Source organism: Eptatretus burgeri, chromosome 10, assembly GCF_056783735.1.
Source record: "Eptatretus burgeri isolate ZD-2024b chromosome 10, Ebu_testis_v1, whole genome shotgun sequence".
Taxonomy (NCBI): domain Eukaryota; kingdom Metazoa; phylum Chordata; class Myxini; order Myxiniformes; family Myxinidae; genus Eptatretus; species Eptatretus burgeri.
In genome coordinates this window covers 72,900,449-73,030,448 of record NC_140970.1, presented here as the reverse complement: position 1 = coordinate 73,030,448, position 130,000 = coordinate 72,900,449, and the positions used below count along the sequence as shown (strand labels likewise).

The following is a 130,000-nucleotide window of genomic DNA, read 5'->3' as shown; positions in this document are numbered from 1 at the left end:
TGTGGCGTAGAATGTGTCCTTCACGGTGAGATCACTCGCCTCAGTCGGAGCATAAACAGAGACCAGGGAAATGACACCTAAGGAGTGACGAATCCTTAATGTCATACGCTCGTTGACCGGTGTTACCTCAATTATCATTGGGGTCAGCTTATTGGACACAGCCACAGCAACTCCTTGGGTACGGTAACCATCAGAGCGACCAGACCAATAGTAGGTGTAACCACCCAACATTATCTCGCCGCAATCCGGTCTCCGAACCTCAGAGAGAGCTGCAATCCCGATGTCCAAACGCTTGAGCTCAGATGATAACAGAGACAGGTGATCATCCTCTCTTAGGGATAGGACATTCCAGGCACCCACCCGGAGGGACCGCCTCAGGTTAACCCAAGGAGACCGCCGTCTGGTGGACGACACCTCAGCACCACTCCGACACACTCTCCCACAATCTGACCCAGGGATGTTACCCCGTGGTTTCCCTCCTATCAAAGATTGGGGGTCCCGAAGGCTTTGCCCCAATCCCGTCATCCGCTGAGCTGCCCTGCGAAGGGAAGCTGCACAGGAGGTACTCCCACGGAGTGGGTTTTCAGATTTTTTTGCGTTTTTGCGTTTTGCGGAATGAAGGGTTTTACGGTGGCCGGAGTGCAAATCCTGCCACCAACCTCCTAATAAGAAGTAACCCAACTGCAGGAGGACGTCTGCAGACACAGTTGGGCACTAGATATGGATGGCCGTTGGCTCACAAGGAGCTCCTCCGCCCTTTGACAGGTTTTGTTTTTAATCCTGCTGGGTGTCCATATCCAAACACCCTCCTCACCAGAAAACCTGGTGGGGGAGACGGTTTAGTCGCCGACAACCCGACCATGGAACAGGTTAGTACAGGTTTACATGGTACGTGTAGCAGGTCACAGATCGAACCTGACCTGACATCATACATATATATATACATATATATACACATATATATATATATATATATATATATATATGCACACATATATATATATATATATATATATATATATATACATATACATATACAGTACATATATATATATATATATATATATATATATGCACATATATACATATATACATATATACATATATATATATATATCATGGCGATAATTTGCCAGGAGGTTCAAAACATGATGCCGGATGGGATCGAAATACCTTTTGCTTTGATTTGTGTTGACGGCTGAAGTGCAAATCTGATTGTGATGCCTCTCAGGTGATCCACTGTAAGGCTGCTGTGGCTTGGGAAGCGAAGAAGCCTCTGAGCCTTGAGGAGATTGAAGTTGCGCCACCGAAAGCACATGAAGTTCGCATGAAGGTACGGTTGCTGCCAAGTTTCATAACAGGGTGGTTCTTTACTTTTTGCTGCTACACTTTGTACCAAAAACATTTTGAAGGTCAGCGTGCCTGTGATGGCTTTTGTTTTTTTTTAATCTTTGCTTCCTCGTGTTTCAATGTTTTGAGGCTTACTTGACCACTTCACTTGACCAGCATATTCAATCGACTGCAGGATGAAGCCTTCCTTTAACATGGTTCATTCAGGGCAATGCCCGGTTTTTATAAATAAATGAAAAAGTTGTTTCTCATTTTCAACATACTTGTTTTAGCATTACCCTAAATTTTTTGTGATCGCAAATATCCATCAAACGGGCCGTTAAGTGTGTACGCACGTGCCATGCTGGAGGGACCGCCTCTCTCGGATGAGACTCGCAAGAAATCCATCCCCACTTTTATCTTGAAGCTGTTTATTTATTTATCAATTTGTATTTTTAAAAATCTTGGTTCCTGCTGGCAAGGTTTGTTGATTTTAAATTTCATGTGAATTGGTTTGTGTTTTTTTTTTTTCCTCACCAGTTTCATTGTGATGATGTGCTGCAGGTTTTGGCAACGGCTGTGTGTCACACCGATGCATATACATTGAGTGGTGTCGACCCCGAAGGAAGTTTTCCAGTTGTTCTGGGCCATGAAGGTGCAGGCATTGTGGAAAGTGTCGGTGAAGGTGTTACCAAGTTCAAGCCAGGTAACAGGAAAGTAGATTTGTGTATTGATTTGGTTTCCTGAGGATGTTTGACTTGTGTCAAATGTTTCAAATGTTATAACAGCATCCTCACAACATTTGCTTGCTTTTCTGAGCATATTGCATTGTGACAGTGCTGTTTATGCTTTGAAATATATCATTGGTATTGTGGTTTTAATTATACGGTCACCTGTATGAACATCACGTCAACTGCTCAACCAGAGCTGATGTGGAGACTGAACATGGTATAACTCCCTCCGAAGATGACCGGTATTGTGCCCGAGTGGTGATTTAGCGTGTTCCCGTATTACAAATGGGCCTGTACCCTGTCCGTTATTAATATTCAAATTACTGAAGGCTTCTGGAGAATTTAGTTATTGTAATCTGAATTGTAGGCACGTGGGAAAGATGGCATGAACTGAATGCAATCAGACCTCCTCATTTGAACTGCCATTATTAGCCCACCTTTTCTTATGGGGTCGGCCGGGGGAAGATTGGCCCGAGTCTTCACGAACCGGCTAGCCAGACCTAACGTTCGATAAGTTAGAGCAGGAACTTTGAATTTGGCCATCGTGCTCGAGATGGCTCACCTACTCTTTGCTAAGGACACCAACGAATGCTGGCAGACCATTTAATGTCCATCCAATAGATGGCATGCACACTGATGAATCACCCTGGCTGTGAAAAACCGGGCTAACAGTTTATAGCTGTGTCGAGAATCGAACCCAGCAAGACAGCTTTGAGGTGAGTGTGCATACCTCCAGGCCATCCTGTCCGTCCTTGAATGCAGTCATATTTAAGAAATCTAGAACTTTTGATGAGCATTAGACAAAACGAATACAGAATTCCGAATGAAGACAGATGCGATAAATAATCACAAAACTTGATAAATGGGCAGAGAAATTAATTCCAAATACACAACAAACAATCACGCAGAACTGGGTGAGATTTTTGAGGACCGACGGTGAAAAGTTCCCAATTGGATGGCAGACAGGCAGCTCGTGCGGTAAAACGGTCCAGCAGCAGAGACTCCTGCACAACTCGCCAACACTGCCTGTAACTAAGAGCTCCAACGCACAAGAGGTCCAAGCACTCTTCTTCCTCCAATGACTGACTCTCGCTCTTATTGGCCCTTGCCCCCAAGGAGTCGATCTTGGTGCCAACCAATGACACCACATTCATGCATACCGGCATCTCGCCCAATCGGATGCCGCTGTTTCTCCACCGTTGGGCACTGTAGCCCCCAGTAAGCGTGTGCCGATGGAGAGCCACCTTGGTGACTGATGTCTTGAGGTGACCATGCTGAAGGGCCGGCTTCCCTCCAATGAGATGTTCGAACCTGGCACTTCCTCCTCTTTCTCCCCCAAGGGGTTATGGTTTGGGTTAGATTGGAAAACTTTCTGTCATGTCAGAGTCCATTCATCTTGAGTTGAAAGAACAACTTTTCTACCCTCATTTAACTCTACCAAACCTAACCTCCTTGCAGGTTACTGCGATTCCTCCCCTCTCATTTCTCTTGTCCTGTTTGTTCATTCCCTTACTTGTGTGCACTCGTTTCCCGACTGTCGGCGCATGTCGTCTGACACCTCACTCTTCCACGAGCCAATATCTTGTATAAAGAATGGGAGGAATGGGGGGGGGCAAGGGAGGGGTCGGGGGGGATTTGGTTTTATTAGACTTCCCAGGCGTCATGGTGTTGTCAAAACAAAATAATACCAACTATTGAGGCATGCATTGCTCAAGGGAAAAAGATAAACTAGAATGGCAGTCGATAGAACGTATATCTCCACAAGGCTAAACAGTTTACATTTTGTATCCCACCAAAATGTAATCATTTTGTCCTTGTCACACACCCAACATCTCCACCAAATTTTGTCTGATTCCGTGCACAACTTTTTGAGATCCTCTTCACAGACAGACAGGGGTGAAAATGAAACCTCTGCCCACCTTTCATAGTGGAGGTAATGAAGGTCGTGATGTTTATCCCGATGTTTAGCCTCCGCCATCGAAAATGGACGGAGGTTACTGTTTTCACCCCTGTCTGTTTGTTACTTTACGAAATCTACGATTTTGTCAAGTATGTTGGTCGGTTCAGTTTGTGAGTTTGTGTGTACGTCTCGCTCTACAGGTTGCATTTCGAGTCGGAATGTCATGGAACTTCACCAATGGACTTATTGACCACCACAATAGAACCCTATAACTTTTGGCATGTCAAGGTCACAGTGAGGTCAAACATCAAAAAAATTATAACTCGAGAACGGAAGAATCTACCAATGTCAAATTACACCACGTGATTCAGAAGGGTGTTGGCTAGCGCTGATTAGATTTTGGTCAAAATCGGTCAAAGGTCAAGGTCACAGTGAGGTCAAACATTCAATTTTTGATGGTTTGGTACAGAATCATCGTAGAAACTTCTGGCTTGCGTCGCTACCTTCTCCAGAGACAGCTTTTATTAGACAAGGTCAGAGGTCATGTTGACGATTTCGTAAGTACCAGTCTATGATTACGTGACGAAATCGTAGATTTTGTCAAGTATGTTGGTTTGTTTTGTTTGTTTGTTTGTGTGTACGTCTCGCTCTACAGGTCGCATTTCGAGTCAGAATGTCATGGAACTTCACCAATGGACTTATTGGCCACCAGAATAGAACCCTATAACTTTTGGCATGTCAAGGTCAGGAAAAATTCCTGAAAATCGCGAAAATCCGTATCTTTTAGCATGGGCCGATTTTCATAAATTCATGTCTCTGCCAAATCTTAACGGATTCCTTTCAAATTTGAAACACAGACGTAGGAGGGGAGTATCTTTGACTGGATTAAAAATTGGTCACATCCATTATGGATTACGGAGGTGATAGGTATTTTAATTTAACATGGTAAGTGCTATCTACGGTTTTTCATGGTAGTCATAATCACATGAATTTCGTCAAGTCCTGGCCCTATGGGCCATTTTATTTGTTTGTTTGTTTGTTTGTGAACAGTATTACGGAAAAACTCCTGGACGGATTTCGACGAAACTTGGTGGGGGGATTAGGTATGGTCCAAGGATCATGCCATTAGATTTTGGACTTGGTCCAAAGTCCAATATGGCTGCTATGGCATCCATTTTGAAAAAAATATTTGAATTTTTGTTTTTGCATTTCCATATGTTTCAAGTAATTTCCAACCAAAAAAAAAATTGTTGGAGGAAAAAAAAAATTCGAAATTTTGCAATTTTTTTTTCAAAAAAATTTCAATTTTTTTTTTTGGGCATTTCTACATGCGCGTCGATCTAGTTTAGTTTATTCAATCATGGTTCAGTACAGTCTGATCCGTTTTGACCTACAATGAATAGGATATCAGGTTCACTTAAGTGACCCAGCAGTATTGACGGCGGAGGTTTTGCACTCTACCGAGTGCTCCCCCTCGAGTTTTATTATGAGAAACATTGATTTCAGTTTGTGAAGGTGTCTATATGAAAGGAAGCCTGACACGGAACTGCCTCATTCACTTGAGCACTCACATAATTGCAAGTTATTTTGATGTGCAAGTGAGAATTTCACCTTTTCTGGATGTAAAAAGTGATTGTGATATAAGATGTCGAGGTGTAATTATTTATGAAACTCTAACATGTTCGTTCATTCGGTTTGACTTGGCTGTCGTACATGTTTAAATCGTGTCCTGCATCGTCTCATCGATATTTCTTATGTGACAGATGATACTGAAGAGGTTTCCTTTTGATGGTAGTTGTGGGTTGTAAAGTAAGGCTGCTATAAATTATTTTTTGATAAAATGTCATGCTGTAAATATTTTACTGTTTTCATACTTTTTTATTATTTATTTATTTCTCACCTGGACTTTAGTCCGGTTTTGTTCTCTCCAAAAGCACACACACTATTTTGATGAAACTTGAACACAACCTTCATGAACCATGATGTACCAAAGTTTGTTCATGGCATTAAAACAAAATAATAATAAAAATCAGTGTCTAAGGGGGTCTGGGAGAGGTTTGAGCGACTGTTGCTCCTGATCCAGGTGAGCTTCAGGACGTACGGTCCTATTTTTGTTTGTTTGTTTGTTTGTTTTATTGGGGGCTTTTAGGCAGAAGTGCGTTAACACATCCTGTATCTAATAATGCTTCATGTGTATTTGTGACCTCGTTTTTTTGTCCTCTTATCATAAACCCAAAATCAATGCAACAACTAACCTGGAAATTAAGAGTTGAAATAAGCATAATATAAGTAATATGTTTGTCATGCAGTCACACAGATTCCAGAATAGTTGGTTTCAGATGTTCCAGTACTATCAATGGTCACACTTTATTCAAATTGGTGAGGATTTCATCTCACAGCATGTGTGGTTTTTGCCTTCTATGTCTAGTTTTGTGCATTATGTGCATGTAAACATGTTGATGCAGGGCATTTAGGATTCCTTTCGAGAGAGATACCTTTTTTGTGAGACAGGTTGGTGGGGGGCAGAGAGGGGGGCGTTCTAATTCTGCAATTTCCTTTTGTTAGTGCAATTGTATTAATGTAACCATATTCAGCATTTTGTTTCCTGTAAATTTTAGAAGTATGGCATTTCTAACTATACTGGTAGCCAAGGATTTGTTGGGTGATTCTCGTTTTATTTAGCTTGCTCGTTTGTTTATTTGTTTTTGCATGCCCATGCATTACACGCACGTGCATGTCCCAAGATTCTTGCAATTGCAATACAATGGAGGCTCTGCTGGTTGTACATCGGTGTGATAATGGTTAATTGCAGTTATGCCCAAGGGGCATCGATAAGTAATCTCAGGATTTCATCAATGACTGTGTCTTTGTTCTGGTTTTAACAGTGATCCAGGTTTTCATTTATTGTTGTGTAACGCATATATGGTCATGGTTACAAATGACGTTGAGCTTGATTGCTGTTCACGTCTTGCAGAAAAGAAAGGCAGCTTTCTTTATCGGAAAATGCAGTTATAAGCCGATTCGTTTTAGCCTCGCCCATTCCAAAATCATTTGGCATGGTGCGTGCGTGCGTGCGTGCATGTGCATGTATACCTGCATTTTATTTTTATTTTTTATTGATTGATTGATTTTCTTCTTGCACTTTTCCATCATTGCCATGTTCAACAACATTTTTATTTTGTTTGCAGGAGATGCCGTAATCCCATTGTACATCCCCCAATGTGGTGAATGCAAGTTCTGCCTCAACCCCAAGACAAATCTTTGCCAACAGATCAGGTTGGAAATGTTACGCTTGGCTGTGGTCTTGATGCACTTCGTTGCGCTGTCTTTCTGGTGTCATTGTTTGGTAACGACTTTCATAGAGTTGAGGCTTGTGGAAGAGCTAGAACACAAAACAAAACTGCAGGAAAAGGAGGAAACGTACCAGCAGTTGGGTGGAGGGACACAACAGACAGACACTTGCAGGAAGATTCGGTAAGGGAAAACTTCTATCAGATTATTATTATTATTATTATTATTATACAATAGTGTCGTTTTATTTCTCGTCCTCAACCTTTACTTTGCGCTGGTATATGAGGCTCATGGAAGAGCTTGCACACACCTCATGTAGGACAAGGAATTTTTTTTTCTTCTTGAAATTTGCCCTAACCAAGGCTGAGAGCCACTAAATGTGAAGGGCTACAGAGGAAAAGAGGAGAGAAAAACTGGTTCACAGGCCCACTGTACAGGAGGGGGGTAACTCGGCCAGGCAGAGAAATAAATTTTCTTACCGCCATTGTGTGTGTTTTTAAGGAGACACCATCTCTGTACTTTGTGCCGTTGGCTCCCGAAGGGAGCTCATCCGCCCTTTATCAGGTGTTATTTTTAGTCCTGGCAGAGTGTCACACTCACCCTCCCCACTAGCAAAGCCAATATGGGGTGTCTGTTTAGTCGCTGACAACCCGACCATGCAGTAGGTAGCAATGGGTTGCATGTTACCAGTGACAGTCCCAAAAGACTGACTTGACTGACAATTAAACATAGTCTATCGGATTATAACCTGAGATCCCAGCATGATGAGTGATGTGCTCATATTGACTGATGGAATTGATATTTTATCTCCACACAATATACCGTTCCATGAGGAAAGTGGAAGGGGAGGGTCGAGGGGATAGAGGGAGAGAGAAAAGAGAGGGGTAGCGATTGTGAACAATCCTTTAAGTATGGTGAAAACTAAATGTTCACACATTGTACTAAAGTATGTACCATATGTTGAAACGTTGAATAACGTATGCACGGAATGTCATTTAATTACGAAAGAACATTGGACTGCAGAAGTAAAAATCGGAGTACATCGTACGAGACGAGTCGACAGCATTATACATCTCGGTGACCAAAAGGAATGCGAGATCATTTTAGTTCAGTTAACACTTCAAAAATCACGAGCACCTTCTCAAAATAACTTTCTTGAATCTCAACCGAAATGTGGTATTTGTTCACGAGATTTGTGTGTTAAGTGGTTTCAAGTTCCAGGTGTCTGGGCCGGTTGTTGACTTGTGTGCCATGGCAGTTGTAGGATTAAACAAGTGTATGTTTGAAGAATCATTTTGTCGGGCAATTACAAATGGTAGAATTCAAATGAAACATTTTAATAAATGAGACTGGTAATGATACTCCAATGGCAGTTATTACATGTGTCACCAAAAGTAGAAGGTTATGTCTTCACATTTGCTTGTTTGTTTGTCTGTTTGAATGCAGGATAATCTCAAAAAGTTGTGGGCAGATTGGGTGTGTGACAAGGATGAACGAATTAAATTTTGGTAAAGATCTGGATGCAAGAATGTTTTGTGTGATTCTTCACCATAGAGAGAGATGGCCAAAAACGATATACAGCGTGATATCTCAAAACATTATGAAAAGATTCAGACGCAACTTGGTAGACAGGTTGGGTGTGTGACAAGGATGAATAGATTCGATTTTGGTGACTATCCGAATCCGGATCCAGGTGAAGGGATGCACTTTACCGAGTGTTCTTCTGGTATGATTAAATAAATGTATGTTAAGGTAGTTAATCCTATACGGGACTCTTTTTTTCATCTCGTAATCCATCCAATCAAGTGAATAATCTAATACCCCACCTCCGCCCCCCCCCCTTACCTGTCCTACTCACCTACTGACACCAGGCCGATAGTAAACAGGTTTAATTTGATCACATGGTGTTGCAACTACAAGATGAACATGTCCATACGTTTCTTTCCACTTTTTCACCATTCCCTTCTGGCAAGTATAATTGTCCAATATAAAAGCCCAGCCATGCGTGTGCTCTCGCGTCGCAACAGTTTGCATGTTTCTGGCGTATACTGTCCATAAGGCAGTGAGGCGAGTATTGCTGTGTAATTCCCATCAGATGTGCTGACTTATTAACTGACATTTTATCCTCGTTGATGTTTGACTCGTTTTTCGTAAACAAACTCATTTCATTGGAGTGACGTGATGTACACATTTTATTTTTTCTTTCATATAGTGACGGACTCTTGGAAGAACTTCCACAAGGCATTTTCCGAAGATCAAGCATTGTGGTTGTTTTTATTATCCGTGACATTGTACTGGACTGCGTTCAATTATATTGTGACAGTTCTAAGAACTGTGACCCGGGAGGTTATGGCACACAACATATAGCGGTTCCCGAGATGGTTATTTCATTATTATTTGTTCCAGATAGCCCTTCCCTCGTGCCTAATGGCTTTATGAGTCAAGATGCGTTCTGTGGAATTAGCTCGATTTTCTCCCCCCCCCAAATCCCCACTCAGCCTGTTTGCAAGTACACAACTACCTTCTCATCATCGAGCTTGCTAACATCCAGCCTCGGCTGAGATGGAACCATTCTCCCGGACTCAAGCTGCAACTTCAGAGTTCCTTCCACAAGCCTGTGGTCGGTTTGAGGAACTGAGCACTCCGGTAGACCCTGCAGTTCTGGGTCATCCTCCATCAACCATCAACGAACACATGGTCAATCTCCTTTGCCACACCACCAGCATTGGAATACCAAGTCCAGTTATGAGCCTGTGGACGCTGAATCCATGAACCAGCCGCCCGAGGTCCATGGATTCTTGCAAAGTCAAGGAACTTACTGCTATTCTGGTCCACAGTTCTAGACACATGGGAACCAACACATGTCTCATAACCATCTCTTTCAGTTCCAGTCGATGCATTGAAATCCCCCAAGACTAAAAGAGTCTCTCGCCTGGGGCACTGATCAACCACAGACTCGAGCCTGACATAGAATGCGTCCTTCACTGTGAGATCACTCGCCTCAGTCGGAGTACATACGGAGACCAGGGAAATAATACCCAAGGAGTGATGAATCCTTCGTCTCGTAATACGCTTGTTGAACGGTGTTACCTCAATTATCATTGGAGTCAGCTTAATAGACACAGCTACAGCAACTCCTTGGGCAAAGTAACCATCAGAGCAACCAGAGCAATAGTAGGTTTAACCACCCTCGCCACTAATCCGGTTTCCGAACCTCAGAGAGTGCTGCAGTACCGATGTTCAAATGCTTGAGGTCAGGTGACAAGAGGCATGTGATCATCTTCTCTTTAGGAAAGGACATTCCAGGCACCCACTCAGGAAGGTTACCCCGTGGTTTTCCTCCCATCATCAGAGTGAGGGTCCCGAAGGCTTTGCCCCAAACCCATTTTCCACTGAGCTGCCCTGCGAAGGGCTGTTGCACAGGAGGTACTCTCACGGAGTGGGTTTTCAGATTTCTTTGCGTTTTTCTTGTTTTGCGGAGTGAAGGGTTTTACGGTGGCCGGAGTGCAAATCCTGTCACCAACCTCCTCAAAAAAAAGTAACCCAACTGCAGGAGGATGCCCACAGACACAGTTGGGCACTAGATATGGATGGCCGTTGGCTCACAAGGAGCTCCTCCGCCCTTTGACAGGTTTTGTTTTTAATCCTGCTGGGTGTCCATATCCAAACACCCTCCTCACCAGGAAACCTGCTGGGGGAGACTCCTTAGTTGCCCTGGTTTAGTGGTTTAGATGTTGATGTGTGTCCCAGAAATTGCCCATCTTGCAAATGTAAAGTGGCATATTTAACTTGAGCAATTGCAGCTTTCTTCATGGGATCTTGATGGCCATTTTGGAGTAGTTTGCTGTTGCCGACAGCAATAAAAAGCAGTGGGGGTTTTTTTGTTGTTGTCATTTTTACATGCAAGTCATCCAGAGAGCTTTTTAAAAGAACCAATGAGTGTTCTGGCTTAAAAACATCATGGTGTGCACTCTATCTCTAGCCAAGATCTCACCTGTACAGTGTACACCTGTGCAAAACATCAAAATGCTGAGCATATAGTTGGTGTAATGATATCAACCTTGAGGTTTTACTTTTCTGTAAAAATACAAAGCTTGATTTTTGCCTCAAATTGGTTCTTCCACAGCAAAGTATTGTGCAGTCAGAGGCACAGGGCCATCTTGTTGAACTAATCCAATCACAATTCAAAGAGGAAGTGTAAAAAGTAATTAATTAAATAGGATTTTGGCCAAGCATGCCATCCGGTTTACTCGCGCGGCAAATTTATGATCTGCAGGGTGACACAGGGGAAGGGTGTGATGCCTGATGGCACATCACGACTCACATGCCGAGGAAAATCTTTGTACCATTTCATGGGAACCAGCACCTTCTCAGAATATGCAGTCGTCTCTGACATATCGCTGTGCCGTGTAGCTCCGGAGGCACCGCCTGATCGTGTCTGCCTGCTGGGCTGTGGTGTGTCCACTGGCTTTGGTGCTCCGCTCAACACTGCAAAGGTGCTTGGGGATGTTGTATTTTGTAGTACATGTGAAACATATGGATTTATCAAGCAGTTCAGCAATGTGGGAGGGAATTATAGAATTGTAACAAACAAATTGGAAAGTATTTTGGACAAAAATACTTGTGATGTAATCACAAACGATGAATATCACGAATTAACGTTCATGATGTTTGGTGTTGCCTAGGTGGAACCGGGCTCATCTTGTGCTGTATTCGGCCTTGGAGCTGTTGGCCTGGCTGCCATCATGGGCTGCCGTGTTGCCGGCGCGTCGAGAATAATTGCCATTGACCGAAACCCAGCCAAGTTTGAAAAAGCACGCGTGTTTGGTGCCACGGATTGTGTCGTCCCCGATGCCGATGATAAGCCCATTGCGCAAGTACTCGTCGAGATGACCGATGGAGGCTTGGACTACACGTTTGAGTGTGTCGGCAATGTGGCAGTCATGGTGGGCATTCTCGTGAAGCTGATTGTGTGTGCATGTAGCGGACATGGCTTCTTCTGCAATACCGTCATTCTTTTTTATTTATTATTTATGGTAACTGGAGGGGGTTTTTTTTTTGGCTTTTTACATCTTCAAGTGGCATGTAGAAGAACGGGGAATGCATCGCATAATATCATAATTCATCCGTGGTTATGCAAGGATTGCATGTTTCTCGCCTCATTTATAAATTGGAGATTCTATAAAAATCCAAATTTGCAAATCATTATAACTCTAGCTTTATGTAGCCTTTCATCGGATATGGCAAGTAGAGATACTATTTAAAGAGTTGCACGAGCTCCTCTTTAAGGTGCAGCTGCAGATCACCTTCGGTAGAGACTAGATTTGTGAAGGAGATGAGAATGGAGTGTGGTAGCAGGGAGAAAAAGGACAGAAGGTGAATGAGTTGGTGATTTGGACGCGTGTGAGTACATTACCTTTGTCAAACTTTTCTTTTTCAACGCCCCTTGTAATATTCATCTGGTCGCTCGATTAATTTGCATCCCACTCAGCTCCCAACTCCCAAGCCTTGCTTTCTTCACCTATTTTTGTCCATACAGCGGGCAGCCCTGGAGAGCTGTCATAAAGGCTGGGGTGTGAGCGTAATCCTCGGAGTTGCTGGAGGAGGTCAGGAGATATCTACACGACCCTTCCAACTGGTCACTGGTCGCACTTGGAAAGGATCAGCTTTTGGAGGTAAGTTTGCCGTGATGCTCCAAGATATTTATTTTTCACGTATGAATTGCAAGGACTTTGTAAGGCAATGAACAAGTTCACATAGGCTTCGATAAACATGCGCCTTCCATGTAAGAGGCATGCATTAGGCGACGTTGGCCATCTTTTTACAATTATTTGAGCGGTGATGACCTGTTGCATATAATCGAATGACCAAATAATTGATGCTGAATGGGACACCCACCCCCACCCCCTCCCGTCTCTCTCCACTCACAACACCCGTACGGTGAATGGCTGTACCCAATTATTTTTCTCTTCCCCCCCCCCTTCCCCTTCGTCCTCTGTATTTGAATGCAAAGCATTTCAAATTTAGATTATAAATTTTCCACTCCTTTAATCCTTTAATTCAAACGAACGATATTACCGTGAAGACATGATAGTTTTTTTAATGGAATCATGAATGAATGGTTAGAATCGCCCTGATAACCAAGAACACTTGATTACTTCCACCACTGAAGGTGGGTTGAGGTTGTTTTCACCCCTGTTTGTCTGTCTTTCTGTGTTTGAGCGTGATATCTTAAAAAGTTATTGACCGATTCGGACGGAATTTGGTGGACAGGTTGGGTGTGTGACAAGGACGAAATGATGAGAATTTGGTGAAGATCCAGATCCGGATGCTGGAATTTTAAAGCGATAATTATTCACCATTGAGAGAGATGGGGGCCAAAAACGATTATATAGCACGATATCTCAAAACGTTATGGATGGATTCAGACAAACTTTGGTGGAGAGGTTGGGTGTTTGATCAGGACAAATTAATTCGATTTCGGTGAAGATCTGGAGGGAAGAATTTTGGGAGATCCATATTATAGGAAGTTCTGTGATCGTTGCCATTATTCCAGACTTGATGCAGTTGTAAATGGCTGGATTGAATCCGCTTTTGCTGCGCAACGTGACAGAAGAAGAAAAGAAGCATAGCATATTCTGCAGAGATTCGGAGACATTTGTGAACGAGATGAAGTAAGGAGGTTGGGGGGGGGGGTGTGGGGTGTTGTGAAAATCTGGTTTTGACCCCTGGTGGCCGTTTTACCAGCCGCTATTCAAACCTCCATATACCCGAGCGGCCGAAAGTCCAAGGAGCTCAGGGTTCAAAGGGTTAATAAATGCTGTCAGGGGTCGAGAGTAAACCAAACAAAGAAGTGTGAGGAGGGACCCGAACTCAACAAAGTCTTGATGTCCGAAGGGAAGGAGTTTCACGTCGTGCAAATGAAGTTGGAAAAATACAAGAATTCAAGCCGAATGAATAAGCTCAGCACATAAACCGTGTTCTCCAATGGTTTTGTTATACCCTTGGGTGTTCACCGCTTCTTTGGTAATGCTCCAACCTCCCACCCTTGGTGAACCAGAGATCACTACTTCAGGTCATCCCCCAACCATATTCATGATCTCTTCTCCCCCAAATGATCGCCAATTACTCCTTTGTTGTTTTTTTCAGGTTGTTGTCGTAATCCCCCCCCTCCCACTACTCACCTCTTTTTGTTTGTTAGTTGTCGGATGGTTTGTTCCTTCTCTTTTTCATCGCTACTTTCCATTTCCTCTTCTTGCTGTGCTTGATTCAGCTTATGTGCAACTTGTTCACCCCCCCCCATGTGTGATTGTCCTCCTCCCCTTGATCTTACTCTCACTTCTACCCTGCTTTTGGTGTTCCCCTTTCTATTCTGGCCTGGCTAATGTATACCAAAAAAAACCTGCTCATTTCGCTCCTGGCCTCAGAGTTCTCATTACAGAAAGTGTGGTTTGTATTGCTGTGCAGGTTGGAAGAGCGTTGAGAGTGTTCCCAAACTTGTGGATGACTACATGGCTGGGAAGATGAAGGTGGACGAGTTTGTGTCCCACTCCTTGCCCTTCGACAGCATTAACGAAGCATTTGACCTCATGCACGCTGGGAAGAGGTAAAAACGTGTCTCGTACAATGAACACAAGTTTGTATTTTTTTTGATTAAAAACTGTGAACCATCTTTAAACTGCCATCCATTTTGACATTATGCTTTTATCAGTAAGCCCCACGTGATCGATTCAAATCTCGAAACGTTTTTTTTTTTTCTTCTCAGAACACGCCTTGGTACATTCATTTGGCTGCAAAATACAATTAATAGTCCCAAGTGGGACAGAAGCTTGTCTCCCGTTGGGAGGTGGCTTTCTTGGAGTGCATTAGGTGATAAAGTTGATTTTTCAGTTTCATTTTACGGAAAATTAGAGGCCCGTGAGGACTGAAAGGCCTGATAACATGATTGTATTCGTGCAGGTAAAACGATGTAAGATGAGTGAGCCCTGAATTGATTTAAAAAAAAAAAATGTTCCATTAGTTTTTATCCAGTGAAAGAACACTTGGAGCCTTTTAGACTCGAAAGGGGTGTAAATGGTCTTTGGTTTAAAGGGGTCTCAAGGGTATGTTCCAATAGTAGTTAAGATATAAAGAGTAATAGGGGTTGAAAGGGTCTTGAAGGGTCTAAAGAGTGTGATCCAAAAGTAGTTAGGGTTGAAAGGATGGAAATGTCAAAAGGAGTTTATTAAAGGGTCTTTGAACAGCAACAGTTCTTCATCTTTAACTTGCCTCATGTTACCTGATGGGCTGTTAATTGGTCTATTTGTCATGTGGAGCGGTTGGGTGATCGGTGAGCTGCTCCAATTGGTTGCTCCTCATTTCCTTATTTTTGGTAATCGATTCAATTCTGCTTTCTTATCAGTTAAAATATAAATATGACGCTGATGGAGGTGGGAGGGAAACGAGGTCGTTCGTTGATTTCAGGTAGGAAATGACCAGTTCCAAGAGTGCAATGCAAAGTTGGTAAAAATTATCACTTCAAGTAGAATGAATAATTTGTCTTACTCCTGAATGCGAGTGCCATTCTGCACATTGAGTAGTTTGGATCAGGGAAGAGAATAGTTTCTTCTATAAAATAAGGTACAACTTGAGCGAACTCCAGAACATCCGAGCCAAAAAGGGTATTTTGTTATTAGCTTCTCGGTGTAGCATACTTTTCGATGACTCGGTAATTTGTCACGGTAAAGTCGTATTTCTAGTAGGCTGCCAGGATGGCCTCGAGGTACGCACACTCGCCTCTCAGCTGTCTTGCCTGGGTTTGATTCCCGACCCAGCTATAAACTGTCAGCCCAGTGTTTCACAGGCAGGGTGAGTCATCAATGTGAGTGTGTGAGATCCCTCGGATGGACGTTAAATTTGGCGTCCCGTCTGCCACATTCGTTGATGGACGTTAAATATCTCGTGGTGTCCTTCAAGAAGAGTGGACAAGCTATCGCCGGCACCCTGGCCAAATTCCAAATTCCTGCCTGACCAACTCGTCAGGCCTGGCCAGCCGGTTCAAGAAGACTCGGGCCAATCTTTCCCTGGCTGACCCCACAACAAAGGGTGGGTTAATATAATGTCCCTTAGAAGAAGAAGACGAAGAAGAAGGTAATATTTGCAGTGAACAACATGCTCTATTAAACTCTCCCAGACAAGTTGATGCGGTTGAATATCTCGTGATCTTTCATTTTTGCTGATCGAGATCGCAATGATAGTGTCTGTCTGACCGCAAACCTCTCGACTGGTGCTGCGTCAAAAAGGAAGCAGTCATTTTGGATGTGGCAATCGAGTCTGATCGAATTTTTCAATTTGTGTGGTTAAATACTTGACATCATTTGAATTGCTTTGTTATAATTTTGTTGTACTTTTTCACTATCGTTGACGGACTTTGTTTTTCCCCTCCTCCACAGCATTCGGACTGTGCTGAAGTTCTGATGTCTGTCCAAGGGCTTAACAGTGCAGCATGATGACTTGGTTCTACAACATCTAACCTTTTTTTTTCTCCCCCAACATATTAGCTGGTTGTATATCAACAACAGATTTTTCCTTTTTGATCTGGACCAGGATCATGATTGATTGCCAATGGTGCACGAGCTGAACCTTGGTATTGGCGATTCGTTTTGGCGAATGTTGCCCGACTGCCTCACACGCTTGTGAACTAAATCTGTGCTCTGTGAATGATTATTTTTTTTTTTTTGGTTTAGCTTTATCTTCCTGATACATTTCTTGCAAATAAAAACTTGTGGATACAATTTATTTATTTATTCGTATGCAGCCTATCGCTGCTTTGCTGCATCATTTTCTTGCGGTACAGCTGTGCCACTGATATAATGCTCCCTGTTACCAGTCAGCTGGTACTCATTTTGTTGACCTCAGAAGGATGATGGCCTGAGTCAACCCACTTGGTGTTATTTTAATGGCTGACAGGGGCTTGAACTCAAGACCCTAAGATGTTAAGCCAACACCAGGCTTGATACAATGATGAAGACTTGGAAATGTTTACTTGTTTCTTTGCGTACCACTTAAAGGAATCTGAAGAAAACAATCGGTCCTTCAACGGGTTTGTGCTCACATGCGCTCGCACCTCGTCAAGAGAAGTATTGATCAATTACGCAAGTCCTACATATCATGTCATCATCAGCAGAGATGATATGTATGCAAGTCCAACATATCTTTTTACTGATGATTCTACCCAAAGCCATACCGTCTGTCATCCCTCAGGTTGGCAAGCAGCAGCCTCTTCACTCTGCAGATCTGGATAAAATCACAAGCTGGTCCAACATTTGGAACATGTCTTTCAATCCTAACAAATGTCACACACTCACGATGTCTCTCTGAAAGGACCATCTAGAACCCCCCACCCCCAATCTACTTTCTCAACAATCTTCTTGAAGTCCTTTCATTCAAGCTTTTGGGTCTCACTATCAGCCACAATCCTTAATGGGAAAGCCACATTTCCAAGCTGGCCTCCAAAGCCAGTCGCCAACTGGACATCCTCCGCAGTGCAAAGTACTTCTTTGGCGCACCTGAGCTCCTGACCATGCACAAAGCTTTCATCCGCAGCCTCTAATGGAGTACTGCTTTTCCCCTCTGGGCTGGTGCTCCCGCCTCTTACCTTTCTCGACTTCACGCTGTGGAAAACGAGGCATTGAGGATCATTGGTATCTCCCGTGATGAGGCTGAGTCTTTGGGCCTCTCACCGCAGGCAAGTCGGTGGTCTTTCTGGCTTCTACGGTCTCCTCTCCAGCCTCGCCTCCCCTGCTCTGTCTGCGATTTGTACCCCCCCCCCCATATTTCCGCAGGGCATTCAAGGTCTGCCAGCAACCCCTTCTGGTAAAACAACCAAAATCAAGAATCACTGTTTACCTTCATTCTTCCATTCCTGTTTTTTTTTTTTTCCTGCATTTCGAACAAACTCCCACACTCTTCCCTCAAGGTCTTCAAAACACCTGTTCACCACCATCCAAAACCACAATCTTTTCTACCCTCGTTAATCCACCTCAAACCCCCAAATTCTCTGCTTTCCTTCCTGAAAGTCCCTGTGGTGTCCATCATGTATACCCCATGTTCCCTGCCCCATCCTCTCTCCCTTCCACAAATCTGCTAATGTCTCTGTTCCCCATTGTTCTGTGCTTCCCTCTCCCACCCCTCTCGTCTCCTGCTCTCCTTGGTGTATGTTAGCTCTTATACGAGCATCGACATTGTATATAAAATATATATCCATGAACAAATCATTTAACCTGGTTCCACATATATCTTGAAGTGCCAGCATAGTGCAGGAAAAAGTACTTGTGTGGTGGAATTAGTCTTGAAGAAAGTTTTCCCATTTATATCATTTTTCCCCCCTATTTACGTCGTGCATTGTTTTATTGGACTTGTCCCTGGTAGAATAAGGTGTGTTCATCTTTCGGCTGCTCCCGTTAGGGGTCGCCACAGCAGATCATCCGTTATGATCCACATACTGATTTGGCACAGGTTTTACGCCAGATGCTCTTACTGACGCAACGCTGGTCGCCTCTTACGACACAGGGATAAGGATTGGGTTTCGCCATGATACCGGGCTGCTCTACACCCTCTCCTAGCACGGCCCAGTGCAGAGCTCCCGTCCTCAAGCGATCCTCCAACCCAAGCCTCTGAGTAGCCAAATTACAGGCGCACACCACTATGCCCAGTCCTGGTAGAATAAGGATAAAATGTAATTCACCTTTTCAACAGTGATTTATTTCCCACTTCCTGAAAATAACTGCTGGTGTGTTAGTTTCGGTAATTGAATTCCCTTTGGTTTTACTGATTCTATTCTCCATTTTCATATTGATATCCCACTAAAGTTTGGCAGATATGTTCCCACAAGTATAAAAGCCTGTCAAAAATGACGGGTTGGAATTATTTTATTCAAAATATTCAAGGAGACTGGAAGATGTGTTTAAATTTCTGTAGCAAAAAAAAGTTATTTTAAAACAATGCCTGTACACACATTTTCCCGTGCAGTGACGAAGTGGCTTGGCGAACCCCAAACTTCAGAAACTCATCTCTGGGCACACAGCTCAATGCCAGGAGAAAGGGAGGATTATTATTTTCTTTATTCTGTCACCTTGTCTATTCAAGTCTGTGCGGAGGTGCTTCAAATAGGAAGGAATTTAGGTTACCTCATGTTTCATTATATCCCGTTATGATTATAATGGAAATCAAACATTTGATTTCTGTTTATTAAACCCCTATTTATTAACTTTGCTTGTGTTGTCTATTTGTCATGGGTTTGAGTATAAACCCTCGTGTTTCCGTTCGCGACACGTCCTTGTCCCACCTGCCCTCCCGTCCCACGCGTCCCTCGGCTATTCACCTCCAAGGGAAATCGTTGGTTATCTGTCCAGGCCGGTCTTAACCAGCGTGGACACGGCCATATGTTGTTTTCTCCCATCAATCCCTCAGCTTTACTCCACCTGCTGAGCTCGTTCTGCTGTAACCTGTTTTGTTTTTTAACAATTTCCACAAACTTTCAGGATACCCATCTATTGTCGGGTCAACGAGCTACTCACCAACGCTGCCACGCCAGAGCAATGTGCTTCATGAATGGCGGAATTGATGGAAGCTGTGCTCAATCGCGAAACACTGCAGTTCATTCTCTGACTGTAATCTGTATCCCACTATCTCGATAAACGAGTTATGAACTTGATTTAGGTTTCCTCCAGAATTTACTGAAATGCTGAAATGGTTCACACATCTGGGAGGTGGGAATGAGGTTGACATGCTCTTATGAAACTCGAGGTCAGAGAACACCTTACCCCACGCAGTCTTGAGAGAAAGGACCTTTTAAACTCTTGCTTTGTATTTCCGAGCACAATCTGTATTTCCGATGACCCACAATTTTGTCTGAATCTTGATATTTCCCAACCCTGAGAGCACAAGCGGCAAATTTGATTGGTCAAGATTGCGTATTTTGTCCACCTCCTGCTAAAGTGGGTTTTTGGAAGTTCCAACAAGGTGATTTGTGTTTAGTGTTCAAATATATAATTATATTTGCATAAAAAGGTATTAAAGCCTCTCGAAAAAAAAAAAAGTTTCGGAAGTTGACTACCGTTGATGCAGCGTCTATTGCACCACCTTATTTAAAATGTTACATTAGTTATTCGTGCCTGTTATTTGTGTCCTTTTTGACATTCCTAAAAACGAAGTTTCCTGTTTGGAATGATTGTCAATTTTGTTTGACTGGCAGACGAATGAAAAACAACTCGGTGACGCTTGTTGAAACGGAACGACATTCGGTAGAGCACATACCTCCGCCAGGCTGAACAGTTTTACATTTTGTACCCCCACTGACAGGCTGGATCTGAAGCAAAATCGAATTGGCTTGTTCTTGTTACCACCTAACCAACTCATCCACCTGTTTTTTAAACAAGTGCCATCCACAACTTTTAGAGATATCATGCTATCTATCGTTTTTGCCCCATCTCTCAATGGTGAAGTCACTTGAAAAATTCTTGAATCCAGATCTGGAGTCAGATCTTCACCAAAATGGAATCGATTAGTCCTTTTCACACACCCAACTGGTCCACAAAGTTTCTGCGGAATCCATCCATAATCTGAGATATTGTGCTTTACTGTATGTATGTGGATTTTGGCCTCATCTCCAATGGTGAAGAATTGCTTGAAATTCTCGGGTCCGGATTCGGATCTTCACAAAATTGAATCGATTGGTCCTTTTCTCACACACATAACATGTCCTACTTTAATCTGAACCCGTCCACACAACTTTTTAAGATATCATGCAATATCTTAGCCCCATCTCTCAATGGTGAAGAATGACTTAAAAATTAAATAATTCTAGTATCTGGATTCGGATCTTCACCAAAATTTAATCGATTCATCCATCACACACACAACCTGTCCAAGTTTCGTGTGAACCCATCCATAACCTTTTGAGATAGAACCAAAAACGAGATATAGCACTATCTCAATGGTGAAGAATCACTTAAAATTTTCTCAGATGCAGATTCGGATCTTCACCAAAATTTAGCATTTCTGCCCTAATCCAGTGAACTACATACACAAAAAATTTCAGAACGATTGCTTGAAAAGTGTGGCCAAAAATCGTGGGACAGACAGACAGACAAATGCTACAGACCAACATACTTGGCAAAAATATATATATTTCGCCCAGTAACGATGACCTCACTCCTCGGCGCATTCACTCGGAATGAGATTCCGTACAATTTGTCAAATTCAAAGTATAACAAAACTGCAGGTCCGTGTTCAGACTCGTGCTCTATCTACAATGTTCAAAATATAAAATTAAATTGCAAGGACGTAGTTCCTCAATCATTGTCTAATGTCTGGAGATAGACAGACACAGTTAACCAGTTGCTTCACCCTGCTTGCACTTCGCAGATGGGGTAACAAGCCATTTATTACAACACGAGACGACAACATCCACAGAGAACCTCAGACGAAAGATGGACTTTAGCATAGAAATAAATAAACACACAACTACAGATGTATCGACTTTGGGTGCCATGAGCACTCAAACTCTGACACCAAACAAAGGGGAGTCAGGCAAAAAAGGATGCATGGTCCTGCAGCAGGCAACAGAGCAGAGACATCTCAAGGAGGCACGACGGCAAGAACAAGCATGGTTCAAACCACAGGTTCCATTGGATCCCTGCTGCTCCCGACTGTCCCGCAACCTCCCGCAGTTCCGCTCCACTCTGCATTACAACTCGGGACTCTGCCACCACTCCCCCCCCCCATACTCCGGTATTGTCACACTCACTACTGTCCTGTTCTGTTCTCTTCCCTCTGGTACAGCCATACTCCCTGGTACTGCTGTCTAGGACTGCCCCTCACAGTCTTCCGTCCTGCCCCTGCCCCATCAGCATCCATGCACAGCCTTTTATTACCTCCCCCACCCCACAGCCACGTTCCACACCATCGAGCATCTTTTCTTCATGGCCTGGCACCAGCCAATGGTGTGGTACAGCATGTGAATTCCCACATCATGTGGGTGGAGTGGTGCCACTGGGTGGAAAACCAATGGTGAGATACCTTGCAAACCACCCATGATATTATGCCCTCTAGGACCTCGTCATAACCAATGCCATGCCATGCAGAACCTCCTGTACTCAAATAACAGACCATGAGGGGGGGTTAATCAAACTGCACACATACAGCACGACTCCTCTCCTTGCTTTGCCTGGTTATACAAATAAGACGTGGAATCACACTTTCCTATCTCGGCTCAAGAACAAACTATACCACCTCTCATGGCATACAGAAAAACAGGACAATTTTGTTCTAACTTCACATGCCTCACTCTCCTTGCTATTCCATCAAGAAAAACTGATCCATTATTCTTCTTCTTTATCAAAATCTCTTTTTCAAAAGGCTTATTTCCTAAAATCCTTTTCATTCTTAAACACTGAGTTCATCCACAGTCCTCTCATACCTACAGTTCCATTTTCCTCCATGCCTTCAACAAAAAACATTTTAACCAACCCTCCCATGAAGTCTGTCACTGTATATCAAGTTTGGGAATCCTGAGAAGTCCATTTTGTAGAGGATGTATGTACACGACAATCGATTCCCCTGCACGTCTATTCATGGTGTGAAACCCCTCCATGTTGGTACCCACACCACCCCATCAGCTTCCCCCTTGCACTCTTTCGGATTCCCTCCCACCCTGGCTTCCTCCTTCCTCCACCCCAGTCCCACCCCCTCTAAGCTTCTTCCCCACACCATTCCCTCCCTTTACACCTTTCCACTTTCTCGAACTGTGCCAGCAGCTCCTCCTCCCATCCCCAATTGTTAACCTCGCACATCTGAGGCCTTCACTCCAACCTGACAAATTTCTCAATCCAGGCCGCTGCCGACAAACCAGACATCTGTTTAACAGATTCCTTCCTCCCAGAGCATGTAACCAACTCCTGTGTCACTCATTGGCCATTGTCTCCTCTGGAACGATTGACCTCAACCCCATCCTGGCAGCGGAGTCACACTGTACATCAACAACTCCATTTCTCACTCTCTGTGCACTACACTTACACCTCCCAAACCCCAGGTGAACCTCTGGCTGTGACCTTCCATGTGCTCATACCTCTTGTTTGTCTGTGTGTTGCACTGTTCTCCAAACAGTGATGACTCCATCTCTCCATCTCTATCTCTGTCTGACAACATGAACAATTTTTTTGGAATCTTGACCAAAGGGTAAGCAAATCTGACCAAAGGCAAGCTCAAATCATTCCACACAACCTGCAACAAATGTGTGTCCACTCTCAGGAAAGATAGAAAACATTTGTCCAACCTCAAGGTTGAAGTTGCAAACTTGTTTCCCTCCTCGAAAAACCTGGTGGCACCTTGCTAAGTCCATCTCTGGTGTATGCACCCCTTCCCTCTTCAAATGGCACCACAGCAGACTCCACTCATGAGGTCAAATGCTTCAATTCTGTTTACTTCAAAATCTTGTCCCCAATCCCTCACTCTCGGTACCCATCTTTCTCCCATCATACCCAAATGCTCCTGGACTCTTTTGCACCTGAGAAGGTAGAGAAGCTTTTGTTTGTTTTTCAACCAGATTTTTTTCTGACACCGACTCTGCAACTGGATCAGACGGCATCAGCTCACATGTCCAAATAATTACTTGCTCAGCTACTCTTGCACATCATAGCATTTGCTTGTCATCTTCCAACAGCTTGGAAATCGGCCAACATCACATTACATTAAACGAGAAGGGAACTCGATAGAGCAAACACCTTCGCCACACAATGCCTGATCCACAAGAACATATCGGGCACGATACATGTTTGAAATATCATGCTATACAGGACTATATCGTTTTTGGCCCCATCTCTCAATGGTGAAGAATCACTTGAAAAATTAAATAATTCTCGTATCCAGATCCAGATACAGATCTTTACCAAAATCGAATGAACATGTTGTGGACACACACCCAACATGTCCACCAAGTTTCATCCAAATTTTCTGCAACTTTTTGAGATATCGTGCTATATATCATTTTTGGCCCTGATCTTATATGGCCTATGCAGCACTGCAATGAATGTGAAATGAAATCAATGGTGAAGATTCACTTTAAAATTCTAGGAGCCGGATCCGGATCTTCACCAAAATTTAATCAGTTCGTCCTCGTCACACACCCAATCTGTCCACAAAATTTCATCTTGATCCGTCCACAATTTTTTTGAGATATCCTGCACACAAACAAACAGACAAACAAATGAAAAATCACTCACAGAGTGACAACTTGGCAAAACAGCACAAAGTAGAATGGCACTCGGTGGAGCACATACCTCTGCCAGGTGGAACAGTTCACATTTTGAATCGCACCGATGGGCTGGATCCGAACCAAAATCCAATCCGCTTGTTCTTGTCACCTATTCAAATCATCCACAACTTTTTGAAACGGTGATATCTTTAGTTTTTGGCCCTATCTATCAATTTTAGAAATTAGGCCTGTGTTGACCTTTTGACCTTAAAATTATTTGGTAGTTGAATTCAGTGACTTGACATGAAAATGCTCTTCAAATTTCAAGTCAATCGGATGAAAATTGAAGATTTAGAAAATTTGCCCCAAATTGGCCTATTTTGACCTTTTAGCCTATGTTTACCTCAAAATTAATAGGTGGTTGAATTCAGTGACCTGATATGCAAATGTTCTTCAAATTTCAAGTTAATTGGATTAAAATAGAGGATTTTACAAATTTGGCCTATGTTGTCCTTTTTGCCTATGATGACCACAAAAAGGTGCTTGAATTCAGTGACCTGTTTTGTAAATCCTGTTCAAATTTCAAGTCAATCGGATGAAAATTGAGGATTTTAGAAAATTTGGCCCGTTTCCCTCAAAATTAATCGGTGGTTGAATTCAGAGACCTGATATGCAAATCCTCTTCAAATTTCAAATTAATTGGATTAAAATTAAGGATTTTAGAAATTCAGCCTATGTTGACCTCAAAATTAATAGGTTATTGAGTTCAGGGACCTCAACTGCAAATGGTTTTCAAATTTCAAGTTAATCGGATGAAATTTGAGGATTTTAGAAAAGTTGACTCAAATTGGCCTATGTAGACCTTTTTGGTTGACTGAATTTTATGAAACTTCAATGCGAGACCATCGCAGGGTTGGTGACATTAATCTTTGAAAATTTCCAAACGATCGGTTGAGCGGTTTGGGCTGGAGATGAGTGGACAAACAGAGGCAATCAACATACTTGTCAAAAAAAAATTTTTGCCAAATAACAAACACACAGAAATGGGTGAAAACATAACCTCCTAGAAATTTGGTGGTGGAGGTGAAAAGGTACAAAAACTGATCCCTTCAACTACAGATCAATCAGCTTACTTCCAATCATCAGCAAGGTGAAGCCTGGTGTTGGCTTCAGATCTTAGGGTCATGAATTCAAGCCCGTCATGCCTTTGAATTAACACCAGGCAGGTTGATTCAGCCCGCTATCCTTCCGAGGTTGGTGAAATGAGTACCAGCGTGCTGGTAACAGGACGCATTGCATCAGTGACAGTCATGCCCCCAGAAAATGATGCAGCCAAGCAGCCACAAGCTGCATACAAATAAATTAAATTTTTAAAATGAGCAACATCATGGAATCCATCATTTCAGTTGATATGAAATACTTCCTTTTCTGCAACAACCTATCTCAGATTACCAATTCAGTTTCAGACCAGATCACTCCACCATGGACATGCTGCTTCTACTCTCCTAACAATGGAGGGAGGCCCTCAATGTCAGACTTGAGATCAGGGCTGTCTCTCTGCACATATCTCATGTGTTTTTAAACAGTCTGGCATCCTGCCTTGCTCTTCAAACTCTGCCTATGGCATCCAAGACAGAAGGCTGGAGTGCTCCAAATCAGTGTTCTGGGCTCAGTCGTTTTCCTGATCTTCATCAATAATATCTCTGACTCTGGAAAATCTCCTTTATGTATTTGCTGATGACTCCACCCTCTGCCATGACATCCCTCATCCTTCAGACACAGGCAGTAGCCTCTTCTCTCTCTTCAGCCCTTGAAAAAAAAATACAAGCCGATCAAACACTTGGAATGTCTTTCAAACCAATCAATCTCTACCTCTCTACCCAAAAGGACAATCTAGCAACCCCTCCCCCCCCAATCTACTTTCTTTATGCTCTTGAGGAAATTCAGTCATTCAAACTCCTGGGTCTCACTCTCAGCCATGATGTATCTTCTTCCCTGCCCCTCATTCCCAGTCTGTCTGTCTGGATTTTGTCGCTTGGCCTTGCTGTTAATATTTTACCTCTCTTTCTGCCGTTGTGTCCTGATCCGTTCTGCATTCTAGCTCTCCGACGAGCCTCAACTTTGGATACAAAATAAAAGTGATTTTCAATTTTTACCTCCTTAGCTATACTTAACTCTACCTCGGAGAATCCCACTATTTAACTCGACTCTACCTTGTAGAATTCCATGCAAATCTGAGGATTAAATTGAACCAAATTATTTTGAAATGATCTTTTTCTCAAGTCAGGCTAACTTGTTTTATACCCCAAGTACTTACTGTCAATAGTCACAACTATGTTTAATTTGTCAGCGAAGACAAGGGAGACTCCTTGACATTCGATCTTCAAAATTGCTGTTATCAACACTCGCTTTTAAAATCAGGTGTTTGGTTCAAACTTCCAATTATTGCTATTTTTTTTAAACGCTTAACTTGCAGTTTTCTTTTCTTCCCAAATTTTTTTTTCAAAATGTACCTGAGAAATTTTACAAATGATGAACCCAAAGCTAGAAATAATGCTTTATTTAAAATCATCCCACTTGAATAAACCACTAAAAAAAATTTTTAATGTTACAATTGCTGAATGAGATTATCAATATGTTGTCAACTATCAATATGTTGATATATCTATCAATAACTATCAATAACTATCAATTATCAATATGTTGTCAACTGCCGAGCATCTTAAACAGACAGGCTTGTTTTACCTATTTCATGGTTGAACCCAACAGTTGACCGGTTCTCCCATAATGCTGATAGAGCAAAAAATTAATGAACATGTTATGTGCTTTAAAATGTTGGAATGACCAACACAATCGAGACTCTGGATTAGAACATTTCCCCTGGTACTCATTACAAATAACAACAGATATCCCTCCACCAATTATGGTTACCTCCACCACCGAAGATTTTCAGCCCTGATTGTCTGAGCACGATATCGCAAAAAGTTGTGGACGGATTCAGACGAAATTTAGTGGACAGGTTGGCTATTTGATGAGGACAAAATGATTAGATTTTGGTGAAGACCCAAAACCAGATATGAGAATTTAATTTTTTAGGTGATTCTTCACCATTGAGAGAGAGCCAAAAACGATATATAGCATGATATCTCAAAAAGTTATGGACAGATTCGGACGAAAGTTGGTGAACAGGGTTGGGTGTGTGACAAGGAAGAATTGATTCGATTTTGGTGAAGATATGAGTCCGGATCTGCACACGAGAATATTTTTTTATTTTTAAAGTGATTTTTCACCATTGAGAGGTGGGGCCAAAATTGATACACGAGTATTGCATGATATTTCAAAAAGTTGTGGATGAGTTGGTTCGGTGACAATAAGGAGTCGATTCTATTTTGGTTCAGGTCCGGATCCAGATCCAGCCCATCAGTCGGATACAGAATGTAAACTGTTCAGCCTGGTGGGGGTACGCGCTCTTCCGAGTGCTATTCTAGTTATTTATATGTTTAACTGTAAAGCAAATGAAGGATCCTGGCGAGGCATCCAAAACTGTCAAAAGCAAGCATGTCTGATATTTCATGGCCTTTTTAATGTAAACAGCTGTCTTTCTGGATGATTGCAGTATAAAGCGAACTGGTTGGCAAGGATGCAGTTCAGGTTAAAAATAAAAATTTAAAATAGCAATCAAATCAAAGTCAGAAAATAATGGGAGCAGTGAAATGATACTTTTTCCTTATTCTCGGTATGAATGTGAACCTCTCATCCCATCATCAAATATTATCCCTTTGGAAGGCAACAATCTGCTGTCAATTTTAATCTCCTCGGAATAAGTTGCTTGTATAATTGAAACTTGCATATCAAATTACATGACATCTCATCTGCCAAATATAGCAGACAATGAACTCGGTAAAGTAACCGATTGCTGTTGGTTGCCACAGCTACAATACATAAGGGGACTTCAAATTAAACATGGGCTTTTGTTTATAAAGGCAGTATTGTAGATGATCTCCATTTTTTTTGACATCCCTATTAAAGAAGAGGTGAGGACAAGAAGTTGTTGACAAACGACATGCAAATTCCTTAAATTATTATACACGTAAGGCAGGCAAAAGCCTGGGACAACGACCAAAGCTGGAGAATGTGCCGTGGAAAAAAAAAAGTATATCTTTTTGTAATAGACATTCAAGAATAAACAAAAGTTAAGGCTAAATTTGAAGCCCCTTATGTAGAATCATGATTCAATTGGCCCTCAATTTACCCAAATGCACTGATGAAGGTTCTTGGAAATTGTCGGATACATTATCTCGGTCAAAGAAACTGAAAAGCAAGGCCAAAGCAAGTTGGAAAATGGTTACCGATTACAACCACTGAGCAAACGGCAGATGGATGAAACAAATGGATTAATCTCTGTTTTGGAATAAAAACTGAAGTTTTGGTTTTGAGAAGTATAAATAATGGTGGCAAAGCTCTGCAGTGATGCAGCTGTCCAGTGATGAGACCATACTCATTCACAAGTCTCACATTTTTTGGCCCAACCACAAGCAAAAATAAAAGCTGTTGGGCCTTTGTGAATAGAAAGGAAATGCATGGGAATTAAAGTTTTGGGCCACGTGGTAAACAATCATCCCAGTCCAGGAAAGCGAGCGAAACTTCAACTTTGAGTTAGGAAGTGGGGGAGGCCGTCGGCATCGGGTCTCCGTGTCAGAATGTCACAGCCTATGTCGGTAACTAGCAGCGTGTGCTCAAACTGTGCCGAACGGCGCCCATCCTTTGTGACTGCCGTCCACAGGTCTGGCCATGTCTCATCTTGCCAAGTGCCTGAGGAAGCAAGAGGGTAGCATAAGAGAATATAGCAGCGACACACAGTTTCTGCAGCACTGCAATGAGTAGTTGGCAATGTAAATGGTAACTCAAATGTTTTCACCTGGATACGTTGAGAACAACGTGCATGGGACAGTTATTTTTTGTTGTTGTTTTTGCCATATTTATAGGTTTCAAATATGGAATAAAATGTCTGATAGAAGATAAACATTAACTGTGACAACCATCATAGCAAAGCTCATTAGAAACCAATGAAATGGCAAATCACATCAAGAAAACTGGCACAACTGAAGATCTGGAAATACATTTACATACACGCAATCAAATTAACAAATCACAGGTAGATAACGCACGACATCAAAACGTACCTTCAGAAATCATGGGCTCAATAGTGAACACGTGCCCTGACTTCATGACTCCAATTGCTTTGTTTTCTGGAACAAAGAACATTGACGGGTTGTGAATGAAGTGCAAGTGGGGGGAGAAAAAAGGTCAAATGTCAGGGTTCAAGTAAAGCAGGTTCAGCATTAATAGATGGACAACACCCAGTGGGAGAAATACTGCTTCCTGCATCGTTTTTGAAATAGGGTAGAGGGAAAGCAATCAAAGATGGAATTTTTGGTTGCATCATCAGAGCAATAATCGATACAGTATACATGTAAAATCCCTGTGTATTTATTTTCGGTCACGGAGGAAGTGACCTCACGTTCACGGTAGTGACATCACGTTCGTTACTGAAAGGGAGCACACAGAATCTGTGTTCGTGCCATTTGCCATTTTGTTTCCATTCAGAAAAGGTGAATTTCGGTTATGCCGTCCAAAACTTTTATTACCACACGCATCTCAATTTGGGTTGATTGCATGACTGTTCTGGTTGTTTTCACAATGATAACGCTGGAGATGAGATGTTAGTAATTTTTATTTGCAATAAAAATATAGACGGGTGAGTAATTTTTCTCAGTCATTTGAAATTCCGTTGACTGATAATAAATATATTTCAAAAATAATCATACATTTCTTTATGAAACAAAAGTAAATCCACAAGCACGTGTTATATTCTATGGCACGTCATGTCACTGCTCGGACGGTCTCAGGACGGTACGTCATGTCACGGCACGATCTGGCACACGTCACGGCACGGCTCAGAACTGTCAATCATCTCACGGCACAGTCCAGCACACAGTGAAGCATGGATGGGCTCGACATGGCACAGCTCGGGTGGTCCGTTACGGCTTAGACAGTCCGTAATGTCACGTCATGGCTGACGGCAGGGAATAGTTTGTTACAGCTCAGCTCAAAATGGTCCAAAACGGCTCGGTTCACTTTTCGTCTATCAACATCATTTATCTCAAAGGAACATGTGATGGACAAATATTCTTTTCAATCAACATTATTTATAAAAGCAACTGATGGAATCCGATAATGCATGACTTGCCAATATAGAAACATTTATGCAATATTTAAAATTTCGTTTTCACTTCGAAAATAAAAATATTCTTTAAATAATACTTTTATTTATGAAACAAAATTAAATCCACAAGTTTGTGAGTTACATTCTTCCACAACTGTGTAGTGATTAGGATGGTGGGGGGGGGGATGCTATTGGCCCCATCATTTTTGACAGGCTTCCCCCCCACCCCCCCTGGTAAATAAATAAATAAAAGGAGAGCTGTAGTCAAATGAAACAACATTTTAATATTTATTTGTACAAATTTGAATCTCAATGACTTTAATTAAATAACACCATCCTGGGAAAATGCATTGTGACCGAGAGGGAGCAGTGTTGGTTCCAGTGCAAAGAAAGCGAGCTGAGCATTTGAAACAAATGAAGGTAAGATATTAAATTTCACAAGACGACACGTTGTCTGGAAGGGTGAGTAAAATTACCGACACGCTTAGTTTCTTCAAGGACACATTATCTATTAAGAGAAATTGTCATTCATTATCAAACTGGACCAACACAGAGGTGATTCTTCCTGATGAATGAATCCAAGATGTTTAGTTTTGAAAGTTTTTTTTTTTTTTAATTCATTAAAAATACACTAAGTTTGTTTTTTGAGAAGTAGACAACTCCACTACGGCATCTGGCAATGACATTTAAGGAAAGGGGTGGGGAAGGGGCATCCACTAAGTGTAAAGACCTTGTGGATAGTATGAAAAACATGGGAGAGACATCCAGTTTCTGGTAAATTGCAGGCGATACGCTCAGCGTCAATTATTAGAACACATTTAGTAGACAAATTGGGCAATTCATGGGCAAATTCCATGCGGCAAACACTCAACTGTGGGTTATACTCTGATGTTATCAGTTCAAATCCAGCTGAAGGTGGCAGTCCTAAGGATTTTGATTCAAATCTTCAGGAGGTCGAAGTCGTCATGATAGAATTGCCACATCACAATTCATTGGTAAAAACGCAGCCGATTGATTAATGACCTTCAGGAAAGCATAATCTGCCCAGCTCACCTGGTCTGGAAAACATGGGATGCTACTCCACTCATAATACAAGTTGTTCTGAACGATGGGTTTGCTGGATAGCCACGAGGTTTGCACACTCACCTCAAAACTGACTCGCCTGGGTTCAAATCAAATAAATAAACTGTCATCCTGGCATTTCTCAGGCGGAGCGATTCATCAATGTGAGTGCTGTCCCTTGGATGGACATTAAACTGGGCATGCTGTCTACTAGTAATAGTGGTGGACGTTAAAGATCCTGTGGTGTCCTTCGTGAAGAGCCGGTGAGCTATCACCGACACCATGGCTAAATTCCATATGCCTGTTTTAACCTACATGGGGCACTGCATCAGCTGCACAGCTGTGCCCCCAGCAAACGATGCTACCCAGAGCCATGTGCTGCACACAAAAGAATAAGTTCTGAATGACAATGAGTCTGAATCTTCCGACTTTACACTTTAAAATAAATAAATACACGAGACTATTCACCAAGACCCAGGCAAATTTCATCGGTGAATGGAAATGGCTTGAGCGCCACGATGAAATCCGCCTTGGGGTTTTGTCACGTTAGCACAATGTACAAAATAAAAATAGTTCCGCACCCTTATTCCACTAGATAATCTAATTCCTTTGGCAATAAAAAAAACAAATAAATAAATAAGGGAAACCAAAGTGCACATTGACGATGCAAATTCCAATTCACAGGATGAAGTCATGCGAGACAGATCAAATGAGTGCTGCACACAAAAGGCATACTCGCATAGTGAGGCACATTTGGTGCTGTGTGGAAGAGGCGATGGATGCCGTGACCGCAGTAACTTCGTACCACAGAGAAGCCATGCATCTGCGTGTGCTTCTGGATGACATTGCCCAAGTCCCTGTACCTGGTTCCAGGCTTCACTAAATGTGGTGGGGTGGTCAGGGCAAGGGGTTCAGCAGAATTATTCCGATTGTGTGCAGACGAGACAAAGCTCAACAAAAGTACAGGAGGTCTGCTGAAAGAGACAAAAGTAAGCAATGAGAAATTAATATGAAATTAAATTTTCCATCAAGTTAGACAAGGAAAGTATTGGGTTATGATTCACTTTCATAACCTTCAGATATGTGGTTTCCTTCATCAAATGTACTAATCTGCCATTAATAATATAATTGTGAAAGTTAAAAAAAATAAAATAAACACAGGACACACAAGAGATAACCAAAGATGAACTCACGCATTCAATCTCAACAATGAGAGCTGAAGGTAGAATAGTGTTTAATGGTGGATGGGACACATTAGGTCATTCAAAATGTGGATCAAAATACAAGCAATTAAATAATCAAGGTCGCCCTCAAATCACACGACTCTCTCCACTATTGCCATTATACATATCACCCTCCCATTATTCTCACAAAAAAGGATTTTGAACCGGGCATTTTTATCCCCACGCTTTTTGGAATTGTAAATCGACTCCATCTGTCCATCACGCTATCTCCTCCCAAACGGTTGTGCAGAAGTTCACCAAACTTGGTAGTTATGATCACATGGCAAGAAGGTGCAATAGCAGTATCAATTTTGGCCCCACACCCTCTGGGGTGGTGTCAAAAGGTGAGATACCACAAAATGCAATTACAGGCACATTTTCAAATGAAATAAATGAAACTTTGTATATGGGATCAAAATGGGGGGACGCATGAAATTCGTTAGGATTTTTTGGATTTGACTCTGGGTTTATGCCCCCAAGGGGGTGGGGACTTGGGGTCATGGATCACAGGGGTCAAAACGGAGAAAAAAAGTTTACTCAAATTTTGATATTGGGTCATTCCTGGTGGAACCTTTTGCAGTCTTTCAACCTGGATTTAGGTGGGAAGCATGGGGATTTACGATGGCGTCGCATCGACTTTGCTCGAGTTATCATGTTAGTTTGGTGACAATAGTGAAACCTTTTTAAGAGATGGGATGGGATGAGATTTTGTAATCGGAAATTAGCCAGCAACTCAAAAATCAAAATATCCCATTCACTTGGCATGAACTATATTTGTACTGGTACCCATCAGTAGGCCTGTATTTTACTCCACCACCAGGACTCACATCCACAAACCCCCTTCTCTTTCCTCCTACAGTCACAACTCTCATACACACCGTTGACCTATTTGCTTTTAACGCACATCAACGTCATCGGTTAATGGGTGCACGTTTGAAAAATCGACCAACAACAACCCCGACGTGGAGCTCTTGTAGACCTGCGACATGTTGCAGGTAAAAATTCACTCTTCTCTGCACATGTGCGATCGGGACAAATTCGGAGCCAAAGTACCGTAAAACGGCAAACTCGTCTTCCTATTCATGTTCCGATTCGTGTTCAAAATACAACATTCAATTTAAATGTTGACTATTCCTCAATCATTAACTGACAAGACAGAGGGACAGATGGACGAACAGACTTGAACCAATTGCTGAACCACTCTTTTTGCTTCATGTGCGCAGGGTAATATTACCAAAAGTTTATTGAAATCATCAAAAGGATAATCCCAATCACTTTACTCTTTTGAACCAATTTACTGTTGATTATTCATTCCATCACCTAATAGTGCATAGGCAGAGTGCAACTAATTTTATAGGGCATTCGAATGGTCAATCAGGGAAAACCCAAGTAAGCTCAAATATCTCTTGGCTTGGTTATGAAGTCAGAGTCAACCAAATTCTCAGAGCTGACAAGAAAGGAAACATCACAACCACAACGGCCGGCAGCAGTTTGTCTCACATTTCAGCAGTAATGATGGATGAGGAAATTTGAGTTTGCTTTCATTCGTAACATTTAAACTAAATAAAAAGTCGATTTCCACAACATCGACATTGGCAGAACGATTCATCATTTGTGTACCGCCCTGTCGATGCAATTTCTCCAAAATTTGCATTATGGGTTTGAGGGTGATAAAAGCAATAGTAAATGTTGTCAATTAAAACTTGATATTAAAATAAATGTATTAAATCCGAAATGGAAAATGTACTCAAATATGGTATGATTCCATGTGCTTGAACATGTATCTATTTTAATTTTAATTAACATAATCATATCTTTCCTTTGTATGGAAAGATCGACCTGGCTATTAAAGTTGTGATGAGCAGGCCAACTTTTCAAGTAAGCTGAATTCAGTAAAAAAAAGAATTGCCTATTATTTAAATATATATTTTACTTACTAAGGGATTTTATGACATGATAGATCAAAGGTACCAGCAAGCTGGATAGAGGAATGTTATTACAACTCAAGAGTGTCGGTCTAAGGAAATGTCCAGATGTATTCACTAAACCCTGCTTGCTAAAGAAGCAGACTGACCTTTTCCCCTTCCACATCATAAATTGTATGTGATCCATCAATGTACCCAAAGGATTTTAGTTTTGACCTCATTCGGTGCCGGGAGAGATGCTACACATCTTGTCTTGAAATATATGCTATAATCCCTCAAAATTAAGCTGATTGCTGCACAAAAGCTGGAAATACATCGACCTGACAAACTGTGGCACCAGCATTTAAAATGATAAAGAGCTGCGTCTCACTGAACACGATAAAAATAATTCAAATTCTCCATGTATTTCAGAGATCTGGAGCAAGTCTGTATCCTGATCACTCTGGATGCACATATGTAATTGTTTTTATGTTGAATAAATGTTCAAGTGTACATAAGGACTTAAGAATTTCTTCGACAACCCCAATGCATCAAAAATATTTCATATCATGAAAACAGGTGCACATGTTGAAAAATAAAAAAAAGAAGAAGTCACCTCACCTTCAGCGATGGCATGCATCAGAGACTCATACGCAACTCGAACTAGCTTCTTGGATGCTTCGTCCACCTTGCCCACAAAGAAAGTCTCATTGAGATCTCCGTGAAATCCACCATGGTACACAGTTATGTCCACTGCAAAATGGGGGGTTTTTTCCCCCCAAAAAAATTTCGATTACCATTTTGGTCACATGAATAATTGTGATACTGACAGTTACGATAAAAGTGGGGAGTTGGTAGTTATGCAAGCAGGGCATCCTCCAGTTGAAGCTTTACAAGGCACCGTGTCCGGATTTTAAGGATAATGACTACTTCTTCCATGTGAATCAGACTAGAAATAGTTTTGAAGTTGTACAAGATGCATTTGAGTAATATTAATGAAAACGCCTCTCCATGAATCTGCATTTGTCAATGACAATTTAACCTGTTACTGAGAGCAAAAACCGATAAAACAATATGCTGGCACTGTTATGCAATAATATTTTGAAAATTTAGCAAACTTTCAGGACAAAATAAAATAAACTTTCTTCCTCCACTTGTCAATAATTAAGACACTGCTGACATCATATATTGATATAAATGGCAAAAATTGGCCAATCACATGAGAAAACATATTTTGTCTGTTAGGGCTCTGTGTGGGAGAAGCGGGCTGGCAGGATAGCTTAGAGGTGTGCGCACTCAGCCCTTGAGCCGTCTAACCTGTGTTAGGATCTCAACCCAGCTATAAACGGTCACCCTGGGTGATTCACATTAGAGGACAAGGCATCAATGTGTGGCCGGTGCATTGGAAGGACATCAAGCTGGAGGACCAGTCTGTCGGCACTGATCATTAGTGGATGTGAAAGATCCCAAATTAATGATAAATATTTGTCGATCAGATTATTACCTCCACCACTGAAGTTATGTATTCACCAGTTTGTGAGTAGAATATCTCAAAAAGTTATGGACGGATTCAGACGAAAATTGGGGGGGCAGGTTGGGTGTGTAACAAGGACTAAAGGATTCCATTTTGGTGAAGATCCAGAATTTTAAAAAGTGATTCTACACCATTGAGAGATGGAGTCAAAAATGATATTTCAAAAGTTTATCGACAGATTATGACAAAACTAGGTGGATGAGTTGGTTAGGTGACAAAAACAAGTCGATTCGATTTTGGTTCCGGTCCGGATCCAGATCCAGATCCGGCCTATCAATGGGATACAAAACGTAAACTGTTCAGCCTGGCAGAAGTATGCGATCTAAAGAGTGCTGTTCTCGTTTCAATATTTTTCTAAGTCACAGTTTTTGTTTTGTTTTTTGTTGTTTTTTTTTCAGAAAAAAGAAAAACTTCACAACAATATTCACTGCAACAAATCACTTCAAGTTGAACGTGCTCACCATTAATTATGTCTCCATCCAAGAGAGGTCGTTGGTCTGGGATGCCGTGACATATAACCTCATTGACCGAAGTGCAGCACGACTTAGGAAAGTTGTAATAGTTGAGCGGCGAGGGATAACAGTTCCGCTCCACACAGGCCTGGATACACCCCCAAAAATAATTAACAGGGAACTTTTCATCATGGACACCCACCGTTAATTGGAAACGAGTATGCTGCAATCACTGATTAACCGAAAGATTGATTAAATCGATGAACAAAATAATTTTGAAAAGTCCCTCATTTGGGTCCTTGCATGTATGCATCAATATTCGTGCTGGAACATTCAACCTTCGAATGTTATACAACTGGCCATTAAAGATGATAAACGTGTCAAATGTATATCAAAAGGCACAACTTAAAAATCCTCTCCACCTCATAATAAAATAATTTCAAAGTCAACTCTTAAGCACGTGTTCACTGCTTTACATGCCACATGTTTTGTAAAATAAATAAATAAAGAGAGCAATAAACATTGCCATTTTTGGGATACGTCAGTGCTGGAATCACAAAAGGCTTTTTGTGTATGTGGCAATAATGGTGATTATAGATAAAGTATCCACAGTCAATAATTGGGAAATATCCCAAAATAATTGAATATGGGCTGGGGGAATGGCTGGTTTTGAATCAGATTTAGGCATTAACCCTTCGTTGGAGCAAACGATGAAGGCTAACACCCGATAGGTCAGCTCCACTTTCCTCCCATGGTGATGAGCATAGCTTTGTCAACTTTAAATTTACAAAACCAATCGTTTTAGTTGTAAGCTTGACATAGAATGACACGAGCCTTGACAAAGGCTCGTATCGTTGCGCGTTGTGTGTAATACTGGTTGGCGTTTCAAATTCCGTGACACTCTGCAAATCAATCACAGAGCTGCCACGGAAGTGGGACAGAAGTCTACAAGGCCTGTAATTCAGTGGACCCTATTATGAGAGCACACAAGAGCTTTGAGGACCCTGGCTTGCCTTTTGGCTGCATGTTTCGCAGTTGTGAGCCTCTCACGGAATATGCAGTACCAAATGGTGAACTTCAAACAACTCCAATAGTTTATATTATTTGTGCTTACAAAGAGCTCGAGGTGGTAAATCTCTGACTTCTTACCTCATGTACAACACTGTCGATTGCATCTGTAGTTACGCCAGGCCGGATCATCCTTGCAGCGATATCCAGCACTTCCCGGCCTAGCTGCAAAGACAAAAAAAATAGCTTCAGTATTATCCTGCATTCTTGAGCACATGCATCTCAGAAACTACTCTTTCAACACCCTTCTTTCAGCAGACAAATCAACTAAATATTGTTCTTTTTACATGGTAGAACTTCAAAATCACAATTAAAATAAGTACGTAAGTGTGCGTACACTGAACCATTCTTCTGGCACTCATTGATGTGCACAAGCAAATTGTCAGGTCACAAGACGACATTCTTTATGTGCCAGAACACCAATACAACATTCACACCTACAGAAGCTCAGTGCAGACACAAACCAACAGTTGTTTTCCCCACACTTTAAACACCAAGCTACACCTTGGTAGGGCTGAAACCCTGGAAATACCAGCGCGACAAAGTATGCGTCATGGACACACAACTGGATGCAGCTACCAGGGTCTCAATAATTATCCCACATGCACAAAGCCAAAAGTGGGGTCGAGCAATTGGTTAACTTTGTCTCTGTCTATTTGTCCACAAACTTCAGTTTATGATCGAGGAACAATTCATTTAAATTGAATGTTAGATTTTTGAACACGAAACGGAACATGAACAAGAAAACGAACCTGCAGTTTAACAATTCTTTGGCTCTGAATTTGTCCTGATCATGCATGCACACAGAGTAGTAATGTAATTTTTTTAACGTCTGCCCATGTGGCAGTCAAATCATATTGAAAATCATACCAAACAGGAAACTTACTGTTTTAAGTTCATCGTAAAAGGACAAACAACAGGCACGAATAACTAATGTAAAATGTTAAATAAGGTGGTGTAAAATATGCTGCAACAATGGTGGTAAACTTCCAAAAAAAAAGTATTTTCTTCAACATTTAAAATCTATTTTATTTTATTGAATTGTGTCCTTGAACCCTGCATAACACAGATCGCTTTATTGGCACTTTGGAAAACTTTGTTTCGCAGTATTTAGACAAAATATTACAGCATTCAAACACAACAGCGGTAAATAACCAATTGACATTAAAATTAATGTCTTCAGAAAGGGTTGTTGGAAGAATAATAATTAAAGTTGACTGTACCGATGTGTTGAAAACCAGCGTGGTTTCCACTGACACCCATACGAGCGGAAACTACGCTGCTCATCCATTATAAATATATAAATACCCAGCAGGCTGTCGGTTAATACCATTACATGTCCCTGTCGTACAATGTCTGCTGTCAGTGCAAGTAAGAGAAAATGTAAAAGTTTCATGGCCGAATTCAAACTGAAAGTTTACGAAAGAGTGGGCTGATTGCTGGAGAAAAGGACGAGAGTGATAACGACATGCATTGTGACAGACCTGGGGTGTGTTCAGTTACCAAGCAGCGAGCTAGAGCTTACAAAGCCAGCCATTCCTTATCAACGGTTTTGAATGGATTGCTTCCTTGTGTGCTCAAGTCACTTGGCGAGTGCTCTCGAAGAAACTTGACAACTCAACACACCCTCACACTTGCCGACTTAGAGCTGCTTCAGCTGTTTCACAGCATCACAGAAGATGAGGACTTGATGGGCTTTACGGAAGACAATTTACAGGTACCTTAAATACCTTTGGAATTTTTTATATATATATACTGTATATATATATGTTAGATATAAAAATACACACCACATGGCCAAAAGTATGCAGAAACCCCTTCTAATTGGTGGCTTCAACTACTTCAGCCACACCCATTGCTGACAGGTGGTAAAAATAAAATTAAAAATTAAAAATTAAAATCAAGCACACTGTCATGCAATCTCCATAGACAAACAATAGCAGTAGAATAGGCCGTACTGAAGAGCTCCAATGACTTTCAACGTGGCATAGTCCTAGGATTCCATCTTTCCAACAAGTCAATTCGTCAAATTTCTGTCCTGCTCGAGCTGCCCCGGTCAACTAAGTGCTGTTATTGTGAAGTGGAAACGTCTAGGAACAACAACAGCTCAGCAGCGAAGTGGTAGGCCATGCAAGCTTACAGAACGGGATCATCGAGTGCTGAAGCGTGAAGTGCGGAAAAATCGTCTGTCGTCGGTTGCAACACTCACTACCAAGTTCCAAACAGACTCTGGAAGCAACGTTGGCACAGGCACTGTTCATCGAGAGCGTCCTGAAATGGGTTTCCATGGCCGAGCAGCCGTACACAAGCCTAAGATCACCATACACAATGCCAAGCGTCAGCTGGAGTGGTGTAAAGCTCACTGCCATTGGACTCTGGAGCGGTGGAAATACGTTCTCTGGAGTGATGAATCACGTTTCACCATCTGGCAGTCTGACGGACTAATCTGTTTGGCAGATGCCAACAAAACGCTACCTGGGTGAATGCATCATGCCAACTCCAAAGTTTGGTGGAGGAGGAATAATGGTCTATTTTTTTGGACAAAGTCCAACACCAATGGGGATCGGGGGAGTGCTCATCATACTCCACATGTTTCAATTTACCCGCCGATCACATCATGTGCCTTCTGGTTGAATGGTTTGCATTCGCAGGAACAATCATCTGGGTGGCAGATGGACAGTTACTCTTTGCGAATTATGCGGTTTTACCGTGTGAGACATAATCCGTGGCGATGCTCACCATAACAGTCAGGAGGTACGTCTGATGTATAAACAACGAACGTGGTCATCATTGGTTAGATTTTTTTTTTGGTATGCTGAACTGATGATGGCAAATAAGTCCGAAATCCAGATATAGGTGGCTCTGTTTGATGTTCAACTGATGTTGACCATGTAATCTTTGTCTGTTTGACAGAGTTGCTGGGCCGAGGCCTCTGGGTTGGAGGTGATGCATTGGTGTAGGACTATGTCCAATGGGGATTTGGGGAGTGCTCGTCACGCTCCACACGTGTGTGTACATCGGTAAAATATACAAGAGAACTGTAATTAAAGATATTACAGTAAAACATGCAAAAATATCTTTATATTTTAAAAAAAAAATCTATTTTTTGTACCTCCTTGATAATTTAACTTGGCCCACTGTGGTTATGTTACGTGCCTGCCGTATAGCCTGCATACGACTATACTCCACAGTTGGAATTTTTGGAACTAATTTAACGTATAGCCCATGGGTTATTTGTGTGAAATTTGTCATGGGTCAGGGTCAAGTGTCCGATCAAATTAGTCAACCGTAACATGCCAGTACACAAACGCCACACAAAAGTCCTGGCGAGGGTCTACAATCGCTGATTGCTCTTTTTCTTGTTTAAAATGTTTTTTTACTTGTGAACTTTGCTTTCTCTGCCTTGTTAATAATAGTAGTCTCCATCATGTCTTTCAGATTACACGACTGACAAAAGCATGTTTTGTTTTATCTTGGTCCATTTTTATCGTCCTCGGTGTTACATGGGGCTGCGAGCACGATGACAGAGTTGGGACCGTGATGCCGTTACTACTCCAATGAACCATTGCAGTTGGGTGCTTAATAGAGGACAAAATAATGCACAAATACACTTCACTGCTCTGGTTATGAATATAGTTTCCTTGTGGAAGGTAGAACGTTGGAAAAGAAGTTGATGCTCAATTTGTTCACACCTTTTGCATATGTTACAAATTTGTTCATAAATGTTTATGATAAATTTGCTGCATCACCAAATATACCATTCACACTGAAAGGATCCCAACACTGCACCAAATGACACCAGAAGAGAAGGCTAGAGACCAAGGACTCTGCTCTCAGAAACGAAGGCTAGCCCATCCAGGTAGGTTATTCAACACAACTTTGTACCTCTGCTCAAAAAAACCAAGCCCTCACAGCAAAACCTTATCACAAAGTCAAATCTGGCTGAAAGAGAGAGGAAAAAAAACTTTTCCTGGCACCCACACTGACATTTACAGGTTTGCTTTGGTAACTGGAACATGGGAAGGCTTGGGCAGGTGCAAGCCTTCCGCAAACCTTTTTCCCCACATCCTCTGTTTGGCCCTTCTTTGACTTACAAAATTACCCATAATGTTTATATCGTATTGCAAACTATAGAGTTCATGAGCAAATACAACCCGTCGCTTCACTGACGGGGACAATGAAGGGGGGGGAGGGGGAAAAAGAGGAAGGGAGAGAGAGAGAGAGAGAGAAAGAGAGGAGGCAGGTGTAAGGTGAGAGGTGGGAGGGGAGGCAGAGAGGATGAAGACGGGGGAGCTCGAGGGGAGGTGGGGAGAGTGACACCTCACCAAATGATGCTATTCACTGCGGGGGGAGGTAGGAGGAAGGGGTGCGAGAGAGACACACACACACGGGCACGCATGCACGCACGCACAGCGAGAGAGCGATGGAGGTGTGGGAGGAGAGTGCTGCATTTTATGAGGGAGGAGTGAGGAGAGGACAGAGCGAGAAAAGAAGGAGGGTAGAGGAGAAGAGGGGGAAAAAAAGACAGGTGTGGGGTGGAGGTGAGGTTAGCAAAGAGAATGATATGTGATGCTTAATGACCAAACATTAAGCTTAATGCCGAATGATATGTGACGAAAAAAAGAAGAAAAAAAACTAGTCAGAACAGCTTTACACACAACGACATAACAGAGTTCGTAAAGTAATCCGCTGGCACATCTGTAAAAAAAACTTTGGTATTCCAGTTCCAGAAAATTTGTGGGAAAATGAACCAAAAGCAATTATTGAAAACATTGAAGTACCGCTCATGTACGACCTTATGATCCCATCGGGCGTGAAAATCGAAAACAAAGCATTGTGACCAGATATCATACTTAGGTGCAAAAATAAAATAAAAAAAGAGAAGAAGGCATTGCTAATTGAGGTGTTAATCGCGGAGATTTTGGACTAACGATGCAGAAATCAAGAAAAAGAAACCTAGAAAAATCAAGAAACCTCCCTCTTACGGTATGACAGACCTGAGCCTCGTCCTGGTGGAGGTGTTGCTCTCTTCATCAAAGACTCTATTCCTCACTCTCCCTGCACTGCTCTCACTCCCCCACACCCCCAGGAATACCTCTGGCTTCGGCTTCCCCTCCACTCCCACCTCATGTTTATATGTGTACTGTACCGTCCACCGAACAGTGATGACTCCATCTACACCTCACTCTCCGAAAACATGGACCATCTTCTATCTTCTCATCCAAACTCTCTCTTCCTCTTATGTGGCGACTCCAATTGTCATCACGCCAGTTGGCTAGGTGTGGGTACCTCTCTCACCTGCCATGGGACATCAGCAAAAGCTTTCTGTGACTCATTGGGACTGACTCAATCGGTCAACTTCCCGACCCGGATCTCAACCAATGGTACTCCATCTCTTCTGGATCTGATTTTGACAAATTTCCCTGACAATATCTGCTGCTCTTCCTTCGCTCCAATTGGTTCTTCTGACCACGTCCTTGTTAAAGTGGACATCTCTCTGGCTGTTATCAGAGAACCACCTCACCGCCGTCGAGTCTGGCATTTCACTCAAGCCGACTGGCAGGGTCTCCGAGCAGCCATCAAACTTACAGACTGGTCTCCTATCACTACTTTCTCAAACATCAACTCATCCTGGGAATTCTTTCAAAGAAACTTGCTCTCCCTCATGCACAGATTTATCCCCTCTCGTGTTCAGTTGTCTTACCCTTCCTCCCGCCCTTGGTTTACTGAAGCTTGTGGCGAGGCAGTTGTCCTGAAACAACTTGCCTTTGCCTCATGGAAAGCAAACCCAACTGAGGGCAATCTCAGTTCTTTCCACAAAGCTCGGAACAAGTGTGTATCTACCCTCAGGAGAGCCAGAAAACAACATCTTTCTCATCTCAAGTCTGAACTCTCAAACCTCTCTCCCTCCTCAAAATCCTGGTGGCGTTTAATCAAATCTGTTTCTGGTGTATGTTCCCCCTCCATCCCCTCCCTTACCTCAAATGGCCGCACTGCTGATTCCACACGTGATAAAGCTGAATGTCTCAACTCGGTGTTTGCAGCTAAATCTTGTGTCCCAAACCCATCACTATCTCCACCCACTTTACCCAGTCGCACCCAACTGTCCCTGGACTCTGTATCCTTTTCTCCTGACAAGGTGGAGAGCTTGCTTTCAAACCTCGAGTCAGATTCTGCAACCGGTCCAGACGGCATCAGCCCACGTGTCCTCAAAGCCTGCTCTTCTGCTCTTGCTCACCCTCTCTCTGTTCTATTCACCCTCTCATTTTCCCAAGGTCATCTGCCATCTGCTTGGAAATCTGCTAACATTACTGACCTGCATAAAAAAGGTGCAAAAACAGATCCCTGTAACTACAGACCAATCAGCCTTCTCCCAATCATCAGCAAGGTTATGGAATCCATCATTGCTTCAGACATGAAATCCTTCCTCTTCTCCAATGGCTTGATTTCCAATCATCAATTTGGTTTCAGACCAGGTCACTCTACCCTGGATATGCTGCTACTGCTCTCCCATCAATGGATGGAGGTCCTCAATGCCAGACAGGAAATCCGAGCCGTATCCCTGGACATATCACGTGCTTTTGACACAGTCTGGCACCCTGCCCTACTCACCAAACTCTCTTCCCATGGTATTCAAGGCCATCTCCACTCATGGCTCGCAGACTTCCTCTCCTGTCGCAGTCAACGTGTGGCCCTAAATGGAGTTCTTTCATCCCCTCTTCCTGTGCAGGCTGGAGTTCCTCAAGGTAGCGTTCTGGGCCCTGTTCTTTTTCTGGTTTTCATCAATGATCTCTCGGACTCTCTGGAAAATCCTCTATTTCTCTTTGCCGATGACTCCACCCTCTGCCGTACCATCTGTCATCCCTCAGACCGGCAAGCAGCAGCTTCTTCGCTCACTGCAGATCTGGATAAAATTACAAACTGGTCCAACACGTGGAACATGTCTTTCAATCCACACAAATCTCACACTCTCACTATGTCTCTTCGAAAGGACCGTTTACAAAACCCCCCCCATCCACTTTCTCAACAATCCTCTGGAAGAAGTCTTTTCTTTCAAGCTTCTGGGTCTCACTATCTGCCATGACCTTTCCTGGGAAAGTCACATTTCCAACCTCGCCTCAAAAGCCAGTCGCCGATGGGGAATCCTCCGTCGTGCAAAGTCCTTCCTCGGCCCTCTTGAGCTGCTGACCACTTACAAAGCTTTTGTCCGTAGCCTGATGGAGTACTGCTCTCTCCTCTGGGCTGGTGCTCCTGCCTCCCACCTTTCTCGACTTCACGCTGTCGAAACCAGGGCATTTAAGATCATTGGCATCTCCCACAATGAAGCTGAGTCTTTGGGCCTCTCACTCAATCACCGCAGGTTGGTCGGTGGTCTTTCTGTCTTCTACCGACTCCTCTCCAGCCTTGCCCCCCCTGCTCTCTCTGCGATTTGTCCCAACCACATTTCCACAGGGCGCTCAAGGTCCGCCAACAACCCCCTTCTGGTAAAACTACCAAAATCACGAATCACTGCTCATCTTCACTTTTTCATTCCTCTTTTTTCCCGCCTTTGGAATAAACTTCCTCACTCTATTCTTTCCCATTCTTCCCTCCAGGCTTTCAAAACAGCTGTTCACCACCACCTCTTATCTTCCCCCATCCAAATCCTCGATCTTTTCTACCCCCGATAATCCACCCAAGCCCACTTCCTTCAATTCTCCTGCTTTCCTTCCTGAAAGTCCCTGTAATGTCCATCTTCTCCTCGTCATGTTCCCCGTCCCATCCCCATCCCTCTCCCTTCCACAGTTCACCTGTGTCTGTTTCCCAATGTTTTGTCCCTTCCACTCCCGCCCCTCTTGTCTCATGCCTCCTTGCTGTGAGTTGTGTGTTTGCTCTCATACGAGCCTCGACCAAGGTATACAAAAAAAATAAAATAAAATAAAATAAAATGACCATATACCAACCACCTCGATCATGAAGTGAAGAGATCCTGGAACCTGAAGAATGCCAAAGTTTTACCAATGATGATGAGGAACCTCATGAGAATGATGAAGAAGAGCCTTCAGTAAAAACTTTTAAAAAATATTGTTGCGGGCGGGCGGGGTCAAGTGAGACAACCACTGAGTGGGGGAAAGCTACGTCGATTCCCACCAGACTCCCCGGAATTGTAGGCCGTCGCTCACGGATAATTCCGTGATGCGGCGGGTCGCTTAAATGACTGTGGACGCCAATAACTCAACCGCGTGACCTCGGGTCCTCCTGTCTAGAATCAGGTTACCTAATTAACCACGCGGTTGGACCACCGAGGAACCACGCCCTCGTTACTCCTTGTCTGAACTGGATCACTCTACCAACTACGGATCACCTTTCCCAGATCGGATGCAGCCGAGCGGCACTGACAAGGACGTACCAGCTAGAAGGAACAGATTCTTGGGAATGAAGACCCGGCTAAACCTGGATTCGAACGATGCTGGACCAATGAGAGAAAAGACAAAGGTGAGCTGGGAACATTTCTACAACAATTATTTATTTACAGCAAGCGAGGAAAAGAATGTGGCACAACAAAAGGTTTATTGGGGATGTAATGCAGGGAAAGATGAAAGGTGTGGGGTGCGACGATTATACAAGCAACTTACAAAAGCAGACAATGCAGACTTGACGCGAGATTAATAAAAGCAATAACAATCACAACAATGAAGATCTTATACAGGCTTATCTAACAGACAGGCGCCAACATACTCAGACAAAATAAACCCAATGAAAGGCAAAGGACTTTTGCAGCCAGGGAGGGAGTTGAGGTCACATTTTTTGGTACCTGAGCATTTCGGGGAGAAGGGATGCTCCGTGGTGCGGCACCCAACAAAAGCTGTGCCATTCGGTCCACAAACGCACGTGTGGTAATCACACGTGTGGTAAGCAGGAGCTTGAGTGGAGGAGAGCAGAGTCCAAAATGGTGAGAGTTTAGCAGTAGGCAGGACCAGACAAGAGGTTTGGTCGAGGTCGTGTGGGCGAGAACCAGTACAGTTGGTGGGCCGTCGAGGCGAGACGTAGGCAGAGCCAGGCAGCAGGAACACTTTCACAACAATTCTCTTCAACATCTGAATTGCAATTGTCTTCAACAACCAAACAACTTGCAATTCTAACTCGACCCAACTCTGAGGATTGTTCCGTACTTTATAGATCACGGAGCTCGGGGAGGAGCCATGGCAAAACCGACGTCATCGTCCGATCCGAGCATTTCGATTGGACGGGGCCTTCATGTGGTCCGCCTTTCTGGGCGGGGTTCGGCCAGACGCTAGTTTGGCCCGCCCACCTGGGTGCAAAACGAATGTGATTCACCGCCCACATCTGGTTTGGAGTTGACGGTGGAATACTCAAAGTGCCGGTCGACTCCATGGGGCACGTTGCGATTTTGCCTCAGAAGCGATTGTTGGGGAGGGTACCATGGGTTGTCACGCTGTGGCAAGCGAGACGAGGGGCAAGCAGGCAGAAGGTACCATGGGTTGTCGTGGATTTTGCCTCAGAAATGAAATGGAGTGGGGATGAAATAAAAGGGAAAAATGATTTAATAACCTAACTAAAGCCCATCGCAACGCAGTCCCTGCTGTCCCACTAGACAAAAGGTAGGGATCTAACTACACGTATATTAATGGAATAACTGACTTGGGACAACTGTATGTTGTATGCATATGGTTCCGAGAACCATAACAATATCACTAAAAACGAACTCCAGTTGGAAGCCGTCCTGGGCTCAGTAACAATCCTGAATAGAGCCCTCGGCACAAAACTTTGAAAATAGAAAACTTCACAGCTTGGTCCGTGAATCGTGGCCCCTTACCGAAATGAAGGTGGATACTTTGAGCCTGCCCTGGGAGGACTCCATTCCACATTGTGAAACTCCATATGTACATACCAATAAACGACACACATCCACACACTTTGAGACATGGCAGGTCTCTGTTTTACCTCCTGAAACCCACCCTCATCTGGAGATATCAGGCAATAACAACTTGAAGGTACCACGCACGCATGCACGCACGCATGCAAGCACACACACACACACACACACACACACACACACACACACACACACACACACACACACCTGTTATGGTAATACAGTTTATATATGTATATACATATAAAATATATAAAAAAGACAAACACAAAGATTGACCTTAAAACAGAGTTCTTTGAAAGAGGAATTCAAGTGGACAATTAGTAAAATTCAAATCAAAAATATATGAAGGCACAGAACACAAAATGTCGATCTCTACTCTCTGCCTTCACAACCAGATCACGGCAAACACGTTGTTGGATGGACCTAACTGTGTACACACATGTATATATATAGATATATATATATATATATATATATATATATATATATATATATATATATATATATATATATATATATATATATATATGTATGTATATATATGTATATATATATATGTATATATATGTATATATATATATATATGTATATATATATATATATATATATTTATATTTATATATATATATATTTTTTTATATTTATATATATATATTTTTATATATATATATATATATATATATATTGTTGCGGTATTCGCGCCCGCCGGCGTGCTGACGGCCACGTAACTCGAATTGCGGCACGTCGCCCACCGGACGGACAATCCAGTCGTGACCCTCTCGGACTAACGCCGGGAACCAGTCACGGGTGGACCTTTCGGTCTCACCGCGATCGAGCCAATCAGCCCCCGCGTGGGATAGGGTTGCTCGCCAAATTCGACCTACCTAAGTACCCACGCGGAGGGTAGACCGGGCGATCGCACCTCGCCGCAGGTCGACTTCGGACACGGGCCACTTAAGCGACCCGTTCCGTACTATCAGAATAACCGAGCGGTGTTATCGTCGACCTCGACGGTTCGATTAATTATCGGGCGTATTCAGCCCACTACCAACCCTTTACGTGAAGCAAGATGGGGATTCAATAGAGGAAAAGACGAAGCGAAGCGGGAAACAGTTCAACACAAAGCACATTTATTCGCGGCACACGGGAGCACACATATACAATTCCACCAAATGCACACAGAAAAGACACAATGTAATTTACACAAAAAGCAAATGTAAAAGCGAAAACACAATGCAGAGCTAATACCGACTACCGAGCACACGGCAACACTTATACAATTCTACTTCACAGACGGCGCCGACAACACATACCCAAAACCAAGGAAAAGAATACCCTCAAGGATGAGGCGGGCCTGAGGCCGAGACCGGGTCGCGCCTACCCGTCTGGTGATGAGACGCGGAGCGGCGATGGCGCCTCAACTCCGCGGGCCTCGCGGACAGTGTCTGGTAGGGGTGGGAAAGGGGCCCCCTTGGTCGCACTATCTCAGCGCGGGGGGAAACAGGAGGGGGTTGCTGATGCTCGGGGTATAGAGGATTTTTATTATCCCGCGACGAGCGTCTCCACCTCGGCCAGGTCGCGCTGTCGGCCTCCCTGGGGTGCAGCTCCCGACGCGAGCACCCCCTCGTCTGGTGTCGCTGCCTTTCCACAGCTCCGTCCCCTCCGTTCCGACTCCAACGCACACGACGACCAGCTCCTTCTTGCCAACTCCACCGCCCGCGAAGTCTTGACTCTCTGTTTCCGACTCTCCTACTCTCCTACTCTCCGCCTCTGGACTCTCCTACTCTCCGCCTCTCGACTCTCTGGACTGACGAACACGGTCCTTTTATCAGCCCCGTAGCTTCGCCCTCTCATCTTTGACCCCCTCCCTTCGACCTTCACCTCGCTCCCCATTGGCCCGAGAAAAAGTGGGCGTGAAGGCTTTTTGATCCATAAATTTGCATATATCGATCGCCCTGGGGGCGGGGCCAATTCGCCCCTCGCTCACCGATTGGACGGCAAAAAGTGGGCGTGTGTCGTTTTTGATCCGTTTTTGAAGCACAAAATCCGTGATTTTGTACACGCTGTTCGGCGCGCGCCCTGCACGAGTCCAACACCGGTACCCACAGCGGGGCAAGAACGGTGGCGATGCGACGGTTGCGAGGTGTGACGGGAAGGTCGTGGCGGTTGTGGTGAAGCGGCGTTGTGGTTGGTGGTTGATGTTGTGGTTGTGGTGGTAATCATGGCGGTTGGTCCAAAATAAAGATAGCAAAAGAAAAACGGCTATCCTGAAGAGTCGCAGCATGCATAAATGACATGTATTCCCACTAGACAACGGGTTTGGGCCTAACTACACATGTACTTACCGAGATACCTCACCGAAGGGACCTGAATAGTGGTTTGCGAATTTGGTAACCACAACACTACCCCCTCCCCTTTTTACAGACTCGTCCCGAGTCGTCAAATTTTCGTGTGCCATCATGTGTAGTTTTCCCCTAGTACATTTTACCTACGGATCCCTGAGTGCGACATTCATGGTATTCGTGTCCCCCAAAATAAATAACCTGAGGGCTGCGTAACTACCTAAACAAACTCACTCACACGGACGACTTAAATAAAATTGCCGGCGCTAAGACAGACATGCCGGGGGCGCACTCATATTTACAGTACATCTTAACCTTAACTTACAAATTTTACACTAAACCATGGCCCAGGATCATTGAACTCTGCAAAAGAAAAGCAGTTAGCAGGGAGCCAGGCTGCCCGCATGCAGTCTCTGGCTCAAAACAATGCAGGTGACAGGGAACGTGGCTGGCTGCTCACACGCAGTCCAAGGCCTTCCCTTTTGAACTGAACGCAGTGAACCACAACAGTGCATGGGCTGCACAACGCAGTCTCCGTGCCAGCTCAAGTGGCACACGCAATGAGCACAACGAATGGATGCATGAACGGTTTGAACTGAATGCAGTGAACCACAACGGTGCATGGGCTGCACAAACGCAGTCTCCGTGCCAGCTCAAGTGGCACACGCAATGAACACAACGAATGGATGGATGAATGGATGGATGAATGGATGGATGAATGGATGGACGCAAACACGGTGCACGGGCCGCCACTGCAGGCCCGTGTTGTAGCTGCCAACAGGGCAGTTCTCGCAGCTTGCAAACTGTTGCCTTGCGGATCCTGGCGCACATGGAAATGAACAGGGGGGGGGGGGCAAAGCAAAATTGAACGGGGCTGGTGAACCTGGGCAGTGGGCATGGCATGGCAAAGGCAGCAGGCAAACACAGCCCGCAGAAGAAGGCCGCTGCAGGCAAACACAGCCGGCAGATGAACTGGCCGGCACAGGCCTTGAAGAAAAACAGCCAGCAGATGAACTGGCCGGCACAGGCCTTGCAGAAAAACAGCCAGCCGGCAGACGATCCAGCCGGCACAGGCCTTGCAGCACAGCAGCTGCAGATGAAGCTGGCCAGCCTTTGCCGTTCAGTGGAGGTTGGTGGAGGGAGTGCGGTGGTGCTGGCCACTTGGAAGGTGGGCTCGGACCTACCTACCTGTCTCCCTCCCACCTATCGCCTTTGCCTGTCACTGTACATACCCACTCCCTTAATTTGTCAAACCCCAATTTAGCCCCAACTTATTTTTTTGTTGTTTTTATTTTTACTTCCCCACTATAAATCGTCCCCTAACCCCCTTTATCGTCCTTGTTCGGCTACCCTATCCTGTCACCTAGCCTACTCCCAACCCCTACGTTCCCTTCCCGGAGGGGAACAAGGGAGAGCTAACGTCCTGTGTCGAGGCCCAACGAAGCCTCAGAATGGCCTCCCCAGAGTTCGGCGATCTATAACCAAAGTGGGTCCAGCGGCCCACAACGAGAGCGAGGGGATGGATGGTGCGGAGGGGTACACTTCCTAATCTACCCTATCCATTTAACTGTTAAACTACCCCGGGGCTTTCAACAAGCCCCTCTCGCTTAAAGTATTGGTTCTAACAACCCAGATTCCCGTCGCCTGTGTTGGTGTCCTCACAATTTCGGGCCTCGCCCCCCAATTTTCTCTCCGTGCCCTCACACGGTCTCCTGGCTGGGACACGTGGCTCCCTTTGGCAGGCACGACCCTCTGCCGAATCTCCCGCTATGGCACCCCCGGGCACTACACTGCCTCCGAGCCTATCAGCTCCCTAACACCGGGGAGTGCCCCCCATGGCACCTCCCCTGAAACGCACACGTGGCAGGCCGGCCTCCCGGGCCCCTTTCCGAGGGTCACCCGTGCCCACAACACTGCCCACGCGGCTAATGGCGCCCCGGGCCCCCGCACCAAGCAGGCGCACCCGTGCCCACTACTCTATCCCGGCCCCCCATGGGCCCATGGCCTACCGCGGCCGACTAGCCTGGTGCCCGGGGTACCCACTCAGCGATACTCACCTTTCGCAGCCACGCTCCCAAACCCGTCAACAGGGCTCCTGCACCCCTCCAAATGGGTCTCGAGCCTACTTTCCCACCAACAACAAAACGACCTCCATTTTTCAATTTGACTAACCCAGCTAACTCACTTTACTCTGACCCCGGGGTCCCTTGGGCGGGAGTCACTCCTCCCCCCAATCACTCATCGCACCATGCATTCCCCATTCGCTCTATACACACAGACCCGCTGGCCTCACTCACTCAACGTGTACTCACCTCACAACTTTTCAACACACACACCACTGAACTCTGCCATCCTCCTAACTACCTCCCCTAACTAACTCGTGCTCCCACGTCGTCCCTTAAACTACAGCACGTTCCTTTTAACACTACGTAGCTAAGCTACGTCCCCTCTACACATTCATAAGTCTGTCCATGTCTCCAAATAAATCATTTTATTTCCCCACCTAAATCTGGCTACAATCCCTCTAACTAATCCATTCCACGGACTCCATGAGGACTTACCCCTGCCCCATGAAGTCGGTCTAACTAAGCTAACCCTTCCCCCTAACTAGTTTCCATCCTGTGCCCAGGGTAAGGGGGTCTTTCACCCCTTGCCCAGGAATCCTGTGCACCCGAAAGTGAGGCTTACTGTTTTTTTTTGTTTTTTTTCATGCGCAGCACCTGCGCGGCAACTCAGAGCTCGCGCACTTTACACCTGCCCGTGACGTCATGCAGCTGCACGTGTTCCTCGTCCCTCCTTGGACGGTACCATCCGGCAGAGATACCCCTCCTGCCGGATTCCAACCCCACGTGCAGCCATGACGTCACCGTGCGCATAAAAAAAACACAAGCCCCACGTCTCGAGGGGTTCCCCACGCGAACACATGTGCTTTGCCCGTTGGAGCTAAACACACACGATCGCGTGGAGAACCCGTCCGGTCCAAATCCGTTTACCTGCCTAAACTTTGTCCGTCCGCGGGATCGGCAAATCCACCGCGTGCGTTTCCGGACCGGGACTTCACTCTCGCAAGCGAGCACGTGGCGGTCTCGTGCGTTGCACAGCACGAACCGCGTGCTCACTGCTGGGTGAACCCGGCACGGTCCCCGAAACAACTACAGCCGCTACTCGGCTTTCTCTCCTCTGTCGCCGTCTCCGTCTCCATTCCACACACGCATACCTGCGTGTTACGACGCACACAGTCCACTCCATCACATTCACACCGGGAGACGCGGCTGCGTGCTCCCGCATGCCAACCGACATCTCCCTCACATACCGCTCTCTCACACACACGGTCTCCCTTGCACACAGCGACCTTGCACACGGCCGTTCACTCACGCGTGCGGGGGCACTCACTCGCGGTGCCTCACTCGCACTCCGTGCCTCATCCACACACGCGGGGGCACTCACCCGCGGTGCCTCATCCACACACCGTCCCTCGCTCACACACGCGGGGGCACTCACCCGCGGTGCCTCATCCACACTCCGTGCCTCATCCACACACGGCGTGCTGGGAAGCACGTACTCCGGCACCATCGCCACCACACCACTCACACACGGGGTCGCTTCCACACACGGGGACGCACTCACACCTTGCACCACACACACAGGGACAACCACACTGGGGATTTGTGTCCCCACAAGGGTCTCCGGGGCCTCTATACCCCCCAAGCTCTCCGTGCACCCGTCCACAGCACCCGTCCCCTCAACCTCGCAAAGCACGACCGAACTCACCTGGTCGTGACTCGCCTCAAGGGGGCAGACTCCCTCCCCTCGTTCCTGGAGGAGGTCATCCAGGTGCTCGCACTGGGTCTCTACCCAGTCCGCCAGCTCACCCCCTTTATCCTCCACTACCTCCGTGTGTGTGTGTGCGTCACTTACCCCGTCCAATTCACCCTCTATCTCCCGTGTCTCAACTATTATTATTTCCTTTGTCGTCACCTCGTGTCTCGTCTCACACGTTTTGGTCTCCCCATTTAATTTTTGCCTTTTGGTCACCGTCGATTCCTCTGTCACGACCCTCGCCGAACACGCCCCCCGAATTATTTTTTTACCCGCCTCCACCGCGGGCCTGTCAGCCGTTGCACCCCCTTCCAGCTCGTTTGCTCCCACACGTGGAGTCGCCATTCCCAGCTCCCTGGTCACGGCCTTCATGCCCGCCTGCAGGCATCGGCCCATGTTCTGCGTCTCACCCCGTAGTTCTTTCATTTCTTTTTTATTTGCTGTGTATTCGCATCCATCGTCGTTTTCACTTCATTTGTATTTGTATCCATCTTTTCATCCATTTTTTGTGTATTCGCATCCATCTTTTCGTTCATGCCTTTCATTTCGTTTTTCATATTCGCATCCATTTTTTCGATCATTTTCGCATTCATTTTTTCGTTCATTGCCGCCAGCATGGCGCATAGCTGGGCCATGTCGGATGCACTCAGCTGAGCCGTTTCGGCAAGGGTTGGGGAAGGGTTTTGGTGGAGAGGGGGGGGAGGTGTCATACACTGCGGCCGCTGCCGCACCCATTTCGGGCTCTGGGTTCAGTTGGGCGAGTCCGTGTTCCTGCACAATCAACATTTCCTGCTCGGGGATTCCATCCTGGACCATGGATTCTACATTACTACACATATACATTTCTAATACCCCCGGCTCCCGCTCGCCTTGAGACGCTATCTTGCTTCTCGTGAAGGGTTAATTTGCTCGCTCGTAATTTGGAGGGAATCGGGGGTCACTTCTCTCACCCCTGGACCGATTCCCGTGAATTTAGCCGGAGACAGGAGAGCCCGTTTTCCTGTTCTCCGTTACCAGTGCCGTGAGGAGGGCGATGGGTTTGTATCCCACTCCTGACACCAGTGTTGCGGATTTTCGCGCCCGCCGGCGTGCTGACGGCCACGTAACTCGAATCGCGGCACGTCGCCCACCGGACGGACAATCCAGTCGTGACCCTCTCGGACTAACGCCGGGAACCAGTCACGGGTGGACCTTTCGGTCTCACCGCGATCGAGCCAATCAGCCCCCGCGTGGGATAGGGTTGCTCGCCAAATTCGACCTACCTAAGTACCCACGCGGAGGGTAGACCGGGCGATCGCACCTCGCCGCAGGTCGACTTCGGACACGGGCCACTTAAGCGACCCGTTCCGTACTATCAGAATAACCGAGCGGTGTTATCGTCGACCTCGACGGTTCGATTAATTATCGGGCGTATTCAGCCCACTACCAACCCTTTACGTGAAGCAAGATGGGGATTCAATAGAGGAAAAGACGAAGCGAAGCGGGAAACAGTTCAACACAAAGCACATTTATTCACGGCACACGGGAGCACACATATACAATTCCACCAAATGCACACAGAAAAGACACAATGTAATTTACACAAAAAGCAAATGTAAAAGCGAAAACACAATGCAGAGCTAATACCGACTACCGAGCACACGGCAACACTTATACAATTCTACTTCACAGACGGCGCCGACAACACATACCCAAAACCAAGGAAAAGAATACCCTCAAGGATGAGGCGGGCCTGAGGCCGAGACCGGGTCGCGCCTACCCGTCTGGTGATGAGACGCGGAGCGGCGATGGCGCCTCAACTCCGCGGGCCTCGCGGACAGTGTCTGGTAGGGGGTGGGAAAGGGGCCCCCTTGGTCGCACTATCTCAGCGCGGCTGGAAACAGGAGGGGGTTGCTGATGCTCGGGGTATAGAGGATTTTTATTATCCCGCGACGAGCGTCTCCACCTCGGCCAGGTCGCGCTGTCGGCCTCCCTGGGATGCAGCTCCCGACGCGAGCACCCCCTCGTCTGGTGTCGCTGCCTTTCCACAGCTCCGTCCCCTCCGTTCCGACTCCAACGCACACGACGACCAGCTCCTTCTTGCCAACTCCACCGCCCGCGAAGTCTTGACTCTCTGTTTCCGACTCTCCTACTCTCCTACTCTCCGCCTCTGGACTCTCCTACTCTCCGCCTCTGGACTCTCTGGACTGACGAACACGGTCCTTTTATCAGCCCCGTAGCTTCGCCCTCTCATCTTTGACCCCCTCCCTTCGACCTTTCACCTCGCTCCCCATTGGCCCGAGAAAGTGGGCGTGAAGGCTTTTTGATCCATAAATTTGCATATATCCATCGCCCTGGGGCGGGGCCAGTCGCCCCTCGCTCACCGATTGGACGGCAAAAAGTGGGCGTGTGTCGTTTTTGATCCGTTTTTGAAGCACAAAATCCGTGATTTTGTACACGCTGTTCGGCGCGCGCCCTGCACGAGTCCAACACCGGTACCCACAGCGGGGCAAGAACGGTGGCGATGCGACGGTTGCGAGGTGTGACGGGAAGGTCGTGGCGGTTGTGGTGAAGCGGCGTTGTGGTTGGTGGTTGATGTTGTGGTTGTGGTGGTAATCATGGTGGTTGGTCCAAAATAAAGATAGCAAAAGAAAAACGGCTATCCTGAAGAGTCGCAGCACGCATAAATGACATGTATTCCCACTAGACAACGGGTTTGGGCCTAACTACACATGTACTTACCGAGATACCTCACCTAAGGGACCTGAATGGTGGTTTGCGAATTTGGTAACCACAACAATATATATATATATATATATATATATATATATATATATATATATATATATATATATATATATATATACTTATATACACACACACACACACAAGCCAAACCCACGCTCTGCGCGAAGTTTCGAAAGTGAGGGTTCGTTAGGACGTCAATACATCCAGTGTTCACAATGTGATATATCGAATTTCTTTATATACAATGTTTCTTGTTACATTTTTTGTGTCAAATTTACCTTCTGAGGAAGTCAGCATGTGCAGAAGAGGGTTTTACATTGCAGACGCTGTTTTCTCGGAGTGGCATTACGCCTCTCAGCGGTGACGGTCTGTCGACGACAGACGCCATGACGTCATTACGCCTCTCAGCGGTGACATCACACGTCGCCATGCAAACGAATGTAAAAATTAGAAAAATCGCCAAAAATTCCCAAACCTGTCCGTCGTCTGGTGCGATCTCACATAGCCCATGCTGTTCATTAGACCACAGACCACCCGCATGCCAAAAGTGGCAACAATCCCTTTGGCAGTTTCGGAGGAGAAACGTCAAATTACGCGCAGACGTTAACAGAAATAATATATAGGAGATATATGTATGTATATATATATATATATATATATATATATATATATATATATATATATATATATATATATATATATATATATATATATATATATATATATATATGTGTCGAAGTGAGGGGTGGATTAAAGGAGATCGCACAAAAGGTTTAAAAAAAACAATATCCTGTAAAAATAAAATTGCACATTTTCAGCGGATGAGACACCTCCCGTGGCACCAACCGCACGGCACCACACTGCACGGCCCAACAGAGGCAGAAACGTATGTCTGTCCAATCAATGTCCCTTGAGAGCATGGATACTTTTACCGAAGCGAACAACCAAGCAGCTTGAAAACTCATCTAGTGGCTAAAGCACTCAAGCAAACACTCCAACAAAACGGTTGTTAAGAAATGGCTCGTTTGGCATGCGATTAGGAGCACATTTAACATACATCTCCCAGAGATGCCCGAAATGTCAAGCCACGAAGGCAGACGTCTCCGGATGTTTATAAGCATTGCAATGTACCCAGCGATTCATAGCCCTATGATGAACAGGCATTCGTGAATATGAGTGTGGAAAGTGAAAATAAACAACTTTATCGTTAAGAAATCGTTTCGGCCTGTTCCAAATCAAGGCATGGTTGAGCAGGTCAAAAAAACATGGCAGCTTCAGACACCAGCGAGGTTACCCAGGAAACACCTGAAGACCCAGAGAGCGAGGTGGCTGACGATCGCCTGATGAAGGATATAATTAAATAAGGTCGTTAATTATCTTCAAAAGGGGTGTTTTAATTAACCCAAACACCCAATTTTCATTCTTGCACCTCCTTGGAGTTTTCTTAGTATGCATGCAAAGTTTCAGGCTGCTAGGTTTTATAGTTTTGGAGTTATGGAGGACACACACACACACGCACACGCACACGCACACACGCATGCACTGCCTTTTATTAGTGTAGATAATACACTAAAAAATACGTTATCCCAAGCATTGTTCAGGTATATACTTCAATTGCAATAAAAGGAGGAGAAAAAGACATAAAATATCATAGCCCCCGTAGTTTTAGTAATTTGGGTGTCCAGAGTTGAAGGGAAGCCCATATTTACAAGATTTATGTGTCTGTGCAACTGACTTGAATAGTCATGCGGCATGGAAGATTGCGTACGATTGGATTATTCGGCCATGACTATTAATGACGTGGGTCACGTAGGTATATTGTGTGAGATCGTCGGTCACGTGACACGTATGACGTTTTTGATTGGGAATGCAAGTTCCGCAAAGAAGGGATTCAATGTTCATATATTTTGGGGAAGACACAGAATTACACAAACATTACAAATTTTAACAATATTTATTGATGTATAAAATAAATTCCACAACTGTAGATAAGAGAAAATCACTACGTTCAAAATGCAGTTTTTGTAAACTGTACTTAATTAAAGGTGAAAATCCCTCCAGTGTCCATCTTGTTTACTCCATGCACCCCGCCCCATCCCTCTCCCTTCCACAGATCTCCTCATGTCTCTGTTCCACACTGTTTTTTTCCGTCCCTCTCCCACACCCTTGTCTCCTGCTCCCCTTGTTGTACATTGTGTGTGTTGGCTCTCATGTGATCCTTGACAGTGCTTTAAAAAAAATTTTAAAGGGTGGTTGGGGTGAAATTGAAAAGAGTAATCAGAATTTATTTTTTTTTATTTCAAAGGTGCCTCATGGTATGGGTATGAAAAAAAACAAAGACAACAAGATCAGTAAATGCATGTCCGAGAAATGGTTGAGGAAGTGTTCGATATAGGGGTTTTTTTAACAACTAAAGTAGCTGCCAGTTTGATCGGCCATCTTTGATCAGATCATAAAATAAAGTGAGATGCACGTGTATGCCATCATGTACTGTGCTTGTGCAAAGTTTAAACAAAATCAGACCATGCAAGAATGTCTGAGAAATGGTTGGGGACGCGTTTAAGTAACGAAATGGCCGTCAGTCGGCCATTTTGGATCTGATCTCAAAAAAAAAGACGTGCATATGTAAGCCATCATTCATTATCTTTGTGCCAAGTTTGAACAAGATCTGTGAATGCATTTTTGAGAAATGGTTGAGGACGTGTTCAACATCGGGGTTTTTTGCAATTAAAATGGCCGCGAGTTGGCCATCTTTGATCGAATCGCAAAACAAAATGATGTGCCTCTGTATACCATCATGCGTTTTCTTTGTGCCAAGTTTGAACAAAATCGGTCCATACATGTCTGAGATATGGCTGTGGATGGACCCAATCCATAAGCCCCCAATTTGGACCAAGTCCAATGGGGGCTCATAATAATAATGATTTTAAAGTCATTTTAAAAAAAAATTCCAGAAGTTTAGTGCTGTTAAAGGTGTCTTATACACCACCCTAACTGCCTAACACCACCCTAACCCTAACACCACTACTTTTTAACACGTCCAAGTACTGCAAAACCAGAGGTTCTTGGAAGTGCAAAGAAGGTGATTTGTGTTCTGCAGTGTTCAAGTGTATAATTCAATTTACATGAAAGACTGTAAAGGTCAACCATTTAAAAAAAATTCCGGAAGTTTACCGCCGTTGATGCAGTGGCTATTGCACCCCACCCCACACCCTCCCTCCCCACATTTGAACATGTTACCTTAGTTATCCGTGCCTGTTGTACCACTCCTTTATGACGTCCTTAAAACAGTACGTTTCCTGTTTGTAATGATTTTCAATTTTGTTTGACTACCAGATAGGTAGAGTTAAATAAAAATTAAAAATTAAAAATAATTACCTTAACTCCTCTGTGCACGTACGTGACTGGGATGAATTCAGAGACAAAGTACTGCTAAACTGCAGATTTGTCTTCCGATTCATGTTCAAAATACATTCAACATAAATTTTAACTTGTTCTTCGATCATAAATCGACGTTTGCAGACAAACACGAACCAATTGCTCAACCTCGCTTTTCACTTTGCGTGCATGGGATAATAACCCCACTTCCCAAGGCACCTCATCCCAACAATGTTTACAATTATTTAATACCTGCTTCTTGCAAACAAAAGTTTATTACATAAATTGTTATACTTTTCACCAATGGAAAAGCTCCACCTTCCATGAAAGGACAAATGATTAATTATTCTCCACGCAATGTGGGTCGAGTAAAAAAAAACCAACAAAACACCAAATCCACTTCTAAGAACACGTACCCTACAAGCAACTCGCATCCCTTCTATCTCTTCAGGGGCGAGGACCTTGATCTGCGTGCTGCCCCTCACTTCTCGCTCGGTGCGTGAGATTCCTGTGGGGAGAAAAACTGAAACATTAACTACTTCCCCTTTATTCATTCTGACAACTGATGCCTTGGCTCCACGACCAAGTATGGAACTTCACAATGAAGGAACTAAGCTTCAAGTCTCTGTTAGCATTTGAGATGCTCAAGGCAGATATCATTAAGCCATGCCGATATTCTGTATGGATCAATTTATATGCTGGATGGATCGAATGACTCTTTACCCAGGCATACATTACGACATGCACAATGCTTGTGCTGACATCATCACAAATTCCTGGTGCACAAGTAACCACAAACAGCTTCACATCTTGGTTATGCAGATTTTTGCAAATGAGAAAGACACAAAGGACATTACAGCAAAGGTATAACAATGTTTACAAAATGTGAACAAAAAGAAAAAAACAAACACAACAATGCATTTACTAACTAGAACATCACCCGGTAGATGTGTCGCTCCGCCAGGCTGAACAGTTTAAGTTTTGTATCCTACAAATAGGCCGGATATGGATCCGGACCTGAACCCAAATCGAATTAGCTTGTTCTTATCACCTACTCAACTCACCCACAAAGATTTGTTGTAACCCATTCATAACTTTTTCAGATATCATGCTATACAGTACTGTATATCGTTTTTGGCCCCAACTCTCAATGGCAAGGAATCACTTAAAAAAGTAATAATAATTTTTGTTTTTAAGATCAGATCCAGATTTTCACCAAAATCGAAACAATTTGTCCTTGTCACACACCCAACCTGTCCACCAAGTTTTGTCCTAATTCATCCATTAATTTGTGAGATATCCTGCTCACAGACAAATAAAATAAACCAATGTTACCCGCAGGGTGACCCGTATCTTGCCAAAAGGTGACCACGTGTGACTTCTTTAAGGTCACACTGAGGTGAACAGAGCTGCTATCCACCAGGAGCGACTCCTTGAGGAATATCTGCCTACGAGAGATTCCGATGAGAATCGTTCTACAGAGTAACCATGAAAAATATGTGTTTGCCTCATAACGTCACCAAATGACGTCATAATGTCTCAAGCTTGACATAACTAGAAAGCACTCATCGAGGTGTTCAATTTGAGGTACTACACGATATGGTTCCTAAAACTTGAAAATTTGACCTTGGGGTCAAATATGTTTGACCTCAGGCGCTAACCATGAAGGTCATGGCCAATCGCCACCAAAATTAATCAGCTGAGCGCCAGACCATATACTACATTCCCATAAAGTTTGGAGACGATTAGATTAAAATTACTCAAAAAATAAGGGTTTCGTCGACTCCCCTGATTTGCGACAAAGTGAGCTTGATCTTTGACCTTGACCTTCAAAATTTTATGCGCTGAAAGGGAACTCTATAGACCTCTGATATGCGAAGTTACAAAAATTTCCAATGATAACTGTGCTCTGCAGAGTGATTTATACGTGATTACAGACAAAAAATATATATATATATATATATATATATATATATATATATATATATATATATATATATATATATATATATATATGAAGGTCAAGGCCAATCGCCATCAAAAATTAATCAGCTGAGCGCCAGACCATGAACTATATTCCCATGAAGTTTGAAGACGATCCGATCAAAATTACTCAAAAAATAAGGGTTTCGTCGACTCCCCTGATTTGCAACAAAGTGACCTTGACCTTTGACTTTGACCTTCAAAATTTTGTGCGCTGAAAGGGACCTCTATAGGCCTCTGATATGCGAAGTTACAAAAATTTCCAATGATAACTGTGCTCTGCAGAATTTTTTAAACGTGATTACAGACAAACAAAAAAATAAAAAAATAAAAAAAAAACATACAAGCAGACTAACATATCTTGCAAAAACTTTGGTTTGGCAAGATAAAAAACAAACAAGGGTGAAAATAAAACTTCTCTCCACCTTTGGTGGTGGAGGTAGCGAGGAGGGACAAACTCAATAACGACAAGATCCCTAAGTTGTGGCATACAAATCACAATTCAATGCAAGAGTGGCATAAACTTGCTCATGGAAGAGCAAAATGAGGTGGCCAGTACCATAACCAGGTCAGGTCAGGTCAGGTCAGGTATCGGAGCATGCACCGGAACAGCACATCACCGTGTCCCCTTTCCGCCAGGAATCGAGGGGCTTCCGTCTGGCCATCCCCCAGGCAGATGCCTGGCCCATCACCATCTCCTTGAGATGCAGATCAACCTGCTGCAACCACGAGGTGTGTGGTCAACCCGTTGGCCACCTCCACTCACAAGGCTCCCTTGCTGAGAGAATCTGGTGAGCAGGATCAGTGTCAGGAAAACAAGCCACATGTCCATACAGCCACAGCTTATGCTCACAGACTATAAGGTAACATATCTCACTGGAGTATCACTCTCAGCAAGCGCACGCTGGACATAAAGTCTGGCCAGCGATAGCCAAGGATTCTCCGAAGAGACCTGGTACCAAAAGAGTCAAGCCTTTGTCTCAAATTCTTGGTCATAATCCAAGTCTCGCATCCATAGAGCAAGACTGGAAGCACCAAGGACCTGAAGACTCGGACTTTCGCCCTCCTGCATAGGTACCGGCAGCGCCAAACCCCATGATCCAGTGAATCTACGACTCCACAGGCCTGACCCAGATGTCCATTGACCTCTGGCTCACAGCCAGCAGAGACATGAATATCACTGCCAAGGTAAGTGAATCTCTCCATGACCTCAACATCCTTACCACAAACAGGTACAGACAAGATAGCTGCATCTAAGATGTCACTGAAAGCCTGGATCTTAGTATTGACCCAGGAAACTCGAAATCCCAGCGGCTCAGACTCATCATTCAGCACCTCAAGAGCCCCCAAAAGGATATTGAGAGTCTCTGCAAAGATGACTGCATCATCTGTGAAATCAAGGTCAGAGATCTTGACATTCCCAAATGATGCACTGCACCTTGATCTCTCTGACATCCTCCCCAGGATCCAATCAATACAAGTGCTGAAAAGTGTGGGGGGCAGTGCACACCCCTGACAAACTCTAATAACAACTGGAAATAAGGCAGGGATGGAACAACCACACCTAAGAGCACTCTCAGTACCAGAGTATAGTTCATAAAGCAGACTGATCAGTTTTGATGGCACCCTATGAAGACTGAGAATCCTCCAGAAGGCATCACGATGCACTGAATCAAACACTTTGCAGAGAAAAACGGAGGCTGTGAGCATCCTCTGCTGAAACTCTCGCCTGGGTTCAGTAAGGACTCGAAGAGCAAGAATACGGTGTATCGTTGATTTCTTTGGTGTAAAGCCGGGCTGCTCAAGCAGATGGTGGTGAACCCCATTAAGAACAAGTACCAGTACAAAGTACACTGCCCCCATACCAAATAAATTGAAAAAACAATCCTCCAGCGTGCCCTGGCGATACCGCCTTGCAATACATGGAGTCGGAATTGGGAGGGAGCGGTGTACAATAATTGATTGATTAATTGCATAATTAAAATAAATAAATAAATAACATTCGTAAAATAATTAATTTCTTAATCAATTGGCTGATAGCACACCTAAACCATCATCGTTTCATCCTAATTTACAACTTAAGTAATTAATCAAAAAAATAAATAATTAATTGATGAATCAATAAATCAAAAATACCCTTTATAACCAAATCACTTGTTCACTGTCGTGTCCAAATACCAGCTTCCTCGCTCAAAAGATGCCTGAGATATTGCAAGGATGACAAAAAAAATAAATAAGTAATCAATAAATCAAAAATTACATCATAAATCAATTAATTGATTCATGAAAAAAGTAAAAAAAATACTTTTTCTTCTCGGTGAATCTTCACTTTTATTCCCAAATTTCAGCTTCCGAGCTCAAAGGATGGCTGAGATATCGCCCGGAAAGCAAGAAAGAAAATAATTCATCGATTAATTGATTAATCAATAAATCAAAAATACTCTTTATAGCCAATCACTTGGTCACTGTCATGTTCAAATATCAGCTTCCGAGCTCAAAAGGGACCAGAGATATTCAGGTCAGGTCAAGTATGGGAGCATGTGCCAGAACAGCGCGTTGCTGCATCCACTTTCCACCGGTACTCCAGGGGCCTCCGTCTGGCCATCCCCCAGGCAGATGCCTGGCCCATCCCCATCTCCTTGAGATTCCGGTCAACCTGCTGCAACCACGAGGCACGTGGTAGGCCCATTGGCCTCCTCCACTCACGAGACTCCCTCGCTGAGAGAATCTGGTGAGCAGGATCAGCGTCAGGAAAGCGAGCCACATGTCCATACAAGCACAACTGACGCTCACGGACTATGCAGGTAACAAATCTCATCCGAGTCTCTCTCAGCAACCACTCGTTGGACACAAAATCCGACCAGTGATAGCCAAGGATTCTCCGAAGAGACCTGATACCAAAGGAATTAAGTCTCCGTCTCACATCCTTGGTCAGAGTCCAAGTCTCGCATCCATAAAGCAAGACTGGAAGCACCAAGGACCTGAAGACTCGGACTTTCGTCCTCCCGCACAGGTACCGGCAGCGCCACACCCCATGATCCAGTGAATCCAAGACTCCCCAGGCCCGACCCAGACATCTATTGTCCTCTGACTCACAGCCAGCAGAGACATGAATATCACTGCCAAGGTAAGTGAATCTCTCCATGACCTCAACATCCTCACCACAAACAGACACAGAGAGGACAGCAGCATTCAAGATGTCATTGAAAGCCTGGATCTTAGTTGTGACCCAAGAAACCCATAATCCCAGTGGCTCCGACTCCTCATTCAGCACCTCAAGGGCCCCCAAAAGGATATCAAAAGTCTCCGCAAAGAGGACTGCATCATCTGCGAAATCAAGGTCCGAGATCTTGACATTCCCAAACGATGCACCACATCTTGATCTCTCCGACATCCTCCCTAGAATCCAGTACATACTGCTGAAAAGTGTGGGAGCCAGTACACACCCCTGATGAACTCCAGTATCAACTGGAAATAAGTCAGAGATGGTACCACCACATTTCACAGCACTCTCAGTACCAGAGTAGAGTTCAGACATCAGATCGATCAGTTTTGGTGGCACCCCACGAAGACCAAGAATCCTCCAGAGGGCATCCCGATTCACTGAATCGAACGCTTTACAGAGATCAACATAGGCTGCAAGCAGCCCCTTCCGAAACTCTCATCTGTGTTCAGTGAGGACCTGAAGAGCAAGGATACGGTCAATCGTTGACCTCTTTGGTGTAAAGCCTGACTGCTCTGGACGCTGGTGCTCAAGCAGATGGTGGTGAACCCTATCAAGAATTATCCGAGCAAAGACCTTGCCCGCCACTGAGAGCAGCGTCACCCCTCGGTAGTTGTTGCAGTCTTGGCGATTACCCTTCCCTTTCCAGAGAGGGGCAACAAGGCCCCTCTTCCAATCAGTTGGGATGATGCCTGTGTTCCAGGCAGAGCACAAAACTGCATGCAACGACACGAGTGCAGCATTTCACCAGCCTTGAGAAGTTCAGCATGGATGCCACAAATCCCTGGAGCTTTACCCTGTTTCAACCGGTTCACCGCAGCCCGTGTTTCCACAAGCGAAGGTGGACCACAGTTCATTGGAAGGTCAGCAACAAGGATTGTAACATGTTTGACATCCAACTCGACAGCTGGTGGATCAGCCTGGTACAACTGCTCAAAGTAACCGGCACAGCGGGCCTTCACTTCAGAGTCCTCTGTCAAGAGCCAAGCACTCTCTGCTCTAACTGCAGTGCTCCGAGGGATGGGCTTGGATGAACACAATGCGCGAATTCACCTGTAAGCGGGACGAGTATCACCTGTCCACAGGTGATGCTCTACCCCCTCACAGATTCCTCGCACATAGTCCTCCTTGTCCACCCTTAGTGTACGTACAGTTTTACGCCTCAGCTCCCTGAACAGCTCAGCTCTGCCATTCAGCCTGGCCCTGCGACTCTGGTCAATGGAATCCAGTGTCCCTTGAGCCAAAATTCTTCTTTGCCCTGCGGTGAGTTCCATGACGTCTACCAGTAACATCAAGGACAGTGGTCTTGAAGGCAGTCCACAACTCTTCAGGACCCCCAAAGCAACCAGACCCACCAAATGTCCACTCAGCCTGTTCACAAACTCCTCAGCTACTCTCTCATCCTTGAGATCCCAGCCTAGGCTGGGATGGTACCATTCTCCCAGATTTAAGGCGCAGCTTTAGAGTTGCTACAACAAGCCGGTAGACAGTATTGAGGAAATGAGCACTCCGGTAGACCCTGCAGTTCTGGATCATCCTCCAGTGACCAACAACGAGGACATGGTCAATCACCTTTGCCACACCACCAGCGTTAGAATACCAAGTCCAGCGATGAGCTTGTGGGTGCTGAAACCATGAACCGACCACCCTAAGTCCATGACTTCTTGCAAAGTCATGGAACTTACTGCTATTCTGGTTCATAGTTCCTGACCCATGGCGACCAACACATGTCTCATTACCATCCCTATCAGTTCCAGTCGATGCATTGAAATCCCCCAAGACTAGAAGTGTATCTCGTCTGGGGCACTGATCAACCACGAGTGTGGCGTAGAATGCATCCTTCATGGTGAGATCACTCGCCTCAGTCGGAGCATAGACAGAGACCAGGGAAATAACACCTGAAGAGTGACGAATCCTTTGTCTCATAATACGCTCGATGACTGGTGTTACCTCAATGATCATTGGGGTCAGCTTATTGGAAACAGCTACAACAACTCCTTGAGTATGGTAACCATCAGAGCGACCAGACCAATAGTAGGTGTAACTACCCACCATTATCCCACCGCAATCCGGTCTCCGAACCTTAGAGAGTGCTGCAATACCGATGTCCAAACGCTTGAGCTCAGATGATAACAGAGACAGGTGATCATCCTCTCTTAGGGATAGGAATATTCCAGGCACCCACCCAAAGGGACCGCCTCAGGTTAACCCAAGGAGACGCCGTCTGGTGGATGACACCTCAGCACCACTCCGACACACTCTCCCGCAATCTGACCCAGGAAAGTTACCCCGTGGTTTCCCTCCTATCATCAAAGATTGGGGGTGCCGAAGGCTTTGCCCCAATCCCGTCATCCGGTGAGCTGCCCTGCGAAGGGAAGCTGCACAGGAGGTACTCCCACGGAGTGGGTTTTCAGATTTTTTTTGCGTTTTTGTGTTTTGTGGAATGAAGGGTTTTATGGTGGCCGGAGTGCAAATCCTACCACCAACATCCTAAAGAAAGTAACCCAACTGCAAGAGTATGTTCGCAGATACATTTGGGGACAAGATATCGATGGCCGTTGGCTCACAAGGAGCTCCCCCACCCTTTGACAAGTTTTGTTTTTCATCCTGCTGGGTGTCTATATCATACACGCTCCTCACCAGAAAGCCTGGTGGGGGAGATGAAACAGGTTAGTACAGGTTTACATGATACCTGTAGCAAGTCACACATCTCATCTGGCCTAACCTGACCTGCCTGACCTGGTCACAAAATTTTTTTTTCCTCCTTTGTCCACTTTCGCCTCTTCGGACATTTGGGGCACGGGACCTCCATTAAACAAGGCCATAAAAAAATTATATATATAAATAAAAACAGTAACGGGCCAATTGGGAAATGCACATTTCATGCCCTATTAAAAGATTAACTCGACACCTCTCATCCATGTCGCCCTCTGCCACAGTTATATCAGAACGAGCCGATATGTCACACTGCCACGGTTATACCTCCACAATTTAACATCAGACCCTGCCCTAATTTGGGAGTATTCTCACAGGTGGGTCTGCAGAAGAAATTTACGGTCGGCCAGTTTGACCTACTTAAAGTCATGTGACCGGAACAAGCTTTGCAATTCCTGTTAAGTCAGGAGAGGAATGTTGCTGCAAAATTTCAGCCGGCACAGCCCAGCGATTTGGCCGGAGAAGTCGAAAAAGGAGACAGACGGACGGTGCGCGATGACAATACCATATCTGGAATGTATATTCAAGATAAGCTAATAATGTTGGCAGTTAGCAGATATTGTAGTGATGTTGTGCATGAGCAAGCAAGCCAAGTTAATATTGTGTTAAATAAATTTGTTAATTTAAGTTCAACAATTTTGTGTAATTCTATTTTTTTTTTATTAAATTATTTAATCAGATGCATATAATCGGCATTATAATTGGTCATCAGCCCCCTGCTCTCTAAATATCTGTATCAGCATCAGCCTTTGAAAAAAACCGTAAATCGGTTAACCTCTCGTCTTAAGCCGCCATTTTGTTTCAACCTGCTCAAAAATACACTGACAGGCCGCATTGGTTTCTGTATGATAAAGCACTCAAAATGTTTTTTGTTTTTTATTCACTTTCCTCACTCATATCATCGAATGCTTTATCTTAATAACTGCAAAATCACTGTATACATAGTTTTTGTAGGTGCTACAGTTTTTAAATTAGCAGCTTGGAGCGATTTTATTCACTATGTATGATGTAATTTTCCAAGATGGACTCTCACGGACTAATTAAAGTACATAATCAAAATCTGTCCTCGCATTTGAGGATTGGTGGACTAACATCTGAAAATTCTAAAAAATTAGCGATTCTTAAATTAAGTGCATTTACTTTAAGCAAGGCTATGCTCCCTCCTTCTCCATATTTAAACAAGAAAATGTGAATTTGCCAAAGCATTAAACAACTTTTTCTACTGTTCAGGGAATTATATTGAGTGAAGAAAATATTAAGGAATATCTCCAAAGTGTAACTTCATCGAGTGAAACAAAATTAAGCAGCAGGACAAGTTCAGCTGTGGGATTGCCGCAAAGGCTCGCGTGGCGCAAGCAGTGGATGTGGAAACCGCAGCTGGGATCTTTGTGGGGAAATCCCCAGAGTTAAGAAGGCAAAATAAAGCAAATTAAAAATCGAATTAAAAGAATGATTAATATAACAGGAGGTTTAGATTGAGTAAAGCAATGGGACAGGTGAACTAAGAATTCAAGCAAGAATTGGAAAATGTTTTCAGTGGCAAAAAAGCAATGCTTGCTGAAAAAAGAAGAAAGCAGTGCAGAAAACTCTCTTTAACTTCTTCCAGAAGGTTGAAAGGCCTCGAGCTGATGAACCTACAGCATCAAAAGCCTCAACTTATTTTACAACATCAGCACCAACGCCATCATCAAAAAGAAGTGCAAAGAAGAAGCCAGCATGTGCTCTCATGGAGTTGTCAGACATGGAGGAAGGGGGGCAGGCAACCCTGAGCCTCTGTCTGACTAATTATCAACACCATGCATCCCCACACCATGGCAAGATGGCTAAGAGGTATACACACTCACCTTAAGCTGGCTAGCCTGGGTTTGAATGTCAACCCAGCTATAAAAAGTGTCATCTTGGTATTTCACCGGTGTGGTGATTAAACAATGTGCGTGCCATCCCTCACATGGATGTAAAACTGGGCATCATATCTGTTGGAATTAGTTGTTGGACATTAGAGATCCCTTTGTGGTGTCCTTCGCAAAGAGTAGGGGAGCCCTCCCCAGCATCCTGGCCAAATATCAAATTCCTGGTCTAACCTACAGAGGCAATGCATCAGCAGCACTGCCACACATCAGCATCCTGGCCAAATACCAAATTCCTGGTCTAACCTACAGGGGCAGTGCATCAGTAGCACTGATGCTACTCGCAGCCTTGTGCTGAAAAAGAAAAAAAACAAGACGACCAGACCCCGATGTATAGTATTTTATTGTAATAATATTTTCATTCATTTACTCTGAGAAATTTCCACTCAATTTTTTTTTCCTGCCAGGAACACATTCTGCCTTGAATACAATATCAATGGGAATGGGATTTCGAAGTTCTATTTACATGAGTTAAATTTAAATTAAACAATGTTTTCCAGGAACGCATCTTTGACGGAAATAGAGAAGTACCTGTATGCGTGTTCATAAAGTATGATATGATATATATATATATATATATATATATATATATATATATATATATATATATATATATATATATATATATATATATATATATATATATATATATATATAAGCACTGAAACAAATATAGATTATAATGCATATTTGGAATAGAAACATCCTGTTTAAAATTTGAAGATAATATAAAAACGACAACTGAAAGTTTTGGTGCTATATAGCAAAGAAGACATGCTTTGCCAAGACAGATATGAATGAACAGATAAGGGAAAGGTGTGATGCATTTGCTCAATCGAAAGCAATCCAAAGACATTCAAAAACTAATGGACATGAAATGGGTTATAGATCGTGACCATCGTCGCCCTTGACACAATTTGACATCACACTATGCCTGCCAAGCTCTCTGCCTGTGGCATACAAGGCCACCTTCATTGCTGCATTTTTTACTTCCTCCACTTATACAATCAATGTGTTGCTGTCAATAAAACTCTCTCCTCCCCTCTCCCAGTGGAGGCTGGAGTTCTCTTTGGCAGTATTCTGGGCCCAGTCCCAATTTTGTCGAATCTAAACCTCTCAAAATTATTGGAATCTCCCATAATGTGGCTGAAGCACAGAATGTTGCTCACTTCACAAACAAGTCAGTGGTCTGTTTTTTTTTAGCCGCTTCTCCAATATTGCTCCCTCCATTCTCTCAGTCCTCCGACCCTCCCCATCTACTCCAGGATGCACACATTCTTCCAGTAACCCCTCCTGATTAAACTCCCAAAATACAGACTGACTGCACACCTAAGCTATTTGATTCCTTACTTCTCCCATCTATGGAACCAACCTCCAGAGGCTGTTCTGTCTCACCATTCCCTCCAGGACTTCAAGCAAGCCAGCTTTTGTCATCCCAAATTCTGTCCCATTATCTTTATTACCTCCATTAATCTTTCCAACCCAACCATCTTCCTTGCTTCAGGATTTCCTTCCCTCCTCCCCCTCCTTTTCTCCTGTTTGTTTATTCCCTTGACATTTGTCCCACTGCCAATTCTACCTAGCTCTTCCATGAGCCTCGGTATTATTAAAAAAAGGAAAATAAAGAAAAGAGAAAAAACAAGCACCTTGTGGATGTGTTCCGTAGTCTGGGCGTATGATATGGCATGGAACTTCTCTCTTTGGACTCTGAAAACAAAACAAAACAAAAGCAAAGTGCGGCAAAACACATTAAAAGGAAATTTCAACACAAATATGCACACATTAGGAGAAATCAGCACGTCCCCCCCCAACACAACTTTGGAGATAATGGTCACAAAAATGCCTTACTTTTGTTAATCTATTAAATTATCTCTCTTGGGCAAAACCACATATGAAAGTTGGCATCCAAAGCCAGTTGCCAACCAGGCATATTCTGTCGTCTAAAGGTTTTCCTTGGTACACCTGAACTTTTATATACCTACAAGGCCTTCATCAGCAGCTTGATTGAGTACTGCTCTCTCCACTGGGCTGGCATTCCTGCCTCAAAACCTTGCTCACTTTGATGCCATGGAAACCCAGAACTTCAAGATCATTCGCATCTCCCACGATGAAGCCAAATCTCTGGGCCTATCACTTTCACATCATGAACAGGTCAGTAGTCTCTCTGTCTTCTATACCCTCTGATCTTTCCATGTCTTGCACCCTCTCCTCTGCTCTTTCCTTGTTCTGTTCCACCCCTCCCCCCTCCCACCCAACCCCCAAAATCCAGATTCACTGCTTACTTCCACTCATTCGTTCCTCTTTCTTCCCGAATGTGGAACCAATTTCCTCGGTTTCTTCGATCTCATCCTTTCTTCCAGGACTTCAAGATAGCTGTGCATCACAATCTCAGGTCACCCTCCCCCCACCTACAACAATGATTTTTTTCCAAACTCCATTAACCTTCACCAAGCCCACATCTTTCCAAGTTTCCAGTTCTTCCTTCCACATCTGTGGTTGAGAGTGTTCGGCTGTTTCCATATTGTTCACCTCGTGTGTCCTCCCCTCGCTCCAATGTCTCCCCGATTTTTGTCCCTCAACCCTGCTGTTGGTGTGTTTTCCCTCTCTCTTTCGACTGTTCCATTTGTTCTGTTGCATTCCGTTCCGTTTAATGCTCTTGCTTCTCCACGAGCCTTGACTGTATATAAGAATGAAATATATAAAAAGAGTTGAAACAGATATGAAATGCAAGGGTTACATGAACATTTCAGCAAAACTACACATTCAATTCATGCTTGGAACTATAGAAGCATCACGACAACATTCTGCACTTTTAACTTTCCCATATATATTAGTAACATAGCTCATCATCAAAGGTTACCCAAGCAAAGAACTAGGAACTTTGTCATCACTATATCACAAAAAAGGTCGAAGAAAATTTGTCTACAAGTTACTTTCAATTCATGCAGCTGTTTATCACCGATACAATCCAGCTTGTATTTACTAGCCCATTCGTCCCCGCTTCAACAAAAGGCCAATATACGTCCATGAAGATGAAAACTTTCAATACGTTTCATTCTGAGAACATAATATTGAAATATTTGGTATCAGGAATTGTCTTTGCAGGAGTAAGTTGACGATTTAACAAAGTGCCAATTCAATAGATCATCTGACAATTGGGAGTCGTTTATATATTTTTGACAGTGTCCAAGGCTGATTGAAGAGCTGACATTCACCAATCGTGTATAAACACAGCTGTTGACTTTAGGGGGAGTAACTTCCTGGAACACACAGGGTACTGGTGGAACCATCTCGTATTCTAGTGGCAGGCATGGATCGTTGAACTACCAGAGACAGGTTCATTGTTGGGGAACTGTTCTTTGAAATTGGATGAATCATTCAAACTCGAGAGCATTCAAAGGTTAATTCTGTATGAATAAAGCTAGGTCGGCAAATGCTATTCATCGTTAATGTGCATAAATTTTGAAGTGAAGGGATGGTACAAGATACTAATCCATGTAGTTTGCCATGCACTGAACATGAAAGTAATGGTGATGCGGAATGTTAAAGAAAAAGAAAAAAAAGTGTGGGGGAAAGGGGGGGAAATATTGTAATCGGCTCTGTCTGTCTGTCTGTCTGTCATGTATCTCCTCCTAAACGGTTGTGCAGAAATTCATCAAACTTGGTCGTTATGATCACCACATGGCAAGAACAGTGTCATGTTTGGCCCCACCCCCTGGTGTCCCTGAGGTGGGGTCAAAGTCAAATACCAAAAATGCAATTATGAGCACATTTATTAATGCAACTTTATATATGCAATCAACATTGGAGGACACATGAAATATGTAATGATCTTTTAGATTTGTCCCCTGGTTCATGCCCCAAGGGTGGGGACTTTGAGTCATTGGGGTCAAAACAGAGAAGAAAAAAATTAACTCACAATTTGATATTGGGTCATTCCTGGTGGAACCTTTTGCCATCTTTCAAATTTGTTTAAGGTGGGAAGCGTGGGGATTTGTGATGGCGTGCCATCAACTTCACTCTAGTTTGTATTGTAAACCCTTGCAGAGCATTTGTGCAACCCTCCATTGGTTTTTTGAAAAAAAAGCATATATAACTAGGGTTCATAGAACATGATACCCTGAACAGAGTTCAAGTATATACATACAGTACTATATGCCTCAATTTAACAAAAAAAAAGATTTTTTTTTTAATGATTGTCAAAAAACCCCACAAACCAAACCAAATGGTTATGGATAGTTTTTCCACAAGAGGGAGGCATTCCTCTTGTCCATCCATCCATTGGGACCATACTCTGTGTAGAGCGTTAGTGCTACCTCAACAGTCTCCTTTGCTATTGGGTACAATCCTGGACGGGTCTCCACTCCGCCACAGCAGCAAGCTGGTACTCATTTTGCTGACCTCGGAAGGATGACAGGCAGCGTCAACCCCACCTGGTATTAATTCAACAGCCGAGTGGGATTTGAAGTCAGGATCCTTGGATCCCAAGCCCACCACCCAAACCATTAAGCCAACACCAGGCAGATATTGTCAAAAAAACAAAATTTTTTTATAAAGCTTCGTGCTATTGAAGTAGTCCAGAAGCAGTCCTGAATACCACCCTTATACACTCAACCTTGATTAGTCCCTTACCAGTTTTACTGGAGGGGAATATACGTTTGCTGTCTGTCTGTCTGTCTGTCTGTCTGTCTGACCTGTTGTTATTCCCGCGCTTTCGAAGAAAAGCGGGAATATTGTGATAGTCTCCGCCGTCTGTCCGTTAGTACGTCCGTCTGTCTTACCCTGTAACTCCTCCTACACCGTTTGAAATAGGAACTTGAAACTTTGGGACATAGTAGTTATATGTATGGGGAAGTGCATAACACTTTCGGATTTTTGATATGACCCCGAGGGGCCGGGCCAGAGGGGTTGGGGTCATGGGGGTCGATTTAAAAAAAAAATAGAAAAGAATAGTCAATCCATTTTGCAAGATAAAATTTCACCTAGCGTTAATGGGACAAAGCAGTGCGCGCGGGAATATGCGATGGTGTGCCATCGACAACGTAGTTCTAGTTTTTCAGATATTTTTGCCATATCCTTCAACAAATTCAACTGAAACTTAGTACTTGGCTTTATTATGACAAGATATAGAAGTAGTTCGAGTTTCAGGGCATTTCGTCAATGTTTCAGTTATGCCTTTTTTAAACTTAAAAAAAATCACATTGGAAGGGGACATGTATTGCAAAGCAATGCTCGCTCTTGTTTAAATCGAAGTACTGTAAGCAATACAAAACTGGAGCTTCTTGGAAGTAGGATGACAGGCGATTTGTGCTCTACAGTATTCAAGTGTTTAATTAAATTTAAATAAAATAAATATTGTAAAAGTCGTATAAATAAATTATTTGCTGCATTTACCGCAATTTTCCACTGTCAATTATATCACTCCATCTAACACATCACATTAGTTCTTTGTGATTGTTGTTTGTCATTTATAACATCCTTAAAAACAGAAAGTTTACTGTTTGTAATGAGTTTCTATTTTGTTTAATTGCCAGGCGGGCAAACAGAGGAAAATAATGATCTCACGCCTCTCTGCACATGCGCAATCGGGAGGAACTCAGAAACAAAAGACTTGTCTTCCTATTCATGTTCCGATTTGGGTTCAAAATCTAACATTCAATTTAAATAAGTTGTTCCTCGATCATAAATTGATAAGCCGGACAAACATTAACCAATTGCTTAACCCCGCTTTTTGCTTCACGTGTGCAGGGTAACGAGGAATAGGAGGGGTTCCAGAACACTGTCTTGACAGGGAGAGATGAGAGGATTTTGTTGAAAACCACACAATGACTACGAGAGGAGAGGAATTATAATTGTAGTTATTCTCAGATCTAACTCTGAAAGACTGTTTTATTTATCATATGCTGAAAGTTACTTTGTTGCAAAATATCTATACACACACACACACACACACACACACACACACACACACACACACACACACACACACACACACACACACACACACACACACACACACACACACACACACACACAGTATTAATTTATAGCCTTGCATTCAGGGAATACATACCAATGGATACCATGGTCTCATGAGGCCAGTGTAATGGTAATTAAAGAAGGGATCAGAAACTACAGCGTTAAACACTGATTTTGCTTCTTCCTTCTTGGCCTTGATTTCCTCTGCAAAACAAATCATAATCCGTGCACTTAGGAAGGAGAAACACAAAGAAATTTCAATGTTAGACAAAAAAAGGTAAACAACACATGCTTTAACCGAAACAGACTTTAGCCACAACATAAAGCCGATTCACACATTTCTATCTACACCAAAAAGAAGAAAAATACACACGCCACATATCAATCAATCAAAAAAACACACACGCTACATCTATCAAAAACACACATACACACATACACGCTGCATCAAACAAAAACACACACATACACGCTGCATCAATCAAAAACACACACATACACGCCACATCAATCAAAAACACACACACACACACAGACACAAGCTACATCAATCAAAAACACACACATCCATGCGACATCAATAAATAAAAAACACACATACATGCGACATCAATCAAAAACACACACATGCCACATCAATCAAAAACACACACACATGCCACATCAATCAAAAACACACACACACATACACACACACACACAGTCTCCATAAATCAAAAAAACACACACACAAACACACAGGCTACATCAATCAAAAACACACACATACACGCTACATCAATAAAAAAAAACACACACACACACACGCTACATCAATCAAAAACACACATACCTCAAAAAAACACACATACACGCTACATCTATCAAAAGCACACACATACACGCAACATCAATAAAAAAAAACACATACACGCTACATCAATCAAAAACACACATACATTAAAAAAACCACACACATACATGCTACATCTATCAAAAACACACATACACACTACAACAATCAAAAACACACATACACGGTGCATCAATCAAAAACACACACACTACATCAATCAAAAACACACACACGCTACATCAATCAAAAACACACATACACACAGACACACGCTTCATCAATCAAAAACACACATACACACAGACACACGCTTCATCAATCAAAAACACACACATACATGCTAGATCAATGAAAAACACACACATACATGCTAGATCAATCAAAAACACATACACGATACATCAATCAAAAACACATACACAATACATCAATCAAAAACACAGATACACGATACATCAATCAAAAAGACACATACACGGTACAATCAAAAACTCACACACACTACATCAATCAAAAACTCACACACGCTACATCAATCAAAAAACACACACATACATGCTAGATCAATCAAAAACACACACATACATGCTAGATCAATCAAAAACACAAACATGCATGCTAGATCAATCAAAAACACATACACGATACATCAATCAAAAACACACATAGATGCTACATCAATCAAAAACACACATACACGCTACATCAATCAAAAACACACACACGATACATCAATCAAAAACTCACACACGCGACATCAATCAAAAACTCACACACGCGACATCAATCAAAAACTCACATACGTCAATCAAAAACACACACATCAATAAAAAACACATACACGCTACATCAATCAAAAACACACATTCACGATACATCAATCAAAAACACACATACACGATACATCAATCAAAAACACACATACACGGTACAATCAAAAACTCACACACACTACATCAATCAAAAACACACACATACATGCTAGATCAATCAAAAACACACACATACATGCTAGATCAATCAAAAACACATACACGATACATCAGTCAAAAACACATACACGATACATCAATCAAAAACACACATTCACGATACATCAATCAAAAACACACATACACGATACATCAATCAAAAACACACATACACGGTACAATCAAAAACCCACACACACTACATCAATCAAAAACACACACACGTGACATCAATCAAAAACTCACACACGCGACATCAATCAAAAACTCACACACGCGACATCAATCAAAAACACACATACGTCAATCAAAAACACACACATCAATAAAAAAACACATACACGCTACATCAATCAAAAACACACATTCACGATACATCAATCAAAAACACACATACACGATACATCAATCAAAAACACACATACACGATACATCAATCAAAAACACACACTACATCAATCAAAAACACACACATACATGCTAGATCAATCAAAAACACACACATGCATGCTAGATCAATCAAAAACACATACACGTATGCTAGATCAATCAAAAACACATACACGATACATCAATCAAAAACACACATAGATGCTACATCAATCAAAAACACACATACACGCTACATCAATCAAAAACACACACACGATACATCAATCAAAAACTCACACACGCGACATCAATCAAAAACTCACACACGCGACATCAATCAAAAACTCACACACGCGACATCAATCAAAAACTCACATACGTCAATCAAAAACACACACATCAATAAAAAACACATACACGCTACATCAATCAAAAACACACATTCACGATACATCAATCAAAAACACACATACACGATACATCAATCAAAAACACACATACACGATACATCAATCAAAAACACACACTACATCAATCAAAAACACACACATACATGCTAGATCAATCAAAAACACACACATACATGCTAGATCAATCAAAAACACATACACGATACATCAATCAAAAACACATACACGATACATCAATCAAAAACACAGATACACGATACATCAATCAAAAACACACATTCACGATACATCAATCAAAAACACACATACACGATACAATCAAAAACACACATACACGGTACAATCAAAAACCCACACACACTACATCAATCAAAAACACACACATACATGCTAGATCAATCAAAAACACATACACGATACATCAATCAAAAACACATACACGATACATCAATCAAAAACCCATATACACGATACATCAATCAAAAACCCACATACCCGATACGTCCATCAAAACAGTCATTGACGCTAAATCACTCAAAAACACCCATACACGATTCATCAATCAAAAACACACACACGATACATCAATCAAAAACACACACACGATACATCAATCAAAAACTCAAACACGAGATACCAATCAAAAACTCACACAACTGACATTAATCAAAAACAAACATACGTCAATCAAAAACACACACATACACAATACATCAATCAAAAACACACATACACACTACATCAATCAAAAACACACATACACGGTACAATCAAAAACTCACACACACTACATCAATCAAAAGCACACACATACATGCTAGATCAATCAAAAATACATACACGATACATCAATCAAAAACACATACACAATACATCAATCAAAAACACATATACACGATACATCAATCAAAACACACATACAAGATACATCAATCAAAAACACACATACAAGATACATCAATCAAAAACACACATACAAGATACATCAATCAAAAACACACATACACGAATCAACAATCAAAAACACAGATACACGATACAACAATCAAAAACACACATACACGATACATCACTCAAAAACACACATACAAGATACATCAATCAAAAACACACATACACGATACATCAATCAAAAACATACATACACGATACATCAATCAAAAACACACAAACACGATACATCAATCAAAAACACACATACACACTACATCAATCAAAAACACACATACACGGTACAATCAAAAACTCACACACACTACATCAATCAAAAACACATACACGATACATCAATCAAAAACACACATACACGGTACATCAATCAAAAACACACATACACGATACATCAATCAAAAACACACACACGATACATCAATCAAAAACTCACACACGTGACATCAATCAAAAACTCACACACGCGACATCAATCAAAAACACACATACGTCAATCAAAACACACACATACACGATACATCAATCAAAAACACACATACACGCTACAACCAAAAACTCACACACACTACATCAATCAAAAACACACACATACATGCTAGATCAATCAAAACACATACACGATACATCAATCAAAAACACACATACACGGTACATCAATCAAAAACACACATACACGATACATCAATCAAAAACACACATACACGATACATCAATCAAAAACACACATACACGATACATCAATCAAAAACACACATACACGATACATCAATCAAAAACACACATACACGGTACATCAATCAAAAACACACATACACGATACATCAATCAAAAACACACATACAAGATACATCAATCGAAAACACACATACACGGTACATCAATCAAAAACACACATACACGGTACATCAATCTAAAACACACATACACGATACATCAATCAAAAACACACATACACGATACATCAATCTAAAACACACATACACGGTACATCAATCAAAAACACACATACACGATACATCAATCAAAAACACACATACACGTTACATCAATCAAAAACACACATACACGTTACATCAATCAAAAACACACATACACGATACATCAATCAAAAACACACATACACGATACATCAATCAAAAACACACATACACGATACATTAATCAAAAACACACATACACGGTACATCAATCAAAAACACACATACACGATACATCAATCAAAAAGACACATACACGGTACAATCAAAAACTCACACACACTACATCAATCAAAAACTCACACACGCTACATCAATCAAAAAACACACACATACATGCTAGATCAATCAAAAACACACACATACATGCTAGATCAATCAAAAACACACACATGCATGCTAGATCAATCAAAAACACATACACGTATGCTAGATCAATCAAAAACACATACACGATACATCAATCAAAAACACACATAGATGCTACATCAATCAAAAACACACATACACGCTACATCAATCAAAAACACACACACGATACATCAATCAAAAACTCACACACGCGACATCAATCAAAAACTCACACACGCGACATCAATCAAAAACTCACATACGTCAATCAAAAACACACACATCAATAAAAAACACATACACGCTACATCAATCAAAAACACACATTCACGATACATCAATCAAAAACACACATACACGATACATCAATCAAAAACACACATACACGATACATCAATCAAAAACACACATACACGGTACAATCAAAAACTCACACACACTACATCAATCAAAAACACACACATACATGCTAGATCAATCAAAAACACACACATACATGCTAGATCAATCAAAAACACATACACGATACATCAATCAAAAACACATACACGATACATCAATCAAAAACACAGATACACGATACATCAATCAAAAACACACATTCACGATACATCAATCAAAAACACACATACACGATACATCAATCAAAAACACACATACACGGTACAATCAAAAACCCACACACACTACATCAATCAAAAACACACACATACATGCTAGATCAATCAAAAACACATACACGATACATCAATCAAAAACACATACACGATACATCAATCAAAAACACAGATACACGATACATCAATCAAAAACACACATACACGATACATCAATCAAAACACACATACACGCTACATCAATCAAAAACACACATACACGATACATCAATCAAAAACACACACACGATACATCAATCAAAAACTCACACACGTGACATCAATCAAAAACTCACACACGCGACATCAATCAAAAACTCACACACGCGACATCAATCAAAAACACACATACGTCAATCAAAAACACACACATACACAATACATCAATCAAAAACACACATACACACTACATCAATCAAAAACACACATACACGGTACAATCAAAAACTCACACACACTACATCAATCAAAAGCACACACATACATGCTAGATCAATCAAAAATACATACACGATACATCAATCAAAAACACATACACAATACATCAATCAAAAACACATATACACGATACATCAATCAAAACACACATACAAGATACATCAATCAAAAACACACATACAAGATACATCAATCAAAAACACACATACACGAATCAACAATCAAAAACACAGATACACGATACATCAATCAAAAACACACATACACGATACATCACTCAAAAACACACATACAAGATACATCAATCAAAAACACACATACACGATACATCAATCAAACACATACATACACGATACAACAAACAAAGACACCCAAACACGATACATCAATCAAAAACACACATACACGATACATCAATCTAAAACACACATACACGATACATCAATCTAAAACACACATACACGATACATCAATCAAAAACACACATACACGGTACATCAATCAAAAACACACATACACGATACATCAATCAAAAACACACATACACGATACATCAATCAAAAACACACATACACGATACATCAATCAAAAACACACATACACGGAACATCAATCAAAAACACACATACACGATACATCAATCAAAAACACACATGCACGATACATCAATCAAAAACACACACACGATACATCAATCAAAAACTCACACACGTGACATCAATCAAAAACTCACACACGCGACATCAATCAAAAACTCACACACGCGACATCAATCAAAAACTCACACACGCGACATCAATCAAAAACACACATACGTCAATCAAAACACACACATACACGATACATCAATCAAAAACACACATACACACTACATCAATCAAAAACACACATACACGGTACAATCAAAAACTCACACACACTACATCAATCAAAAACACACACATACATGCAAGATCAATCAAAAACACATACACGATACATCAATCAAAAACACACATACACGGTACATCAATCAAAATCACACATACACGATACATCAATCAAAAACACACATACACGGTACATCAATCAAAAACACACATACACGATACATCAATCAAAAACACACATACACGATACATCAATCAAAAACACACATACACGGTACATCAATCAAAAACACACATACACGATACATCAATCAAAAACACACATACAAGATACATCAATCTAAAACACACATACACGGTACATCAATCTAAAACACACATACACGGTACATCAATCAAAAACACACATACACGATACATCAATCAAAAACACACATACACGGTACATCAATCAAAAACACACATACACGGTACATCAATCAAAAACACACATACACGGTACATCAATCAAAAACACACATACACGATACATCAATCAAAAACACACATACACGATACATCAATCAAAAACACACATACACGGTACATCAATCAAAAACACACATACACGATACATCAATCGAAAACACACATACACGATACATCAATCGAAAACACACATACACGATACATCAATCAAAAACACACATACACGGTACATCAATCAAAAACACACATACACGGTACATCAATCAAAAACACACATACACGATACATCAATCAAAAACACACATACACGGTACATCAATCAAAAGCACACATACACGATACATCAATCAAAAACACACATACACGATACATCAATCAAAAACACACATACACGATACATCAATCAAAAACACACATACACGATACATCAATCAAAAGCACACATACAAGATACATCAATCTAAAACACACATACACGATACATCAATCAAAAACACACATACACGATACATCAATCAAAAACACACATACACGTTACATCAATCAAAAACACACATACACGTTACATCAATCAAAAACACACATACACGATACATCAATCAAGAAACACACATACACGATACATTAATCAAAAACACACATACACGGTACATCAATCAAAAACACACATACACGATACATCAATCAAAAAGACACATACACGGTACAATCAAAAAACTCACACACACTACATCAATCAAAAACTCACACCCACGCTACATCAATCAAAAAACACACACATACATGCTAGATCAATCAAGCACACATACATGCTAGATTAATCAAAAACACACACATGCATGCTAGATCAATCAAAAACACACACATACATGCTAGATCAATCAAAAACACATACACGTATGCTAGAATCAATCAAAAAACACATACACGATACATCAATCAAAAACACACATAGATGCTACATCAATCAAAAACACACATACACGCTACATCAATCAAAAACACACCTACCGATACATCAATCAAAAACTCACACACGCCGACATCAATCAAAAAACTCACACAGCGACATCAATCAAAAACTCACATACGTCAATCAAAAACACACACATCAATAAAAAAAAAAAACACATACACGCTACATCAATCAAAAACACACATTCACGATACATCAATCAAAAACACACATACACGATACATCAATCAAAAACACACATACACGTTACATCAATCAAAAACACACATACACGTTACATCAATCAAAAACACACATACACGATACATCAATCAAAAACACACATACACGATACATTAATCAAAAACACACATACACGATACATTAATCAAAAACACACATACACGATACATCAAACAGAAACACACATACACGGTACATCAATCAAAAACACACATACACGGTACATCAATCAATAACACACATACAAGATACATCAATCTAAAACACACATACCACGATACATCAATCTAAAAGACACATACGATACACGGTACAATCAAAAACACACACATACACGGTACAATCAAAAACACACATACCACGATACATCAATCAAAAACACACATACACGATACATCAATCAAAAAGCACACATACACGGTACATCAATCAAAAACACACATACACGATACATCAATCAAAAACACACATACACGATACATCAATCAAAAACACACATACACGGTACATCAATCAAAACACATACATACACGGTACATCAATCAAAAACACACATACACGATACATCAATCAAAAACACACATACACGATACATCAATCAAAAACACACATACACGATACATCAATCAAAAACACACACATACGGTACATCAATCAAAAACACACATACACGATACATCAATCTAAAACACACATACACGATACATCCAATCAAAAACACACATACAAGATACATCAATCAAAAACACACACACGATACATCAATCAAAAACACACATACACGATACATCAATCTAAAACACACATACACGGTACATCAATCAAAAACACACATACACGATACATCAATCAAAAACACACATACACGTTACATCAAACAAAAACACACATACACGATACATCAGTCAAAAACACACACATACACGTTACATCAATCAAAAACACACATACACGATACATCAATCAAAACACACACATACGATACATCAATCAAAACCACACACATACATGCTACATCTATCAAAAAGCTCACATACACACTACATCAATCAAGAGAAACACACACATACACGGTGCTAGATCCAAGTCAAAACACATACACGATACATCAATCAAAAACACACATACGGTACATCAATCAAAAACACACATAAAAAAAACACGATACATCAATCAAAAACACACATACACACAAGATACATCAATCAAAAACACACACATACACGATACATCAATCAAAACACACACATACACGATACATCAATCAAAAACACACATACCACGGTACATCAATCAAAAACACACATACACGATACATCAATCAGAAACACACAGATACAAGATACATCAATCGAAAACACACATACACGGTACAATCAAAAACTCACACAAACTACATCAATCAGAAACTCACGGTACATCAATCTAAAACACACATACACGATACAGATCAATCAAAAACACACACATACACGATACATCAATCTAAAAGCACTACATACACGGTACATGCAAGATCATCAAAACACACATACACGATACATCAATCAAAAACACACATACACGTTACATCAATCAAAAACACACATACACGTTACATCAATCAAAAACACACATACGATTACATCAGTAAAAACACACATACACGCGATACATTAATCAAAAACACACATACACGGTACATCAATCAAAAAACTCACATACGTCAATCAAAAACACGATACATCAATCAAAAAGACACATACCACGGTACAATCAAAAACTCACATTCACACTACATCAATCAAAAACTCACATACCACGCATACATCAATCAAAAAACACACACATACATGCTAGATCAATCAAAAACACACACATACATGCTAGATCAATCAAAAACACACACATGCATGCTAGATCAATCAAAAACACACACACATACGTGTACTAGATCAATCAAACACACACATACGATACATCAATCAAAAACACACATGGATCAAAGAAACACACACATACACGGTACAATCAAAAACACACACACATACATCAATCAAAAACACACACACGATTGACATCAATCAAAAACTCACACACGGCGACATCAATCAAAAAGCTTCACACACGCGACATCAATCAAAAACTCACATACGTCAATCAAAAACACACATCAATAAAAAACACATACCACGCTACATCAATCAAAAACACACATTCACGATACATCCAATCAAAAACACACATGCGTTACATCGTAATCAAAAACACACACATACACGATACATCAATCAAAAACACACACTACACGGTACAATCCAAAAACTCACACATACATGCTACATCAATCAAAAACACACACATACATGCTAGATCAATCAAAAACACACACACGTACATGCTAGAATCAATCAAAAACACATACACGATACATCAATCAAAAACACACATGGATACATCAATCAAAAACACAGATACACGATACATCAATCAAAAACACACATTCACGATACATCAATCTAAAAACACACATACCACGATGACATCAATCAAAAACACACATACACCTGATACATCAATCAAAAACACATACACCGGTGACATCAATCAAAAACCCACACACACTACATCAATCAAAAACACACACATACATGCTAAAGATCAATCAAAAACACATACACGATACATCAATCAAAGAACAGAGATACATCAATCAAAAACACAGATTCACGATACATCAATCAAAAACACACATACACGATACATCAATCAAAAACACACATACAGCTACATCAATCAAAAACACACATACGATACATCAATCAAAACACACACATCCACCATGATACATCAATCAAAAACTCACACATACATGCTGACATCAATCAAAAACTCACACACGCGATACATCAATCAAAAACTCACACACGCTGATACATCAATCAAAAACTTTGACACGATACAATCCCAATCAAAAACACACACATACACAATACATCAATCAAAAACACACATACACGACTACATCAATCAAAAACACACATACACGGTACAATCAAAAACTCACACACACTACATCAATCAAAAAGCACACACATACATGCTAGATCAATCAAAAATACATGCACGATACATCAATCAAAAACACACATACACAATACATCAATCAAAAAGCTTACATATACACGATACATCAATCAAAAAACACACATACAAGATACATCAATCAAAAACACACATACAAAGATACATCAATCAAAAACACACATACACGATACATCAACAATCAAAAACACAGATACACGATACATCAATCAAAAACTCACACATACGCGATACATCACTCAAAAACTCTACACATACAAGATACATCAATCAAAAACTCACACCATACACGATACATCAATCAAAAACATACATACACGATACATCAATCAAAAACACACAAACACGATACATCAATCAAAAACACACATACACGACTACATCAATCATAAAACACACATACACGATACAATCAATCTAAAACTCACACATACACGATACATCAATCAAAACACACACATACACGGTACATCAATCAAAAACACACATACCACGATACATCAATCAAAAACACACATACACGATACATCAATCAAAGAACACACATGCAGGGTACATCAATCAAAAACACACATACACGATACATCAATCAAAAACACACCTTTATACAAGATACATCAATCAAAAACACACACGATACCATCGAATCAAAAACTCACACACGTGACATCAATCAAAAACTCACACCGCAGCGACATCAATCAAAAACTCACACCTTTGACATCAATCAAGCTACATACAACATCAATCAAAAACACACATACGGTCATCAATCAAAACACACACATACACGATACATCAATCAAAAACACACATACACGACTACATCAATCAAAAACACACCCACGGTACATCAATCAAAAACTCACCACATACACGGTACATCAATCAAAAACTCACACACATACATGCAAGATCAATCAAAAACACATATATGATACATCAATCAAAAACACACACATACACGGTACATCAATCAAAAATCACACATACACGATACATCAATCAAAAACACACATACACGGTACATCAATCAAAAACACACATACACGATGACATCAATCAAAAACACATCCACACACGCGATACATCAATCAAAAAGCACACACATACACGTACATCAATCAAAAACACACATACACGATACATCAATCAAAAACACACATACAAGATACAATCAGTAAAACTCACACATACACGGTACATCCAATCTAAACACACACATACACGTTACATCAATCAAAAACACACATACACGATACATCAATCAAAAACACACATACCACGGTACATCAATCAAAAACACACACATACACGGTACATCAATCAAAAACACACATACACGGTACATCAATCAAAAACACACATACACGATACATCAATCAAAAAACACACATACACGATACATCAATCAAAAAGCTTACACATACACGGTACATCAATCAAAAACACACATGCGATACATCAATCGAAAACACACATACACGATACATCAATCGAAAACACACACATACACGATACATCAATCAAAAACACACATACACGGTACATCAATCTAAAACACACATACGATACATCAATCAAAAAACACACATACACGATACATCAATCAAAAACACACATACCGCGGTACATCAATCAAAAAGCACACATACGATACATCAATCAAAAACACACATACGATACATCAATCAAAAATACACATACACGGTTACATCTAATCAAAAACACACATACGGTACATCAATCTAAAACACACATACACGATACATCAATCAAAACACACATACAAGATACATCAATCAAGAAACACACATACAGGTACATCAATCAAAAACACACATACGATACATCAATCAAAAACTCACACATACAGGTACATCAATCAAAAACTCACACATACGATACATCAATCAAAACACACTACATACAGTGCTAGATCAATCCAAAAACACATACCGCGACATACAATCAAAAGCTACTACCGATGCATCAATCAAAAACACACTGCACGATATACTAGATGCAATCAAAAACACATACCACGATACTAGATCAATCAAAAACACACATACACGGTATCAATCAAAAACACACATAGATGCTACCATCAATCAAAAACACACATACGATACATCAATCTAAAACACACATACCCGATACATCAATCAAAAAACTCACATACGCGTACATCAATCAAAAACACACATCACACACGCGATACATCCAATCTAAAACTCACATACAGTGCATCCAATCAAAAACACATACGATACATCAATCAAAAACACATACATACGATACATCAATCAAAAACACACATTCACGATACATCAATCAAAAACACACATACACGATACATCAATCAAAAACACACATACACGGTACATCAATCAAAAACACACATACAATATACAATCAATTAAAAACTCACACATACACAATACATCAATCAAAAACACACATACGGTACATCAATCAAAACACACACATACACGATACATCAATCAAAAACACACATACACTGATACATCAAGCTGCAGCCACCACGGTACATCAATCAAAAACACACATACAGGTACATCAATCAAAAACACACATACAAGATACATCAATCAGAAAACACACATACACGATACATCAATCTAAAACACACACACTACACGATACATCAATCAAAAACACATACATGCGGTACAATCAAAAACACACATACACGATACATCAATCAAAAACACACATGCGATACATGCTAGATCAATCAAACACACATACACGGTACATCAATCAAAAACACACATACACGATACATCAATCAAAAACACACACATACACGATACATCAATCAAAAACACACATACACGGTACATCAATCAAAAACACACATACAGGTACATCAATCAAAAACTGCATACCGATCAGATACAATCAAAGTAAACTACATACACGATACATCAATCAAAAGCACACATACGATGACATCAATCAAACTCACACAGCGACATACGTCAAACTCACCATGAGCATCAATCAAAAACACACATACACGGGTACATCAATCAAAAACACACACACTACCACGATACATCAATCAAAAAGACACATACACACGGTACATCAATCAAAAACTCATACACTGCAGTGCAATCAAAAACTCACATACATACATCCAATCAAAAAAGCACACACATACATGCTAGATCAATCAAAAACACACACGATACATACATAGATCAATCAAAAACACATACACAATGCATGCTAGATCAATCAAAAACACACACATGCATGCTAGATCAATAAAACACATACACGTATGCCTAGATCCAATCAAAAACACATACACGATACATCAATCAAAAACACACATACAGATGCTACATCAATCAAAAACACACATACACGCTACATCAATCAAAAACACACATACCCACGATACATCAATCAAAAACTCACATACATGCGACATCAATCAAAAACTCACACATACGCGATACATCAATCAAAAACATACACCGATACGTCAATCAAAAACACACACATCAATAAAAAACACATACACGCTACATCAATCAAAAACACACATTCACGATACATCAATCAAAAACACACATACACGATACATCAATCAAAAACACACATACACGTTACATCAATCAAAAACACACATACACGGTTACATCAATCAAAAACACACATACACGATACATCCAATCAAAAACACACATACACGATACATTAATCAAAAACACACATACACGGATACATCAATCAGAAACACACATACACGGTACATCAATCAAAAACACACATACACGGTACATCAATCAAAAACACACATACAAGATACATCAATCGAAAACACTCACATACACGATGACAATCAATCTAAAACACTCACATGCACGCGATACATCAATCAAGAAACACACATACACGCGTACAATCAAAAACACATACACCGCGATACATCCAATCAAAAACACACATACACGATACATCAATCAAAACACACACATACCACGGTACATCAATCAAAAACACACATACACGATACATCAATCAAAAACACACATTAGATACACGGTGCAATCAAAAACTCACACATACACGGTACATCAATCAAAAACACACATACACGGTACATGCAAGATCAATCAAACACACATACCACGATACATCAATCAAAAACACACATACACGATACATCAATCAAAAATCACACATACACGATACATCAATTAAAAACACACATACACGGTACATCAATCAAAAACACACATACACGATACATCAATCAAAAACACACATACACGATACATCAATCAAAAACACACATACAAGATACATCAATCAAAAACACACATACACGATACATCAATCAAAAACACACATACACGATACATCAATCTAAAACACACATACACGGTACATCAATCCTAAAGAAACACACATACGATACATCAATCAAAAACACACATACACGTTACATCAATCAAAAACACACATACACTTTACATCAATCAAAAACACACATACGATACATCAAATCAAAAACACACATACCACGATACATTAATCAAAAACACACATACACGATACATCAATCAAAAAGCACACATACGATACATCAATCAAAAAGACACATACAGTACAATCAATCGAAAACTCACACATACACGATACATCCAATCAAAAACTCACACATAGCTACATCAATCAAAAAACACACACATACATGCTAGATCAATCAAAAACACACACATACATGCTAGATCAATCAAAAACACACACATACCGATGCTAGATCCAATCAAAAACACACACATACATGCTAGATCAATCAAAGCACACACATACCACGATATGCTAGATCAATCAAAAACACACATACCACGATACATCAATCAAAAACACACATAGATGCTACATCAATCAAGAGAAAACACACATACCACGCTACATCAATCTAAAGAAACACACATACACGATACATCAATCAAAAACTCACATGCAGCGACATCCAATCAAAAACTCACACATGCCGGTACATCAATCAAAACACACATACACGATACGTCAATCAAAAACACACATACACGGTACATCAATCAAAAACACACATACACGCTACATCAATCAAAAACACACATTCGATACATCAATCAAAGAGAAAACACACATACACGATACATCAATCAAAAACACACATATACGATACATCAATCAAAAACACACATACACGGTACAATCAAAAACTCACACATACACGTACATCAATCAAAAACACACACATACATGCTAGATCAATCAAAAAGCACACATACGATACATGCTAGATAATCAAAAACACACATACACGATACATCAATCCTAAAAACACACATACGATACATCAATCAAAAACACAGATACACGATACATCAATCAAAAACACACATTCACGATACATCAATCAAAAACACACATTCACGATACATCAATCAAAAACACACATACCACGATACATCAATCAAAAACACACATACACGATACATCAATCAAAAACACACATACAGGTACAATCTAAAACACCCACATACACGATACATCAATCAAAAACACACACATACATGCTAGATCAATCAAAAACACACATACGATACATCCAATCAAAACACACATACCACACGATACATCAATCAAAAACACAGATACACGATACATCAATCAAAAACACACATACACGATACATCAATCAAAACACACATACCAGCTACATCAATCAAAAACACACATACACGATACATCAATCAAAAGCTTACACCATACAGATACATCAATCAAAACACTCACACCATTGACATCAATCAAAACACTCACATACACGCGATACATCAATCAAAAACTCACACATACGCGATGCTCAATCAAAAACACACATACGTCAATCAAAAACACACACATACACACAATACATCCAATCAAAAACACACATACACACTACATCAATCAAAAAGCTTACACATACACGGTACATCAATCAAAAACTCACACATACACGATACATCCAATCAAAAGCACACACATACCCATGCTAGATCAATCAAAACATACATACATTACATCAATCAAAAACACACATACACAATCACATCAAATCAAGCACATATACGATGCGATACATCAATCAAAACACACATACAACGATACATCAATCAAAACACACATACATACAAGATACATCAAATCAACACACACACACGGTATACACGAATCAACAATCACACAAACACGAGATACACGATACATCAATCAAAAACACACATCACACGATACATACAACTCAAAAATCAAACACATACAAGATACATCAATCAAAAACACACATACACGATACATCAATCAAAAACAACACATACGATACATCAATCAAAAACACACAAATACGATACATCAAATCAAAAACACATACATACGATACATCAATCTAAAACACACATACACGATCAAAAACACACATACACGATACATCAATCAAAACACACATACTACGATACATTAATCAAAAACACACATACACGGTACATCAATCAAAAACACACATACACGATACATCAATCAAAAAGACACATACACGGTACAATCAAAAACTCACACACACTACATCAATCAAAAACTCACACACGCTACATCAATCAAAAAACACACACATACATGCTAGATCAATCAAAAACACACACATACATGCTAGATCAATCAAAAACACACACATGCATGCTAGATCAATCAAAAACACACACATGCATGCTAGATCAATCAAAAACACATACACGTATGCTAGATCAATCAAAAACACATACACGATACATCAATCAAAAACACACATAGATGCTACATCAATCAAAAACACACATACCACGCTACATCAATCAAAAGCACACACCACGATACATCAATCAAAAACTCACACACGCGACATCAATCAAAAACTCACACACGCGACATCAATCAAAAACTCACATCGTCAATCAAAAACACACACATCAATAAAAAACACATACACGCTACATCAATCAAAAACACACATTCACGATACATCAATCAAAAACACACATACACGATACATCAATCAAAAACACACATACACGTTACGTAATCAAAAACACACATACACGTTACATCAATCAAGAAAGCACACATACACCGATACATCAATCAAAACACACATACACGATACATTAATCAAAAACACACATACGAATACATTAATCAAAAACACACATACCACGACATCAATCAGAAACACACATACCCACGGTACATCCAATCAAAACACACATACGGTACATCAATCAAAACACACATACAAAAGATACATCAATCGAAAACACACATACCACGATACATCAATCTAAAGACACATACACGATACATCAATCAAAAACACACATACAGGGTACAATCAAAAACACACATACCACGATACATCAATCAAAAACACACATACCACGATACATCAATCAAAAACACACATACACGGTACATCAATCAAAAGCACACATACACGATACATCAATCAAAAACACACATACACGATACATCAATCAAAAATACACATACACGGTACATCAATCAAAAACACACATACACGGTACATCAATCTAAAACACACATACACGATACATCAATCAAAAACACACATACACGATACATCAATCAAAAACACACATACACGATACATCAATCAAAAACACACATACACGGTACATCAATCAAAAACACACATACACGATACATCAATCAAAAACACACAAACACGATACATCAATCAAAAACACACATACACGGGACATCAATCTAAAACACACATACACGATACATCAATCAAAAACACACATACAAGATACATCAATCTAAAACACACATACACGGTACATCAATCAAAAACACACATACACGATACATCAATCAAAAACACACATACACGGTACATCAATCAAAAACACACATACACGATACATCAATCAAAAACACACATACACGGTACATCAATCAAAAACACACATACACGGTACATCAATCAAAAACACACATACACGGTACATCAATCAAAAACACACATACACGATACATCAATCAAAAACACACATACACGATACATCAATCAAAAACACACATACACGGTACATCAATCAAAAACACACATACACGATACATCAATCAAAAACACACATACACGATACATCAATCTAAAACACACATACACGATACATCAATCAAAAACACACATACACGGTACATCAATCAAAAACACACATACACGATACATCAATCTAAAACACACATACACGGTACATCAATCAAAAACACACATACACGATACATCAATCAAAAACACACATACACGATACATCAATCAAAAACACACATACACGATACATCAATCTAAAACACACATACACGATACATCAATCAAAAACACACATACACGGTACATCAATCAAAAACACACATACACGATACATCAATCTAAAACACACATACACGGTACATCAATCAAAAACACACATACAATATACATCAATTAAAAACACACATACACAATACATCAATCAAAAACACACATACACGGTACATCAATCAAAAACACACATACACGATACATCAATCAAAAACACACATACACGATACATCAATCAGAAACACACATACACGGTACATCAATCAAAAACACACATACACGGTACATCAATCAAAAACACACATACAAGATACATCAATCGAAAACACAAATACACGATAGATCAATGTATAATACACTTACACGTTACATCTGTCAAAAACAGACAAACACGGTACATCAATCAAAAACTCACATACACGATACATCAATCAAAAACACACATACACGGTACATCAATCAAAAACACACATACACGATACATCAATCAAAAACACACATACACGGTACATCAATCAAAAACACACATACACGATACATCAATCAAAAACACACATACACGATACATCAATCAAAAACACACATACACGGTACATCAATCAAAAACACACATACACGGTACATCAATCAAAAACACACATACACGATACATCAATCAAAAACACACATACACGATACATCAATCAAAAACACACATACACGATACATCAATCAAAAACACACATACACGGTACATCAATCAAAAACACACATACACGATACATCAATCAAAAACACACATACACGATACATCAATCAAAAACACACATACAAGATACAACAATCAAAAACACACACACGATACATCAATCAAAAACACACATACATGGTACATCAATCAAAAACACATACATGGTACATCAATCAAAAACACACATACACGATACATCAATCTAAAACACACATACACGGTACATCAATCTAAAACACACATACACGATACATCAATCTAAAACACACACACGATACATCAATCAAAAACACACATACAAGATACATCAATCAAAAACACACATACATGGTACATCAATCAAAAACACACATACACGATACATCAATCTAAAACACACATGCACGGTACATCAAGCAAAAACACACATACAATATACATCAGTCAAAAACACACATACACAATACATCAATCAAAAACACACATACACGGTACATCAATCAAAAACACACATACACGATACATCAATCAAAAACACACATACACGATACATCAATCTAAAACACACATACACGATACATTAATCAAAAACACACATACACGATACATCAATCAGAAACACACATACACGGTACATCAATCAAAAACACACATACACGGTACATCAATCAAAAACACACATACAAGATACATCAATCGAAAACACACATACACGATACATCAATCTAAAACACACATACACGATACATCAATCAAAAACACACATACACGGTACAATCAAAAACACACATACACGATACATCAATCAAAAACACACATACACGGTACATCAATCAAAAACACACATACACGGTACATCAATCAAAAACACACATACACGATACATCAATCAAAAACACACATACACGATACATCAATCAAAAACACACATACACGATACATCAATCAAAAACACACATACACGATACATCAATCAAAAACACACATACACGGTACATCAATCAAAAACACACATACATGATACATCAATCAAAAACACACATACACGATACATCAATCAAAAACACACATACAAGATACATCAATCAAAAACACACACACGATACATCAATCAAAAACACACATACATGGTACATCAATCAAAAACACACATACATGGTACATCAATCAAAAACACACATACACGGTACATCAATCAAAAACACACATACACGATACATCAATCAAAAACACACATACACGATACATCAATCTAAAACACACATACACGGTACATCAATCTAAAACACACATACACGATACATCAATCTAAAACACACACACGATACATCAATCAAAAACACACATACAAGATACATCAATCAAAAACACACATACAAGATACATCAATCAAAAACACACATACATGGTACATCAATCAAAAACACACATACACGATACATCAATCTAAAACACACATACACGGTACATCAATCTAAAACACACATACACGATACATCAATCAAAAACACACATATCAATAAAAAACACACACCAATAAAAAATACACACACACCAATCAAAAACACGAACGCACGCACACCCGATCTGTTTCACCTTCGTTATTTTGGTTTTTATCAATGCCCTCCCTCCCTCCCTTCCCTCACGGCCAAATCTTCGTGCGTTCACAACACATTAACATTGATTCTCCCCGTGTTTATTCACCGACCACAGAGTGTTACATGAATCAACATGAAGCCTTTTATTTCAATCCTTACATTGTGCATTATGTAGCCACTCTTCAAAGGTCACACAACTCAATCAAAACGCACTCCACGTGTACGTGTGTGTATATGTTTGTACGTGTGTGTGTGTGTGTATGTGTGTACGTGGGTGTACGTGTGTATCTGTGTGTACGTGTGTGTGTGTGTGTGTACGTGTGTGTATATACGTGTGTGTGTTTGTGTGTGTACGTGTGTGTATATACGTGTGTGTGTGTACGTGTGTATCTGTGTGTACGTGTTTGTGTGTGTACGTGTGTGTACATACGTGTGTGTATATACGTGTGTGTGTACGTGTGCGTATATACGTGTGTGTGTGTGTACGTGTGTGTACATACGTGTGTGTATATACGTGTGTGTGTACGTGTGTGTATATATGTGTGTGTACGTGTGTGTATATACGTGTGTGTGTGTGTGTATATGTTTGTACGTGTGTGTGTGTGTGTGTGTATGTGTATGTTTGTACGTGTGTGTGTATATGTTTGTATGTGTGGGGGTGTGTGTGTGTGTGTGTGTGTGTGTGTGTATGTTTGTACGTGTGTATGTGTATATATGTTTGTACGTGTGTGTGTGTGTGTGAAAATATGTTTGTACGTGTGTGTGTGTGTGTGTATGTTTGTACGTGTGTGTGTGTGTATATATGTTTGTACGTGTGTGTGTGTGTGTATATATATGTTTGTACGTGTGTGTATATATATATATATATATATATATATGTTTGTACGTGTGTGTGTGTATATATATATATGTTTGTACGTGTGTGTGTGTATATATATATGTTTGTACGTGTGTGTGTGTATATATATGTTTGTACGTGTGTGTGTGTGTGTGTGTGTGTGTGTATATATATGTTTGTACGTGTGTGTGTGTGTGTGTGTGTGTGTGTATATATATGTTTGTACGTGTGTGTGTGTGTGTGTGTGTGTGTGTGTGTGTGTGTGTGTGTGTGTGTGTGTGTGTGTGTGTGTGTGTGTGTGTGTGTGTGTGTGTGTGTGTGTGTGGTGTTTTTTTCAGGTAATCCGACACAACCTCGTGTTACTCCGCCGTGTTGTAATCCACGAAGCGTTCTCACATTTACTCACTCGCTTTCTTGTGGACTTTCTTGTGCACATCCCAGCTCCCTTTGAAACACTCCTACAGTAAATAAAAAAATAAACAATTAATCACCAGTGAGTGCGTCTCGGCGACAGTTACATTCACCGTCATGTTTCGGGCCGACGTCCCTCGGCCTCGGGCTCGGATAGCTCCTCGAGCAGGGACCCCGGCTCCGTGGGCGCACGATAAAATAGCACAAAGCGGAAAGGCCTCCTCGGGAAAACGTGCATGGACATTTGGTTGTTCGTGTCGGGCCGAACGTAGTGAGGAAAACCCACCTGGGAGCAGAAGAACGAGCTTTGCACTCCCAATTTGATACACGTCGGACATTGTAACTTGGCGGCGTTTAAACACTCCTCGGTCTCGCACACTTGGTTCTGGGTCTTGGTCGAGGCCATGCCGCCGCCGCTCGTCGTCCTTCTGCTTCCGCCCCGTAATTGCTGCTGTGGCGATCGCTGTTATCCCTGCGTCTGCCGGTTCTATCTTTGCGTCTGCCTCACGTTGTCTTTATTCCTCTTCGGCCCCTGAAACATTACCGCCGATTACGGAAAGCATCACGCTCGAAGTAACCGCGTTGTAAGAATATCCGGGCCTCCGCATCGATGACATTTTATGAAGTGCGATGTGATCGTGTGAGGAACGAGCCGATTGAGACGTCTGCGACGGTGTCTCACTCCCACTATGTCTCTCCTCAAGGACCATTTAGAACTCCCCCGCCCCCCATCCACTTTCTCAACAATCCTCTGGAAGAAGTCCTTTCTTTCAAGCTTCTGGGTCTCATGATCTGCCATGATCTTTCCTGGGAAATCCAAATTTCAAACCTGGCCTCCAAAGCGAGTCACCGACTGGGAATCCTCCATCATGCAAAGTCCTTCCTCGGCTCACCTGAGCTGCTGACCACATACAAAGCTTTCGTCCGCAGCCTGAAGGAGTACTGCTCTCCCCTCTGGGCTGGTGCTCCTGCCTCACACCTTTCTCGGCTTCACGTTGTGGAAACCAAGGCATTTCAGATCATTGGCATCTCCCGCGATGAGGCTCAGTCTTTGGGCCTCTCACTCTCTCACCGCAGGCAGATCGGTGGTCTTTCTGTATTCTCCTGTGTCCTCTCCAGTCTCGTCCCCCCTGCTCTGTCTGCGATTTGTCCCCACCATATTTCCGCAGGGCGCTCAAGGTCTGCCAACAACCCCCTTCTGGTAAAACTACCAAAATCACGAATCACTGCTCACCTTCACTCTTTTATTCCTCTTTTTCCCGACCTTTGAAATAAACTCCCACACTCAATTCAATCCCATTCTTCCCTCCAGGCCTTCAAAACAGCTGTTCACCACCACCTCTAATCATCCCCCATCCAAATCCTCGATCTTTTCTACCCCCGTTAATCCACCCAAGCCCACCTCCTTCAAATTCCCTGCTTTCCTTCCTGAAAGTCCCTGTAATGTCCATCTTGTATTCCCCATGTTCCCCACCCCATCCCTCTCCCTTCCACAGATCTCCTAATGTCTCTGTTCCCCACTGTTTTGTCCTTCCCACTCCCACCCCTCTTGTCTCATGCCCCCCCCCTTGCTGTGTGTTGTGTGTTAACTCTCATATGAGCCTCGACAAGGTATACAAAAAAAATCTCACTTGGCGCTACCCCCACAGAATGCCGATTCGTTATCAAGCTCTTTGTCCTGGATAAAATTTTCAGAAAAAAAATGAAGAAATTCTGTAACATGCAGCACTCCCAAGTAAACAGAGCCGCCGCCAATGTTTGTATGCACATGCCCTGAGCCAATCAGGTGGAATAGTGTCGTACCTTTGACGTGGCGATGTCAAGCATAAGAACAGTTCTCAAAAGGATGGCCTCGGCCATATATGTAGGTACACACACTCACCTCTAAGCTGTCAAGCCTGGGTTTGAATCTTGACCCAGCTACATAAACTGTCATCACTGTGTCTCACTGGTAGGGTGATTCATCAAAGTGTGTGCCATCCCTCGGATGGACGTTAAACTGGCGTTAAATGGCATCCCATCTGCCAGCATTCGTTGGTGAATGTTAGAGATCCCATGGTGTCCTTCCTGAAGAGTAGGTGAGCCATCACTGGCATCATGGCAAAATTCCAAATTCCTGCTCTAATCAGCAGAGGACATTGCATCAGCAGCACAGCCATGCCCTCAGCCAATGATGCCACCCAGCAGCCATGTGTTGCATAAGAATGACAACAAACGAAAACAAAGTTAATTCTTTCAAAGAGCTGTTTGTCGTAGAAGATGGGGAGCCATAAGCTTGGTTCGACCAGTTTCAGTACCACAGTAACTTGCACAGCATCCATATAAGTGGTGATGCTGTGAGCGCTGACAATCACACAGCCCTTGAATTCCCCGAGCTGTTGCTTACCATCCTTATTTATAAAATATAATGTTTACCATCTGTATTACTATTAGCACAATTACTAATGCCACAATGAAACTTTCATATACCGCTCACTTGTGTGTACGAAATAACGCTGTCGGGAACACGTCTCCACATAATCGATGGTACGATGACCCTTTTTTACACATTTTCGATGATCGCTCTCTTCTCCAGGAAGAAAATAACTGGGTAAGCCCACAGAGAGTATGAGAAGGACATGGCGAAGAATATTAATCAGAATAACAAGGCAATCTTAAAGTACCTGAGGAGTAAAGAACAGGTTTGGACAAGTGTCTCGACTCAGATTCTGCAACCGGTCCAGACTGCATCAGCCCTCGTGTCCTAAACACCTGCTCTGCTGCTCTTGCTCACCCTCCCTCTGTTCTACTCACCCTCTCATTTTCTCAAGGTCATCTGCCACCTGCTTGGAAATCAGCAAACATCACCGCTCTGCATAAAAAAGGTGCAAAAACAGATCCCTGCAACTACAGACCAATCAGCCTTCTCCCAATCATCAGCAAGGTTATGCAATCCATCATCACTTCTGATATCAAATCCCTCCTCTTCTCCAATGGCTTGATTTCCAATCATCAATTTGGTTTCAGACCAGGTCACTCTACCCTGGATATGCTGCTTCTGCTTTCCCAACAATGGATGGAGGTCCTCAATGCCAGACAGGAGATCAGAGCCATCTCCCTAGACGTATCGCATGCCTTCGACATGGTCTGGCACCCTGCCCTGCTCACCAAACTCTCTTCTTATGGTATCCAAGGCCATCTCCACTCATGGCTCACAGACTTCCTCTCCTGTCACAGTCAACGTGTGGCCCAAAATGGAATTCTCTCATCCCCTCTTCCTGTCAAGGCTGATTCACTTCACTATTTCATTCCTCTTTCGGATTCACGCTGTGGAAACCAAGACATTTAAGTCTTTGGTATGTCCTGTGATTAAGCTGAGTCTGGGTCTCTCACTCTCTAACCGTAGACAGGTTGGTGGTCTTTCTGTCTTCTACTGTCTCTTCTCCGACCTCGCCCCCCCCCCCCCGTCTGATCTCTTCCCCCAATATTTCTGCAGGGCGCTCAAGGTCTGCCAACAACCCCCTTATGGTAAAACGACCAAAATCAAGAATCACTGCTCACCTTCACTCTTTCATTTCTCTTTTTTCCCACCTTTGGAACAAACTCCCACACTCTCTTCAATCCCATTCTTCCCTCCAGGTCTTCAAAACAGCTGTTCAGCACTATCTCTTACCGTCCTACATCCAAAGTCATGATCTTTTCTACCCCCATTTATTCACCACAAATCCACCTCCTTCAAATTCCCTGCTTTCCTTCTTGAAAGTCTCTGTAGTGTCCATCTTGTTTACTCCGTGTACCCTGCCCCATCCCTCTCCCTTCCACAGATCTCATGTCTCTGTTCCTCACTGTTTTGTGCTTCCCTCTCCCACCCCTTGTCTCCTGCTGCCTTTGTTGTACTTTCCTTGTTAGCTGTTATACGAGCCTCAATATTGTATTCAAAAAAAGAAAAAGTGTGGACCCTTTCAGGAATAAGACAGTTGGTGACGAAAGTGAGAAAAATAGTAATTTTGCTTCAACATTTGCACAAGATCAATCTGGGGATTTACAAATAACAGAGTATCTACAAAGAAATGGCTTTCAAAGGAGATCCACATAAGAATGGAAGACGTAAAGAAGCAAGTAGGTAAGCTTAAATGAGATAAAGCTCCAGGGCCAGATGATATGCATCTCAGGGTATCGAGGGAGGTGGCTGAGCAGACAAGCGTGGTGTTTGCCGATGTCTTTAAACATCTCGTTGAAGTCAGGACAGGTACCAGAGGATTGAAGAGAAACACATACAAGGGCATTATTTAGAAAAGGATCAAGAGAGGAATTGGAGAACGACAGACATGGATGTGTCAAGAAGTAGGGGGTTTAAATAGACAGGACAGTGGATGGGTAAAGTTAACAGGGTTTTAGGTTGCATTTACAAGGGGATAAATTCTTAATCAGAAGAGGTATCAGAATTTGTATAGGAATTTGGTGAGGCGGAACAGTACATTGGTACCGAGCATTGAAGATAGAGGTGGGACAGGGATATTGGAAGGACTTGTTGGTAGCTTGCGTATGGATGGGTGATTGTACTGTCTATGAGAGGGTTCCGGCAAAATCTTAATGTATGGTCATTATTTATGATAATAAAAACATTTGTAACATTTATAGCGGTAATAATAAAAACTAAATTTAAATACCAATTTTATTTGCACATCTAAACACCCCCCCCCACCCCCCAGTGAAATTAGGTCTACAACCTGAAAGATTTATTTATTCTAGTGTTTGGTGTAGCACAGGCATGATGGGCCAAATGGCCCCCTGCATCAAAGTTCCTTGTTATTCCATTTAAAGACATACTTTTTTGTATTCTACTGATGCCCCAAGTGCCAGAATACCGTTTCTCAGAGCACAGTCTTTCAGATGATATGTAAAGCTGGCTGTCTTGTCTGTCTACACTTAGATAATATGAAAATGGAAACTGTGTACTTGTACACCCTGACCAAATTTATTGCATGGAGTGAGTGAAGCCATTCACTTTAATAATATCCACAAATGTGGGAGTGCTGAAATGCAGGAAACCATATTCACTCTCCAGCTGTCATACTTCTACATTTTTTTTTTTTTTAAGAACTGCAAATTGGCCCAATTTCTAAGTAAGTTGCATAATGGGAATGAGTCTGGAAGGATGAAGACAGAACCTTGCATGAAGAAATAAGCAAAAGTTGGAAAATTAACTCAACAACTTCTATCGGGCATCCCATGGCTGGAATCTCATATGTATGCAAATGGAAATCATATTCTACATCTCTACCTTTTACAGCTCTAACACACACGTGACAATTTGTTTTGCTTACGATACAAGTAAATATCATGTCCAGTTTCCTAAGTTGTATGGTTAGAACCTCTGGCATTAGATATTTTGTGACAGTACTTGTTCAATAGCTTCACTCAATTATGATTCTTAGCCAACAAAAGAATCTTCTATTGAAGGAAATAAATAAAACTTGAAAGACAACAGTGGTTGTTGAACAAGACAAATATTCACATTTATTAGATCTCATCTCAGAAAAATGTACGTGTATTATCCAGTGCAGAAGGAAAAACGTTTTATTTAACCAAGCAGACAAGCAGCAATATGTACAAAGTGGAGGTGAAAACAAAATGACGGTGGAGGAAATGTGAAAGGGAAATGTAGAGAAACAAGTTCAATTTAGGAATACTTCTTTTTTTTTTAATCCATCCCCAATATTAATGTTTGCAAACTTGGATTTTGAAGCACAAATATGAGGTCTTAACTTCATAACAATTTCCATAAGGTCAAAGCCATTTCTGCGATTTTGCATTGTGAATATTTTGAGAAAACGACTTGGTCTTTATCAATCCCGGTGAGGATGTCGACCCAATCTCAGGATTTCTATGGCCCTTCCACCTCTCCCTAGCACCATGTACAGAGAGAATGCCAAAAGGAAGGTGATGGAAAAGACAAGAGCCCAGTCGGGACCAGGTTGGGCAGACGTTGGAAGTGGTCCTTCCCAATCAGCATCCGTCACCATCACAGATGGATCAGCCTGCAGACCTTAAGGAACAAAAGGAGCAAAACAAAAACTTGATGTATCTGGTAAAATAAATATTTAGGTGATAGGTATAGCTTTCGAAGAAATATGAGAAATTATAATTAAAATTCGATGCTAATATTAAAGGTGATGTAATTTACGAGATTTTATAATATGGCACAAATGAGATTTAGAATTGCATCACAAGTCTATGTGGGGCTGGACCAATCAGGAGTGAGAACTGAACGAACCTGGTTTAATTATGTATGTTTGCTTCTAAACTATTCTTCGGCTTGGAGGGTTTTTCCAAGGGTAGGTGAGAAGATGGTACGAGGTTTTCACGATCAAAGGTTTTTGGTTTCTTTTTTGGAAACCTCTTGCTCCATCAACGGGCTTATGCCCAAAATGTCTCCTGGTAGTCTGATGCCATCGTAGTTTTACTTTGCTTCAGCAAGCATCGCAATTAGCATGCCCTTGTTAACTTCAGTCGATTCTTCTTCGTTAGCATGCAGCACGAGGCTGCGGGGTTGCATAATTGGCTGAGTGCATGGCTGTGCCACTAATGCAATGCCCTCTTCCAGTTAAGCAGGAATTTGGAACTTAGCCATGGTGTTGGCAATAGTTCGCCTACTCTTCGCAAAGGACACTGTGGGATCTTTAACGTCTACCAACAAATGCTGGCAGACTTGACACCCATTTAACGTCCATGTGAGGGACAGCACACACAATGAATCGCCCTGCCTGTAAAACACCGGGATGACAGTTTATAGTGGGTTAGGATCTGAACCCAGACAAGACAATTTAGAGGCAAGTGTGCGTACCCCTCTCGGCCATGCAGTCAGCCCACTCCAGTTAATAAAACCTACCTTTCAAACTGTCTGCCAATGCAGACCAACACAAGCCTTGAGAAAGTCTAGTATTCCTCTTTATTTATTCATTTGCTCATCCTTACCTGTTCCATTTCATTGGTTACGGAGAAGTCGGCAGCACTGTCCTTTTTGGAGGCAGAATATTAGTGCCCATCTTAAATTGTGCAAAAGTCATTACGAGTTAACCACATAATGTATTGGCACATGTTAGCCACATCAGGCAGAGAAGCATCTTACTGCTTCCTTGAAGGTTATTAGTGACCCACATAGGTGTTTATGTAACAATAAAAAGTGACATCCTACACTAACTTCATTTCTAGAAGCTTATATTTCAAATATTTAATAATGTTGCTTAAAGCATATTTAAAAAGAACGATCTCCAGAATGCCAGTCCTATGGTGTCATTACCACTATAACAAAGTTTGTTACCTCCATCACCGAAGGTGGATAGAGGTTGTGTTTTCACCCCTTTCTGTCTGTCTGTCTGTCTGTCTGTTTGTTTTTTGTTTGTGAACAAAATAACAAAGTTGTGGACGGATTTGGACGAAATTTGGTGGAGAGCTTGAGTATAATGCAAGGACGAAATGATTAGATTTTGGTGAAGATCCGAATCTGGATCTGAGAATTTTTAAATGATTTTTTACCATTGAAAGATAGAGCTAAAACAATATATAGCGCAATATCTTAGTTATGGATGCATTCGGCCAAAACTTGGTGGATGAGTTGGTTAGGTGACCAGAATAAGGCAATTAGATTTTAGTTCAGGTCCGAATCCAGATCCGGCCGATCAGTGGTATACAAAACGTAAAGTAATCAGCCTGGCGGAGATATGTGCTCTACCGAGTGTCCTTCTACTTTATTTATTTAATTGTTTTACAGGTTCTAAGTTCATGGAGGAGATGTAACATGCAAACATTGGACAACACTGGACTTGCCTTTTGACAAACACAGCCATTGACTTTGTGGAAGTCACAGAACTTCCCAGTGCATTCTGGGTATGGCCAATACCATATTTTTCTCTCCACAATCAGCAAGAAAATTGAGGAGAAACAACCTCCCCCCACCCCCTCCCAAAATCTTCTCCTCCCCCTCCCCCAAATCACCCCCATGGAGTGCCAACTCACAGGGTTTCCCCATGCTCTTATCTTTTAAATGCTGAAATCAAGCAAAGGAAGCATCACGTACCATTTGAAGTCTGGTACGACTTGGCTAGGGTCAGAATTGAACCGCCGACCTCCCAGACTCAGAGTGGAAGCTCTAAAACCACAATACCACCAAGTCTTTTCCCATATATCTTCTATAATAATGTGAAAGTAATATGCTTACCAAAAAAAAAATTACAGATCAATTCATGTTTATAAAAAAGAAAAAAAGCATTCTTGTCACGTGCAACTCATCTGGGTGAAGACAATATCACATGTATTTAAGGCTACACTTCATTTACCTGTGTGATTGTAGATGAATGTGGAAAGGGTTTCAAGTGAACGTTCAGAGTGGTTAAAACGTGCAATTGGCTTGGCTCCTTGAAACAGCAACACATTTGGAACAGCAACAGTGCCAAAACGGGTTGCTAGACTAAAACAGAAAAAGGTAAAAGGAAGTGGAAATGAGAAATAAGGCATGGGAGATTAGGATCCAAGATGAAAAATTATGTGCAAGAAAGGCAATTTTAAGATGAACTTGTTTTTGACCTTCTGATGCCATTAACGTGTCAGTCCAATGCAGTGTTCACACATCAAACCCAAGATTACCTGCTATGCTGTGCGGCATCCAGTGCAAAATAGTGCAGGCATGGAAATGCACGGCTTAGTGCATGGAAATGAGGAGCAAGAGCCAAAGAAAAGCGGCACCAGGGAGCGTAGAACAAAACAAGTGCACAGCTCGTACTATTTGCACCCAGCATCTCCAGGAGATCCTTGCAACATACATGGGAATCACATCAACATGAGATGCTCAATTTAAACCATCAATTCACACAAGTCAAAAATAATTGGAGCTCGTGGAGGTCAAGAATGGATAATGGAATGGCATGGGAAATTAACAGATGGGAGAGGCTGGAGAACAACAACAACCCTGTGACGAACAAGATTAAATGGAAACAATCCAACAATGGTCGAGAATGAAGTGCTGCCCACAGGTCAGGTCAGGAATGGGAGCATGCGCCAGAGCAGCGCGTCGCTGCGTCCACTTTCCGCCGGTACTCCAGGGGCCTCCGTCTGGCCACCCCATCTCCTTGAGATGCCGATCAACCTGCTGCAACCACGAGGCACGTGGTCGACCCATTGGCCTCCTCCACTCACGAGACTCCCTCGCTGAGAGAATCTGGTGAGCAGGATCAGCGTCAGGAAAACGAGCCACATGTCCGTACAGCCGCAGCTGACGCTCACGGACTGTGCAGGTAACAAACCTCATTTCAGTCTCTCTCAGCAACCGCTCGTTGGACACAAAGTCCGACCGGCGATAACCAAGGATTCTTCGAAGAGACCTGGTACCAAAGGAATTAAGTCTCCATCTCAGATCCTTGGTCAGAGTCCAAGTCTCGCATCCATAGAGCAAGACTGGAAGCACCAAGGACCTGAGGACTCGGACTTTCATCCTCCCACACAGGCACCGGCAGCGCCACACCGCATTATCCAGTGAATCCATGACTCCCCAGGCCCGACCCAGACGTCTATTGACCTCTGACTCACAGCCGGCAGAGACATGAATATCACTGCCAAGGTAAGTGAATCTCTCCACGACCTCAACATCCTCACCACAAACAGGCACAGACAGGACAGTGGCATCCAAGATGTCATTGAAAGCCTGGATCTTAGTTTTGACCCAGGAAACCTGTAATCCCAGCGGCTCCGACTCCTCTTTCAGCACCTCGGGGGCCCCCAAAAGGATATCTAAAGTCTCCGCAAAGATGACTGCATCATCCGTGAAATCAAGGTCAGAGATCTTGGCATTCCCAAACGATGCACCACAGCTCGATCTCTCCAACATCCTCCCGAGAATCCAGTCCATACAAGTGCTGAAAAGTGTGGGGGCCAGTACACACCCCTGATGAACTCCAGTAACAACTGGAAAAATAAGTCAGAGATGTTACCACCACATCTCACAGCATTCTCAGTACCAGAGTAGAGTTCAGACATCAGATCGATCAGTTTTGGTGGCACCCCAAGAAGACCAAGAATCCTCCAAAGGGCATCCCAATTCACTGAATCAAACGCTTTACAGAAATCAACATAGGCTGCAAGCAGCCCCTGCCGAAACTCTCATCCGCGTTCGGTGAGGACCCGAAGAGCAAGGATACGGTCAATCATTGACCTCTTTGGTGTAAAGCCTGACAGCTCTGGATGCTGGTGCTCAAGCAGATGGTGGTGAACCCTATCAAGAATTATAATCCGAGCAAAGCCCTTGCCTGGCACTGAGAGCAGCGTCACCCCTCGGTCGTTGTTACAGTCTTGGCGATCACCCTTCCCTCTCCAGAGAGGGACAACAAGGCCCCTCTTCCAGTCAGTTGGGATGATGCCTGTGTTCCAGGCAGAGCACAGAACTGCATGCAACGATACGAGTGCAGCCTTGAGAAGTTCAGCATGGATGCCACAGATCCCTGGAGCTTTACCCCATTTCAACCGATTCACCTCAGCCTGTGTTTCCACAAGCGAAGGTGGACCACAGTTGATTGGAGGGTCAGCAACAGAGATTGTAACACCCCTGATGTCCAACTCGACAGCTGGTGGATCAGCCTGGTACAACCTCTCAAAGTAGCCAGCCCAGCGGGCCTTCACTTCGGACTCCTCTGTCAAGAGCCTACCACTCTCTGCTCTAACTGCAGTGCTCTGAGGGATGGGCTTGGATGAACGCAATGCGTGAATTCCCCTCGAAGCAGGACGAGAATCCCTTGACCACAGGTGATGTTCTACCCCCTCACAGATTCCTCGCACATAGGCCTCCTTGTCGACCCTTAGCGCACGTACAGTTTTACGCCTCAGCTCCCTGCACAGCTCAGCTCTGCCATTCAGCCTGGCCCTGCAACTCTGGTCAATGGTATCCAGTGTCCCTTGAGACAAAATTCTTCTTTGCCCTACGGTGAGTTCCAAGACATCCACCGGCAACATCAAGGACAGTGGTCTTGAAGGCGCTCCACAACTCTTCAGGACCTCCCAAAGCACCCAGACTCCTCAAATCTCCACTCAGTTTGTTCGCAAACTCCTCAGCTACCCTCTCATCCTTGAGCTTGCCAACATCCAGCCGAGGCTGGGATGGTTCCATTCTCCTGGTTTTAAGGTGCAACTTCAGAGTTGCTACAACAAGCCGGTGGTCAGTATTGAGGAACTGAGCACTCCGGTGGACCCTGCAATTCTGGATCATCCTCCAGCGACCATCAACGAGGACATGGTCAATCTCCTTTGCCACACCGTCAGCATTGGAATACCAAGTCCAGTGATGAGCTTGTGAGCACTGAAACCATGAACCGGCCACCCTCAGTCCATGACTTCTTGCAAAGTCAAGGAACTTACTGCTATTCTGGTTCATAGTTCCTGACCCATGGGGACCAACACACGTTTCATAACCATAACCACTAACACACGCCCACAGGAATGCCATGATGTCATCTGGCATGGCAAACATTTTAAGAAAAGTCTACTTTCGACTGGACTGAACGGATAAATTTTGTGGATAAATGTCGGAGTTGAACATAAATTTAGATTCCATAGGCAGAATTGTAAGACATGGTTAAAAATGCCGAAGAAGGTATTTGATGATGGGCGAAGCGGTTCGAGAGGAGATTAGAAATGGGACAGACAGGATTGTTGTTGTTGGATGGACAGACACCGTCCTTTTATTTAAATATATGTTGAAAGGTTTATGGATCAATGGGGATAATCCAGTATTTGTATTGCAAAAATTATTTGATAAGTTATGGCTATGACCATGGCCTGGAAAATCATTCTGTAAAATGTAGACTCTATTTCAAGACATCATTTTTGTGTTGCCAAATGCTGCGTACACACATCATTCATGTTAACTGTGGGGTCCAATCGTTTGTTCTTGAGCTTCACATGGGGAACAAGATAGATTATAGAACAATGATCACTGGAGTATTTGTCTGGGCAACCCCTTTCTCACACCGGCAGCACTATATTAATGATGATCTGCGTGTGGACTCGGGTATGTTCACGCTCTGGGATCATCAGGTTGTACGTGTGCACGACATCCTTATTTTCAATGATTGCCTGAGGTTCGTGTTTCCATGAGTTTTCTGGAAATGGGATGTTGAAATTTTTGCAGATATGCCAATGAATCACTTTGCATACTTTGTTATGCCATTGTGTGTAAAGTTGTTCTGATAGTTTTTGGCATCCCAAAAGCAAGTGACTAGTACTTTATGTTTGTCTTGTAGAACCTAAACTTATCCATCTCGCTCAGTCCCGCCGCTCTTTAAATCCATTGGTGTGATGTCCTTTATATTGGGCATTTATTATTATTATTATTCATTCTCCATCCCAGCTAAGCTGACCTCTTCTTTGCCATTCCAATGAGCTTTTTTTGTCAATCACAACTGGGTACAATTGCTCTTTTTTGTCTGTTCCTGCTCTTTTGTTGTTCTCCAAGTTGTTGGTGTATATTTGTTGAAATTTGTTTTTATATATTTATTTTGTCTTTTTGCAATTGTTGGGGCCGTATTTTTTGCCGTTTCATTTTCCTGTGCGGTATGTTCTATTCGCACCTGTTTTTCGAAATTCCTTGCAAGGTGAATTAGGGATACTTTTTCAGGTTTGTTTACAAATTGAATCCGATAGTCTGGTGAGCATTTCACACACTCGGCTCGTCCTATACTTGTCGCTCTGTGCACCTGGATGAGTTCGATCAGGCTGCTCCCTCCCTCTCATCTCAGCAGGTAGATTCTCGGGATGCACTGGTTTTTGTAGAGCATTTTGTGGATGGTACAATTTCAGGATCTGCTTCGTTCTACGTAGGTATTCTTTGGCGATTGATTTTCGCATTTGTTTGTGACATATTTGGTGGCTCTCTTCTACTCTGAGGAATTTGTATGATGTCTCATTTTCTAATAGCTGTATTCTTGTTTCAAGGTCAATTTTTATGTTGTCCATTTTTGTTGGTTTACCTTCTACAAATGTGCCATTGGCACACTTATCAAGTTAAAATTCCATTTGAATGTCCTCAAAGAACCGTTTTACTACTTTTAGCTGTTCTGTCAATTTTTCGTCAATCGGTGTGAAGAGCTTTAAATCATCCATGTTTAGTCGGTGTGTCACCTTTCCTGTTTCTTTGGATGTTCTTCTTTTGGTTGTTAGGGTGTATCCTTGTCCTTGTTTGTTGATTGTGTGTGTGCCTCTTTTGGTGGAAAATCCACGAGACTGTTTACTAGATATTTATGTTTGTTATATATTTATTTCCTTCTTGTGTATTTTTGAAAACTATGGGTTGATTGACTGCCGAGACGCAACTGAGGTTGTGGATCAGCCATTTGGAGAGGTTCTGGGCTGAAAGGATCGAAACCTCGAGGAAGAACGGTGCCCAACTGATGATCTGTGTGTGTGTGTGTGTGTGTGTTAGAGATAAAATTTCAATAAACAGGAATAAATTCCTGAATGACCCTGGTGTGGAAAAAAAAAGTCATGTGTATAGACAGAAATTCAACAAACAAATTTCTGCATGGGGCAAGTGTGAAAATATTAAAATGTGTGAAAAAAGGAGAGAGGAAGATGAGGGGGAGATGAGGAGGTGGAGGAGAGAGGAAGGAAAAAGAGAGAGAATCTCAATGGGGTTTTATTCTGCCACAAGCACAACGCGGGTTCCCTTCCCACTGAACATGGGGAAGGGAGGGGGGTGGGGAAGGGCAAATTAGCTACACAATATACTACGGAGATAACTATACCAGGGTTTCTCTGTGCGCCTTAAGATGTGCATTCCTGGGGTCAATGAAAACCATCACAATATAAAGTATACAACTTTCATTATATTATTACAGATGTGGTGTTCAAGTTTCGGCACGAAGGGAAGTGCTCCAGTCCCTCTTCAACACCTTGTCCTGATGCCATTGAGCACAGATAACTCCATGCTCTGGTGGATTGTTAAGCAACCACAAATGCCAATCTGCCAATCCTGGCAGGGCTACACTCCTTTGCGTGTTACCGTTTCCAGTGGATTGACCGCACCCAGCAAATTTCGTGCCTTCGATGCACACTTGCATTAACTTACCATGTCGTGTGCAGCCGAGTGGAGCTACCAAGTATGCACTGGCTAACAAGAGCCAATCGATGGGGTAAAACTTCCTGACTACACTACGTGCGGACCATGTTGGACCAATCGCGGAAAAGATGCTACGAGTGGGTACATTTATAACTCACAGGTTTATTAATAATTAAGGCGAGAAAAGTGCACGTGGCACAATAATCAAAGGTTTTATTTCAAAAGGCACATGTACACAGCAGGGGAAAACAATGATTGATAAGGTACGGTGAAAGAAATGCAATTATTTAAAAGACAAAGGCACAGGGTGGAGCTATTCCGATACTAAACTTGTACAACCTTAATTATGCTGTAAGCATGGCAGGCACCATCAGACACACACGACGAAAGTTAGAGAGTAAAAAAAGAGAGAGAGTACAAGGTGTTTGAGACCTCTCTGGTCGACGGACCAACGCAACCCAGTTGCTGAGGAGGGGGAAGCGGGAAGAAAACTGGTGTCTGAGGTGTGTGATTGGAGGAGGTGCGATGAGGTGGGTATCGTTGGCAGATGAGGCAGAGATGAAGGTGTAAAGATGTAGGTCAGGGGGTTTTGAAATGGAAGAAAGAACGTGTGACTTAACTTGAATGTAAAGAGGTCTGTATGTGTAACTGTTTATGCTATCTAATGTGGTGCTTGGTCTGGTGTTTGGCTCTCCCTTCCACCACTCCATGACACCAAGAACAAGAAAGGGTGGGCCAGATCAGAGCTTTCCTTTATATTTCACCAGCAGGGGTGGCTTTTGAGAGCGGAATAAGGCAGGGTAATGGATATTTCCCTGCGCCCTCATTGGGGCGTGGACTTGAACCACTGTGTTGGCACCGCCCCAACGAGGATTTCACACCGGAAATCACCTCATTTGCTCAGAACTTTGCCACGCGAAGGAGCTCCTAGAATAACATGGGGTGATCGCATCTGGCGGTGCTCCTCAGCCACGAACATGCGCTGGACACAGTTGAGCAGAATGCTTGGGCCATCCCCACGACAATGAACTCCACCCAACGCACTCTCGTGCCTCAAGCTGGATGCCAGAACATCCAGCCCCAAGTATCTATAACTGTACGGACCACTCCGTCGTCTCCTGCTGGTCCAAAAGGAGTTGGTGGTGATGGTGGGTTGAGTGATGGCAGCGGTAGTGTAGCATAGTGATTGTCGTGCGGAGAGTTATGGTGTGATGGTGATGGCGGTTGTGGTCGAGATTGTGGCATCAATGAGGAGTGTAGGTGAGCTTGGGCTGTGGTCTGATGATGTGGGGATTATTATGAAGGTGTTGCAATGGTGTATGAGATGCTGCAATGTTGGGGTTCGAGGACGGTGAAGGTCTGAGGTAATGTGTCGGTTTGAGAATGGCATGAGGTTTGAACACGTTTAGGCAGCGCATACAAATGAGCTGCTTGTGTGCATGCTTGCGTGATAGAGGTGTGTAAAGTAAATAGATAAAAGAATAAAGAATGGGAATAAAGCCTACCTAAAATCCCTCGCAACGCATTGTCCCATAAACCCACGAAACATAAGGGAAGGACTATCTAAAAGGAATACTCATGAAAAATAACTGTCTCGGGACCACTATATATTTGCCATTGCCTCGGAGGGAAGCACAGGCTTCACAGAACCGCAACAATATTTTCCTAAACACACAAGTGTCATTTATTTTCTTTTTACAATAAATAATGAAGAGTCCACACACAGTGTGACATGGAAAGGACATTTCACCTGTGAGTATTGCAGAACTTCAATTTGCCCAGCACCCTCATCGAGCTCCTCCAAGGTACAGTTCACCTTCTTGGGTGGCCGTCGACTTTCAGTTTCATTCCCTTTCTGCTTCTGTTCCTCTCCTGCAATAATTTCTTTGGAAGACCCAACAGGAATAACTGTTAACCCTAATCCCTCCTCCTCTTCTTCTTCTTCACCATCATTGTTGTGAAGCTTCACTTCTTCTTTATCATAAACACTGCCCGTCTCTACATTGATGAATCTATCAGCTGAAGGCATTAGAAAATCCTTGGCATGGACTGGAACTCCTTCGCCATTTCCTGGAAGAGCAAGAGTAAAAGCAATGGTTCACATTCAGCATATAAAAACCATCAAAATATTCCACCATAAATTTAACTTCTGTCCCAAAGAAAATAGATTAAATTGTCGGATATGAGACCACAGGCCTTAATTACCAAGTAATCCTGAGTTGTTCCTACGACAAGTATATACAAAGAACTTGGCCATCGGAGGCAATATGGCCCATAATTCCTGAGCTTTATCAACACCACGGTAATTGAATCTATCAATTTCTCCATCGATTTTCAGTGGGAGTGGGGGGGGGGGAGAGCGGGGGGATTAGGGAGGAGAACACTGGGGCACACACAGACAGGTTGTTATATTTTCACTTTATTTCTTTTTCCGTTTTTGTCCCCCACCCCTCCAACAAGGCCGGAGACGGGGGACATTAAAATGAGGTCCGCCCAACCGATCATCTGTCCATGTACTTTTGTGGACGTGATATTTCAAAAACCATTGAACATTTAGCTTCCATTTTGCAGTTATATCCATTTCAAATGACATTATTATCTCAACCGAATTAGATCACGGATGTCATTGACTGAATTATGTTGCCATTGCAACCATATCGGTAACTTGGCTTCTGTATGTGATATTGAAAAAAAACTGTTCCAACACTTAGTTTTCAGATTATACAAATCTATTCCTCATACCACCCAGAAAGGTGGGGAACCTAAAGTATAAGCTCCTTCCCTCCACCACTAAAGGTGGGCAGAGGTTATGTTTTCACCCCTGTCTGTGAACAGGGCATCTCAAAAAGTTGTGGATGAATTCGGACAAAATTTGGTGGACAAGTCGGGTGTGTGACAAGGACGAATGGATTTGATTTTGGTGAAGATCCGGATTCTTTGATTTACAAAGTGATTCTTCACCATTGAGAGATAGGGCCAAAAACGATATATAGCATATCATCTCAAAAAAGTTCCGGATGGATTCAGACTAAACTTGGTGCACGAGTTGGTTATGTGACAAGAACAAGCCGATTAGATTTTGGCTCTGGTCCGGATCCAGATCCGGCCCATCAGTGGGATAAAAACAAAAAAACCATAAACTGTTCAGCCTGGTGGAGGTATGCACTCTCGTTACCTCCGCCACCGAAGGCAAAGGTTATGTTTTCACACCTTTCCATCTGTCTGTGTGCAGGATATCTCAAAAAGTTAAGCACGGATTCGGATGAAACTTGGTGGACACTTTAGGTGTGTGACGAGGAAGATTTGAGTCACTTTTGGTGAAGATCTGAATCCAGAAAATTTTGAAATAATTCTTCACCCTGCAAAACGATAGTACATGATATTTTCATGATATTTCAAAAATGTATTGGGCCCGATATGTTCTGGTGGATCAGGCATTGCGTGGCGGAGGTATGCACTCTCCTGAGTGCCCTTCTAGTTGTTATTATTTTGGGGTATGAAGGAATAAAGACGGTTGTAAGGTGAGGCCTCAACAAACCCCAACTGCATAGTTACCTATTGACGAGACCGTCTTACAGACATCACAATCACCCATCCAAAGCCAAACTATCAGTCCTGTGAATGGCCATCAACCCCTCTATTCCCAATGCTTTGTCCGTGCTCGACTCTTATTTAAATGCTGAGGATCAAGGAGGGAAGGAGCACATACTAGTACCATTTTAGAAGTCTTTGGTATGACTTGACCAGGGTTAAGGTTCTAAATCTACGCGATTCTGGTAAGACCAAAGAGCGAATGTTCTAACCATGACGCCTCCGAGTCTGGTGAAGGGAATAATTCTGAAGGCGACATTAAACCAGGTATCCCTTTCACCGTCATATTGATACAACAGCTGTACTTTCAAACACAAGTTCGCATTTTGATCTTGGTCCGATCTCATCAGCTGACACTCAAGACTTCCACAAACTTAACTAGAGCAACGCAAGTGAAGACAACGAGCGATATGTTTTGAGTTCGTTAAAGTCCACAATATCGTTTTTCAAAATACTAGTACGTGCTCGTACGTGCGTGCCCGTAAGTGCAAAAAATTAAAAAAAAGGATTGTGACGTCATAGCACCGTGTCCTGTCATTGGTTTGGTAAATAAATGGCCATAACTTGGGAACCACTTGTCCGATTAATATCAAACCTTGAAAAGGCACATACTCAGGTCCCCAGCAATATACCTGGCAAGTTTCAATCAGATCGGAACAGTGGTTGTCGAGAAACAGCGGTTGCAGAGACAGACAGACACACAGAGATTGCTGGAATTATAGATAGACTCGTGCATGCCCGTACGTGCGTGGCCATACGTGAAAAAAAAGAATTGTGACATCAATCGTGACGTCATAGCACCGTGTCCAGTCATTGGTTGGCAAATAAATGGCCGTAACTTGGGAACCACTTGTCCGATTAATAGCGAACGTAGTGAGCTTCATACTTAACGCGTGCACATGAGAGAATAGGAAACAACAACACAATACCCTAGCAATTTGGAATCCGTGTCGTCGGCTATGACCCTTTTTGCTTCCGGTTTTTGTCATGTGGAATGATGCGTCCCGGGAGACATGAAAGACCCAAATATCAGACATGGTGTATATTTCCTCCACTGATTTTAATAAAGATATCTCCCGCATCATCAAAAAATAATTCTAAATCGTGATTTACATTATTTAATCGCTGATCCCGAATCCAGGCCGAAGTAACCGGAAATTGCAGCATCGAATGTGAGAAGAATTCTACGTTCACTTCTCGGCTTTGCCTATTCCATATTATCAAACCTTGAAAAGGCACAACCACAGGTCCCCAGCAATAATCCTGGCAAGTTTCAATTAGATCGGACCAGTGGTTGTGGAGAAACAGCGGGCGGACGGACGGACGGACACACACACACACACACACACACACACACACACACACACACACACACACACACACACACACACACACACACACACACACACACACACACACACAATGCTGGAATTATAGATAGATGAGGAGAAACCTTCGCATCTAGGCTCAAGGAATGGGGGTGAACTCTGCAGGCCTGTGGAAGCCTGTCCTTACAGCTAGCCCACCGAGTCCTGCACCTCATGTCTCTGATACCACGGAACAGGCAGAAGTCGAGGCTATGCAGGCCGCACCTGTGACAACGGGAAGCAAGCACAGCAACCAAATAGGTAAGCATATCACCACGAACACCATCGAAGAGAAGAGCGAGAAAAAAAGGGAGGAGTTAATTTTTGTAGGCGGGGTATATCTGTTTGATTGACGTAAACGCATCAGCAGGAAGATGATGGTCGGAACTGAGAAGAAAACTTTACACTCGATATTTGTCGAATGTTGGTTTTTACTACAGCGGATGGATTCCTTCTTGTGGGTACGTCACGTTTGTTTTCGAAAAGGCACTTTGATCTGTTACTGAAGAAAGTTAAATAATAGGTGTGTAAACTCCAGCCGTGCTAATGGAAAGATGATTATGCACCCCTAAAATATACACAATTTAAAGGAACCCACCGTTCCGCCACGGCAACACGACTACCCACAGTGCCACTACACTGCGACCCACAGTACCAGCTGCTCCACTGCTACCCACATTGCCAGCTGCTACACTACTACCCATAGTGCCAGCTGCTCCACTGCTACCCACATTGCCAGCTGCTACACTACTACCCACATTGCCAGCTGCTCCATTACTACCCACATTGCCAGCTGCTCCACGACTACCCACAGTGCCAGCTGCTACAGTACTACCCACAGTGCCAGCTGCTACACTACTACCCACATTGCCAGCTGCTACACTATGACCCACATTGCCAGCTGCTACACTACTACCCACAGTACCAGCTGCTACACTACTACCCACATTGCCAGCTGCTCCACTACTATCCACAGTGCCAGCTGCTACCCACATTGTCAGCTGCTCCACTACTATCCACAGTGCCAGCTGCTACACTGCTACCCACATTGCCAGCTGCTACACTACTACCCACAGTGCCAGCTACTACACTGCTACCCAGATTGCCAGTTGCTACACCGCTACCCACAATGCCACATGCTACACCGCTACCCACAGTACCAGCTGCTACACCGCTACCCACAGTACCAGCTACTACACCGCTACCCACAGTACCAGCTGCTACACCGCTAACCACAGTACCAGCTACTACACCACTACCCACAGTACCAGTTGCTACACTGCTACCCACAGTACCAGCTGCTACACCACTACCCACAGTACCAGCTGCTCCACTGCTACCCACATTGTCAGCTGCTACACCACTACCCACAGTATCAAAAACTACACTGCTACCCACATTATCAAAAAACTACACTGCTACCCACAGTATCAAAAACTACACTGCTACCCACAGTGTCAACAACTACACTGCTACCCACAGTGTCAACAACTACACTGCTACCCACAGTGTCAACAACTACACTGCTACCCACAGTGTCAACAACTACACTGCTACCCAGTGTCAACAACGACACTGCTACCCACAGTGTCAACAACTACACTGCTACCCACAGTGTCAACAACTACACCGCTACCCACAGTGTCAACAACTACACTGCTACCCACAGTATTGGTGAGCCCACATTGGCTTAAGAAAAGCTTTCTGGAATGCCATTCCACCTTCTTTCAGTTTTCTGGAGTTAGTTTACTCAGTTTGATACAGTACCCACATTTAAACACACCCAACAACAATCAAATAACGTGGTAATTGTGTTTACAATTAATTACCACGTCAAGGTGTGTCATTCCCATTTTAGTAGTCGCTTGATGAATGATGGTATTACGGAGGTTTAGCAGGTGTAAGTAAATCCCTTGTTTGGGAAAAATACAGGTCCAGCTAATAACAAAAGTTCCTTTCTAATCCTCCCTCGAGTCTCGACCCACATTTCATTATTTTGTTCAAAACAAAAGGTAATGTCTGAAACATCAACCTCACCTTGTTTACCGAAAATGGTAAACTCGCAATTTCTCATCTCGTTTGGTAGAGAAGTCCATTTTGACCTCCACCACCGAAGGGTGAAGGAGGTTATGTTTTCACCCCTTTCTGTGTGTGTCTGTCTGTCTGTTTGTTTGTGTGTTTGTTTACCCCGTAGCAGCCACACCGTTTCAGCGATCATGACCAAACTGGGTACAGACGTCGGTCATGGTCCAACTTAGACACTTGTCGTTTTTGGCGAATTTAGGTCAAAGGTCAAGGTCAAGGTCACCGAAAAACCGAAATTCTTCTTTTCGCAATAACGTCCGCGAAAATGGTCTTATCGACTTCAAACCAAATCCAAAACGTGCATCTTCCAATTCTGCATCCAACCATACATCTCATTGGGGTGTCACACCAACACCCTCCTTCGCGGTCGGGGGTCGAATGTCAGGGGGGGGGTCGGGTCAAAAATTTCAAATTGCAATAAAAACGCCATTTTAAGTCCGATTGACTTCCAAGTTATGATCATGACCAAACTAAGTGCTATAACTCATTAAACAGTAGCACTATCGACTTATAAGAACCAAATTGATTTGCAGAATTTTGTTTTTTCAGAGATCATGGAGATATGACAAAGTTATTCCGGAAATTCCTTGCTCAATGAGCAATGTCATCTGTTTGTTTGTCTGTTTGTTTGTTTTTCTGTTTGTTTGTGTGCAGGATATCTCAAAAAGTTGTAGACGGATTCAGATGAAATTGTGTGGACAGGTTGGGTGTGTGACAAGGACGAAGTGATTAGATTTTGGTGAAGATCTGGATCTGGATCCGACTACTAGAATTTTTAAAGTGATTCTTCACCATTGAGAGATCGGGCTTAAATGATATCTAGCACGATATCTCAAAAAGTTGTGGATGGATTCGGATGAAACTTGGTAGACAGGTTGGCTGTGTGGCAAGGAAGCCTTTTTTGTTTCACAGCCAACAGTTTTCATCGAAACTTCCTGAAACTTGGCATATATATTTAAAAATACCCTGCGCAGACAGTAACCATCTCCGATTTTGAAAATTCCTCCTCGAAAAACAGTTATGACGTCAAAATATCTCCGCTAATGGAAATCGCCTAAAAAATTATCTCCGAAACTCGGTACTAGGGTAGCTCATGGTGGTTTTGTATGCACTTATATGTCCAGAGCTAAACTCTTCAAAAATAATCTAATTGAAGGTCATTGAACAATTTTTTGGTTGGTAACACATTTGCCACTGACGGCGAAATAGGTGAAATGGCCACGACCCTTTTTAAGCGAAGTACTACCACCCGCCATTACTGTATCTCCAGAACTGTTGGACCGAGAAGGTTGTGTGACCACTCAAAATGTTCGGAATGGCCACATTATGGGGGGTCAGTATTGCATTTCCATGTCCAAAAGCCAATGGTTTTTAAGATATTTGCCAAAAACTGATTGCAGCATTGAACGCACTACAGTTCTGACCCTTTATTATATTACCTGTTGTAATTTTGCACATTGTCCATATTTTAGAGTTTAATTATGTGGATTTCTACACTTTTTGCTTTTACTACAGCCACAAAACACCACACATTTTATGTTCATTCCTCTGCAAGTGCACGTCTTGGTACTCGTACATGATGGACATTTGCATGGAGGGGGCAGGTCATCGGGCCTGCACGGAACTGGCAGTATCACAGGTGTAATTCCAACATCTGTTGCTTGATAACCATACTGGCATGGATCTGGTTTGGTGACTGCAGGATTTGGAGCTTGTAACCATATCTTACACTGCAGATATGCTCACTTTATGTGTTCTCGTAGCGTTGAAGAACAGCACACAAGCTGGTTGAAGTCGAGCTCTTTCTTGGAGTTGTGGTACTGCTCCCAACGATACTCATCGAATGTGGAACAGTCGGTCTTCTTTAATCCAGGCACAAGGAATTTTTCAGCATTACTTATCATCTGTGGTGACAGTTCCTCTACACCAAACCCTTCCAGTAGGGAGAGATCCATGGATGCTTTCATGCCAGACAGTTTTGGACCCACCTTGCTGGTACTGTCATACCAGCTCAGTGCATGAATGGCTGGGAGACACGACACCAAATTGTTTTCCAGTTGATCGACTAACAGGTGGACTGGTACAGTTTTCTTGTTTTTCCAGTTACCAAGCTTTACAAACAGCTTTTGTAGTTGCCAGGTTTTCTTGAAGTGGAAGATGAAGTTGACAAAGACATCTGTGTCAGGTGAGTCAACCAAGACTGATTGAACTCCGTGTTTCACAACACCAACATTAATATGGAACATGATTCTGTCATCGGCTTCTTCTTGGTTGCTTGAGAGCTCTGCGATCTGTGTTTCAGTGCCAGCTAACAGTTTCCTACATTCACCCCCATATACTCCTCCAAAGATAATTTCCTTTTCTGACACAACATTCTGCAACATCCACTTGAAGACATACTCCTGCAACCTTACTTTGTTCAACATTGAGCTCCAGAACATATCAAGATCGACAGGGAGTTTCTGATTGCCAGACCTAATGGTCATAGTGATTTCTGTTATACTTTAGCAAGTATTGTCAAATACAATTCCCATGATAGAAGACATCTGCAGCAAACACATCAACAGCTGTATCCAGAAAAGCACATCTTGTCTTAACTTCATCCTTATAAAAGTTCAAAGCATCTAGAAACAATGCTGCTCTGTCAGACTCTGAGATGCGATACAACACCCGATTCCTATCACCACAACTCTCTCTTGCTCCGTCACATATAACACACTTCCTTTCAATGTCTTTGCAACTGGAACTAGTACTCTTCTATCGTCTTTTGGGGGCTTTATAACTGTCACTGCTTTCTCCCTCTTCAACCTCTTCAACAAGTTCTGGCTCACTTTTCGTTTTGGCTGATCTTTTCGACTTCAGAATGTAAGTGGAATAACAGGCTTTCGGCTTCAGATGGTACTTGAATGTGTTGCTGTATGCGTTTATTCTTGAGATGACTAAAGAATCATCCAATTGTTCTGCTGCCATCCGGATTTTGGCACGCCCATCATCAGTTCCTGAAAAATAATATGTATGAAATATCACCAAAATAATAGGGTCCATCTACCTGTGTTCCAAAGGTACCAAAGATTTAATTTTTACAAGCATGGCGTTGTATACACACATATAAGTATACACTTTTTCATCCATAGACATTGTGAGGTAAGGGAAGTATTGTTCATCAGTTGGCCAAATAGGGTTCTGATGCTATTACATCTGAAATTTACCTGTTAACGTTTTTCCTGAAGCAGTGTTGCATATAATGCATGAAGACCCATCAAAAACCCCTTCGGCTGCTGACCTTGAAACCACTAAAGTTTCCTGTAAAAAAAATTTTTTTTCGCGTAATTCATTGTAGATGATGCAGTTATTATTCAAAAACTTTGTTCAAATGATTTTAATGTGCATAATTCAACTATGATGAAATCATACCATGATTTCATGGTCCATAGTAACAGCAAGCAGGGATCCAAGGTAGCATTACTTGCCATCAGAGAACTTTTTAACACTTGAACACCTAGCTCCTCCTACAACAAAGAAATAATATGGTTAATTGTAATCTTTTTAATGCAGATTATTGTCCACCTAGAATCTTCAGGAGTCAAGTAATTGAACAAAAGAAGTAGGAACAATTATGAATAATTGAAGTCCGTAACATGTTGAAATCAGTTTTTGGCAAATATATTAAAAACCATTGACTTTTGGACATTGAAATGTATTACTGACCCCCCATAATGTGGCCATTCCGAACATTTTGAGTGGTCACACAACCTTCTAGGTCTAACGGTTCTGGAGATACAGTGATGGCGGGTGGTAGTACTTCGCTTAAAAAGGAGCGTGGCCATTTCACCTATTTCGCCGTCAGTGGCAAATGTGTTACCAACCAAAAAATTGTTCAATGACCTTCAATTAGATTATTTTTGAAGAGTTTAGCTCTGGACAAACAAGTGCAAATAAAACCACCATGAGCTACCAGAGTACGTGCCGTAAGTAACAAAATCAAAAACTTGATTCAGAGGAACATATCTATAGAGTACGTATAAATAAGAGTGGTGTGTGTGTGTGTGTGTGTGTGTGTGTGTGTGTGTGTGTGTGTGTGTGTGTGTGTGTGTGTGTGTGCCCGTTCCCGGATGCAACTGAGGTTGTGGATCTACTGATGTGGATCCGTGACCAAGGTGGTGGATCCGTGGTTTGGAGAGGTTCTGGGCTGAAAGGATCGAAACCTTGAGGAAGAACAGTGCCCAGCTGATGATCCATGCAGTCGGGAAACCATTCAATTGCTTACGGGTTCAGGTTCAGGTTCTTACTCGAGGTAAAGGAACTGTGTGTGTGTGTGTGTGTGTGTGTGTGTGTGTGTGTGTGTGTGTGTGTGTGTGTGTGTGTGTGTGTGTGTGTGTGTGTGTGTGTGTGTTTGTGTGTCATTGATATCTCCATAATTCTGGTTTCAGAAAAGGTGGAATGGAGCCCTCCCAGAAATGGAAGCATCCACCTTCATTTTGGTGAAGGATCGTAATTAATGTCCTAACTTGTGAAATTGTGTTCTCAGAGTTTTGTTCTGAGGGCTCTTTTCAGGATCGTCACCGCCCCCCCCCGCCCCCCTACCCCCTCGCACAGCCTCCAACTGTAGTTTGTTTGTGGTAATGCTCCCACGGATGGTTTGTAGGATCTTTGTGATGTTCTCCTTTATCATTCCCGTTGCTCCAATTATCAATGGTACAATTTCGGCACTCTTCAGCTTCCAGGATCTTTTCACTTCATTCTTGAGGTCTTGATATTTGGCCATTTTCTCGGTTTTTGGGTTATTTAGACCAAAATCACTGGGTACTGAAACCTCACTTACCAATGCCTTCTTTTCCTTTTAGTTTCTGAGTAATATGTCTGGTCACAATGCTTTGTTTTCTATGCTCACACTGGTTGGGATCATCAGGTCGTATGTGAACATTCTGTCCTTGTTTTCAGTGATTGCTTTTGGTTCATGTTTCCATGAGTTTTGTGGAACTGGGATGTTGAAATTTTTGCAGATCTGCCAATAGATTACTCTACATCCCTTGTTGTGCCTTTGTGTGAACAGCTGTTCTGACATGAGTGTTTTTTACATCCTGATAGGAGGTGGCTCGTGCTTTCTGTTTCTACGTTACAAAATTTATACTTGTCAGATTGGCTCAGTCCCACCATTTTCTTCAAGCCATTCGTGTGGTGTCCTTGGTCTTGGGCATTTGTAATGATTCCTTCTCTAGCCCAATTGAGCTAACCTCCTAGCCATTCCAGTGACCCTTCTTTGTCTATCCCCAATCTGTCCAACTCTTTTTCATATATTTCCTTGCTCTTTTGCCTTTGTCAGACAAGTTTAGTTGTTGTCACTATACATCTGTTGGTGTTTCACCTTGTATTTTTTTTTGCAATCGTTAACCTCCACCATCGACGATCGGAGGTAACTGTTTTCACCCCTTCCTGTTTGTTTGTTTTTTTGTTTGTTTGTTAACAGTATTACGGAAAAACTCCTCGACGGATTTCGACGAAACTTGGTGGAGGGATTAGGTATGGTCCAAGGATCATGCCATTAGATTTTGGACTTGGTCCAAAATCGAATATGGCCACTATGGCGGCCAATTTGAAAAAAATATTTGAATTTTTTTTGGCATTTCTACATGATTTAAGTGATTTGCAACCCCGCCCCCCCCCAAAAATGTTAGAGAAAAATAAATTTTTGCAACTTTTTTTTAAACAAAATTTCGATTTTTTTTTTTTTTGCATTTCTACATGTTATAAGTGATTTCCAACAAAAAACATGCCAAAATTATAATTGCAGCTGATTTTGGAACTTCAGGTGGATATACCCATGTAAAATCAATTTCTGTCTCAAGGGATCTAGTTATGACGAATGAATTGAGTATTTAAAAGTTAAAAGTAAAAGGGAAAGTTGCAAACTATAACTCTGTGAGCACTGTTGACATCAAATTGAATGAATAGGATATCAGGTTCACTTGAGTGACCTAGCAGTATTAGCGGCGGAGGTTTTGCACTCTACCGAGTGCTCCCCCTCTAGTTGGGGCTGTATTTGTTGCAGTTTTGGTTTGGTGCTTGATATCTTCTATTCACACCTGAATTTGGAAGTTTTTTGCAAGGTGAGTGAGAAATACCTTTTCTGGTTTGCTGTGTTCATGTTTGTATACAAATTGTATTCGGTAGACTGTTGAACTTTTCACATTTACGTACTCTGCTAATCCTGCAGTCATCGCTCTGTGCATCTGATTGAGTTCCAACAGGCCGCCACCTTCTTCTTTCCTCGGCAGGTACATTCTCGGGATGCACTAATTTTTGTAGACAATTTTGTGGATAGTGAGGAGTTTCCTTGTTCTGACATCTAGTTTTCTGATTTCCGCTTGCGGCCAGTTTACCATTCCGCAGCTGTATTGGGACACTGGTACTGCGAGTTGGTTAATGGCTTTGGTTTTGTTCCTTTGGGGAGGTATGGTTTCAGGATCAGGCTCGTTCAATGCAGGTATTCTTTGGTAATTGTTTTGCGTATTTTTATGTCTCCACTGATGAAGTCGCCAGAGGCATTATGTTTTCGGGTTGTCCATCTGTCCGTATATACGTCCGTCCGTGCGTGCTAATTTTCTCTGCAATCGTTTAATCAACCGACACGAAATTTTCAACATAGGTGTGATCATGATCTGAAGCACACAGCAGATGTTACACTGGAGTGACGAATGTAGAAAAAGATAAAATCCAATCGAAAATCTGTGGTATGACTTGAAGATTGCTATCCACCAGTTTTCCCCCTCATCAGTTATTTAGCCACCAGCTTGGGTTACAAATATCTCCTTGGATTATTTTCTGCTTACATACTTGATCAAAATCTACATGCAAGTAAACATGTACATTAGGCATGGGGCACCTGTGGCCTGAGGCATGTTTTTATCTGTCTGCATGGTAATATTTTGTTTAGTATTTTATGTTGCTCTTATGTTGGAAGAGCTGGAAAAAAATATACTCACCATATTTTCTGCTGTTTGGTGTAAATCCCCATCTTCCCGATGATGCTTTGGTTGGCCAGAAAGAGGTGGTGGATAAAAGGAATGACTGGCTAATTGTCCACCAGGAGCATTTGAGGGAAGCACATGCTAAAGTGAGAGGGTGCTTTGAAATGAAAGCAGTTGAAAGGTTTTCTGCTCAGAAAGACAAGGTGTACTGTCCATCATTACATTTGGGTCAGTTTCTCTATCAGAGAAATAGACGTTTGGGAAGGAACAAGATCCAAGATGCTTAAGGGCCCACTGTGTTCCAGGTGGTTGAAATCCAAGAAACAACTCATGCAATTGAACCTGTGGGTGTGGGGGGGGGGCAGTCCAGAGAGTGCATCGGGTGAATTTAAGGGCATGTGTGGGACCTGTCCCAGAGGCAAGAAAGGGTACTGTTCATCAGGAGGATATGCATCAAGAGGTTCAAGAGGAGGATAAAGGGAGTAATCCTCCTGCTGTTCATCTGGAAGATCCTCTAAAGCTGAGTCAGAATCCTCTGAAGCTGATTTTGTTGGCATGGAAGTGATATTTCCTGGGTTGAGTCAACCTCTCGAGGGTGTGAACATTGAATCTTTTGATGCCACAGGACAGGAGGAGCAAATTGACACAGGAAATGTGTATTAAGATCAGAGACGTCAACAAGTCACTTGAGTCAAGTCTCAAGTCTATGAGGGCAGGTCTCAGGTCAAAGGGCGGAGGAGCTCCTTGTGAGCCAACGGCCATCCATATCTAGTGTCCAACTATGTCTGCGGACGTCCTCCTGCAGTTGGGTTACTTCTTATTAGGAGGTTGGTGGCAGGATCTGCACTCCGGCCACCGTAAAACCCTTCATTCCACAAAACATTCCTGAAGCATAAAAAAAATAATCTGAAAACCCACTCCGTGGGAGTACCTCCTGTGCAGCTTCCCTTCGCAGGGCAGCTCACCGGATGACGGGATTGGGGCAAAGCCTTCGGGGAGAGTGAATAAGAGGAAGGTTAAGACGGTAGTAATTAGGCTGGGGTCTTTCACTCAGAGTAGTTAATGCATGGAATGGGATCCCTGGAAAGGTAGTTGCAACAGAAACAGTCGATAAGTTTAAATTTAAATTAGATAGGAACCCATAAGAATTGGGGATGGTAGAGTACAGAGACATTGGTCGGTGGAAGCTGAGTGTGGACGAGTGATTGTGTGCATCTGTGCCGGGTGATGTCTCTGAGTGTATCATCAAGGAATATATATTGATGATTATTACATATTGGTCGGTCGGTTATATATTGTTAAGGATTCAGCGATTCTCAACCCACTCCGACCGTCTCCAGGATCTATAACGCCAGCCGGCACAGCACAGGCCTCGGGTCACGCATCTTCAATCGCGATACCAACGTAATCCTGAACCTTGCCAGTTGGGGAAATAGAACCCCCGGTTACAGACTGGTTGTGTCAGATGCCGATCGTTTTCTGCCAGTCTGTAACCATTTTGGTTTTATATGCCAATGGAACGGATCGTTCCTCAACGCGACACAAATTAATCCATAGCGGCAACTTCATACGAATTAACCAGATTTATTGGGGAGTATCGGGGATCACAACACAAGCAAAATTCACGACAATGTTTTTATTAACAATCCTCAACCCGTTCTTAACTCAGGAACCATGGACTACAGGTTTCGAGGGGGTCCCTACCGAGATATGCCTTAAACAACGTGCAGACAAAGACAGATAGACAGACAGCATGCATGCAAGACAAGACAGAGTACTTGGTGATGTCTCATGGATGAGAGGACAGTGTCAAAAGCACGAATGTCGCTCGCAACAGGCGGATGTCCATGGATTCGAGCTCCCGCTCAAACCACGCCGCGTGGAGAGACGGAGGTGTCGTACTCTTGCTCCCTTCGTACCGCACGTGGTCTCCGCGCGCTCTGACCCTGTGTAAGGTCGACGATAGTCCTCAGCTGATCTCTCTCACGATCCAGCGTACAAATCCAGGCCTGGCCCGTTCACCAGACAAGGCCCAAATCGAGGTGCCGGGCTCCGGCAAGTGGAGCGGCAAACGTGTCGAGCCGTTGGTGTGAGCAGGGACTGTCAGAGGCTCCGGCGTCTCCTCTCCTGCCTTCCCGCCTCGAAGCCCGACTTCCCAACTCCGTCTTCTCAGTTTCTCCATGCAGGCCGCCTCTCCCACTGCCCCGAAAAAGGCCGACTCGATGTACAGGCAGCCTCTCTTACGTTCGCTCGCTTCAAAACACGAGCACCCTCTCAACCGACTGCAGTTTTCCAAACTGCCAAACTGAAGTTGTTCATGAGGTATTTGCTTGCTCTCTCGTTCCACGAGCACGCCTCTCTCAGCGACTATTTCCACACACACCTCCCCTTCACGTCACTTCTTCTTTTTGGCCACACACCCTC

At 42.3% G+C, this 130,000-nt stretch overlaps 4 protein-coding genes across 12 annotated transcripts in view; 2 read left to right on the top strand and 2 right to left on the bottom strand.

Annotated features, from left to right (window-relative positions):
- Positions 1-17,024, top strand: part of ADH5 (alcohol dehydrogenase 5 (class III), chi polypeptide) — a 94,759-nt gene extending 77,735 nt beyond the window's left edge. For 4 of the 6 annotated variants that reach the window (XM_085898961.1, XM_085898963.1, XM_085898965.1 and 1 more), the window contains 8 exons: positions 1,232-1,333; positions 1,894-2,035; positions 7,149-7,434; positions 11,528-11,747; positions 11,937-12,197; positions 12,791-12,926; positions 14,719-14,857; positions 16,683-17,024. In XM_085898961.1, the coding sequence (XP_085755087.1) occupies positions 1,232-1,333; positions 1,894-2,035; positions 7,149-7,434; positions 11,528-11,747; positions 11,937-12,197; positions 12,791-12,926; positions 14,719-14,857; positions 16,683-16,707 (1,311 nt within the window). In that variant the 3' untranslated portion in view covers positions 16,708-17,024. The remainder of the gene's footprint in view (positions 1-1,231; positions 1,334-1,893; positions 2,036-7,148; positions 7,435-11,527; positions 11,748-11,936; positions 12,198-12,790; positions 12,927-14,718; positions 14,858-16,682) is intronic. The other 2 variants (XM_085898964.1, XM_085898967.1) reach the window with 1 other exon arrangement.
- An 11,021-nt stretch (positions 17,025-28,045) lies between these two features.
- METAP1 (methionyl aminopeptidase 1) lies at positions 28,046-100,165 on the bottom strand. 2 transcript variants are annotated; one of them, XM_085898977.1, is made up of 11 exons: positions 99,772-100,165; positions 99,481-99,532; positions 76,001-76,110; positions 71,574-71,634; positions 60,516-60,607; positions 38,035-38,118; positions 36,895-37,033; positions 35,521-35,652; positions 32,512-32,651; positions 29,668-29,733; positions 28,046-29,296 (listed from the first exon to the last, which is right to left on the bottom strand). In XM_085898977.1, the coding sequence occupies exons 1-10, from the start codon at positions 99,889-99,891 to the stop codon at positions 29,710-29,712; spliced, it is 954 nt and encodes a 317-aa protein (XP_085755103.1). In that variant the 5' UTR covers positions 99,892-100,165; the 3' UTR covers positions 28,046-29,296; positions 29,668-29,709. The 2 variants fall into 2 exon arrangements, with proteins under 2 accessions (XP_085755103.1, XP_085755102.1); XM_085898976.1 differs by having other exon boundaries at positions 32,508-32,651; positions 99,772-100,161.
- A 4,793-nt stretch (positions 100,166-104,958) lies between these two features.
- TXNDC15 (thioredoxin domain containing 15) lies at positions 104,959-118,944 on the bottom strand. 3 transcript variants are annotated; one of them, XM_085898958.1, is made up of 5 exons: positions 118,749-118,944; positions 115,316-115,635; positions 108,111-108,274; positions 107,804-107,934; positions 104,959-105,513 (listed from the first exon to the last, which is right to left on the bottom strand). In XM_085898958.1, exons 1-5 carry the CDS (start codon positions 118,885-118,887, stop codon positions 105,314-105,316), a joined length of 954 nt encoding a protein of 317 aa, XP_085755084.1. In that variant the 5' UTR covers positions 118,888-118,944; the 3' UTR covers positions 104,959-105,313. The 3 variants fall into 3 exon arrangements, with proteins under 3 accessions (XP_085755084.1, XP_085755086.1, XP_085755085.1); XM_085898960.1 differs by having other exon boundaries at positions 118,695-118,832; XM_085898959.1 differs by lacking the exon at positions 118,749-118,944 and adding an exon at positions 118,610-118,734.
- Positions 118,945-122,742: 3,798 nt separating this feature from the next.
- Positions 122,743-130,000, top strand: part of LOC147018860 (metal cation symporter ZIP14-like) — a 207,044-nt gene continuing 199,786 nt past the window's right edge. Inside the window, exon 1 of the mRNA XM_085898957.1 lies at positions 122,743-122,793. The gene's annotated coding sequence lies outside the window, so the exon portion shown is untranslated. The remainder of the gene's footprint in view (positions 122,794-130,000) is intronic.

Bases quoted from the DNA above. Each gene is read 5' to 3' on its own strand.
- METAP1 (XM_085898976.1), bottom strand. From the start codon at position 99,891: ATGGCCTCGACCAAGACCCAGAACCAAGTGTGCGAGACCGAGGAGTGT. The intron at 38,119-60,515 runs GTACGTGTTCTT...TTGTCTTTGCAG, and splicing joins GGATGCGAGTTGCTTGTAGG to CTAGGCCGGGAAGTGCTGGA. The intron at 37,034-38,034 runs GTAAGAAGTCAG...GGGTGTATCCAG, and splicing joins TCGACAGTGTTGTACATGAG to GCCTGTGTGGAGCGGAACTG.
- TXNDC15 (XM_085898958.1), bottom strand. From the start codon at position 118,887: ATGCGTTTACGTCAATCAAACAGATATACCCCGCCTACAAAAATTAAC. The intron at 115,636-118,748 runs GTGCGGCCTGCA...TTGCTCTTCCAG, and splicing joins CTTGCTTCCCGTTGTCACAG to GAAATGGCGAAGGAGTTCCA. The intron at 108,275-115,315 runs GTGAAATGTCCT...GTATGTTGCAAG, and splicing joins AAGTTCTGCAATACTCACAG to GATCTCCTGGAGATGCTGGG.